Source organism: Taudactylus pleione, unplaced genomic scaffold, assembly GCF_031769625.1.
Source record: "Taudactylus pleione unplaced genomic scaffold, aTauple2 ptg001422l, whole genome shotgun sequence".
NCBI lineage: Eukaryota > Metazoa > Chordata > Amphibia > Anura > Myobatrachidae > Taudactylus > Taudactylus pleione.
Window position 1 is genome coordinate 84,602 of NW_028285821.1, and position 144,179 is coordinate 228,780.

Consider the following 144,179-nt stretch of genomic DNA (forward strand, 5'->3'; position numbering starts at 1 on the left):
TGCCTCAGTGGTATTTATATAATCACAGTAATGTCTCTGTGTCAGTGCCTCAGTGGTATTTATATAATCACAGTAGTGTCTCTCTGTCAGTGCCACAGTAGTATTTATTTAATCACAGTAGTGTCTCTGTGTCAGTGCCTCAGTGGTATTTATGTAATCACAGTAGTGTATCTATGTCAGTGCCTCTGTGGAATTTATATAATTACAGTAGTGTCTCTGTGTCAGTGCCTCAGTGGTATTTATATAATTACAGTAGTGTCTCTGTGTCAGTGCCTCAGTGGTATTTATATAATCACAGTAGTGTCAGTGCCTCAGTGGTATTCATATAATCACAGTAGTGTCAGTGCCTCAGTGGTATTTATATAATCACAGTAGTGTATCATTGTCAGTGCCTCAGTGGTATTTATATAATCACAGTAGTGTCTCTCTGTCAGTGCCACAGTGGTATTTATTTAATAACAGTAGTGTATCTTTGTCAGTGCCTCTGTGGTATTTATATAATAACAGTAGTGTTTCTGTATCAGTGCCTCAGTGGTATTTATATAATCACAGTGGTGTATCTTTGTCAGTGCCTCAGTGGTATTTTTATAATTACAGTAGTGTCTCTGTGTCAGTGCCTCAGTGGTATTTATATAATCACAGTAGTGTCTCTGTGTCAGTGTCTCAGTGGTATTTATATAATCACAGTAGTGTATCTTTGTCAGTGCCTCAGTGGTATTTATATAATTACAGTAGTGTCTCTGTGTCTGTGCCTCAGTGGTATTTATATAATCACAGTAATGTATCTTTGTCAGTGCCTCAGTGGTGTTTATATAATTACAGTAGTGTCTCTGTGTCAGTGCCTCAGTGGTATTTATATAATTTCAGTAGTGTCTCTGTGTCAGTCCCTCAGTGGTATTTACATAATCACAGTAGTGTCAGAGACTCAGTGGTATTTATATAATCACAGAAGTGTCAGTGCCTCAGTGGTATTTATATAATCACAGCAGTGTATCATTGTCAGTGCCTCAGTGGTATTTATATAATCACAGTAGTGTCTCTGTGTCAGTGCCTCAGTGGTATTTATATAATCACAGTAGTGTCAGTGCCTCAGTGGTTTTTATATGATTTCAGTAGTTTCTCTGTGTCAGTGCCTCTGTGATATTTATATAATCACAGTAATGTATCTTTGTCAGTGCCTCAGTGGTATTTATATAATTACAGTAGTGTCTCTGTGTCTGTGCCTCAGTGGTATTTATATAATCACAGTAGTGTCTCTGTGTCAGTGCCTCATTGGTATTTATATAATCACAGTAATGTCTCTGTGTCAGTGTCTCAGTGGAATTTATATAATCACAGTAGTTTATCTTTGTCAGTGCCTCAGTGGTATTTATATAATTACAGTAGTGTCAGTGCCTCAGTGGATTTTATATGATTACAGTAGTGTCTCTGTGTCAGTGCCTCAGTGGTATTTATATAATCACAGTAGTGTATCTTTGTCAGTGCCTCAGTGGTATTTATATAATCACAGTAGTGTCTCTGTGTCAGTGCCTCAGTGGTATTTATATAATCACAGTAGTGTCTCTGTGTCAGTGCCACAGTGGTATTTATTTAATCACAGTAGTGTATCTATGTCAGTGCCTCAGTGGTATTTATATAATAACAGTAGTGTTTCTGTGTCAGTGCCTCAGTGGTATTTATATAATCACAGTAGTGTATCTTTGTCAGTGCCTCAGTGGTATTTATATAATCACAGTAGTGTCTCTGTGTCAGTGTTTAATTGGTATTTATATAATCACAGTAGTGTATCATTGTCAGTGTCTCAGTGGTATTTATATAATCACAGTAGTGTCTCTGTGTCAGTGCCTCAGTGGTAATTATTTAATCACAGTAGTGTCTCTGTGTCAGTGCCTCAGTGGTATTTATATAATCACAGTAGTGTCTCTGTGTCAGTGCCACAGTGGTTTTAATTTAATCACAGTATTGTATCTTTGTCAGTGCCTCAATGGTATTTATATACTAACAGTAGTGTTTCTGTGTCAGTGCCTCAGTGGTATTTATATAATCACAGTAGTGTCTCTGTGTCAGTGTCTCAGTGGTATTTATATAATCACAGTAGTGTATCTTTGTCAGTGCCTCAGTGGTATTTATATAATTACAGTAGTGTCTCTGTGTCAGTGCCTCAGTGGTATTTATATAATTACAGTAGTGTCTCTGTGTCAGTGCCTCAGTGGTATTTATATAATTACAGTAGTGTCTCTGTGTCAGTGCCTCAGTGGTATTTATATAATTACAGTAATGTATCTGTGTCTGTGCCTCAGTGGTATTTATATAATCACAGTAATGTATCTTTGTCAGTGCCTCAGTGGTATTTATATAATTACAGTAGTGTCTCTGTGTCAGTGCCTCAGTGGTATTTATATAATTACAGTAGTGTCTCTGTGTCAGTGCCTCAGTGGTATTTATATAATCACAGTAGTGTCAGTGCCTCAGTGGTGTTTATATAATCACAGTAGTGTCAGTGCCTCAGTGGTATTTATATAATCACAGTAGTGTCTACGTGTCAGTGCCTCAGTGGTATTTATATAATTACGGTACTGTCTCTGTGTCAGTGCCTCAGTGGTATTTATATAATCACAGTAGTGTCTCTGTGTCAGTGCCTCAGTGGTATTTATATAATCACAGTAGTGTATCTTTGTCAGTGCCTCAGTGGTATTTATATAATCACAGTAGTGTATCTTTGTCAGTGTCACAGTGGTATTTATATAATTACAGTAGTGTCTCTGTGTCAGTGCCTCAGTGGTATTTATATAATTACAGTAGTGTCTACGTGTCAGTGCCTCAGTGGTATTTATATAATCACAGTAGTGTATCTTTGTCAGTGCCTCAGTGGTATTTATATAATCACAGTAGTGTATCTTTGTCAGTGCCTCAGTGGTATTTATATAATTACAGTAGTGTCAGTGCCTCAGTGGTTTTTATATAATTACAGTAGTGTCTCTGTGTCAGTGCCTCAGTGGTATTTATATAATCACAGTAGTGTATCTTTGTCAGTGCCTCAGTGGTATTTATATAATTACAGTAGTGTCTCTGTGTCAGTGCCTCAGTGGTATTTATATAATTACAGTAGTGTCTCTGTGTCAGTGCCTCAGTGGTATTTATATAATCACAGTAGTGTATCTTTGTCAGTGCCTCAGTGGTATTTTTATAATTACAGTAGTGTCTCTGTGTCAGTGCCTCAGTGGTAGTTATATAATCACAGTAGTGTCTCTGTGTCAGTGCCTCAGTGGTATTTAAATAATCACAGTAGTGTCTCTTTGTCAGTGCCACAGTGGTATTTATTTAATCACAGTAGTGTATCTTTGTCAGTGCCTCAGTGGTATTTATATAATAACAGTAGTGTTTCTGTGTCAGTGCCTCAGTGGTATTTATATAATCACAGTAGTGTATCTTTGTCAGTGCCTCAGTGGTATTTTTAAAATTACAGTAGTGTCTCTGTGTCAGTGCCTCAGTGGTATTTATATAATCACAGTAGTGTCTCTGTGTCAATGCCTCAGTTGTATTTATCTAATCACAGTAGTGTATCTGTCTCATTGCCTCAGTGGTATTTATATAATTACAGTAGTGTCTCTGTGTCAGTGCCTCAGTGGTATTTATATAATCACAGTAGTGTATCTATGTAAGTGCCTCAGTGGCATTTATATAATTACAGTAGTGTCTCTGTGTCTGTGCCTCAGTGGTATTTATATAATTACGGTAGTGTCTCTGTGTCAGTGCCTCAGTGGTATTTATATAATCACAGTAGTGTCAGTGCCTCAGTGGTATTTATATAATCACAGTAGTGTCAGTGCCTCAGTGGTATTTATATAATCACAGTAGTGTATCATTGTCAGTGCCTCAGTGGTATTTATATAATCACAGTAGTGTCTCTGTGTCAGTGCCTCAGTGGTAATTATTTAATCACAGTAGTGTCTCTGTGTGAGTACCTCAGTGGTATTTATATAATCACAGTAGTGTCTCTGTGTCAGTGCCACAGTGGTATTTATTTAATCACAGTATTGTATCTTTGTCAGTGCCTCAGTGGTATTTATATAATAACAGTAGTGTTTCTGTGTCAGTGCCTCAGTGGTATTTATATAATCACAGTAGTGTCTCTGTGTCAGTGTCTCAGTGGTATTTATATAATCACAGTAGTGTATCTTTGTCAGTGCCACAGTGGTATTTATATATAATTACAGTAGTGTCTCTGTGTCAGTGCCTCAGAGGTATTTATATAATTACAGTAGTGTCTCTGTGTCAGTGCTCAGTGGTATTTATATAATCACAGTAGTGTCAGTGCCTCAGTGGTATTTATATAATCACAGTATTGTCAGTGCCTCAGTGGTATTTATATAATCACAGTAGTGTATCTTTGTCAGTGCCTCAGTGGTATTTTTATAATTACAGTAGTGTCTCTGTGTCAGTGCCTCAGTGGTATTTATATAATCACAGTAGTGTCTCTGTGTCAGTGTCTCAGTGGTATTTATATAATCACAGTAGTGTATCTTTGTCAGTGCCTCAGTGGTATTTATATAATTACAGTAGTGTCTCTGTGTCAGTGCCTCAGTGTTATTTATATAAATACAGTAGTGTCTCTGTGTCAGTGCCTCAGTGGTATTTATATAATCACAGTACTGTCAGTGCCTCAGTGTTATTTATATTATCACAGTAGTGTCAGTGCCTCAGTGGCATTTATATAATCACAGTAGTGTATCTTAGTCAGTGCCTCAGTGGTATTTATATAATCACAGTAGTGTCTCTGTGTCAGTGCTTAATTGGTATTTATATAATCACAGTAGTGTATCATTGTCAGTGTCTCATTGGTATTTATATAATCACAGTAGTGTCTCTGTGTCAGTGCCTCAGTGGTAATTATTTAATCACAGTAGTGTCTCTGTGTCAGTGCCTCAGTGGTATTTATATAATCACAGTAGTGTCTCTGTGTCAGTGCCACAGTGGTTTTAATTTAATCACAGTATTGTATCTTTGTCAGTGCCTCAGTGGTATTTATATACTAACAGTAGTGTTTCTGTGTCAGTGTCTCAGTGGTATTTATATAATCACAGTAGTGTCTCTGTGTCAGTGCCTCAGTGGTATTTATATAATTACAGTAGTGTCTCTGTGTCAGTGCCTCAGTGGTATTTATATAATTACAGTAGTGTCTCTGTGTCAGTGCCTCAGTGGTATTTATATAATTACAGTAGTGTCTCTGTGTCTGTGCCTCAGTGGTATTTATATAATCACAGTAATGTATCTTTGTCAGTGCCTCAGTGGTATTTATATAATTACAGTAGTGTCTCTGTGTCAGTGCCTCAGTGGTATTTATATAATTACAGTAGTGTCTCTGTGTCAGTGCCTCAGTGGTATTTATATAATCACAGTAGTGTCAGTGCCTCAGTGGTATTTATATAATCACAGTAGTGTCAGTGCCTCAGTGGTATTTATATAATCACAGTAGTGTATCATTGTCAGTGCCTCAGTGGTATTTATATAATCACAGTAGTGTCTACGTGTCAGTGCCTCAGTGGTATTTATATAATTACGGTAGTGTCTCTGTCTCAGTGCCTCAGTGGTATTTATATAATCACAGTAGTGTCTCTGTTTCAGTGCCTCAGTGGTATTTATATAATCACAGTAGTGTATCTTTGTCAGTGCCTCAGTGGTATTTATATAATCACAGTAGTGTATCTTTGTCAGTGCCTCAGTGATATTTATATAATTACAGTAGTGTCTCTGTGTCAGTGCCTCAGTGGTATTTATATAATTACAGTAGTGTCTACGTGTCAGTGCCTCAGTGGTATTTATATAATTATGGTAGTGTCTCTGTGTCAGTGCCTCAGTGGTATTTATATAATCACAGTAGTGTCTCTGTGTCAGTGCCTCAGTGGTATTTATATAATCACTGTAGTGTATCTTTGTCAGTGCCTCAGTGGTATTTATATAATCACAGTAGTGTATCTTTGTCAGTGCCTCAGTGGTATTTATATAATTACAGTAGTGTCTCTGTGTCAGTGTCTCAGTGGTATTTATATAATCACAGTAGTGTCTCTGTGTCAGTGTCTCAGTGGTATTTATATAATCACAGTAGTGTATCTTTGTCAGTGCCTCAGTGGTATTTATATAATTACAGTAGTGTCAGTGCCTCTGTGGTTTTATATAATTACAGTAGTGTCTCTGTGTCAGTGCCTCAGTGGTATTTATATAATCACAGTAGTGTATCTTTGTCAGTGCCTCAGTGGTATTTATATAATCACAGTAGTGTCTCTGTGTCAGTGTCTCAGTGGTATTTATATAATCACAGTAGTGTATCTTTGTCAGTGCCTCAGTGGTATTTATATAATTACAGTAGTGTCTCTGTGTCTGTGCCTCAGTGGTATTTATATAATCACAGTAATGTATCTTTGTCAGTGCCTCAGTGGTGTTTATATAATTACAGTAGTGTCTCTGTGTCAGTGCCTCAGTGGTATTTATATAAGTTCAGTAGTGTCTCTGTGTCAGTGCCTCAGTGGTATTTACATAATCACAGTAGTGTCAGAGACTCAGTGGTATTTATATAATCACAGAAGTGTCAGTGCCTCAGTGGTATTTATATAATCACAGCAGTGTATCATTGTCAGTGCCTCAGTGGTATTTATATAATCACAGTAGTGTCTCTGTGTCAGTGCCTCAGTGGTATTTATATAATCACAGTAGTGTCAGTGCCTCAGTGGTTTTTATATGATTTCAGTAGTGTCTCTGTGTCAGTGCCTCTGTGATATTTATATAATCACAGTAATGTATCTTTATCAGTGCCTCAGTGGTATTTATATAATTACAGTAGTGTCTTTGTGTCTGTGCCTCAGTGGTATTTATATAATCACAGTAGTGTCTCTGTGTCAGTGCCTCATTGGTATTTATATAATCACAGTAATGTCTCTGTGTCAGTGTCTCAGTGGAATTTATATAATCACAGTAGTTTATCTTTGTCAGTGCCTCAGTGGTATTTATATAATTACAGTAGTGTCAGTGCCTCAGTGGATTTTAAATGATTATAGTAGTGTCTCTGTGTCAGTGCCTCAGTGGTATTTATATAATCACAGTAGTGTATCTTTGTCAGTGCCTCAGTGGTATTTATATAATTACAGTAGTGTCTCTGTGTCAGTGCCTCAGTGGTATTTATAAAATTACAGTAGTGTCTCTGTGTCAGTGCCTCAGTGGTATTTTTATAATTACAGTTGTGTCTCTGTGTCAGTGCCTCAGTGGTATTTATATAATCACAGTAGTGTATCTGTGTCAGTGTCACAGTGGTATTTATATAATTACAGTAGTGTCTCTGTGTCAGTGCCTCAGTGGTATTTATATAATTACAGTAGTGTCTCTGTGTCAGTGCCTCAGTGGTATTTATATAATCACAGTAGTGTATCTTTGTCAGTGCCTCAGTGGTATTTATATAATCACAGTAGTGTATCTTTGTCAGTGCCTCAATGGTATTTATATAATTACAGTAGTGTCTCTGTGTCAGTGCCTCAGTGGTATTTATATAATCACAGTAGAGTCTCTGTGTCAGTGTCTCAGTGGTATTTATATAATCACAGTAGTGTATCTTTGTCAGTGCCTCAGTGGTATTTATATAATCACAGTAGTGAATCTTTGTCAGTGCCTCAGTGGTATTTATATAATTACAGTAGTGTCTCTGTGTCAGTGCCTCAGTGGTATTTATATAATCACAGTAGTGTCTCTGTGTCAGTGCCTCAGTGGTATTTATATAATCACAGTAGTGTCTCTGTGTCATTGCCTCAGTGGTATTTATATAATTACAGTAGTGTCTCTGGGTCAGTGCCTCAGTGGTATTTATATAATCACAGTAGTGTATCTATGTCAGTGCCTCAGTGGCATTTATATAATTACAGTAGTGTCTCTGTGTCTGTGCCTCAGTGGTATTTATATAAATACGGTAGTGTCTCTGTGTCAGTGCCTCAGTGGTATTTAATATAATCACAGTAGTGTCAGTGCCTCAGTGGTATTTATATAATCACAGTAGTGTCAGAGCCTCAGTGTTATTTATATAATCACAGTAGTGTATCATTGTCAGTGCCTCAGTGGTATTTATATAATCACAGTAGTGTCTCTGTGTCAGTGCCTCAGTGGTATTTATATAATCACAGTAGTGTCTCTGTGTTAGTGCCTCAGTGGTATTTATATAATCACAGTAGTGTATCTTTGTCAGTGCCTCAGTGGTATTTATATAATTACAGTAGTGTCTCTGTGTCAGTGTCTCAGTGGTATTTATATAATCACAGTAGTGTCTCTGTGTCAGTGTCTCAGTGGTATTTATATAATCACAGTAGTGTATCTTTGTCAGTGCCTCAGTGGTATTTATATAATTACAGTAGTGTCAGTGCCTCAGTGGTTTTTATATAATTACAGTAGTGTCTCTGTGTCAGTGCCTCAGTGGTATTTATATAATCACAGTAGTGTATCTTTGTCAGTGCCTCAGTGGTATTTATATAATTACAGTAGTGTCTCTGTGTCAGTGCCTCAGTGGTATTTATATAATTACAGTAGTGTCTCTGTGTCAGTGCCTCAGTGGTATTTATATAATCACAGTAGTGTATCTTTGTCAGTGCCTCAGTGGTATTTTTATAATTACAGTAGTGTCTCTGTGTCAGTGCCTCAGTGGTATTTAAATAATCACAGTAGTGTCTCTTTGTCAGTGCCACAGTGGTATTTATTTAATCACAGTAGTGTATCTTTGTCAGTGCCTCAGTGGTATTTATATAATAACAGTAGTGTTTCTGTGTCAGTGCCTCAGTGGTATTTATATAATCACAGTAGTGTATCTTTGTCAGTGCCTCAGTGGTATTTTTAAAATTACAGTAGTGTCTCTGTGTCAGTGCCTCAGTGGTATTTATATAATCACAGTAGTGTCTCTGTGTCAATGCCTCAGTTGTATTTATCTAATCACAGTAGTGTATCTGTGTCATTGCCTCAGTGGTATTTATATAATTACAGTAGTGTCTCTGTGTCAGTGCCTCAGTGGTATTTATATAATCACAGTAGTGTATCTATGTAAGTGCCTCAGTGGCATTTATATAATTACAGTAGTGTCTCTGTGTCTGTGCCTCAGTGGTATTTATATAATTACGGTAGTGTCTCTGTGTCAGTGCCTCAGTGGTATTTATATAATCACAGTAGTGTCAGTGCCTCAGTGGTATTTATATAATCACAGTAGTGTCAGTGCCTCAGTGGTATTTATATAATCACAGTAGTGTATCATTGTCAGTGCCTCAGTGGTATTTATATAATCACAGTAGTGTCTCTGTGTCAGTGCCTCAGTGGTAATTATTTAATCACAGTAGTGTCTCTGTGTGAGTACCTCAGTGGTATTTATATAATCACAGTAGTGTCTCTGTGTCAGTGCCACAGTGGTATTTATTTAATCACAGTATTGTATCTTTGTCAGTGCCTCAGTGGTATTTATATAATAACAGTAGTGTTTCTGTGTCAGTGCCTCAGTGGTATTTATATAATCACAGTAGTGTCTCTGTGTCAGTGTCTCAGTGGTATTTATATAATCACAGTAGTGTATCTTTGTCAGTGCCACAGTGGTATTTATATATAATTACAGTAGTGTCTCTGTGTCAGTGCCTCAGAGGTATTTATATAATTACAGTAGTGTCTCTGTGTCAGTGCTCAGTGGTATTTATATAATCACAGTAGTGTCAGTGCCTCAGTGGTATTTATATAATCACAGTATTGTCAGTGCCTCAGTGGTATTTATATAATCACAGAAGTGTATCTTTGTCAGTGCCTCAGTGGTATTTTTATAATTACAGTAGTGTCTCTGTGTCAGTGCCTCAGTGGTATTTATATAATCACAGTAGTGTCTCTGTGTCAGTGTCTCAGTGGTATTTATATAATCACAGTAGTGTATCTTTGTCAGTGCCTCAGTGGTATTTATATAATTACAGTAGTGTCTCTGTGTCAGTGCCTCAGTGGTATTTATATAAATACAGTAGTGTCTCTGTGTCAGTGCCTCAGTGGTATTTATATAATCACAGTACTGTCAGTGCCTCAGTGTTATTTATATTATCACAGTAGTGTCAGTGCCTCAGTGGCATTTATATAATCACAGTAGTGTATCTTAGTCAGTGCCTCAGTGGTATTTATATAATCACAGTAGTGTCTCTGTGTCAGTGCTTAATTGGTATTTATATAATCACAGTAGTGTATCATTGTCAGTGTCTCAGTGGTATTTATATAATCACAGTAGTGTCTCTGTGTCAGTGCCTCAGTGGTAATTATTTAATCACAGTAGTGTCTCTGTGTCAGTGCCTCAGTGGTATTTATATAATCACAGTAGTGTCTCTGTGTCAGTGCCACAGTGGTTTTAATTTAATCACAGTATTGTATCTTTGTCAGTGCCTCAGTGGTATTTATATACTAACAGTAGTGTTTCTGTGTCAGTGTCTCAGTGGTATTTATATAATCACAGTAGTGTCTCTGTGTCAGTGCCTCAGTGGTATTTATATAATTACAGTAGTGTCTCTGTGTCAGTGCCTCAGTGGCATTTATATAATTACAGTAGTGTCTCTGTGTCAGTGCCTCAGTGGTATTTATATAATTACAGTAGTGTCTCTGTGTCTGTGCCTCAGTGGTATTTATATAATCACAGTAATGTATCTTTGTCAGTGCCTCAGTGGTATTTATATAATTACAGTAGTGTCTCTGTGTCAGTGCCTCAGTGGTATTTATATAATTACAGTAGTGTCTCTGTGTCAGTGCCTCAGTGGTATTTATATAATCACAGTAGTGTCAGTGCCTCAGTGGTATTTATATAATCACAGTAGTGTCAGTGCCTCAGTGGTATTTATATAATCACAGTAGTGTATCATTGTCAGTGCCTCAGTGGTATTTATATAATCACAGTAGTGTCTACGTGTCAGTGCCTCAGTGGTATTTATATAATTACGGTAGTGTCTCTGTCTCAGTGCCTCAGTGGTATTTATATAATCACAGTAGTGTCTCTGTGTCAGTGCCTCAGTGGTATTTATATAATCACAGTAGTGTATCTTTGTCAGTGCCTCAGTGGTATTTATATAATCACAGTAGTGTATCTTTGTCAGTGCCTCAGTGATATTTATATAATTACAGTAGTGTCTCTGTGTCAGTGCCTCAGTGGTATTTATATAATTACAGTAGTGTCTACGTGTCAGTGCCTCAGTGGTATTTATATAATTATGGTAGTGTCTCTGTGTCAGTGCCTCAGTGGTATTTATATAATCACAGTAGTGTCTCTGTGTCAGTGCCTCAGTGGTATTTATATAATCACTGTAGTGTATCTTTGTCAGTGCCTCAGTGGTATTTATATAATCACAGTAGTGTATCTTTGTCAGTGCCTCAGTGGTATTTATATAATTACAGTAGTGTCTCTGTGTCAGTGTCTCAGTGGTATTTATATAATCACAGTAGTGTCTCTGTGTCAGTGTCTCAGTGGTATTTATATAATCACAGTAGTGTATCTTTGTCAGTGCCTCAGTGGTATTTATATAATTACAGTAGTGTCAGTGCCTCTGTGGTTTTTATATAATTACAGTAGTGTCTCTGTGTCAGTGCCTCAGTGGTATTTATATAATCACAGTAGTGTATCTTTGTCAGTGCCTCAGTGGTATTTATATAATCACAGTAGTGTCTCTGTGTCAGTGTCTCAGTGGTATTTATATAATCACAGTAGTGTATCTTTGTCAGTGCCTCAGTGGTATTTATATAATTACAGTAGTGTCTCTGTGTCTGTGCCTCAGTGGTATTTATATAATCACAGTAATGTATCTTTGTCAGTGCCTCAGTGGTGTTTATATAATTACAGTAGTGTCTCTGTGTCAGTGCCTCAGTGGTATTTATATAATTTCAGTAGTGTCTCTGTGTCAGTGCCTCAGTGGTATTTACATAATCACAGTAGTGTCAGAGACTCAGTGGTATTTATATAATCACAGAAGTGTCAGTGCCTCAGTGGTATTTATATAATCACAGCAGTGTATCATTGTCAGTGCCTCAGTGGTATTTATATAATCACAGTAGTGTCTCTGTGTCAGTGCCTCAGTGGTATTTATATAATCACAGTAGTGTCAGTGCCTCAGTGGTTTTTATATGATTTCAGTAGTGTCTCTGTGTCAGTGCCTCTGTGATATTTATATAATCACAGTAATGTATCTTTATCAGTGCCTCAGTGGTATTTATATAATTACAGTAGTGTCTTTGTGTCTGTGCCTCAGTGGTATTTATATAATCACAGTAGTGTCTCTGTGTCAGTGCCTCATTGGTATTTATATAATCACAGTAATGTCTCTGTGTCAGTGTCTCAGTGGAATTTATATAATCACAGTAGTTTATCTTTGTCAGTGCCTCAGTGGTATTTATATAATTACAGTAGTGTCAGTGCCTCAGTGGATTTTAAATGATTATAGTAGTGTCTCTGTGTCAGTGCCTCAGTGGTATTTATATAATCACAGTAGTGTATTTTTGTCAGTGCCTCAGTGGTATTTATATAATTACAGTAGTGTCTCTGTGTCAGTGCCTCAGTGGTATTTATAAAATTACAGTAGTGTCTCTGTGTCAGTGCCTCAGTGGTATTTTTATAATTACAGTTGTGTCTCTGTGTCAGTGCCTCAGTGGTATTTATATAATCACAGTAGTGTATCTGTGTCAGTGTCACAGTGGTATTTATATAATTACAGTAGTGTCTCTGTGTCAGTGCCTCAGTGGTATTTATATAATTACAGTAGTGTCTCTGTGTCAGTGCCTCAGTGGTATTTATATAATCACAGTAGTGTATCTTTGTCAGTGCCTCAGTGGTATTTATATAATCACAGTAGTGTATCTTTGTCAGTGCCTCAATGGTATTTATATAATTACAGTAGTGTCTCTGTGTCAGTGCCTCAGTGGTATTTATATAATCACAGTAGAGTCTCTGTGTCAGTGTCTCAGTGGTATTTATATAATCACAGTAGTGTATCTTTGTCAGTGCCTCAGTGGTATTTATATAATCACAGTAGTGAATCTTTGTCAGTGCCTCAGTGGTATTTATATAATTACAGTAGTGTCTCTGTGTCAGTGCCTCAGTGGTATTTATATAATCACAGTAGTGTCTCTGTGTCAGTGCCTCAGTGGTATTTATATAATCACAGTAGTGTCTCTGTGTCATTGCCTCAGTGGTATTTATATAATTACAGTAGTGTCTCTGGGTCAGTGCCTCAGTGGTATTTATATAATCACAGTAGTGTATCTATGTCAGTGCCTCAGTGGCATTTATATAATTACAGTAGTGTCTCTGTGTCTGTGCCTCAGTGGTATTTATATAAATACGGTAGTGTTTCTGTGTCAGTGCCTCAGTGGTATTTAATATAATCACAGTAGTGTCAGTGCCTCAGTGGTATTTATATAATCACAGTAGTGTCAGAGCCTCAGTGTTATTTATATAATCACAGTAGTGTATCATTGTCAGTGCCTCAGTGGTATTTATATAATCACAGTAGTGTCTCTGTGTCAGTGCCTCAGTGGTATTTATATAATCACAGTAGTGTCTCTGTGTTAGTGCCACAGTGGTATTTATTTAATCACAGTATTGTATCTTTGTCAGTGCCTCAGTGGTATTTATATAATAACAGTAGTGTTTCTGTGTCAGTGCCTCAGTGGTATTTATATAATCACAGTAGTGTCTCTGTGTCAGTGTCTCAGTGGTATTTATATAATCACAGTAGTGTATCTTTGTCAGTGCCTCAGTGGTATTTATATGATTACAGTAGTGTCTCTGTGTCAGTGCCTCAGTGGTATTTATATAATCACAGTAGTGTCTCTGTGTCAGTGCCTCAGTGGTATTTATATAATCACAGTAGTGTCTCTGTGTCAATGCCTCAGTTGTATTTATATAATCACAGTAGTGTTTCTGTGTCATTGCCTCAGTGGTATTTATATAATTACAGAAGTGTCTCTGGGTCAGTGCCTCAGTGGTATTTATATAATCACAGTAGTGTATCTATGTCAGTGCCTCAGTGGCATTTATATAATTACAGTAGTGTCTCTGTGTCTGTGCCTCAGTGGTATTTATATAATTACGGTAGTGTCTCTGTGTCAGTGCCTCAGTGGTATTTAATATAATCACAGTAGTGTCAGTGCCTCAGTGGTATTTATATAATCACAGTAGTGTCAGAGCCTCAGTGTTATTTATATAATCACAGTAGTGTATCATTGTCAGTGCCTCAGTGGTATTTATATAATCACAGTAGTGTCTCTGTGTCAGTGCCTCAATGGTAATTATTTAATCACAGTAGTGTCTCTGTGTCAGTGCCTCAGTGGTATTTATATAATCACAGTAGTGTCTCTGTGTTAGTGCCACTCTGTGTTAGTGCCACAGTGGTATTTATTTAATCACAGTATTGTATCTTTGTCAGTGCCTCAGTGGTATTTATATAATAACAGTAGTGTTTCTGTGTCAGTGCCTCAGTGGTATTTATATAATCACAGTAGTGTCTCTGTGTCAGTGTCTCAGTGGTATTTATATAATCACAGTAGTGTATCTTTGTCAGTGCCTCAGTGGTATTTATATAATTACAGTAGTGTCTCTGTGTCAGTGCCTCAGTGGTATTTATATAATTACAGTAGTGTCTCTGTGTCAGTGCCTCAGTGGTATTTATATAATCACAGTAGTGTCAGTGCCTCAGTGGTATTTATATAATCACAGTATTGTCAGTGCCTCAGTGGTATTTATATAATCACAGTAGTGTATCTTTGTCAGTGCCTCAGTGGTATTTATATAATCACAGTAGTGTCTCTGTGTCAGTGCCTCAGTGGTATTTATATAATCACAGTAGTGTCTCTGTGTCAGTGCCTCAGTGGTATTTATATAATCACAGTAGTGTCTCTCTGTCAGTGCCACAGTGGTATTTATTTAATAACAGTAGTGTATCTTTGTCAGTGCCTCTGTGGTATTTATATAATAACAGTAGTGTTTCTGTATCAGTGCCTCAGTGGTATTTATATAATCACAGTGGTGTATCTTTGTCAGTGCCTCAGTGGTATTTTTATAATTACAGTAGTGTCTCTGTGTCAGTGCCTCAGTGGTATTTATATAATCACAGTAGTGTCTCTGTGTCAGTGTCTCAGTGGTATTTATATAATCACAGTAGTGTATCTTTGTCAGTGCCTCAGTGGTATTTATATAATTACAGTAGTGTCTCTGTGTCTGTGCCTCAGTGGTATTTATATAATCACAGTAATGTATCTTTGTCAGTGCCTCAGTGGTGTTTATATAATTACAGTAGTGTCTCTGTGTCAGTGCCTCAGTGGTATTTATATAATTTCAGTAGTGTCTCTGTGTCAGTCCCTCAGTGGTATTTACATAATCACAGTAGTGTCAGAGACTCAGTGGTATTTATATAATCACAGAAGTGTCAGTGCCTCAGTGGTATTTATATAATCACAGCAGTGTATCATTGTCAGTGCCTCAGTGGTATTTATATAATCACAGTAGTGTCTCTGTGTCAGTGCCTCAGTGGTATTTATATAATCACAGTAGTGTCAGTGCCTCAGTGGTTTTTATATGATTTCAGTAGTGTCTCTGTGTCAGTGCCTCTGTGATATTTATATAATCACAGTAATGTATCTTTGTCAGTGCCTCAGTGGTATTTATATAATTACAGTAGTGTCTCTGTGTCTGTGCCTCATTGGTATTTATATAATCACAGTAGTGTCTCTGTGTCAGTGCCTCATTGGTATTTATATAATCACAGTAATGTCTCTGTGTCAGTGTCTCAGTGAAATTTATATAATCACAGTAGTTTATCTTTGTCAGTGCCTCAGTGGCATTTATATAATTACAGTAGTGTCAGTGCCTCAGTGGATTTTATATGATTACAGTAGTGTCTCTGTGTCAGTGCCTCAGTGGTATTTATATAATCACAGTAGTGTATCTTTGTCAGTGCCTCAGTGGTATTTATATAATTACAGTAGTGTCTCTGTGTCAGTGCCTCAGTGGTATTTATAAAATTACAGTAGTGTCTCTGTGTCAGTGCCTCAGTGGTATATCTATAATTACAGTTGTGTCTCTGTGTCAGTGCCTCAGTGGTATTTATATAATCACAGTAGTGTATCTGTGTCAGTGTCTCAGTGGTATTTATATAATCACAGTAGTGTATCTTTGTCAGTGCCTCAGTGGTATTTTTATAATTACAGTAGTGTCTCTGTGTCAGTGCCTCAGTGGTAGTTATATAATCACAGTAGTGTCTCTGTGTCAGTGTCTCAGTGGTATTTATATAATCACAGTAGTGTATCTTTGTCAGTGCCTCAGTGGTATTTATATAATCACAGTAGTGTATCTGTGTCAGTGCCTCAGTGGTATTTATATAATTACAGTAGTGTCTCTGTGTCAGTGCCTCAGTGGTATTTATATAATTACAGTAGTGTCTCTGTGTCTGTGCCTCAGTGGTATTTATATAATCACAGTAATGTATCTTTGTCAGTGCCTCAGTGGTATTTATATAATTACAGTAGTGTCTCTGTGTCAGTGCCTCAGTGGTATTTATATAATTACAGTAGTGTCTCTGTGTCAGTGCCTCAGTGGTATTTATATAATCACAGTAGTGTCAGTGCCTCAGTGGTATTTATATAATCACAGTAGTGTCAGTGCCTCAGTGGTATTTATATAATCACAGTAGTGTATCATTGTCAGTGCCTCAGTGGTATTTATATAATCACAGTAGTGTCTCTGTGTCAGTGCCTCAGTGGTATTTATATAATCACAGTAGTGTCAGTGCCTCAGTGGTATTTATATAATCACAGTAGTGTATCATTGTCAGTGCCTCAGTGGTATTTATATAATCACAGTAGTGTCTCTGTGTCAGTGCCTCAGTGGTATTTATATAATCACAGTAGTGTCTCTGTGTCAGTGCCACAGTGGTATTTATTTAATCACAGTATTGTATCTTTGTCAGTGCCTCAGTGGTATTTATATAATTACAGTAGTGTCTCTGTGTCAGTGCCTCAGTGGTATTTATATAATTACAGTAGTGTCTCTGTGTCAGTGCCTCAGTGGTATTTATATAATCACAGTAGTGTATCTTTGTCAGTGCCTCAGTGGTATTTTTATAATTACAGTAGTGTATCTGTGTCAGTGCCTCAGTGGTAGTTATATAATCACAGTAGTGTCTCTGTGTCAGTGTCTCAGTGGTATTTATATAATCACAGTAGTGTATCTTTGTCAGTGCCTCAGTGGTATTTATATAATCACAGTAGTGTATCTGTGTCAGTGCCTCAGTGGTATTTATATAATTACAGTAGTGTCTCTGTGTCAGTGCCTCAGTGGTATTTATATAATTACAGTAGTGTCTCTGTGTCTGTGCCTCAGTGGTATTTATATAATCACAGTAATGTATCTTTGTCAGTGCCTCAGTGGTATTTATATAATTACAGTAGTGTCTCTGTGTCAGTGCCTCAGTGGTATTTATATAATTACAGTAGTGTCTCTGTGTCAGTGCCTCAGTGGTATTTATATAATCACAGTAGTGTCAGTGCCTCAGTGGTATTTATATAATCACAGTAATGTCAGTGCCTCAGTGGTATTTATATAATCACAGTAGTGTATCATTGTCAGTGCCTCAGTGGTATTTATATAATCACAGTAGTGTCTCTGTGTCAGTGCCTCAGTGGTATTTATATAATCACAGTAGTGTCAGTGCCTCAGTGGTATTTATATAATCACAGTAGTGTATCATTGTCAGTGCCTCAGTGGTATTTATATAATCACAGTAGTGTCTCTGTGTCAGTGCCTCAGTGGTATTTATATAATCACAGTAGTGTCTCTGTGTCAGTGCCTCAGTGGTATTTATATAATCACAGTAGTGTATCTTTGTCAGTGCCTCAGTGGTATTTATATAATCACAGTAGTGTATCTTTGTCAGTGTCACAGTGGTATTTATATAATTACAGTAGTGTCTCTGTGTCAGTGCCTCAGTGGTATTTATATAATTACAGTAGTGTCTACGTGTCAGTGCCTCAGTGGTATTTATATAATCACAGTAGTGTATCTTTGTCAGTGCCTCAGTGGTATTTATATAATCACAGTAGTGTATCTTTGTCAGTGCCTCAGTGGTATTTATATAATTACAGTAGTGTCTCTGTGTCAGTGTCTCAGTGGTATTTATATAATCACAGTAGTGTCTCTGTGTCAGTGTCTCAGTGGTATTTATATAATCACAGTAGTGTATCTTTGTCAGTGCCTCAGTGGTATTTATATAATTACAGTAGTGTCAGTGCCTCAGTGGTTTTTATATAATTACAGTAGTGTCTCTGTGTCAGTGCCTCAGTGGTATTTATATAATCACAGTAGTGTATCTTTGTCAGTGCCTCAGTGGTATTTATATAATTACAGTAGTGTCTCTGTGTCAGTGCCTCAGTGGTATTTATATAATTACAGTAGTGTCTCTGTGTCAGTGCCTCAGTGGTATTTATATAATCACAGTAGTGTATCTTTGTCAGTGCCTCAGTGGTATTTTTATAATTACAGTAGTGTCTCTGTGTCAGTGCCTCAGTGGTAGTTATATAATCACAGTAGTGTCTCTGTGTCAGTGCCTCAGTGGTATTTAAATAATCACAGTAGTGTCTCTTTGTCAGTGCCACAGTGGTATTTATTTAATCACAGTAGTGTATCTTTGTCAGTGCCTCAGTGGTATTTATATAATAACAGTAGTGTTTCTGTGTCAGTGCCTCAGTGGTATTTATATAATCACAGTAGTGTATCTTTGTCAGTGCCTCAGTGGTATTTTTAAAATTACAGTAGTGTCTCTGTGTCAGTGCCTCAGTGGTATTTATATAATCACAGTAGTGTCTCTGTGTCAATGCCTCAGTTGTATTTATCTAATCACAGTAGTGTATCTGTGTCATTGCCTCAGTGGTATTTATATAATTACAGTAGTTTCTCTGTGTCAGTGCCTCAGTGGTATTTATATAATCACAGTAGTGTATCTATGTAAGTGCCTCAGTGGCATTTATATAATTACAGTAGTGTCTCTGTGTCTGTGCCTCAGTGGTATTTATATAATTACGGTAGTGTCTCTGTGTCAGTGCCTCAGTGGTATTTATATAATCACAGTAGTGTCAGTGCCTCAGTGGTATTTATATAATCACAGTAGTGTCAGTGCCTCAGTGGTATTTATATAATCACAGTAGTGTATCATTGTCAGTGCCTCAGTGGTATTTATATAATCACAGTAGTGTCTCTGTGTCAGTGCCTCAGTGGTATTTATTTAATCACAGTAGTGTCTCTGTGTGAGTACCTCAGTGGTATTTATATAATCACAGTAGTGTCTCTGTGTCAGTGCCACAGTGGTATTTATTTAATCACAGTATTGTATCTTTGTCAGTGCCTCAGTGGTATTTATATAATAACAGTAGTGTTTCTGTGTCAGTGCCTCAGTGGTATTTATATAATCACAGTAGTGTCTCTGTGTCAGTGTCTCAGTGGTATTTATATAATCACAGTAGTGTATCTTTGTCAGTGCCACAGTGGTATTTATATATAATTACAGTAGTGTCTCTGTGTCAGTGCCTCAGAGGTATTTATATAATTACAGTAGTGTCTCTGTGTCAGTGCTCAGTGGTATTTATATAATCACAGTAGTGTCAGTGCCTCAGTGGTATTTATATAATCACAGTATTGTCAGTGCCTCAGTGGTATTTATATAATCACAGTAGTGTATCTTTGTCAGTGCCTCAGTGGTATTTTTATAATTACAGTAGTGTCTCTGTGTCAGTGCCTCAGTGGTATTTATATAATCACAGTAGTGTCTCTGTGTCAGTGTCTCAGTGGTATTTATATAATCACAGTAGTGTATCTTTGTCAGTGCCTCAGTGGTATTTATATAATTACAGTAGTGTCTCTGTGTCAGTGCCTCAGTGGTATTTATATAAATACAGTAGTGTCTCTGTGTCAGTGCCTCAGTGGTATTTATATAATCACAGTACTGTCAGTGCCTCAGTGTTATTTATATTATCACAGTAGTGTCAGTGCCTCAGTGGCATTTATATAATCACAGTAGTGTATCTTAGTCAGTGCCTCAGTGGTATTTATATAATCACAGTAGTGTCTCTGTGTCAGTGCTTAATTGGTATTTATATAATCACAGTAGTGTATCATTGTCAGTGTCTCAGTGGTATTTATATAATCACAGTAGTGTCTCTGTGTCAGTGCCTCAGTGGTAATTATTTAATCACAGTAGTGTCTCTGTGTCAGTGCCTCAGTGGTATTTATATAATCACAGTAGTGTCTCTGTGTCAGTGCCACAGTGGTTTTAATTTAATCACAGTATTGTATCTTTGTCAGTGCCTCAGTGGTATTTATATACTAACAGTAGTGTTTCTGTGTCAGTGTCTCAGTGGTATTTATATAATCACAGTAGTGTCTCTGTGTCAGTGCCTCAGTGGTATTTATATAATTACAGTAGTGTCTCTGTGTCAGTGCCTCAGTGGTATTTATATAATTACAGTAGTGTCTCTGTGTCAGTGCCTCAGTGGTATTTATATAATTACAGTAGTGTCTCTGTGTCTGTGCCTCAGTGGTATTTATATAATCACAGTAATGTATCTTTGTCAGTGCCTCAGTGGTATTTATATAATTACAGTAGTGTCTCTGTGTCAGTGCCTCAGTGGTATTTATATAATTACAGTAGTGTCTCTGTGTCAGTGCCTCAGTGGTATTTATATAATCACAGTAGTGTCAGTGCCTCAGTGGTATTTATATAATCACAGTAGTGTCAGTGCCTCAGTGGTATTTATATAATTACAGTAGTGTATCATTGTCAGTGCCTCAGTGGTATTTATATAATCACAGTAGTGTCTACGTGTCAGTGCCTCAGTGGTATTTATATAATTACGGTAGTGTCTCTGTCTCAGTGCCTCAGTGGTATTTATATAATCACAGTAGTGTCTCTGTGTCAGTGCCTCAGTGGTATTTATATAATCACAGTAGTGTATCTTTGTCAGTGCCTCAGTGGTATTTATATAATCACAGTAGTGTATCTTTGTCAGTGCCTCAGTGATATTTATATAATTACAGTAGTGTCTCTGTGTCAGTGCCTCAGTGGTATTTATATAATTACAGTAGTGTCTACGTGTCAGTGCCTCAGTGGTATTTATATAATTATGGTAGTGTCTCTGTGTCAGTGCCTCAGTGGTATTTATATAATCACAGTAGTGTCTCTGTGTCAGTGCCTCAGTGGTATTTATATAATCACTGTAGTGTATCTTTGTCAGTGCCTCAGTGGTATTTATATAATCACAGTAGTGTATCTTTGTCAGTGCCTCAGTGGTATTTATATAATTACAGTAGTGTCTCTGTGTCAGTGTCTCAGTGGTATTTATATAATCACAGTAGTGTCTCTGTGTCAGTGTCTCAGTGGTATTTATATAATCACAGTAGTGTATCTTTGTCAGTGCCTCAGTGGTATTTATATAATTACAGTAGTGTCAGTGCCTCTGTGGTTTTTATATAATTACAGTAGTGTCTCTGTGTCAGTGCCTCAGTGGTATTTATATAATCACAGTAGTGTATCTTTGTCAGTGCCTCAGTGGTATTTATATAATCACAGTAGTGTCTCTGTGTCAGTGTCTCAGTGGTATTTATATAATCACAGTAGTGTATCTTTGTCAGTGCCTCAGTGGTATTTATATAATTACAGTAGTGTCTCTGTGTCTGTGCCTCAGTGGTATTTATATAATCACAGTAATGTATCTTTGTCAGTGCCTCAGTGGTGTTTATATAATTACAGTAGTGTCTCTGTGTCAGTGCCTCAGTGGTATTTATATAATTTCAGTAGTGTCTCTGTGTCAGTGCCTCAGTGGTATTTACATAATCACAGTAGTGTCAGAGACTCAGTGGTATTTATATAATCACAGAAGTGTCAGTGCCTCAGTGGTATTTATATAATCACAGCAGTGTATCATTGTCAGTGCCTCAGTGGTATTTATATAATCACAGTAGTGTCTCTGTGTCAGTGCCTCAGTGGTATTTATATAATCACAGTAGTGTCAGTGCCTCAGTGGTTTTTATATGATTTCAGTAGTGTCTCTGTGTCAGTGCCTCTGTGATATTTATATAATCACAGTAATGTATCTTTATCAGTGCCTCAGTGGTATTTATATAATTACAGTAGTGTCTTTGTGTCTGTGCCTCAGTGGTATTTATATAATCACAGTAGTGTCTCTGTGTCAGTGCCTCATTGGTATTTATATAATCACAGTAATGTCTCTGTGTCAGTGTCTCAGTGGAATTTATATAATCACAGTAGTTTATCTTTGTCAGTGCCTCAGTGGTATTTATATAATTACAGTAGTGTCAGTGCCTCAGTGGATTTTAAATGATTATAGTAGTGTCTCTGTGTCAGTGCCTCAGTGGTATTTATATAATCACAGTAGTGTATCTTTGTCAGTGCCTCAGTGGTATTTATATAATTACAGTAGTGTCTCTGTGTCAGTGCCTCAGTGGTATTTATAAAATTACAGTAGTGTCTCTGTGTCAGTGCCTCAGTGGTATTTTTATAATTACAGTTGTGTCTCTGTGTCAGTGCCTCAGTGGTATTTATATAATCACAGTAGTGTATCTGTGTCAGTGTCACAGTGGTATTTATATAATTACAGTAGTGTCTCTGTGTCAGTGCCTCAGTGGTATTTATATAATTACAGTAGTGTCTCTGTGTCAGTGCCTCAGTGGTATTTATATAATCACAGTAGTGTATCTTTGTCAGTGCCTCAGTGGTATTTATATAATCACAGTAGTGTATCTTTGTCAGTGCCTCAATGGTATTTATATAATTACAGTAGTGTCTCTGTGTCAGTGCCTCAGTGGTATTTATATAATCACAGTAGAGTCTCTGTGTCAGTGTCTCAGTGGTATTTATATAATCACAGTAGTGTATCTTTGTCAGTGCCTCAGTGGTATTTATATAATCACAGTAGTGAATCTTTGTCAGTGCCTCAGTGGTATTTATATAATTACAGTAGTGTCTCTGTGTCAGTGCCTCAGTGGTATTTATATAATCACAGTAGTGTCTCTGTGTCAGTGCCTCAGTGGTATTTATATAATCACAGTAGTGTCTCTGTGTCATTGCCTCAGTGGTATTTATATAATTACAGTAGTGTCTCTGGGTCAGTGCCTCAGTGGTATTTATATAATCACAGTAGTGTATCTATGTCAGTGCCTCAGTGGCATTTATATAATTACAGTAGTGTCTCTGTGTCTGTGCCTCAGTGGTATTTATATAAATACGGTAGTGTCTCTGTGTCAGTGCCTCAGTGGTATTTAATATAATCACAGTAGTGTCAGTGCCTCAGTGGTATTTATATAATCACAGTAGTGTCAGAGCCTCAGTGTTATTTATATAATCACAGTAGTGTATCATTGTCAGTGCCTCAGTGGTATTTATATAATCACAGTAGTGTCTCTGTGTCAGTGCCTCAGTGGTATTTATATAATCACAGTAGTGTCTCTGTGTTAGTGCCACAGTGGTATTTATTTAATCACAGTATTGTATCTTTGTCAGTGCCTCAGTGGTATTTATATAATAACAGTAGTGTTTCTGTGTCAGTGCCTCAGTGGTATTTATATAATCACAGTAGTGTCTCTGTGTCAGTGTCTCAGTGGTATTTATATAATCACAGTAGTGTATCTTTGTCAGTGCCTCAGTGGTATTTATATGATTACAGTAGTGTCTCTGTGTCAGTGCCTCAGTGGTATTTATATAATCACAGTAGTGTCTCTGTGTCAGTGCCTCAGTGGTATTTATATAATCACAGTAGTGTCTCTGTGTCAATGCCTCAGTTGTATTTATATAATCACAGTAGTGTTTCTGTGTCATTGCCTCAGTGGTATTTATATAATTACAGAAGTGTCTCTGGGTCAGTGCCTCAGTGGTATTTATATAATCACAGTAGTGTATCTATGTCAGTGCCTCAGTGGCATTTATATAATTACAGTAGTGTCTCTGTGTCTGTGCCTCAGTGGTATTTATATAATTACGGTAGTGTCTCTGTGTCAGTGCCTCAGTGGTATTTAATATAATCACAGTAGTGTCAGTGCCTCAGTGGTATTTATATAATCACAGTAGTGTCAGAGCCTCAGTGTTATTTATATAATCACAGTAGTGTATCATTGTCAGTGCCTCAGTGGTATTTATATAATCACAGTAGTGTCTCTGTGTCAGTGCCTCAATGGTAATTATTTAATCACAGTAGTGTCCCTGTGTCAGTGCCTCAGTGGTATTTATATAATCACAGTAGTGTCTCTGTGTTAGTGCCACTCTGTGTTAGTGCCACAGTGGTATTTATTTAATCACAGTATTGTATCTTTGTCAGTGCCTCAGTGGTATTTATATAATAACAGTAGTGTTTCTGTGTCAGTGCCTCAGTGGTATTTATATAATTACAGTAGTGTCTCTGTGTCAGTGTCTCAGTGGTATTTATATAATCACAGTAGTGTATCTTTGTCAGTGCCTCAGTGGTATTTATATAATTACAGTAGTGTCTCTGTGTCAGTGCCTCAGTGGTATTTATATAATTACAGTAGTGTCTCTGTGTCAGTGCCTCAGTGGTATTTATATAATCACAGTAGTGTCAGTGCCTCAGTGGTATTTATATAATCACAGTATTGTCAGTGCCTCAGTGGTATTTATATAATCACAGTAGTGTATCTTTGTCAGTGCCTCAGTGGTATTTATATAATCACAGTAGTGTCTCTGTGTCAGTGCCTCAGTGGTATTTATATAATCACAGTAGTGTCTCTGTGTCAGTGCCTCAGTGGTATTTATATAATCACAGTAGTGTCTCTCTGTCAGTGCCACAGTGGTATTTATTTAATAACAGTAGTGTATCTTTGTCAGTGCCTCTGTGGTATTTATATAATAACAGTAGTGTTTCTGTATCAGTGCCTCAGTGGTATTTATATAATCACAGTGGTGTATCTTTGTCAGTGCCTCAGTGGTATTTTTATAATTACAGTAGTGTCTCTGTGTCAGTGCCTCAGTGGTATTTATATAATCACAGTAGTGTCTCTGTGTCAGTGTCTCAGTGGTATTTATATAATCACAGTAGTGTATCTTTGTCAGTGCCTCAGTGGTGTTTATATAATTACAGTAGTGTCTCTGTGTCAGTGCCTCAGTGGTATTTATATAATTTCAGTAGTGTCTCTGTGTCAGTCCCTCAGTGGTATTTACATAATCACAGTAGTGTCAGAGACTCAGTGGTATTTATATAATCACAGAAGTGTCAGTGCCTCAGTGGTATTTATATAATCACAGCAGTGTATCATTGTCAGTGCCTCAGTGGTATTTATATAATCACAGTAGTGTCTCTGTGTCAGTGCCTCAGTGGTATTTATATAATCACAGTAGTGTCAGTGCCTCAGTGGTTTTTATATGATTTCAGTAGTGTCTCTGTGTCAGTGCCTCTGTGATATTTATATAATCACAGTAATGTATCTTTGTCAGTGCCTCAGTGGTATTTATATAATTACAGTAGTGTCTCTGTGTCTGTGCCTCATTGGTATTTATATAATCACAGTAGTGTCTCTGTGTCAGTGCCTCATTGGTATTTATATAATCACAGTAATGTCTCTGTGTCAGTGTCTCAGTGGAATTTATATAATCACAGTAGTTTATCTTTGTCAGTGCCTCAGTGGCATTTATATAATTACAGTAGTGTCAGTGCCTCAGTGGATTTTATATGATTACAGTAGTGTCTCTGTGTCAGTGCCTCAGTGGTATTTATATAATCACAGTAGTGTATCTTTGTCAGTGCCTCAGTGGTATTTATATAATTACAGTAGTGTCTCTGTGTCAGTGCCTCAGTGGTATTTATAAAATTACAGTAGTGTCTCTGTGTCAGTGCCTCAGTGGTATTTCTATAATTACAGTTGTGTCTCTGTGTCAGTGCCTCAGTGGTATTTATATAATCACAGTAGTGTATCTGTGTCAGTGTCTCAGTGGTATTTATATAATCACAGTAGTGTATCTTTGTCAGTGCCTCAGTGGTATTTTTATAATTACAGTAGTGTCTCTGTGTCAGTGCCTCAGTGGTAGTTATATAATCACAGTAGTGTCTCTGTGTCAGTGTCTCAGTGGTATTTATATAATCACAGTAGTGTATCTTTGTCAGTGCCTCAGTGGTATTTATATAATCACAGTAGTGTATCTGTGTCAGTGCCTCAGTGGTATTTATATAATTACAGTAGTGTCTCTGTGTCAGTGCCTCAGTGGTATTTATATAATTACAGTAGTGTCTCTGTGTCTGTGCCTCAGTGGTATTTATATAATCACAGTAATGTATCTTTGTCAGTGCCTCAGTGGTATTTATATAATTACAGTAGTGTCTCTGTGTCAGTGCCTCAGTGGTATTTATATAATTACAGTAGTGTCTCTGTGTCAGTGCCTCAGTGGTATTTATATAATCACAGTAGTGTCAGTGCCTCAGTGGTATTTATATAATCACAGTAGTGTCAGTGCCCCAGTGGTATTTATATAATCACAGTAGTGTATCATTGTCAGTGCCTCAGTGGTATTTATATAATCACAGTAGTGTCTCTGTGTCAGTGCCTCAGTGGTATTTATATAATCACAGTAGTGTCAGTGCCTCAGTGGTATTTATATAATCACAGTAGTGTATCATTGTCAGTGCCTCAGTGGTATTTATATAATCACAGTAGTGTCTCTGTGTCAGTGCCTCAGTGGTATTTATATAATCACAGTAGTGTCTCTGTGTCAGTGCCACAGTGGTATTTATTTAATCACAGTATTGTATCTTTGTCAGTGCCTCAGTGGTATTTATATAATTACAGTAGTGTCTCTGTGTCAGTGCCTCAGTGGTATTTATATAATTACAGTAGTGTCTCTGTGTCAGTGCCTCAGTGGTATTTATATAATCACAGTAGTGTATCTTTGTCAGTGCCTCAGTGGTATTTTTATAATTTCAGTAGTGTCTCTGTGTCAGTGCCTCAGTGGTAGTTATATAATCACAGTAGTGTCTCTGTGTCAGTGTCTCAGTGGTATTTATATAATCACAGTAGTGTATCTTTGTCAGTGCCTCAGTGGTATTTATATAATCACAGTAGTGTATCTGTGTCAGTGCCTCAGTGGTATTTATATAATTACAGTAGTGTCTCTGTGTCAGTGCCTCAGTGGTATTTATATAATTACAGTAGTGTCTCTGTGTCTGTGCCTCAGTGGTATTTATATAATCACAGTAATGTATCTTTGTCAGTGCCTCAGTGGTATTTATATAATTACAGTAGTGTCTCTGTGTCAGTGCCTCAGTGGTATTTATATAATTACAGTAGTGTCTCTGTGTCAGTGCCTCAGTGGTATTTATATAATCACAGTAGTGTCAGTGCCTCAGTGGTATTTATATAATCACAGTAGTGTCAGTGCCTCAGTGGTATTTATATAATCACAGTAGTGTATCATTGTCAGTGCCTCAGTGGTATTTATATAATCACAGTAGTGTCTCTGTGTCTGTGCCTCATTGGTATTTATATAATCACAGTAGTGTCTCTGTGTCAGTGCCTCATTGGTATTTATATAATCACAGTAATGTCTCTGTGTCAGTGTCTCAGTGGAATTTATATAATCACAGTAGTTTATCTTTGTCAGTGCCTCAGTGGCATTTATATAATTACAGTAGTGTCAGTGCCTCAGTGGATTTTATATGATTACAGAAGTGTCTCTGTGTCAGTGCCTCAGTGGTATTTATATAATCACAGTAGTGTATCTTTGTCAGTGCCTCAGTGGTATTTATATAATTACAGTAGTGTCTCTGTGTCAGTGCCTCAGTGGTATTTATAAAATTACAGTAGTGTCTCTGTGTCAGTGTCTCAGTGGTATTTATATAATCACAGTAGTGTATCTTTGTCAGTGCCTCAGTGGTATTTATATAATTACAGTAGTGTCTCTGTGTCAGTGCCTCAGTGGTATTTATATAAATACAGTAGTGTCTCTGTGTCAGTGCCTCAGTGGTATTTATATAATCACAGTACTGTCAGTGCCTCAGTGTTATTTATATTATCACAGTAGTGTCAGTGCCTCAGTGGCATTTATATAATCACAGTAGTGTATCTTAGTCAGTGCCTCAGTGGTATTTATATAATCACAGTAGTGTCTCTGTGTCAGTGCTTAATTGGTATTTATATAATCACAGTAGTGTATCATTGTCAGTGTCTCAGTGGTATTTATATAATCACAGTAGTGTCTCTGTGTCAGTGCCTCAGTGGTAATTATTTAATCACAGTAGTGTCTCTGTGTCAGTGCCTCAGTGGTATTTATATAATCACAGTAGTGTCTCTGTGTCAGTGCCACAGTGGTTTTAATTTAATCACAGTATTGTATCTTTGTCAGTGCCTCAGTGGTATTTATATACTAACAGTAGTGTTTCTGTGTCAGTGTCTCAGTGGTATTTATATAATCACAGTAGTGTCTCTGTGTCAGTGCCTCAGTGGTATTTATATAATTACAGTAGTGTCTCTGTGTCAGTGCCTCAGTGGTATTTATATAATTACAGTAGTGTCTCTGTGTCAGTGCCTCAGTGGTATTTATATAATTACAGTAGTGTCTCTGTGTCTGTGCCTCAGTGGTATTTATATAATCACAGTAATGTATCTTTGTCAGTGCCTCAGTGGTATTTATATAATTACAGTAGTGTCTCTGTGTCAGTGCCTCAGTGGTATTTATATAATTACAGTAGTGTCTCTGTGTCAGTGCCTCAGTGGTATTTATATAATCACAGTAGTGTCAGTGCCTCAGTGGTATTTATATAATCACAGTAGTGTCAGTGCCTCAGTGGTATTTATATAATCACAGTAGTGTATCATTGTCAGTGCCTCAGTGGTATTTATATAATCACAGTAGTGTCTACGTGTCAGTGCCTCAGTGGTATTTATATAATTACGGTAGTGTCTCTGTCTCAGTGCCTCAGTGGTATTTATATAATCACAGTAGTGTCTCTGTGTCAGTGCCTCAATGGTATTTATATAATCACAGTAGTGTATCTTTGTCAGTGCCTCAGTGGTATTTATATAATCACAGTAGTGTATCTTTGTCAGTGCCTCAGTGATATTTATATAATTACAGTAGTGTCTCTGTGTCAGTGCCTCAGTGGTATTTATATAATTACAGTAGTGTCTACGTGTCAGTGCCTCAGTGGTATTTATATAATTATGGTAGTGTCTCTGTGTCAGTGCCTCAGTGGTATTTATATAATCACAGTAGTGTCTCTGTGTCAGTGCCTCAGTGGTATTTATATAATCACTGTAGTGTATCTTTGTCAGTGCCTCAGTGGTATTTATATAATCACAGTAGTGTATCTTTGTCAGTGCCTCAGTGGTATTTATATAATTACAGTAGTGTCTCTGTGTCAGTGTCTCAGTGGTATTTATATAATCACAGTAGTGTCTCTGTGTCAGTGTCTCAGTGGTATTTATATAATCACAGTAGTGTATCTTTGTCAGTGCCTCAGTGGTATTTATATAATTACAGTAGTGTCAGTGCCTCTGTGGTTTTTATATAATTACAGTAGTGTCTCTGTGTCAGTGCCTCAGTGGTATTTATATAATCACAGTAGTGTATCTTTGTCAGTGCCTCAGTGGTATTTATATAATCACAGTAGTGTCTCTGTGTCAGTGTCTCAGTGGTATTTATATAATCACAGTAGTGTATCTTTGTCAGTGCCTCAGTGGTATTTATATAATTACAGTAGTGTCTCTGTGTCTGTGCCTCAGTGGTATTTATATAATCACAGTAATGTATCTTTGTCAGTGCCTCAGTGGTGTTTATATAATTACAGTAGTGTCTCTGTGTCAGTGCCTCAGTGGTATTTATATAATTTCAGTAGTGTCTCTGTGTCAGTGCCTCAGTGGTATTTACATAATCACAGTAGTGTCAGAGACTCAGTGGTATTTATATAATCACAGAAGTGTCAGTGCCTCAGTGGTATTTATATAATCACAGCAGTGTATCATTGTCAGTGCCTCAGTGGTATTTATATAATCACAGTAGTGTCTCTGTGTCAGTGCCTCAGTGGTATTTATATAATCACAGTAGTGTCAGTGCCTCAGTGGTTTTTATATGATTTCAGTAGTGTCTCTGTGTCAGTGCCTCTGTGATATTTATATAATCACAGTAATGTATCTTTATCAGTGCCTCAGTGGTATTTATATAATTACAGTAGTGTCTTTGTGTCTGTGCCTCAGTGGTATTTATATAATCACAGTAGTGTCTCTGTGTCAGTGCCTCATTGGTATTTATATAATCACAGTAATGTCTCTGTGTCAGTGTCTCAGTGGAATTTATATAATCACAGTAGTTTATCTTTGTCAGTGCCTCAGTGGTATTTATATAATTACAGTAGTGTCAGTGCCTCAGTGGATTTTAAATGATTATAGTAGTGTCTCTGTGTCAGTGCCTCAGTGGTATTTATATAATCACAGTAGTGTATCTTTGTCAGTGCCTCAGTGGTATTTATATAATTACAGTAGTGTCTCTGTGTCAGTGCCTCAGTGGTATTTATAAAATTACAGTAGTGTCTCTGTGTCAGTGCCTCAGTGGTATTTTTATAATTACAGTTGTGTCTCTGTGTCAGTGCCTCAGTGGTATTTATATAATCACAGTAGTGTATCTGTGTCAGTGTCACAGTGGTATTTATATAATTACAGTAGTGTCTCTGTGTCAGTGCCTCAGTGGTATTTATATAATTACAGTAGTGTCTCTGTGTCAGTGCCTCAGTGGTATTTATATAATCACAGTAGTGTATCTTTGTCAGTGCCTCAGTGGTATTTATATAATCACAGTAGTGTATCTTTGTCAGTGCCTCAATGGTATTTATATAATTACAGTAGTGTCTCTGTGTCAGTGCCTCAGTGGTATTTATATAATCACAGTAGAGTCTCTGTGTCAGTGTCTCAGTGGTATTTATATAATCACAGTAGTGTATCTTTGTCAGTGCCTCAGTGGTATTTATATAATCACAGTAGTGAATCTTTGTCAGTGCCTCAGTGGTATTTATATAATTACAGTAGTGTCTCTGTGTCAGTGCCTCAGTGGTATTTATATAATCACAGTAGTGTCTCTGTGTCAGTGCCTCAGTGGTATTTATATAATCACAGTAGTGTCTCTGTGTCATTGCCTCAGTGGTATTTATATAATTACAGTAGTGTCTCTGGGTCAGTGCCTCAGTGGTATTTATATAATCACAGTAGTGTATCTATGTCAGTGCCTCAGTGGCATTTATATAATTACAGTAGTGTCTCTGTGTCTGTGCCTCAGTGGTATTTATATAAATACGGTAGTGTCTCTGTGTCAGTGCCTCAGTGGTATTTAATATAATCACAGTAGTGTCAGTGCCTCAGTGGTATTTATATAATCACAGTAGTGTCAGAGCCTCAGTGTTATTTATATAATCACAGTAGTGTATCATTGTCAGTGCCTCAGTGGTATTTATATAATCACAGTAGTGTCTCTGTGTCAGTGCCTCAGTGGTATTTATATAATCACAGTAGTGTCTCTGTGTTAGTGCCACAGTGGTATTTATTTAATCACAGTATTGTATCTTTGTCAGTGCCTCAGTGGTATTTATATAATAACAGTAGTGTTTCTGTGTCAGTGCCTCAGTGGTATTTATATAATCACAGTAGTGTCTCTGTGTCAGTGTCTCAGTGGTATTTATATAATCACAGTAGTGTATCTTTGTCAGTGCCTCAGTGGTATTTATATGATTACAGTAGTGTCTCTGTGTCAGTGCCTCAGTGGTATTTATATAATCACAGTAGTGTCTCTGTGTCAGTGCCTCAGTGGTATTTATATAATCACAGTAGTGTCTCTGTGTCAATGCCTCAGTTGTATTTATATAATCACAGTAGTGTTTCTGTGTCATTGCCTCAGTGGTATTTATATAATTACAGAAGTGTCTCTGGGTCAGTGCCTCAGTGGTATTTATATAATCACAGTAGTGTATCTATGTCAGTGCCTCAGTGGCATTTATATAATTACAGTAGTGTCTCTGTGTCTGTGCCTCAGTGGTATTTATATAATTACAGTAGTGTCTCTGTGTCAGTGCCTCAGTGGTATTTAATATAATCACAGTAGTGTCAGTGCCTCAGTGGTATTTATATAATCACAGTAGTGTCAGAGCCTCAGTGTTATTTATATAATCACAGTAGTGTATCATTGTCAGTGCCTCAGTGGTATTTATATAATCACAGTAGTGTCTCTGTGTCAGTGCCTCAATGGTAATTATTTAATCACAGTAGTGTCCCTGTGTCAGTGCCTCAGTGGTATTTATATAATCACAGTAGTGTCTCTGTGTTAGTGCCACTCTGTGTTAGTGCCACAGTGGTATTTATTTAATCACAGTATTGTATCTTTGTCAGTGCCTCAGTGGTATTTATATAATAACAGTAGTGTTTCTGTGTCAGTGCCTCAGTGGTATTTATATAATTACAGTAGTGTCTCTGTGTCAGTGTCTCAGTGGTATTTATATAATCACAGTAGTGTATCTTTGTCAGTGCCTCAGTGGTATTTATATAATTACAGTAGTGTCTCTGTGTCAGTGCCTCAGTGGTATTTATATAATTACAGTAGTGTCTCTGTGTCAGTGCCTCAGTGGTATTTATATAATCACAGTAGTGTCAGTGCCTCAGTGGTATTTATATAATCACAGTATTGTCAGTGCCTCAGTGGTATTTATATAATCACAGTAGTGTATCTTTGTCAGTGCCTCAGTGGTATTTATATAATCACAGTAGTGTCTCTGTGTCAGTGCCTCAGTGGTATTTATATAATCACAGTAGTGTCTCTGTGTCAGTGCCTCAGTGGTATTTATATAATCACAGTAGTGTCTCTCTGTCAGTGCCACAGTGGTATTTATTTAATAACAGTAGTGTATCTTTGTCAGTGCCTCTGTGGTATTTATATAATAACAGTAGTGTTTCTGTATCAGTGCCTCAGTGGTATTTATATAATCACAGTGGTGTATCTTTGTCAGTGCCTCAGTGGTATTTTTATAATTACAGTAGTGTCTCTGTGTCAGTGCCTCAGTGGTATTTATATAATCACAGTAGTGTCTCTGTGTCAGTGTCTCAGTGGTATTTATATAATCACAGTAGTGTATCTTTGTCAGTGCCTCAGTGGTGTTTATATAATTACAGTAGTGTCTCTGTGTCAGTGCCTCAGTGGTATTTATATAATTTCAGTAGTGTCTCTGTGTCAGTCCCTCAGTGGTATTTACATAATCACAGTAGTGTCAGAGACTCAGTGGTATTTATATAATCACAGAAGTGTCAGTGCCTCAGTGGTATTTATATAATCACAGCAGTGTATCATTGTCAGTGCCTCAGTGGTATTTATATAATCACAGTAGTGTCTCTGTGTCAGTGCCTCAGTGGTATTTATATAATCACAGTAGTGTCAGTGCCTCAGTGGTTTTTATATGATTTCAGTAGTGTCTCTGTGTCAGTGCCTCTGTGATATTTATATAATCACAGTAATGTATCTTTGTCAGTGCCTCAGTGGTATTTATATAATTACAGTAGTGTCTCTGTGTCTGTGCCTCATTGGTATTTATATAATCACAGTAGTGTCTCTGTGTCAGTGCCTCATTGGTATTTATATAATCACAGTAATGTCTCTGTGTCAGTGTCTCAGTGGAATTTATATAATCACAGTAGTTTATCTTTGTCAGTGCCTCAGTGGCATTTATATAATTACAGTAGTGTCAGTGCCTCAGTGGATTTTATATGATTACAGTAGTGTCTCTGTGTCAGTGCCTCAGTGGTATTTATATAATCACAGTAGTGTATCTTTGTCAGTGCCTCAGTGGTATTTATATAATTACAGTAGTGTCTCTGTGTCAGTGCCTCAGTGGTATTTATAAAATTACAGTAGTGTCTCTGTGTCAGTGCCTCAGTGGTATTTCTATAATTACAGTTGTGTCTCTGTGTCAGTGCCTCAGTGGTATTTATATAATCACAGTAGTGTATCTGTGTCAGTGTCTCAGTGGTATTTATATAATCACAGTAGTGTATCTTTGTCAGTGCCTCAGTGGTATTTTTATAATTACAGTAGTGTCTCTGTGTCAGTGCCTCAGTGGTAGTTATATAATCACAGTAGTGTCTCTGTGTCAGTGTCTCAGTGGTATTTATATAATCACAGTAGTGTATCTTTGTCAGTGCCTCAGTGGTATTTATATAATCACAGTAGTGTATCTGTGTCAGTGCCTCAGTGGTATTTATATAATTACAGTAGTGTCTCTGTGTCAGTGCCTCAGTGGTATTTATATAATTACAGTAGTGTCTCTGTGTCTGTGCCTCAGTGGTATTTATATAATCACAGTAATGTATCTTTGTCAGTGCCTCAGTGGTATTTATATAATTACAGTAGTGTCTCTGTGTCAGTGCCTCAGTGGTATTTATATAATTACAGTAGTGTCTCTGTGTCAGTGCCTCAGTGGTATTTATATAATCACAGTAGTGTCAGTGCCTCAGTGGTATTTATATAATCACAGTAGTGTCAGTGCCCCAGTGGTATTTATATAATCACAGTAGTGTATCATTGTCAGTGCCTCAGTGGTATTTATATAATCACAGTAGTGTCTCTGTGTCAGTGCCTCAGTGGTATTTATATAATCACAGTAGTGTCAGTGCCTCAGTGGTATTTATATAATCACAGTAGTGTATCATTGTCAGTGCCTCAGTGGTATTTATATAATCACAGTAGTGTCTCTGTGTCAGTGCCTCAGTGGTATTTATATAATCACAGTAGTGTCTCTGTGTCAGTGCCACAGTGGTATTTATTTAATCACAGTATTGTATCTTTGTCAGTGCCTCAGTGGTATTTATATAATTACAGTAGTGTCTCTGTGTCAGTGCCTCAGTGGTATTTATATAATTACAGTAGTGTCTCTGTGTCAGTGCCTCAGTGGTATTTATATAATCACAGTAGTGTATCTTTGTCAGTGCCTCAGTGGTATTTTTATAATTTCAGTAGTGTCTCTGTGTCAGTGCCTCAGTGGTAGTTATATAATCACAGTAGTGTCTCTGTGTCAGTGTCTCAGTGGTATTTATATAATCACAGTATTGTATCTTTGTCAGTGCCTCAGTGGTATTTATATAATCACAGTAGTGTATCTGTGTCAGTGCCTCAGTGGTATTTATATAATTACAGTAGTGTCTCTGTGTCAGTGCCTCAGTGGTATTTATATAATTACAGTAGTGTCTCTGTGTCTGTGCCTCAGTGGTATTTATATAATCACAGTAATGTATCTTTGTCAGTGCCTCAGTGGTATTTATATAATTACAGTAGTGTCTCTGTGTCAGTGCCTCAGTGGTATTTATATAATTACAGTAGTGTCTCTGTGTCAGTGCCTCAGTGGTATTTATATAATCACAGTAGTGTCAGTGCCTCAGTGGTATTTATATAATCACAGTAGTGTCAGTGCCTCAGTGGTATTTATATAATCACAGTAGTGTATCATTGTCAGTGCCTCAGTGGTATTTATATAATCACAGTAGTGTCTCTGTGTCTGTGCCTCATTGGTATTTATATAATCACAGTAGTGTCTCTGTGTCAGTGCCTCATTGGTATTTATATAATCACAGTAATGTCTCTGTGTCAGTGTCTCAGTGGAATTTATATAATCACAGTAGTTTATCTTTGTCAGTGCCTCAGTGGCATTTATATAATTACAGTAGTGTCAGTGCCTCAGTGGATTTTATATGATTACAGAAGTGTCTCTGTGTCAGTGCCTCAGTGGTATTTATATAATCACAGTAGTGTATCTTTGTCAGTGCCTCAGTGGTATTTATATAATTACAGTAGTGTCTCTGTGTCAGTGCCTCAGTGGTATTTATAAAATTACAGTAGTGTCTCTGTGTCAGTGCCTCAGTGGTATTTCTATAATTACAGTTGTGTCTCTGTGTCAGTGCCTCAGTGGTATTTATATAATCACAGTAGTGTATCTGTGTCAGTGTCTCAGTGGTATTTATATAATCACAGTAGTGTATCTTTGTCAGTGCCTCAGTGGTATTTTTATAATTACAGTAGTGTCTCTGTGTCAGTGCCTCAGTGGTAGTTATATAATCACAGTAGTGTCTCTGTGTCAGTGTCTCAGTGGTATTTATATAATCACAGTAGTGTATCTTTGTCAGTGCCTCAGTGGTATTTATATAATCACAGTAGTGTATCTGTGTCAGTGCCTCAGTGGTATTTATATAATTACAGTAGTGTCTCTGTGTCAGTGCCTCAGTGGTATTTATATAATTACAGTAGTGTCTCTGTGTCTGTGCCTCAGTGGTATTTATATAATCACAGTAATGTATCTTTGTCAGTGCCTCAGTGGTATTTATATAATTACAGTAGTGTCTCTGTGTCAGTGCCTCAGTGGTATTTATATAATTACAGTAGTGTCTCTGTGTCAGTGCCTCAGTGGTATTTATATAATCACAGTTGTGTCAGTGCCTCAGTGGTATTTATATAATCACAGTAGTGTCAGTGCCTCAGTGGTATTTATATAATCACAGTAGTGTATCATTGTCAGTGCCTCAGTGGTATTTATATAATCACAGTAGTGTCTCTGTGTCAGTGCCTCAGTGGTATTTATATAATCACAGTAGTGTCAGTGCCTCAGTGGTATTTATATAATCACAGTAGTGTATCATTGTCAGTGCCTCAGTGGTATTTATATAATCACAGTAGTGTCTCTGTGTCAGTGCCTCAGTGGTATTTATATAATCACAGTAGTGTCTCTGTGTCAGTGCCACAGTGGTATTTATTTAATCACAGTATTGTATCTTTGTCAGTGCCTCAGTGGTATTTATATAATTACAGTAGTGTCTCTGTGTCAGTGCCTCAGTGGTATTTATATAATTACAGTAGTGTCTCTGTGTCAGTGCCTCAGTGGTATTTATATAATCACAGTAGTGTATCTTTGTCAGTGCCTCAGTGGTATTTTTATAATTACAGTAGTGTCTCTGTGTCAGTGCCTCAGTGGTAGTTATATAATCACAGTAGTGTCTCTGTGTCAGTGTCTCAGTGGTATTTATATAATCACAGTAGTGTATCTTTGTCAGTGCCTCAGTGGTATTTATATAATCACAGTAGTGTATCTGTGTCAGTGCCTCAGTGGTATTTATATAATTACAGTAGTGTCTCTGTGTCAGTGCCTCAGTGGTATTTATATAATTACAGTAGTGTCTCTGTGTCTGTGCCTCAGTGGTATTTATATAATCACAGTAATGTATCTTTGTCAGTGCCTCAGTGGTATTTATATAATTACAGTAGTGTCTCTGTGTCAGTGCCTCAGTGGTATTTATATAATTACAGTAGTGTCTCTGTGTCAGTGCCTCAGTGGTATTTATATAATCACAGTAGTGTCAGTGCCTCAGTGGTATTTATATAATCACAGTAGTGTCAGTGCCTCAGTGGTATTTATATAATCACAGTAGTGTATCATTGTCAGTGCCTCAGTGGTATTTATATAATCACAGTAGTGTCTCTGTGTCAGTGCCTCAGTGGTATTTATATAATCACAGTAGTGTCAGTGCCTCAGTGGTATTTATATAATCACAGTAGTGTATCATTGTCAGTGCCTCAGTGGTATTTATATAATCACAGTAGTGTCTCTGTGTCAGTGCCTCAGTGGTATTTATATAATCACAGTAGTGTCTCTGTGTCAGTGCCTCAGTGGTATTTATATAATCACAGTAGTGTCTCTTTGTCAGTGCCACAGTGGTATTTATTTAATCACAGTAGTGTATCTTTGTCAGTGCCTCAGTGGTATTTATACAATAACAGTAGTCTTTCTGTGTCAGTGCCTCAGCGGTATTTATATAATCACAGTAGTGTATCTTTGTCAGTGCCTCAGTGGTATTTTTATAATTACAGTAGTGTCTCTGTGTCAATGCCTCAGTGGTATTTATATAATCACAGTAGTGTCTCTGTGTCAGTGCCTCAGTGGTATTTATATAATCACAGTAGTGTCTCTGTGTCAGTGCCACAGTGGTATTTATTTAATCACAGTATTGTATCTTTGTCAGTGCCTCAGTGGTATTTATATAATTACAGTAGTGTCTCTGTGTCAGTGCCTCAGTGGTATTTATATAATTACAGTAGTGTCTCTGTGTCAGTGCCTCAGTGGTATTTATATAATCACAGTAGTGTATCTTTGTCAGTGCCTCAGTGGTATTTTTATAATTACAGTAGTGTCTCTGTGTCAGTGCCTCAGTGGTAGTTATATAATCACAGTAGTGTCTCTGTGTCAGTGTCTCAGTGGTATTTATATAATCACAGTAGTGTATCTTTGTCAGTGCCTCAGTGGTATTTATATAATCACAGTAGTGTATCTGTGTCAGTGCCTCAGTGGTATTTATATAATTACAGTAGTGTCTCTGTGTCAGTGCCTCAGTGGTATTTATATAATTACAGTAGTGTCTCTGTGTCTGTGCCTCAGTGGTATTTATATAATCACAGTAATGTATCTTTGTCAGTGCCTCAGTGGTATTTATATAATTACAGTAGTGTCTCTGTGTCAGTGCCTCAGTGGTATTTATATAATTACAGTAGTGTCTCTGTGTCAGTGCCTCAGTGGTATTTATATAATCACAGTAGTGTCAGTGCCTCAGTGGTATTTATATAATCACAGTAGTGTCAGTGCCTCAGTGGTATTTATATAATCACAGTAGTGTATCATTGTCAGTGCCTCAGTGGTATTTATATAATCACAGTAGTGTCTCTGTGTCAGTGCCTCAGTGGTATTTATATAATCACAGTAGTGTCAGTGCCTCAGTGGTATTTATATAATCACAGTAGTGTATCATTGTCAGTGCCTCAGTGGTATTTATATAATCACAGTAGTGTCTCTGTGTCAGTGCCTCAGTGGTATTTATATAATCACAGTAGTGTCTCTGTGTCAGTGCCTCAGTGGTATTTATATAATCACAGTAGTGTCTCTTTGTCAGTGCCACAGTGGTATTTATTTAATCACAGTAGTGTATCTTTGTCAGTGCCTCAGTGGTATTTATACAATAACAGTAGTCTTTCTGTGTCAGTGCCTCAGCGGTATTTATATAATCACAGTAGTGTATCTTTGTCAGTGCCTCAGTGGTATTTTTATAATTACAGTAGTGTCTCTGTGTCAATGCCTCAGTGGTATTTATATAATCACAGTAGTGTCTCTGTGTCAGTGCCTCAGTGGTATTTATATAATCACAGTAGTGTCTCTGTGTCAGTGCCACAGTGGTATTTATTTAATCACAGTATTGTATCTTTGTCAGTGCCTCAGTGGTATTTATATAATAACAGTAGTGTTTCTGTGTCAGTGCCTCAGTGGTATTTATATAATCACAGTAATGTATCTTTGTCAGTGCCTCAGTGGTATTTATATAATTACAGTAGTGTCTCTGTGTCAGTGCCTCAGTGGTATTTATATAATTTCAGTAGTGTCTCTGTGTCAGTGCCTCAGTGGTATTTATATAATCACAGTAGTGTCAGTGACTCAGTGGTATTTATATAATCACAGAAGTGTCAGTGCCTCAGTGGTATTTATATAATCACAGCAGTGTATCATTGTCAGTGCCTCAGTGGTATTTATATAATCACAGTAGTGTCTCTGTGTCAGTGCCTCAGTGGTATTTATATAATCACAGTAGTGTCAGTGCCTCAGTGGTTTTTATATGATTTCAGTAGTGTCTCTGTGTCAGTGCCTCTGTGATATTTATATAATCACAGTAGTGTCTCTGTGTCAGTGCCTCAGTGGTATTTATATAATCACAGTAGTGTCAGTGCCTCAGTTGTATTTATATAATCACAGTAGTGTCAGTGCCTCAGTGGTATTTATATAATCACAGTAGTGTATCATTGTCAGTGCCTCAGTGGTATTTATATAATCACAGTAGTGTCTCTGTGTCAGTGCCTCAGTGGTATTTATATAATCACAGTAGTGTCTCTGTGTCAGTGCCTCAGTGGTATTTATATAATCACAGTAGTGTATCTTTGTCAGTGCCTCAGTGGTATTTATATAATCACAGTAGTGTATCTTTGTCAGTGCCTCAGTGGTATTTATATAATTACAGTAGTGTCTACGTGTCAGTGCCTCAGTGGTATTTATATAATTACGGTAGTGTCTCTGTGTCAGTGCCTCAGTGGTATTTATATAATCACAGTAGTTTATCTGTGTCAGTGCCTCAGTGGTATTTATATAATCACAGTAGTGTATCTTTGTCAGTGCCTCAGTGGTATTTATATAATCACAGTAGTGTATCTTTGTCAGTGCCTCAGTGGTATTTATATAATTACAGTAGTGTCTCTGTGTCAGTGCCTCAGTGGTATTTATATAATCACAGTAGAGTCTCTGTGTCAGTGTCTCAGTGGTATTTATATAATCACAGTAGTGTATCTTTGTCAGTGCCTCAGTGGTATTTATATAATCACAGTAGTGAATCTTTGTCAGTGCCTCAGTGGTATTTATATAATTACAGTAGTGTCTCTGTGTCAGTGCCTCAGTGGTATTTATATAATCACAGTAGTGTCTCTGTGTCAGTGCCTCAGTGGTATTTATATAATCACAGTAGTGTCTCTGTGTCAATGCCTCAGTTGTATTTATATAATCACAGTAGTGTATCTGTGTCATTGCCTCAGTTGTATTTATATAATTACAGTAGTGTCTCTGGGTCAGTGCCTCAGTGGTATTTATATAATCACAGTAGTGTATCTATGTCAGTGCCTCAGTGGCATTTATATAATTACAGTAGTGTCTCTGTGTCTGTGCCTCAGTTTTATTTATATAAATACGGTAGTGTCTCTGTGTCAGTGCCTCAGTGGTATTTAATATAATCACAGTAGTGTCAGTGCCTCAGTGGTATTTATATAATCACAGTAGTGTCAGAGCCTCAGTGTTATTTATATAATCACAGTAGTGTATCATTGTCAGTGCCTCAGTGGTATTTATATAATCACAGTAGTGTCTCTGTGTCAGTGCCTCAGTGGTATTTATATAATCACAGTAGTGTCTCTGTGTTAGTGCCACAGTGGTATTTATTTAATCACAGTATTGTATCTTTGTCAGTGCCTCAGTGGTATTTATATAATAACAGTAGTGTTTCTGTGTCAGTGCCTCAGTGGTATTTATATAATCACAGTAGTGTCTCTGTGTCAGTGTCTCAGTGGTATTTATATAATCACAGTAGTGTATCTTTGTCAGTGCCTCAGTGGTATTTATATAATTACAGTAGTGTCTCTGTGTCAGTGCCTCAGTGGTATTTATATAATCACAGTAGTGTCTCTGTGTCAGTGCCTCAGTGGTATTTATATAATCACAGTAGTGTCTCTGTGTCAATGCCTCAGTTGTATTTATATAATCACAGTAGTGTATCTGTGTCATTGCCTCAGTGGTATTTATATAATTACAGTAGTGTCTCTGGGTCAGTGCCTCAGTGGTATTTATATAATCACAGTAGTGTATCTATGTCAGTGCCTCAGTGGTATTTAATATAATCACAGTAGTGTCAGTGCCTCAGTGGTATTTATATAATCACAGTAGTGTCAGAGCCTCAGTGTTATTTATATAATCACAGTAGTGTATCATTGTCAGTGCCTCAGTGGTATTTGTATAATCACAGTAGTGTCTCTGTGTCAGTGCCTCAATGGTAATTATTTAATCACAGTAGTGTCTCTGTGTCAGTGCCTCAGTGGTATTTATATAATCACAGTAGTGTCTCTGTGTTAGTGCCACAGTGGTATTTATTTAATCACAGTATTGTATCTTTGTCAGTGCCTCAGTGGTATTTATATAATAACAGTAGTGTTTCTGTGTCAGTGCCTCAGTGGTATTTATATAATCACAGTAGTGTCTCTGTGTCAGTGTCTCAGTGGTATTTATATAATCACAATAGTGTATCTTTGTCAGTGCCTCAGTGGTATTTATATAATTACAGTAGTGTCTCTGTGTCAGTGCCTCAGTGGTATTTATATAATTACAGTAGTGTCTCTGTGTCCGTGCCTCAGTGGTATTTATATAATCACAGTAGTGTCAGTGCCTCAGTGGTATTTATATAATCACAGTATTGTCAGTGCCTCAGTGGTATTTATATAATCACAGTAGTGTATCTTTGTCAGTGCCTCAGTGGTATTTATATAATCACAGTAGTGTCTCTGTGTCAGTGCCTCAGTGGTATTTATATAATCACAGTAGTGTCTCTGTGTCAGTGCCTCAGTGGTATTTATATAATCACAGTAGTGTCTCTCTGTCAGTGCCACAGTGGTATTTATTTAATAACAGTAGTGTATCTTTGTCAGTGCCTCTGTGGTATTTATATAATAACAGTAGTGTTTCTGTATCAGTGCCTCAGTGGTATTTATATAATCACAGTGGTGTATCTTTGTCAGTGCCTCAGTGGTATTTTTATAATTACAGTAGTGTCTCTGTGTCAGTGCCTCAGTGGTATTTATATAATCACAGTAGTGTCTCTGTGTCAGTGTCTCAGTGGTATTTATATAATCACAGTAGTGTATCTTTGTCAGTGCCTCAGTGGTATTTATATAATTACAGTAGTGTCTCTGTGTCTGTGCCTCAGTGGTATTTATATAATCACAGTAATGTATCTTTGTCAGTGCCTCAGTGGTATTTATATAATCACAGTAGTTTATCTGTGTCAGTGCCTCAGTGGTATTTATATAATCACAGTAGTGTATCTTTGTCAGTGCCTCAGTGGTATTTATATAATCACAGTAGTGTCTCTGTGTCAGTGCCTCAGTGGTATTTATATAATCACAGTAGTGTCTCTGTGTCAATGCCTCAGTGGTATTTATATAATCATAGTAGTGTCTCTCTGTCAGTGCCACAGTGGTATTTATTTAATAACAGTAGTGTATCTTTGTCAGTGCCTCTGTGGTATTTATATAATAACAGTAGTGTTTCTGTATCAGTGCCTCAGTGGTATTTATATAATCACAGTGGTGTATCTTTGTCAGTGCCTCAGTGGTATTTTTATAATTACAGTAGTGTCTCTGTGTCAGTGCCTCAGTGGTATTTATATAATCACAGTAGTGTCTCTGTGTCAGTGTCTCAGTGGTATTTATATAATCACAGTAGTGTATCTTTGTCAGTGCCTCAGTGGTATTTATATAATTACAGTAGTGTCTCTGTGTCTGTGCCTCAGTGGTATTTATATAATCACAGTAATGTATCTTTGTCAGTGCCTCAGTGGTATTTATATAATCACAGTAGTTTATCTGTGTCAGTGCCTCAGTGGTATTTATATAATCACAGTAGTGTATCTTTGTCAGTGCCTCAGTGGTATTTATATAATCACAGTAGTGTATCTTTGTCAGTGCCTCAGTGGTATTTTTATAATTACAGTAGTGTCTCTGTGTCAATGCCTCAGTGGTATTTATATAATCACAGTAGTGTCTCTGTGTCAGTGCCTCAGTGGTATTTATATAATCACAGTAGTGTCTCTGTGTCAGTGCCACAGTGGTATTTATTTAATCACAGTATTGTATCTTTGTCAGTGCCTCAGTGGTATTTATATAATAACAGTAGTGTTTCTGTGTCAGTGCCTCAGTGGTATTTATATAATCACAGTAATGTATCTTTGTCAGTGCCTCAGTGGTATTTATATAATTACAGTAGTGTCTCTGTGTCAGTGCCTCAGTGGTATTTATATAATTTCAGTAGTGTCTCTGTGTCAGTGCCTCAGTGGTATTTATATAATCACAGTAGTGTCAGTGACTCAGTGGTATTTATATAATCACAGAAGTGTCAGTGCCTCAGTGGTATTTATATAATCACAGCAGTGTATCATTGTCAGTGCCTCAGTGGTATTTATATAATCACAGTAGTGTCTCTGTGTCAGTGCCTCAGTGGTATTTATATAATCACAGTAGTGTCAGTGCCTCAGTGGTTTTTATATGATTTCAGTAGTGTCTCTGTGTCAGTGCCTCTGTGATATTTATATAATCACAGTAGTGTCTCTGTGTCAGTGCCTCAGTGGTATTTATATAATCACAGTAGTGTCAGTGCCTCAGTTGTATTTATATAATCACAGTAGTGTCAGTGCCTCAGTGGTATTTATATAATCACAGTAGTGTATCATTGTCAGTGCCTCAGTGGTATTTATATAATCACAGTAGTGTCTCTGTGTCAGTGCCTCAGTGGTATTTATATAATCACAGTAGTGTCTCTGTGTCAGTGCCTCAGTGGTATTTATATAATCACAGTAGTGTATCTTTGTCAGTGCCTCAGTGGTATTTATATAATCACAGTAGTGTATCTTTGTCAGTGCCTCAGTGGTATTTATATAATTACAGTAGTGTCTACGTGTCAGTGCCTCAGTGGTATTTATATAATTACGGTAGTGTCTCTGTGTCAGTGCCTCAGTGGTATTTATATAATCACAGTAGTTTATCTGTGTCAGTGCCTCAGTGGTATTTATATAATCACAGTAGTGTATCTTTGTCAGTGCCTCAGTGGTATTTATATAATCACAGTAGTGTATCTTTGTCAGTGCCTCAGTGGTATTTATATAATTACAGTAGTGTCTCTGTGTCAGTGCCTCAGTGGTATTTATATAATCACAGTAGAGTCTCTGTGTCAGTGTCTCAGTGGTATTTATATAATCACAGTAGTGTATCTTTGTCAGTGCCTCAGTGGTATTTATATAATCACAGTAGTGAATCTTTGTCAGTGCCTCAGTGGTATTTATATAATTACAGTAGTGTCTCTGTGTCAGTGCCTCAGTGGTATTTATATAATCACAGTAGTGTCTCTGTGTCAGTGCCTCAGTGGTATTTATATAATCACAGTAGTGTCTCTGTGTCAATGCCTCAGTTGTATTTATATAATCACAGTAGTGTATCTGTGTCATTGCCTCAGTTGTATTTATATAATTACAGTAGTGTCTCTGGGTCAGTGCCTCAGTGGTATTTATATAATCACAGTAGTGTATCTATGTCAGTGCCTCAGTGGCATTTATATAATTACAGTAGTGTCTCTGTGTCTGTGCCTCAGTTTTATTTATATAAATACGGTAGTGTCTCTGTGTCAGTGCCTCAGTGGTATTTAATATAATCACAGTAGTGTCAGTGCCTCAGTGGTATTTATATAATCACAGTAGTGTCAGAGCCTCAGTGTTATTTATATAATCACAGTAGTGTATCATTGTCAGTGCCTCAGTGGTATTTATATAATCACAGTAGTGTCTCTGTGTCAGTGCCTCAGTGGTATTTATATAATCACAGTAGTGTCTCTGTGTTAGTGCCACAGTGGTATTTATTTAATCACAGTATTGTATCTTTGTCAGTGCCTCAGTGGTATTTATATAATAACAGTAGTGTTTCTGTGTCAGTGCCTCAGTGGTATTTATATAATCACAGTAGTGTCTCTGTGTCAGTGTCTCAGTGGTATTTATATAATCACAGTAGTGTATCTTTGTCAGTGCCTCAGTGGTATTTATATAATTACAGTAGTGTCTCTGTGTCAGTGCCTCAGTGGTATTTATATAATCACAGTAGTGTCTCTGTGTCAGTGCCTCAGTGGTATTTATATAATCACAGTAGTGTCTCTGTGTCAATGCCTCAGTTGTATTTATATAATCACAGTAGTGTATCTGTGTCATTGCCTCAGTGGTATTTATATAATTACAGTAGTGTCTCTGGGTCAGTGCCTCAGTGGTATTTATATAATCACAGTAGTGTATCTATGTCAGTGCCTCAGTGGTATTTAATATAATCACAGTAGTGTCAGTGCCTCAGTGGTATTTATATAATCACAGTAGTGTCAGAGCCTCAGTGTTATTTATATAATCACAGTAGTGTATCATTGTCAGTGCCTCAGTGGTATTTGTATAATCACAGTAGTGTCTCTGTGTCAGTGCCTCAATGGTAATTATTTAATCACAGTAGTGTCTCTGTGTCAGTGCCTCAGTGGTATTTATATAATCACAGTAGTGTCTCTGTGTTAGTGCCACAGTGGTATTTATTTAATCACAGTATTGTATCTTTGTCAGTGCCTCAGTGGTATTTATATAATAACAGTAGTGTTTCTGTGTCAGTGCCTCAGTGGTATTTATATAATCACAGTAGTGTCTCTGTGTCAGTGTCTCAGTGGTATTTATATAATCACAATAGTGTATCTTTGTCAGTGCCTCAGTGGTATTTATATAATTACAGTAGTGTCTCTGTGTCAGTGCCTCAGTGGTATTTATATAATTACAGTAGTGTCTCTGTGTCCGTGCCTCAGTGGTATTTATATAATCACAGTAGTGTCAGTGCCTCAGTGGTATTTATATAATCACAGTATTGTCAGTGCCTCAGTGGTATTTATATAATCACAGTAGTGTATCTTTGTCAGTGCCTCAGTGGTATTTATATAATCACAGTAGTGTCTCTGTGTCAGTGCCTCAGTGGTATTTATATAATCACAGTAGTGTCTCTGTGTCAGTGCCTCAGTGGTATTTATATAATCACAGTAGTGTCTCTCTGTCAGTGCCACAGTGGTATTTATTTAATAACAGTAGTGTATCTTTGTCAGTGCCTCTGTGGTATTTATATAATAACAGTAGTGTTTCTGTATCAGTGCCTCAGTGGTATTTATATAATCACAGTGGTGTATCTTTGTCAGTGCCTCAGTGGTATTTTTATAATTACAGTAGTGTCTCTGTGTCAGTGCCTCAGTGGTATTTATATAATCACAGTAGTGTCTCTGTGTCAGTGTCTCAGTGGTATTTATATAATCACAGTAGTGTATCTTTGTCAGTGCCTCAGTGGTATTTATATAATTACAGTAGTGTCTCTGTGTCTGTGCCTCAGTGGTATTTATATAATCACAGTAATGTATCTTTGTCAGTGCCTCAGTGGTATTTATATAATCACAGTAGTTTATCTGTGTCAGTGCCTCAGTGGTATTTATATAATCACAGTAGTGTATCTTTGTCAGTGCCTCAGTGGTATTTATATAATCACAGTAGTGTATCTTTGTCAGTGCCTCAGTGGTATTTATATAATTACAGTAGTGTCTCTGTGTCAGTGCCTCAGTGGTATTTATATAATCACAGTAGAGTCTCTGTGTCAGTGTCTCAGTGGTATTTATATAATCACAGTAGTGTATCTTTGTCAGTGCCTCAGTGGTATTTATATAATCACAGTAGTGAATCTTTGTCAGTGCCTCAGTGGTATTTATATAATTACAGTAGTGTCTCTGTGTCAGTGCCTCAGTGGTATTTATATAATCACAGTAGTGTCTCCGTGTCAGTGCCTCAGTGGTATTTATATAATCACAGTAGTGTCTCTGTGTCAATGCCTCAGTTGTATTTATATAATCACAGTAGTGTATCTGTGTCATTGCCTCAGTTGTATTTATATAATTACAGTAGTGTCTCTGGGTCAGTGCCTCAGTGGTATTTATATAATCACAGTAGTGTATCTATGTCAGTGCCTCAGTGGCATTTATATAATTACAGTAGTGTCTCTGTGTCTGTGCCTCAGTTTTATTTATATAAATACGGTAGTGTCTCTGTGTCAGTGCCTCAGTGGTATTTAATATAATCACAGTAGTGTCAGTAACTCAGTGGTATTTATATAATCACAGTAGTGTCAGAGCCTCAGTGTTATTTATATAATCACAGTAGTGTATCATTGTCAGTGCCTCAGTGGTATTTATATAATCACAGTAGTGTCTCTGTGTCAGTGCCTCAGTGGTATTTATATAATCACAGTAGTGTATCTGTGTTAGTGCCACAGTGGTATTTATTTAATCACAGTATTGTATCTTTGTCAGTGCCTCAGTGGTATTTATATAATAACAGTAGTGTTTCTGTGTCAGTGCCTCAGTGGTATTTATATAATCACAGTAGTGTCTCTGTGTCAGTGTCTCAGTGGTATTTATATAATCACAGTAGTGTATCTTTGTCAGTGCCTCAGTGGTATTTATATAATTACAGTAGTGTCTCTGTGTCAGTGCCTCAGTGGTATTTATATAATCACAGTAGTGTCTCTGTGTCAGTGCCTCAGTGGTATTTATATAATCACAGTAGTGTCTCTGTGTCAATGCCTCAGTTGTATTTATATAATCACAGTAGTGTATCTGTGTCATTGCCTCAGTGGTATTTATATAATTACAGTAGTGTCTCTGGGTCAGTGCCTCAGTGGTATTTATATAATCACAGTAGTGTATCTATGTCAGTGCCTCAGTGGTATTTAATATAATCACAGTAGTGTCAGTGCCTCAGTGGTATTTATATAATCACAGTAGTGTCAGAGCCTCAGTGTTATTTAAATAATCACAGTAGTGTATCATTGTCAGTGCCTCAGTGGTATTTGTATAATCACAGTAGTGTCTCTGTGTCAGTGCCTCAATGGTAATTATTTAATCACAGTAGTGTCTCTGTGTCAGTGCCTCAGTGGTATTTATATAATCACAGTAGTGTCTCTGTGTTAGTGCCACAGTGGTATTTATTTAATCACAGTATTGTATCTTTGTCAGTGCCTCAGTGGTATTTATATAATAACAGTAGTGTTTCTGTGTCAGTGCCTCAGTGGTATTTATATAATCACAGTAGTGTCTCTGTGTCAGTGTCTCAGTGGTATTTATATAATCACAATAGTGTCTCTGTGTCCGTGCCTCAGTGGTATTTATATAATCACAGTAGTGTCAGTGCCTCAGTGGTATTTATATAATCACAGTATTGTCAGTGCCTCAGTGGTATTTATATAATCACAGTAGTGTATCTTTGTCAGTGCCTCAGTGGTATTTATATAATCACAGTAGTGTCTCTGTGTCAGTGCCTCAGTGGTATTTATATAATCACAGTAGTGTCTCTGTGTCAGTGCCTCAGTGGTATTTATATAATCACAGTAGTGTCTCTCTGTCAGTGCCACAGTGGTATTTATTTAATAACAGTAGTGTATCTTTGTCAGTGCCTCTGTGGTATTTATATAATAACAGTAGTGTTTCTGTATCAGTGCCTCAGTGGTATTTATATAATCACAGTGGTGTATCTTTGTCAGTGCCTCAGTGGTATTTTTATAATTACAGTAGTGTCTCTGTGTTAGTGCCTCAGTGGTATTTATATAATCACAGTAGTGTCTCTGTGTCAGTGTCTCAGTGGTATTTATATAATCACAGTAGTGTATCTTTGTCAGTGCCTCAGTGGTATTTATATAATTACAGTAGTGTCTCTGTGTCTGTGCCTCAGTGGTATTTATATAATCACAGTAATGTATCTTTGTCAGTGCCTCAGTGGTGTTTATATAATTACAGTAGTGTCTCTGTGTCAGTGCCTCAGTGGTATTTATATAATTTCAGTAGTGTCTCTGTGTCAGTCCCTCAGTGGTATTTACATAATCACAGTAGTGTCAGAGACTCAGTGGTATTTATATAATCACAGAAGTGTCAGTGCCTCAGTGGTATTTATATAATCACAGCAGTGTATCATTGTCAGTGCCTCAGTGGTATTTATATAATCACAGTAGTGTCTCTGTGTCAGTGCCTCAGTGGTATTTATATAATCACAGTAGTGTCAGTGCCTCAGTGGTTTTTATATGATTTCAGTAGTGTCTCTGTGTCAGTGCCTCTGTGATATTTATATAATCACAGTAATGTATCTTTGTCAGTGCCTCAGTGGTATTTATATAATTACAGTAGTGTCTCTGTGTCTGTGCCTCAGTGGTATTTATATAATCACAGTAGTGTCTCTGTGTCAGTGCCTCATTGGTATTTATATAATCACAGTAATGTCTCTGTGTCAGTGTCTCAGTGGAATTTATATAATCACAGTAGTTTATCTTTGTCAGTGCCTCAGTGGTATTTATATAATTACAGTAGTGTCCGTGCCTCAGTGGATTTTATGTGATTACAGTAGTGTCTCTGTGTCAGTGCCTCAGTGGTATTTATATAATCACAGTAGTGTATCTTTGTCAGTGCCTCAGTGGTATTTATATAATTACAGTAGTGTCTCTGGGTCAGTGCCTCAGTGGTATTTATATAATCACAGTAGTGTATCTATGTCAGTGCCTCAGTGGCATTTATATAATTACAGTAGTGTATCTGTGTCTGTGCCTCAGTGGTATTTATATAATTACAGTAGTGTCTCTGTGTCAGTGCCTCAGTGGTATTTATATAATCACAGTAGTGTCTCTGTGTCAGTGCCTCAGTGGTATTTATATAATCACAGTAGTGTCTCTGTGTCAATGCCTCAGTTGTATTTATATAATCACAGTAGTGTATCTGTGTCATTGCCTCAGTTGTATTTATATAATTACAGTAGTGTCTCTGGGTCAGTGCCTCAGTGGTATTTATATAATCACAGTAGTGTATCTATGTCAGTGCCTCAGTGGCATTTATATAATTACAGTAGTGTCTCTGTGTCTGTGCCTCAGTGGTATTTATATAAATACGGTAGTGTCTCTGTGTCAGTGCCTCAGTGGTATTTAATATAATCACAGTAGTGTCAGTGCCTCAGTGGTATTTATATAATCACAGTAGTGTCAGAGCCTCAGTGTTATTTATGTAATCACAGTAGTGTATCATTGTCAGTGCCTCAGTGGTATTTATATAATCACAGTAGTGTCTCTGTGTCAGTGCCTCAATGGTAATTATTTAATCACAGTAGTGTCTCTGTGTCAGTGCCTCAGTGGTATTTATATAATCACAGTAGTGTCTCTGTGTTAGTGCCACAGTGGTATTTATTTAATCACAGTATTGTATCTTTGTCAGTGCCTCAGTGGTATTTATATAATAACAGTAGTGTTTCTGTGTCAGTGCCTCAGTGGTATTTATATAATCACAGTAGTGTCTCTGTGTCAGTGTCTCAGTGGTATTTATATAATCACAGTAGTGTATCTTTGTCAGTGCCTCAGTGGTATTTATATAATTACAGTAGTGTCTCTGTGTCAGTGCCTCAGTGGTATTTATAAAATTACAGTAGTGTCTCTGTGTCAGTGCCTCAGTGGTATTTTTATAATTACAGTTGTGTCTCTGTGTCAGTGCCTCAGTGGTATTTATATAATCACAGTAGTGTATCTGTGTCAGTGTCACAGTGGTATTTATATAATTACAGTAGTGTCTCTGTGTCAGTGCCTCAGTGGTATTTATATAATTACAGTAGTGTCTCTGTGTCAGTGCCTCAGTGGTATTTATATAATCACAGTAGTGTATCTTTGTCAGTGCCTCAGTGGTATTTATATAATCACAGTAGTGTATCTTTGTCAGTGCCTCAATGGTATTTATATAATTACAGTAGTGTCTCTGTGTCAGTGCCTCAGTGGTATTTATATAAATACAGTAGAGTCTCTGTGTCAGTGTCTCAGTGGTATTTATATAATCACAGTAGTGTATCTTTGTCAGTGCCTCAGTGGTATTTATATAATCACAGTAGTGAATCTTTGTCAGTGCCTCAGTGGTATTTATATAATTACAGTAGTGTCTCTGTGTCAGTGCCTCAGTGGTATTTATATAATCACAGTAGTGTCTCTGTGTCAGTGCCTCAGTGGTATTTATATAATCACAGTAGTGTCTCTGTGTCATTGCCTCAGTGGTATTTATATAATTACAGTAGTGTCTCTGGGTCAGTGCCTCAGTGGTATTTATATAATCACAGTAGTGTATCTATGTCAGTGCCTCAGTGGCATTTATATAATTACAGTAGTGTCTCTGTGTCTGTGCCTCAGTGGTATTTATATAAATACGGTAGTGTCTCTGTGTCAGTGCCTCAGTGGTATTTAATATAATCACAGTAGTGTCAGTGCCTCAGTGGTATTTATATAATCACAGTAGTGTCAGAGCCTCAGTGTTATTTATATAATCACAGTAGTGTATCATTGTCAGTGCCTCAGTGGTATTTATATAATCACAGTAGTGTCTCTGTGTCAGTGCCTCAGTGGTATTTATATAATCACAGTAGTGTCTCTGTGTTAGTGCCACAGTGGTATTTATTTAATCACAGTATTGTATCTTTGTCAGTGCCTCAGTGGTATTTATATAATAACAGTAGTGTTTCTGTGTCAGTGCCTCAGTGGTATTTATATAATCACAGTAGTGTCTCTGTGTCAGTGTCTCAGTGGTATTTATATAATCACAGTAGTGTATCTTTGTCAGTGCCTCAGTGGTATTTATATGATTACAGTAGTGTCTCTGTGTCAGTGCCTCAGTGGTATTTATATAATCACAGTAGTGTCTCTGTGTCAGTGCCTCAGTGGTATTTATATAATCACAGTAGTGTCTCTGTGTCAATGCCTCAGTTGTATTTATATAATCACAGTAGTGTTTCTGTGTCATTGCCTCAGTGGTATTTATATAATTACAGAAGTGTCTCTGGGTCAGTGCCTCAGTGGTATTTATATAATCACAGTAGTGTATCTATGTCAGTGCCTCAGTGGCATTTATATAATTACAGTAGTGTCTCTGTGTCTGTGCCTCAGTGGTATTTATATAATTACGGTAGTGTCTCTGTGTCAGTGCCTCAGTGGTATTTAATATAATCACAGTAGTGTCAGTGCCTCAGTGGTATTTATATAATCACAGTAGTGTCAGAGCCTCAGTGTTATTTATATAATCACAGTAGTGTATCATTGTCAGTGCCTCAGTGGTATTTATATAATCACAGTAGTGTCTCTGTGTCAGTGCCTCAATGGTAATTATTTAATCACAGTAGTGTCCCTGTGTCAGTGCCTCAGTGGTATTTATATAATCACAGTAGTGTCTCTGTGTTAGTGCCACTCTGTGTTAGTGCCACAGTGGTATTTATTTAATCACAGTATTGTATCTTTGTCAGTGCCTCAGTGGTATTTATATAATAACAGTAGTGTTTCTGTGTCAGTGCCTCAGTGGTATTTATATAATTACAGTAGTGTCTCTGTGTCAGTGTCTCAGTGGTATTTATATAATCACAGTAGTGTATCTTTGTCAGTGCCTCAGTGGTATTTATATAATTACAGTAGTGTCTCTGTGTCAGTGCCTCAGTGGTATTTATATAATTACAGTAGTGTCTCTGTGTCAGTGCCTCAGTGGTATTTATATAATCACAGTAGTGTCAGTGCCTCAGTGGTATTTATATAATCACAGTATTGTCAGTGCCTCAGTGGTATTTATATAATCACAGTAGTGTATCTTTGTCAGTGCCTCAGTGGTATTTATATAATCACAGTAGTGTCTCTGTGTCAGTGCCTCAGTGGTATTTATATAATCACAGTAGTGTCTCTGTGTCAGTGCCTCAGTGGTATTTATATAATCACAGTAGTGTCTCTCTGTCAGTGCCACAGTGGTATTTATTTAATAACAGTAGTGTATCTTTGTCAGTGCCTCTGTGGTATTTATATAATAACAGTAGTGTTTCTGTATCAGTGCCTCAGTGGTATTTATATAATCACAGTGGTGTATCTTTGTCAGTGCCTCAGTGGTATTTTTATAATTACAGTAGTGTCTCTGTGTCAGTGCCTCAGTGGTATTTATATAATCACAGTAGTGTCTCTGTGTCAGTGTCTCAGTGGTATTTATATAATCACAGTAGTGTATCTTTGTCAGTGCCTCAGTGGTGTTTATATAATTACAGTAGTGTCTCTGTGTCAGTGCCTCAGTGGTATTTATATAATTTCAGTAGTGTCTCTGTGTCAGTCCCTCAGTGGTATTTACATAATCACAGTAGTGTCAGAGACTCAGTGGTATTTATATAATCACAGAAGTGTCAGTGCCTCAGTGGTATTTATATAATCACAGCAGTGTATCATTGTCAGTGCCTCAGTGGTATTTATATAATCACAGTAGTGTCTCTGTGTCAGTGCCTCAGTGGTATTTATATAATCACAGTAGTGTCAGTGCCTCAGTGGTTTTTATATGATTTCAGTAGTGTCTCTGTGTCAGTGCCTCTGTGATATTTATATAATCACAGTAATGTATCTTTGTCAGTGCCTCAGTGGTATTTATATAATTACAGTAGTGTCTCTGTGTCTGTGCCTCATTGGTATTTATATAATCACAGTAGTGTCTCTGTGTCAGTGCCTCATTGGTATTTATATAATCACAGTAATGTCTCTGTGTCAGTGTCTCAGTGGAATTTATATAATCACAGTAGTTTATCTTTGTCAGTGCCTCAGTGGCATTTATATAATTACAGTAGTGTCAGTGCCTCAGTGGATTTTATATGATTACAGTAGTGTCTCTGTGTCAGTGCCTCAGTGGTATTTATATAATCACAGTAGTGTATCTTTGTCAGTGCCTCAGTGGTATTTATATAATTACAGTAGTGTCTCTGTGTCAGTGCCTCAGTGGTATTTATAAAATTACAGTAGTGTCTCTGTGTCAGTGCCTCAGTGGTATTTCTATAATTACAGTTGTGTCTCTGTGTCAGTGCCTCAGTGGTATTTATATAATCACAGTAGTGTATCTGTGTCAGTGTCTCAGTGGTATTTATATAATCACAGTAGTGTATCTTTGTCAGTGCCTCAGTGGTATTTTTATAATTACAGTAGTGTCTCTGTGTCAGTGCCTCAGTGGTAGTTATATAATCACAGTAGTGTCTCTGTGTCAGTGTCTCAGTGGTATTTATATAATCACAGTAGTGTATCTTTGTCAGTGCCTCAGTGGTATTTATATAATCACAGTAGTGTATCTGTGTCAGTGCCTCAGTGGTATTTATATAATTACAGTAGTGTCTCTGTGTCAGTGCCTCAGTGGTATTTATATAATTACAGTAGTGTCTCTGTGTCTGTGCCTCAGTGGTATTTATATAATCACAGTAATGTATCTTTGTCAGTGCCTCAGTGGTATTTATATAATTACAGTAGTGTCTCTGTGTCAGTGCCTCAGTGGTATTTATATAATTACAGTAGTGTCTCTGTGTCAGTGCCTCAGTGGTATTTATATAATCACAGTAGTGTCAGTGCCTCAGTGGTATTTATATAATCACAGTAGTGTCAGTGCCTCAGTGGTATTTATATAATCACAGTAGTGTATCATTGTCAGTGCCTCAGTGGTATTTATATAATCACAGTAGTGTCTCTGTGTCAGTGCCTCAGTGGTATTTATATAATCACAGTAGTGTCAGTGCCTCAGTGGTATTTATATAATCACAGTAGTGTATCATTGTCAGTGCCTCAGTGGTATTTATATAATCACAGTAGTGTCTCTGTGTCAGTGCCTCAGTGGTATTTATATAATCACAGTAGTGTCTCTGTGTCAGTGCCACAGTGGTATTTATTTAATCACAGTATTGTATCTTTGTCAGTGCCTCAGTGGTATTTATATAATTACAGTAGTGTCTCTGTGTCAGTGCCTCAGTGGTATTTATATAATTACAGTAGTGTCTCTGTGTCAGTGCCTCAGTGGTATTTATATAATCACAGTAGTGTATCTTTGTCAGTGCCTCAGTGGTATTTTTATAATTACAGTAGTGTCTCTGTGTCAGTGCCTCAGTGGTAGTTATATAATCACAGTAGTGTCTCTGTGTCAGTGTCTCAGTGGTATTTATATAATCACAGTAGTGTATCTTTGTCAGTGCCTCAGTGGTATTTATATAATCACAGTAGTGTATCTGTGTCAGTGCCTCAGTGGTATTTATATAATTACAGTAGTGTCTCTGTGTCAGTGCCTCAGTGGTATTTATATAATTACAGTAGTGTCTCTGTGTCTGTGCCTCAGTGGTATTTATATAATCACAGTAATGTATCTTTGTCAGTGCCTCAGTGGTATTTATATAATTACAGTAGTGTCTCTGTGTCAGTGCCTCAGTGGTATTTATATAATTACAGTAGTGTCTCTGTGTCAGTGCCTCAGTGGTATTTATATAATCACAGTAGTGTCAGTGCCTCAGTGGTATTTATATAATCACAGTAGTGTCAGTGCCTCAGTGGTATTTATATAATCACAGTAGTGTATCATTGTCAGTGCCTCAGTGGTATTTATATAATCACAGTAGTGTCTCTGTGTCTGTGCCTCATTGGTATTTATATAATCACAGTAGTGTCTCTGTGTCAGTGCCTCATTGGTATTTATATAATCACAGTAATGTCTCTGTGTCAGTGTCTCAGTGGAATTTATATAATCACAGTAGTTTATCTTTGTCAGTGCCTCAGTGGCATTTATATAATTACAGTAGTGTCAGTGCCTCAGTGGATTTTATATGATTACAGTAGTGTCTCTGTGTCAGTGCCTCAGTGGTATTTATATAATCACAGTAGTGTATCTTTGTCAGTGCCTCAGTGGTATTTATATAATTACAGTAGTGTCTCTGTGTCAGTGCCTCAGTGGTATTTATAAAATTACAGTAGTGTCTCTGTGTCAGTGCCTCAGTGGTATTTCTATAATTACAGTTGTGTCTCTGTGTCAGTGCCTCAGTGGTATTTATATAATCACAGTAGTGTATCTGTGTCAGTGTCTCAGTGGTATTTATATAATCACAGTAGTGTATCTTTGTCAGTGCCTCAGTGGTATTTTTATAATTACAGTAGTGTCTCTGTGTCAGTGCCTCAGTGGTAGTTATATAATCACAGTAGTGTCTCTGTGTCAGTGTCTCAGTGGTATTTATATAATCACAGTAGTGTATCTTTGTCAGTGCCTCAGTGGTATTTATATAATCACAGTAGTGTATCTGTGTCAGTGCCTCAGTGGTATTTATATAATTACAGTAGTGTCTCTGTGTCAGTGCCTCAGTGGTATTTATATAATTACAGTAGTGTCTCTGTGTCTGTGCCTCAGTGGTATTTATATAATCACAGTAATGTATCTTTGTCAGTGCCTCAGTGGTATTTATATAATTACAGTAGTGTCTCTGTGTCAGTGCCTCAGTGGTATTTATATAATTACAGTAGTGTCTCTGTGTCAGTGCCTCAGTGGTATTTATATAATCACAGTAGTGTCAGTGCCTCAGTGGTATTTATATAATCACAGTAGTGTCAGTGCCTCAGTGGTATTTATATAATCACAGTAGTGTATCATTGTCAGTGCCTCAGTGGTATTTATATAATCACAGTAGTGTCTCTGTGTCAGTGCCTCAGTGGTATTTATATAATCACAGTAGTGTCAGTGCCTCAGTGGTATTTATATAATCACAGTAGTGTATCATTGTCAGTGCCTCAGTGGTATTTATATAATCACAGTAGTGTCTCTGTGTCAGTGCCTCAGTGGTATTTATATAATCACAGTAGTGTCTCTGTGTCAGTGCCACAGTGGTATTTATTTAATCACAGTATTGTATCTTTGTCAGTGCCTCAGTGGTATTTATATAATTACAGTAGTGTCTCTGTGTCAGTGCCTCAGTGGTATTTATATAATTACAGTAGTGTCTCTGTGTCAGTGCCTCAGTGGTATTTATATAATCACAGTAGTGTATCTTTGTCAGTGCCTCAGTGGTATTTTTATAATTACAGTAGTGTCTCTGTGTCAGTGCCTCAGTGGTAGTTATATAATCACAGTAGTGTCTCTGTGTCAGTGTCTCAGTGGTATTTATATAATCACAGTAGTGTATCTTTGTCAGTGCCTCAGTGGTATTTATATAATCACAGTAGTGTATCTGTGTCAGTGCCTCAGTGGTATTTATATAATTACAGTAGTGTCTCTGTGTCAGTGCCTCAGTGGTATTTATATAATTACAGTAGTGTCTCTGTGTCTGTGCCTCAGTGGTATTTATATAATCACAGTAATGTATCTTTGTCAGTGCCTCAGTGGTATTTATATAATTACAGTAGTGTCTCTGTGTCAGTGCCTCAGTGGTATTTATATAATTACAGTAGTGTCTCTGTGTCAGTGCCTCAGTGGTATTTATATAATCACAGTAGTGTCAGTGCCTCAGTGGTATTTATATAATCACAGTAGTGTCAGTGCCTCAGTGGTATTTATATAATCACAGTAGTGTATCATTGTCAGTGCCTCAGTGGTATTTATATAATCACAGTAGTGTCTCTGTGTCAGTGCCTCAGTGGTATTTATATAATCACAGTAGTGTCAGTGCCTCAGTGGTATTTATATAATCACAGTAGTGTATCATTGTCAGTGCCTCAGTGGTATTTATATAATCACAGTAGTGTCTCTGTGTCAGTGCCTCAGTGGTATTTATATAATCACAGTAGTGTCTCTGTGTCAGTGCCTCAGTGGTATTTATATAATCACAGTAGTGTCTCTTTGTCAGTGCCACAGTGGTATTTATTTAATCACAGTAGTGTATCTTTGTCAGTGCCTCAGTGGTATTTATACAATAACAGTAGTCTTTCTGTGTCAGTGCCTCAGCGGTATTTATATAATCACAGTAGTGTATCTTTGTCAGTGCCTCAGTGGTATTTTTATAATTACAGTAGTGTCTCTGTGTCAATGCCTCAGTGGTATTTATATAATCACAGTAGTGTCTCTGTGTCAGTGCCTCAGTGGTATTTATATAATCACAGTAGTGTCTCTGTGTCAGTGCCACAGTGGTATTTATTTAATCACAGTATTGTATCTTTGTCAGTGCCTCAGTGGTATTTATATAATTACAGTAGTGTCTCTGTGTCAGTGCCTCAGTGGTATTTATATAATTACAGTAGTGTCTCTGTGTCAGTGCCTCAGTGGTATTTATATAATCACAGTAGTGTATCTTTGTCAGTGCCTCAGTGGTATTTTTATAATTACAGTAGTGTCTCTGTGTCAGTGCCTCAGTGGTAGTTATATAATCACAGTAGTGTCTCTGTGTCAGTGTCTCCGTGGTATTTATATAATCACAGTAGTGTCTCTGTGTCTGTGCCTCATTGGTATTTATATAATCACAGTAGTGTCTCTGTGTCAGTGCCTCATTGGTATTTATATAATCACAGTAATGTCTCTGTGTCAGTGTCTCAGTGGAATTTATATAATCACAGTAGTTTATCTTTGTCAGTGCCTCAGTGGCATTTATATAATTACAGTAGTGTCAGTGCCTCAGTGGATTTTATATGATTACAGTAGTGTCTCTGTGTCAGTGCCTCAGTGGTATTTATATAATCACAGTAGTGTATCTTTGTCAGTGCCTCAGTGGTATTTATATAATTACAGTAGTGTCTCTGTGTCAGTGCCTCAGTGGTATTTATAAAATTACAGTAGTGTCTCTGTGTCAGTGCCTCAGTGGTATTTCTATAATTACAGTTGTGTCTCTGTGTCAGTGCCTCAGTGGTATTTATATAATCACAGTAGTGTATCTGTGTCAGTGTCTCAGTGGTATTTATATAATCACAGTAGTGTATCTTTGTCAGTGCCTCAGTGGTATTTTTATAATTACAGTAGTGTCTCTGTGTCAGTGCCTCAGTGGTAGTTATATAATCACAGTAGTGTCTCTGTGTCAGTGTCTCAGTGGTATTTATATAATCACAGTAGTGTATCTTTGTCAGTGCCTCAGTGGTATTTATATAATCACAGTAGTGTATCTGTGTCAGTGCCTCAGTGGTATTTATATAATTACAGTAGTGTCTCTGTGTCAGTGCCTCAGTGGTATTTATATAATTACAGTAGTGTCTCTGTGTCTGTGCCTCAGTGGTATTTATATAATCACAGTAATGTATCTTTGTCAGTGCCTCAGTGGTATTTATATAATTACAGTAGTGTCTCTGTGTCAGTGCCTCAGTGGTATTTATATAATTACAGTAGTGTCTCTGTGTCAGTGCCTCAGTGGTATTTATATAATCACAGTAGTGTCAGTGCCTCAGTGGTATTTATATAATCACAGTAGTGTCAGTGCCTCAGTGGTATTTATATAATCACAGTAGTGTATCATTGTCAGTGCCTCAGTGGTATTTATATAATCACAGTAGTGTCTCTGTGTCAGTGCCTCAGTGGTATTTATATAATCACAGTAGTGTCAGTGCCTCAGTGGTATTTATATAATCACAGTAGTGTATCATTGTCAGTGCCTCAGTGGTATTTATATAATCACAGTAGTGTCTCTGTGTCAGTGCCTCAGTGGTATTTATATAATCACAGTAGTGTCTCTGTGTCAGTGCCACAGTGGTATTTATTTAATCACAGTATTGTATCTTTGTCAGTGCCTCAGTGGTATTTATATAATTACAGTAGTGTCTCTGTGTCAGTGCCTCAGTGGTATTTATATAATTACAGTAGTGTCTCTGTGTCAGTGCCTCAGTGGTATTTATATAATCACAGTAGTGTATCTTTGTCAGTGCCTCAGTGGTATTTTTATAATTACAGTAGTGTCTCTGTGTCAGTGCCTCAGTGGTAGTTATATAATCACAGTAGTGTCTCTGTGTCAGTGTCTCAGTGGTATTTATATAATCACAGTAGTGTATCTTTGTCAGTGCCTCAGTGGTATTTATATAATCACAGTAGTGTATCTGTGTCAGTGCCTCAGTGGTATTTATATAATTACAGTAGTGTCTCTGTGTCAGTGCCTCAGTGGTATTTATATAATTACAGTAGTGTCTCTGTGTCTGTGCCTCAGTGGTATTTATATAATCACAGTAATGTATCTTTGTCAGTGCCTCAGTGGTATTTATATAATTACAGTAGTGTCTCTGTGTCAGTGCCTCAGTGGTATTTATATAATTACAGTAGTGTCTCTGTGTCAGTGCCTCAGTGGTATTTATATAATCACAGTAGTGTCAGTGCCTCAGTGGTATTTATATAATCACAGTAGTGTCAGTGCCTCAGTGGTATTTATATAATCACAGTAGTGTATCATTGTCAGTGCCTCAGTGGTATTTATATAATCACAGTAGTGTCTCTGTGTCTGTGCCTCATTGGTATTTATATAATCACAGTAGTGTCTCTGTGTCAGTGCCTCATTGGTATTTATATAATCACAGTAATGTCTCTGTGTCAGTGTCTCAGTGGAATTTATATAATCACAGTAGTTTATCTTTGTCAGTGCCTCAGTGGCATTTATATAATTACAGTAGTGTCAGTGCCTCAGTGGATTTTATATGATTACAGTAGTGTCTCTGTGTCAGTGCCTCAGTGGTATTTATATAATCACAGTAGTGTATCTTTGTCAGTGCCTCAGTGGTATTTATATAATTACAGTAGTGTCTCTGTGTCAGTGCCTCAGTGGTATTTATAAAATTACAGTAGTGTCTCTGTGTCAGTGCCTCAGTGGTATTTCTATAATTACAGTTGTGTCTCTGTGTCAGTGCCTCAGTGGTATTTATATAATCACAGTAGTGTATCTGTGTCAGTGTCTCAGTGGTATTTATATAATCACAGTAGTGTATCTTTGTCAGTGCCTCAGTGGTATTTTTATAATTACAGTAGTGTCTCTGTGTCAGTGCCTCAGTGGTAGTTATATAATCACAGTAGTGTCTCTGTGTCAGTGTCTCAGTGGTATTTATATAATCACAGTAGTGTATCTTTGTCAGTGCCTCAGTGGTATTTATATAATCACAGTAGTGTATCTGTGTCAGTGCCTCAGTGGTATTTATATAATTACAGTAGTGTCTCTGTGTCAGTGCCTCAGTGGTATTTATATAATTACAGTAGTGTCTCTGTGTCTGTGCCTCAGTGGTATTTATATAATCACAGTAATGTATCTTTGTCAGTGCCTCAGTGGTATTTATATAATTACAGTAGTGTCTCTGTGTCAGTGCCTCAGTGGTATTTATATAATTACAGTAGTGTCTCTGTGTCAGTGCCTCAGTGGTATTTATATAATCACAGTAGTGTCAGTGCCTCAGTGGTATTTATATAATCACAGTAGTGTCAGTGCCTCAGTGGTATTTATATAATCACAGTAGTGTATCATTGTCAGTGCCTCAGTGGTATTTATATAATCACAGTAGTGTCTCTGTGTCAGTGCCTCAGTGGTATTTATATAATCACAGTAGTGTCAGTGCCTCAGTGGTATTTATATAATCACAGTAGTGTATCATTGTCAGTGCCTCAGTGGTATTTATATAATCACAGTAGTGTCTCTGTGTCAGTGCCTCAGTGGTATTTATATAATCACAGTAGTGTCTCTGTGTCAGTGCCACAGTGGTATTTATTTAATCACAGTATTGTATCTTTGTCAGTGCCTCAGTGGTATTTATATAATTACAGTAGTGTCTCTGTGTCAGTGCCTCAGTGGTATTTATATAATTACAGTAGTGTCTCTGTGTCAGTGCCTCAGTGGTATTTATATAATCACAGTAGTGTATCTTTGTCAGTGCCTCAGTGGTATTTTTATAATTACAGTAGTGTCTCTGTGTCAGTGCCTCAGTGGTAGTTATATAATCACAGTAGTGTCTCTGTGTCAGTGTCTCAGTGGTATTTATATAATCACAGTAGTGTATCTTTGTCAGTGCCTCAGTGGTATTTATATAATCACAGTAGTGTATCTGTGTCAGTGCCTCAGTGGTATTTATATAATTACAGTAGTGTCTCTGTGTCAGTGCCTCAGTGGTATTTATATAATTACAGTAGTGTCTCTGTGTCTGTGCCTCAGTGGTATTTATATAATCACAGTAATGTATCTTTGTCAGTGCCTCAGTGGTATTTATATAATTACAGTAGTGTCTCTGTGTCAGTGCCTCAGTGGTATTTATATAATTACAGTAGTGTCTCTGTGTCAGTGCCTCAGTGGTATTTATATAATCACAGTAGTGTCAGTGCCTCAGTGGTATTTATATAATCACAGTAGTGTCAGTGCCTCAGTGGTATTTATATAATCACAGTAGTGTATCATTGTCAGTGCCTCAGTGGTATTTATATAATCACAGTAGTGTCTCTGTGTCAGTGCCTCAGTGGTATTTATATAATCACAGTAGTGTCAGTGCCTCAGTGGTATTTATATAATCACAGTAGTGTATCATTGTCAGTGCCTCAGTGGTATTTATATAATCACAGTAGTGTCTCTGTGTCAGTGCCTCAGTGGTATTTATATAATCACAGTAGTGTCTCTGTGTCAGTGCCTCAGTGGTATTTATATAATCACAGTAGTGTCTCTTTGTCAGTGCCACAGTGGTATTTATTTAATCACAGTAGTGTATCTTTGTCAGTGCCTCAGTGGTATTTATACAATAACAGTAGTCTTTCTGTGTCAGTGCCTCAGCGGTATTTATATAATCACAGTAGTGTATCTTTGTCAGTGCCTCAGTGGTATTTTTATAATTACAGTAGTGTCTCTGTGTCAATGCCTCAGTGGTATTTATATAATCACAGTAGTGTCTCTGTGTCAGTGCCTCAGTGGTATTTATATAATCACAGTAGTGTCTCTGTGTCAGTGCCACAGTGGTATTTATTTAATCACAGTATTGTATCTTTGTCAGTGCCTCAGTGGTATTTATATAATTACAGTAGTGTCTCTGTGTCAGTGCCTCAGTGGTATTTATATAATTACAGTAGTGTCTCTGTGTCAGTGCCTCAGTGGTATTTATATAATCACAGTAGTGTATCTTTGTCAGTGCCTCAGTGGTATTTTTATAATTACAGTAGTGTCTCTGTGTCAGTGCCTCAGTGGTAGTTATATAATCACAGTAGTGTCTCTGTGTCAGTGTCTCCGTGGTATTTATATAATCACAGTAGTGTATCTTTGTCAGTGCCTCAGTGGTATTTATATAATCACAGTAGTGTATCTGTGTCAGTGCCTCAGTGGTATTTATATAATTACAGTAGTGTCTCTGTGTCAGTGCCTCAGTGGTATTTATATAATTACAGTAGTGTCTCTGTGTCTGTGCCTCAGTGGTATTTATATAATCACAGTAATGTATCTTTGTCAGTGCCTCAGTGGTATTTATATAATTACAGTAGTGTCTCTGTGTCAGTGCCTCAGTGGTATTTATATAATTACAGTAGTGTCTCTGTGTCAGTGCCTCAGTGGTATTTATATAATCACAGTAGTGTCAGTGCCTCAGTGGTATTTATATAATCACAGTAGTGTCAGTGCCTCAGTGGTATTTATATAATCACAGTAGTGTATCATTGTCAGTGCCTCAGTGGTATTTATATAATCACAGTAGTGTCTCTGTGTCAGTGCCTCAGTGGTATTTATATAATCACAGTAGTGTCAGTGCCTCAGTGGTATTTATATAATCACAGTAGTGTATCATTGTCAGTGCTTCAGTGGTATTTATATAATCACAGTAGTGTCTCTGTGTCAGTGCCTCAGTGGTATTTATATAATCACAGTAGTGTCTCTGTGTCAGTGCCTCAGTGGTATTTATATAATCACAGTAGTGTCTCTTTGTCAGTGCCACAGTGGTATTTATTTAATCACAGTAGTGTATCTTTGTCAGTGCCTCAGTGGTATTTATACAATAACAGTAGTCTTTCTGTGTCAGTGCCTCAGCGGTATTTATATAATCACAGTAGTGTATCTTTGTCAGTGCCTCAGTGGTATTTTTATAATTACAGTAGTGTCTCTGTGTCAATGCCTCAGTGGTATTTATATAATCACAGTAGTGTCTCTGTGTCAGTGCCTCAGTGGTATTTATATAATCACAGTAGTGTCTCTGTGTCAGTGCCACAGTGGTATTTATTTAATCACAGTATTGTATCTTTGTCAGTGCCTCAGTGGTATTTATATAATAACAGTAGTGTTTCTGTGTCAGTGCCTCAGTGGTATTTATATAATCACAGTAATGTATCTTTGTCAGTGCCTCAGTGGTATTTATATAATTACAGTAGTGTCTCTGTGTCAGTGCCTCAGTGGTATTTATATAATTTCAGTAGTGTCTCTGTGTCAGTGCCTCAGTGGTATTTATATAATCACAGTAGTGTCAGTGACTCAGTGGTATTTATATAATCACAGAAGTGTCAGTGCCTCAGTGGTATTTATATAATCACAGCAGTGTATCATTGTCAGTGCCTCAGTGGTATTTATATAATCACAGTAGTGTCTCTGTGTCAGTGCCTCAGTGGTATTTATATAATCACAGTAGTGTCAGTGCCTCAGTGGTTTTTATATGATTTCAGTAGTGTCTCTGTGTCAGTGCCTCTGTGATATTTATATAATCACAGTAGTGTCTCTGTGTCAGTGCCTCAGTGGTATTTATATAATCACAGTAGTGTCAGTGCCTCAGTTGTATTTATATAATCACAGTAGTGTCAGTGCCTCAGTGGTATTTATATAATCACAGTAGTGTATCATTGTCAGTGCCTCAGTGGTATTTATATAATCACAGTAGTGTCTCTGTGTCAGTGCCTCAGTGGTATTTATATAATCACAGTAGTGTCTCTGTGTCAGTGCCTCAGTGGTATTTATATAATCACAGTAGTGTATCTTTGTCAGTGCCTCAGTGGTATTTATATAATCACAGTAGTGTATCTTTGTCAGTGCCTCAGTGGTATTTATATAATTACAGTAGTGTCTACGTGTCAGTGCCTCAGTGGTATTTATATAATTACGGTAGTGTCTCTGTGTCAGTGCCTCAGTGGTATTTATATAATCACAGTAGTTTATCTGTGTCAGTGCCTCAGTGGTATTTATATAATCACAGTAGTGTATCTTTGTCAGTGCCTCAGTGGTATTTATATAATCACAGTAGTGTATCTTTGTCAGTGCCTCAGTGGTATTTATATAATTACAGTAGTGTCTCTGTGTCAGTGCCTCAGTGGTATTTATATAATCACAGTAGAGTCTCTGTGTCAGTGTCTCAGTGGTATTTATATAATCACAGTAGTGTATCTTTGTCAGTGCCTCAGTGGTATTTATATAATCACAGTAGTGAATCTTTGTCAGTGCCTCAGTGGTATTTATATAATTACAGTAGTGTCTCTGTGTCAGTGCCTCAGTGGTATTTATATAATCACAGTAGTGTCTCTGTGTCAGTGCCTCAGTGGTATTTATATAATCACAGTAGTGTCTCTGTGTCAATGCCTCAGTTGTATTTATATAATCACAGTAGTGTATCTGTGTCATTGCCTCAGTTGTATTTATATAATTACAGTAGTGTCTCTGGGTCAGTGCCTCAGTGGTATTTATATAATCACAGTAGTGTATCTATGTCAGTGCCTCAGTGGCATTTATATAATTACAGTAGTGTCTCTGTGTCTGTGCCTCAGTTTTATTTATATAAATACGGTAGTGTCTCTGTGTCAGTGCCTCAGTGGTATTTAATATAATCACAGTAGTGTCAGTGCCTCAGTGGTATTTATATAATCACAGTAGTGTCAGAGCCTCAGTGTTATTTATATAATCACAGTAGTGTATCATTGTCAGTGCCTCAGTGGTATTTATATAATCACAGTAGTGTCTCTGTGTCAGTGCCTCAGTGGTATTTATATAATCACAGTAGTGTCTCTGTGTTAGTGCCACAGTGGTATTTATTTAATCACAGTATTGTATCTTTGTCAGTGCCTCAGTGGTATTTATATAATAACAGTAGTGTTTCTGTGTCAGTGCCTCAGTGGTATTTATATAATCACAGTAGTGTCTCTGTGTCAGTGTCTCAGTGGTATTTATATAATCACAGTAGTGTATCTTTGTCAGTGCCTCAGTGGTATTTATATAATTACAGTAGTGTCTCTGTGTCAGTGCCTCAGTGGTATTTATATAATCACAGTAGTGTCTCTGTGTCAGTGCCTCAGTGGTATTTATATAATCACAGTAGTGTCTCTGTGTCAATGCCTCAGTTTTATTTATATAATCACAGTAGTGTATCTGTGTCATTGCCTCAGTGGTATTTATATAATTACAGTAGTGTCTCTGGGTCAGTGCCTCAGTGGTATTTATATAATCACAGTAGTGTATCTATGTCAGTGCCTCAGTGGTATTTAATATAATCACAGTAGTGTCAGTGCCTCAGTGGTATTTATATAATCACAGTAGTGTCAGAGCCTCAGTGTTATTTATATAATCACAGTAGTGTATCATTGTCAGTGCCTCAGTGGTATTTGTATAATCACAGTAGTGTCTCTGTGTCAGTGCCTCAATGGTAATTATTTAATCACAGTAGTGTCTCTGTGTCAGTGCCTCAGTGGTATTTATATAATCACAGTAGTGTCTCTGTGTTAGTGCCACAGTGGTATTTATTTAATCACAGTATTGTATCTTTGTCAGTGCCTCAGTGGTATTTATATAATAACAGTAGTGTTTCTGTGTCAGTGCCTCAGTGGTATTTATATAATCACAGTAGTGTCTCTGTGTCAGTGTCTCAGTGGTATTTATATAATCACAATAGTGTATCTTTGTCAGTGCCTCAGTGGTATTTATATAATTACAGTAGTGTCTCTGTGTCAGTGCCTCAGTGGTATTTATATAATTACAGTAGTGTCTCTGTGTCCGTGCCTCAGTGGTATTTATATAATCACAGTAGTGTCAGTGCCTCAGTGGTATTTATATAATCACAGTATTGTCAGTGCCTCAGTGGTATTTATATAATCACAGTAGTGTATCTTTGTCAGTGCCTCAGTGGTATTTATATAATCACAGTAGTGTCTCTGTGTCAGTGCCTCAGTGGTATTTATATAATCACAGTAGTGTCTCTGTGTCAGTGCCTCAGTGGTATTTATATAATCACAGTAGTGTCTCTCTGTCAGTGCCACAGTGGTATTTATTTAATAACAGTAGTGTATCTTTGTCAGTGCCTCTGTGGTATTTATATAATAACAGTAGTGTTTCTGTATCAGTGCCTCAGTGGTATTTATATAATCACAGTGGTGTATCTTTGTCAGTGCCTCAGTGGTATTTTTATAATTACAGTAGTGTCTCTGTGTCAGTGCCTCAGTGGTATTTATATAATCACAGTAGTGTCTCTGTGTCAGTGTCTCAGTGGTATTTATATAATCACAGTAGTGTATCTTTGTCAGTGCCTCAGTGGTATTTATATAATTACAGTAGTGTCTCTGTGTCTGTGCCTCAGTGGTATTTATATAATCACAGTAATGTATCTTTGTCAGTGCCTCAGTGGTATTTATATAATCACAGTAGTTTATCTGTGTCAGTGCCTCAGTGGTATTTATATAATCACAGTAGTGTATCTTTGTCAGTGCCTCAGTGGTATTTATATAATCACAGTAGTGTATCTTTGTCAGTGCCTCAGTGGTATTTATATAATTACAGTAGTGTCTCTGTGTCAGTGCCTCAGTGGTATTTATATAATCACAGTAGAGTCTCTGTGTCAGTGTCTCAGTGGTATTTATATAATCACAGTAGTGTATCTTTGTCAGTGCCTCAGTGGTATTTATATAATCACAGTAGTGAATCTTTGTCAGTGCCTCAGTGGTATTTATATAATTACAGTAGTGTCTCTGTGTCAGTGCCTCAGTGGTATTTATATAATCACAGTAGTGTCTCTGTGTCAGTGCCTCAGTGGTATTTATATAATCACAGTAGTGTCTCTGTGTCAATGCCTCAGTTGTATTTATATAATCACAGTAGTGTATCTGTGTCATTGCCTCAGTTGTATTTATATAATTACAGTAGTGTCTCTGGGTCAGTGCCTCAGTGGTATTTATATAATCACAGTAGTGTATCTATGTCAGTGCCTCAGTGGCATTTATATAATTACAGTAGTGTCTCTGTGTCTGTGCCTCAGTTTTATTTATATAAATACGGTAGTGTCTCTGTGTCAGTGCCTCAGTGGTATTTAATATAATCACAGTAGTGTCAGTGCCTCAGTGGTATTTATATAATCACAGTAGTGTCAGTGCCTCAGTGGTATTTATATAATCACAGTAGTGTATCATTGTCAGTGCCTCAGTGGTATTTATATAATCACAGTAGTGTCTCTGTGTCAGTGCCTCAGTGGTATTTATATAATCACAGTAGTGTATCTGTGTTAGTGCCACAGTGGTATTTATTTAATCACAGTATTGTATCTTTGTCAGTGCCTCAGTGGTATTTATATAATAACAGTAGTGTTTCTGTGTCAGTGCCTCAGTGGTATTTATATAATCACAGTAGTGTCTCTGTGTCAGTGTCTCAGTGGTATTTATATAATCACAGTAGTGTATCTTTGTCAGTGCCTCAGTGGTATTTATATAATTACAGTAGTGTCTCTGTGTCAGTGCCTCAGTGGTATTTATATAATCACAGTAGTGTCTCTGTGTCAGTGCCTCAGTGGTATTTATATAATCACAGTAGTGTCTCTGTGTCAATGCCTCAGTTGTATTTATATAATCACAGTAGTGTATCTGTGTCATTGCCTCAGTGGTATTTATATAATTACAGTAGTGTCTCTGGGTCAGTGCCTCAGTGGTATTTATATAATCACAGTAGTGTATCTATGTCAGTGCCTCAGTGGTATTTAATATAATCACAGTAGTGTCAGTGCCTCAGTGGTATTTATATAATCACAGTAGTGTCAGAGCCTCAGTGTTATTTATATAATCACAGTAGTGTATCATTGTCAGTGCCTCAGTGGTATTTGTATAATCACAGTAGTGTCTCTGTGTCAGTGCCTCAATGGTAATTATTTAATCACAGTAGTGTCTCTGTGTCAGTGCCTCAGTGGTATTTATATAATCACAGTAGTGTCTCTGTGTTAGTGCCACAGTGGTATTTATTTAATCACAGTATTGTATCTTTGTCAGTGCCTCAGTGGTATTTATATAATAACAGTAGTGTTTCTGTGTCAGTGCCTCAGTGGTATTTATATAATCACAGTAGTGTCTCTGTGTCAGTGTCTCAGTGGTATTTATATAATCACAATAGTGTATCTTTGTCAGTGCCTCAGTGGTATTTATATAATTACAGTAGTGTCTCTGTGTCAGTGCCTCAGTGGTATTTATATAATTACAGTAGTGTCTCTGTGTCCGTGCCTCAGTGGTATTTATATAATCACAGTAGTGTCAGTGCCTCAGTGGTATTTATATAATCACAGTATTGTCAGTGCCTCAGTGGTATTTATATAATCACAGTAGTGTATCTTTGTCAGTGCCTCAGTGGTATTTATATAATCACAGTAGTGTCTCTGTGTCAGTGCCTCAGTGGTATTTATATAATCACAGTAGTGTCTCTGTGTCAGTGCCTCAGTGGTATTTATATAATCACAGTAGTGTCTCTCTGTCAGTGCCACAGTGGTATTTATTTAATAACAGTAGTGTATCTTTGTCAGTGCCTCTGTGGTATTTATATAATAACAGTAGTGTTTCTGTATCAGTGCCTCAGTGGTATTTATATAATCACAGTGGTGTATCTTTGTCAGTGCCTCAGTGGTATTTTTATAATTACAGTAGTGTCTCTGTGTTAGTGCCTCAGTGGTATTTATATAATCACAGTAGTGTCTCTGTGTCAGTGTCTCAGTGGTATTTATATAATCACAGTAGTGTATCTTTGTCAGTGCCTCAGTGGTATTTATATAATTACAGTAGTGTCTCTGTGTCTGTGCCTCAGTGGTATTTATATAATCACAGTAATGTATCTTTGTCAGTGCCTCAGTGGTGTTTATATAATTACAGTAGTGTCTCTGTGTCAGTGCCTCAGTGGTATTTATATAATTTCAGTAGTGTCTCTGTGTCAGTCCCTCAGTGGTATTTACATAATCACAGTAGTGTCAGAGACTCAGTGGTATTTATATAATCACAGAAGTGTCAGTGCCTCAGTGGTATTTATATAATCACAGCAGTGTATCATTGTCAGTGCCTCAGTGGTATTTATATAATCACAGTAGTGTCTCTGTGTCAGTGCCTCAGTGGTATTTATATAATCACAGTAGTGTCAGTGCCTCAGTGGTTTTTATATGATTTCAGTAGTGTCTCTGTGTCAGTGCCTCTGTGATATTTATATAATCACAGTAATGTATCTTTGTCAGTGCCTCAGTGGTATTTATATAATTACAGTAGTGTCTCTGTGTCTGTGCCTCAGTGGTATTTATATAATCACAGTAGTGTCTCTGTGTCAGTGCCTCATTGGTATTTATATAATCACAGTAATGTCTCTGTGTCAGTGTCTCAGTGGAATTTATATAATCACAGTAGTTTATCTTTGTCAGTGCCTCAGTGGTATTTATATAATTACAGTAGTGTCCGTGCCTCAGTGGATTTTATGTGATTACAGTAGTGTCTCTGTGTCAGTGCCTCAGTGGTATTTATATAATCACAGTAGTGTCTCTGTGTCAGTGCCTCAGTGGTATTTATATAATCACAGTAGTGTCTCTCTGTCAGTGCCACAGTGGTATTTATTTAATAACAGTAGTGTATCTTTGTCAGTGCCTCTGTGGTATTTATATAATAACAGTAGTGTTTCTGTATCAGTGCCTCAGTGGTATTTATATAATCACAGTGGTGTATCTTTGTCAGTGCCTCAGTGGTATTTTTATAATTACAGTAGTGTCTCTGTGTTAGTGCCTCAGTGGTATTTATATAATCACAGTAGTGTCTCTGTGTCAGTGTCTCAGTGGTATTTATATAATCACAGTAGTGTATCTTTGTCAGTGCCTCAGTGGTATTTATATAATTACAGTAGTGTCTCTGTGTCTGTGCCTCAGTGGTATTTATATAATCACAGTAATGTATCTTTGTCAGTGCCTCAGTGGTGTTTATATAATTACAGTAGTGTCTCTGTGTCAGTGCCTCAGTGGTATTTATATAATTTCAGTAGTGTCTCTGTGTCAGTCCCTCAGTGGTATTTACATAATCACAGTAGTGTCAGAGACTCAGTGGTATTTATATAATCACAGAAGTGTCAGTGCCTCAGTGGTATTTATATAATCACAGCAGTGTATCATTGTCAGTGCCTCAGTGGTATTTATATAATCACAGTAGTGTCTCTGTGTCAGTGCCTCAGTGGTATTTATATAATCACAGTAGTGTCAGTGCCTCAGTGGTTTTTATATGATTTCAGTAGTGTCTCTGTGTCAGTGCCTCTGTGATATTTATATAATCACAGTAATGTATCTTTGTCAGTGCCTCAGTGGTATTTATATAATTACAGTAGTGTCTCTGTGTCTGTGCCTCAGTGGTATTTATATAATCACAGTAGTGTCTCTGTGTCAGTGCCTCATTGGTATTTATATAATCACAGTAATGTCTCTGTGTCAGTGTCTCAGTGGAATTTATATAATCACAGTAGTTTATCTTTGTCAGTGCCTCAGTGGTATTTATATAATTACAGTAGTGTCCGTGCCTCAGTGGATTTTATGTGATTACAGTAGTGTCTCTGTGTCAGTGCCTCAGTGGTATTTATATAATCACAGTAGTGTATCTTTGTCAGTGCCTCAGTGGTATTTATATAATTACAGTAGTGTCTCTGGGTCAGTGCCTCAGTGGTATTTATATAATCACAGTAGTGTATCTATGTCAGTGCCTCAGTGGCATTTATATAATTACAGTAGTGTATCTGTGTCTGTGCCTCAGTGGTATTTATATAATTACAGTAGTGTCTCTGTGTCAGTGCCTCAGTGGTATTTATATAATCACAGTAGTGTCTCTGTGTCAGTGCCTCAGTGGTATTTATATAATCACAGTAGTGTCTCTGTGTCAATGCCTCAGTTGTATTTATATAATCACAGTAGTGTATCTGTGTCATTGCCTCAGTTGTATTTATATAATTACAGTAGTGTCTCTGGGTCAGTGCCTCAGTGGTATTTATATAATCACAGTAGTGTATCTATGTCAGTGCCTCAGTGGCATTTATATAATTACAGTAGTGTCTCTGTGTCTGTGCCTCAGTGGTATTTATATAAATACGGTAGTGTCTCTGTGTCAGTGCCTCAGTGGTATTTAATATAATCACAGTAGTGTCAGTGCCTCAGTGGTATTTATATAATCACAGTAGTGTCAGAGCCTCAGTGTTATTTATGTAATCACAGTAGTGTATCATTGTCAGTGCCTCAGTGGTATTTATATAATCACAGTAGTGTCTCTGTGTCAGTGCCTCAATGGTAATTATTTAATCACAGTAGTGTCTCTGTGTCAGTGCCTCAGTGGTATTTATATAATCACAGTAGTGTCTCTGTGTTAGTGCCACAGTGGTATTTATTTAATCACAGTATTGTATCTTTGTCAGTGCCTCAGTGGTATTTATATAATAACAGTAGTGTTTCTGTGTCAGTGCCTCAGTGGTATTTATATAATCACAGTAGTGTCTCTGTGTCAGTGTCTCAGTGGTATTTATATAATCACAGTAGTGTATCTTTGTCAGTGCCTCAGTGGTATTTATATAATTACAGTAGTGTCTCTGTGTCAGTGCCTCAGTGGTATTTATATAATTTCAGTAGTGTCTCTGTGTCAGTCCCTCAGTGGTATTTACATAATCACAGTAGTGTCAGAGACTCAGTGGTATTTATATAATCACAGAAGTGTCAGTGCCTCAGTGGTATTTATATAATCACAGCAGTGTATCATTGTCAGTGCCTCAGTGGTATTTATATAATCACAGTAGTGTCTCTGTGTCAGTGCCTCAGTGGTATTTATATAATCACAGTAGTGTCAGTTCCTCAGTGGTTTTTATATGATTTCAGTAGTGTCTCTGTGTCAGTGCCTCTGTGATATTTATATAATCACAGTAATGTATCTTTGTCAGTGCCTCAGTGGTATTTATATAATTACAGTAGTGTCTCTGTGTCTGTGCCTCAGTGGTATTTATATAATCACAGTAGTGTCTCTGTGTCAGTGCCTCATTGGTATTTATATAATCACAGTAATGTCTCTGTGTCAGTGTCTCAGTGGAATTTATATAATCACAGTAGTTTATCTTTGTCAGTGCCTCAGTGGTATTTATATAATTACAGTAGTGTCCGTGCCTCAGTGGATTTTATGTGATTACAGTAGTGTCTCTGTGTCAGTGCCTCAGTGGTATTTATATAATCACAGTAGTGTATCTTTGTCAGTGCCTCAGTGGTATTTATATAATTACAGTAGTGTCTCTGGGTCAGTGCCTCAGTGGTATTTATATAATCACAGTAGTGTATCTATGTCAGTGCCTCAGTGGCATTTATATAATTACAGTAGTGTCTCTGTGTCTGTGCCTCAGTGGTATTTATATAAATACGGTAGTGTCTCTGTGTCAGTGCCTCAGTGGTATTTAATATAATCACAGTAGTGTCAGTGCCTCAGTGGTATTTATATAATCACAGTAGTGTCAGAGCCTCAGTGTTATTTATATAATCACAGTAGTGTATCATTGTCAGTGCCTCAGTGGTATTTATATAATCACAGTAGTGTCTCTGTGTCAGTGCCTCAGTGGTATTTATATAATCACAGTAGTGTCTCTGTGTTAGTGCCACAGTGGTATTTATTTAATCACAGTATTGTATCTTTGTCAGTGCCTCAGTGGTATTTATATAATAACAGTAGTGTTTCTGTGTCAGTGCCTCAGTGGTATTTATATAATCACAGTAGTGTCTCTGTGTCAGTGTCTCAGTGGTATTTATATAATCACAGTAATGTATCTTTGTCAGTGCCTCAGTGGTATTTATATAATTACAGTAGTGTCTCTGTGTCAGTGCCTCAGTGGTATTTATATAATCACAGTAGTGTCTCTGTGTCAGTGCCTCAGTGGTATTTATATAATCACAGTAGTGTCTCTGTGTCAATGCCTCAGTTGTATTTATATAATCACAGTAGTGTATCTGTGTCATTGCCTCAGTGGTATTTATATAATTACAGTAGTGTCTCTGGGTCAGTGCCTCAGTGGTATTTATATAATCACAGTAGTGTATCTATGTCAGTGCCTCAGTGGTATTTAATATAATCACAGTAGTGTCAGTGCCTCAGTGGTATTTATATAATCACAGTAGTGTCAGAGCCTCAGTGTTATTTATATAATCACAGTAGTGTATCATTGTCAGTGCCTCAGTGGTATTTATATAATCACAGTAGTGTCTCTGTGTCAGTGCCTCAGTGGTATTTATATAATCACAGTAGTGTCTCTCTGTCAGTGCCACAGTGGTATTTATTTAATAACAGTAGTGTATCTTTGTCAGTGCCTCTGTGGTATTTATATAATAACAGTAGTGTTTCTGTATCAGTGCCTCAGTGGTATTTATATAATCACAGTGGTGTATCTTTGTCAGTGCCTCAGTGGTATTTTTATAATTACAGTAGTGTCTCTGTGTCAGTGCCTCAGTGGTATTTATATAATCACAGTAGTGTCAGTGCCTCAGTGGTTTTTTTATGATTTCAGTAGTGTCTCTGTGTCAGTGCCTCTGTGATATTTATATAATCACAGTAATGTATCTTTGTCAGTGCCTCAGTGGTATTTATATAATTACAGTAGTGTCTCTGTGTCTGTGCCTCAGTGGTATTTATATAATCACAGTAATGTATCTTTGTCAGTGCCTCAGTGGTATTTATATAATTACAGTAGTGTCTCTGTGTCAGTGCCTCAGTGGTATTTATATAATTACAGTAGTGTCTCTGTGTCAGTGCCTCAGTGGTATTTATATAATCACAGTAGTGTCAGTGCCTCAGTGGTATTTATATAATCACAGTAGTGTCAGTGCCTCAGTGGTATTTATATAATCACAGTAGTGTATCATTGTCAGTGCCTCAGTGGTATTTATATAATCACAGTAGTGTCTACGTGTCAGTGCCTCAGTGGTATTTATATAATTACGGTAGTGTCTCTGTCTCAGTGCCTCAGTGGTATTTATATAATCACAGTAGTGTCTCTGTGTCAGTGCCTCAGTGGTATTTATATAATCACAGTAGTGTATCTTTGTCAGTGCCTCAGTGGTATTTATATAATCACAGTAGTGTATCTTTGTCAGTGCCTCAGTGATATTTATATAATTACAGTAGTGTCTCTGTGTCAGTGCCTCAGTGGTATTTATATAATTACAGTAGTGTCTACGTGTCAGTGCCTCAGTGGTATTTATATAATTATGGTAGTGTCTCTGTGTCAGTGCCTCAGTGGTATTTATATAATCACAGTAGTGTCTCTGTGTCAGTGCCTCAGTGGTATTTATATAATCACTGTAGTGTATCTTTGTCAGTGCCTCAGTGGTATTTATATAATCACAGTAGTGTATCTTTGTCAGTGCCTCAGTGGTATTTATATAATTACAGTAGTGTCTCTGTGTCAGTGTCTCAGTGGTATTTATATAATCACAGTAGTGTCTCTGTGTCAGTGTCTCAGTGGTATTTATATAATCACAGTAGTGTATCTTTGTCAGTGCCTCAGTGGTATTTATATAATTACAGTAGTGTCAGTGCCTCTGTGGTTTTTATATAATTACAGTAGTGTCTCTGTGTCAGTGCCTCAGTGGTATTTATATAATCACAGTAGTGTATCTTTGTCAGTGCCTCAGTGGTATTTATATAATCACAGTAGTGTCTCTGTGTCAGTGTCTCAGTGGTATTTATATAATCACAGTAGTGTATCTTTGTCAGTGCCTCAGTGGTATTTATATAATTACAGTAGTGTCTCTGTGTCTGTGCCTCAGTGGTATTTATATAATCACAGTAATGTATTTTTGTCAGTGCCTCAGTGGTGTTTATATAATTACAGTAGTGTCTCTGTGTCAGTGCCTCAGTGGTATTTATATAATTTCAGTAGTGTCTCTGTGTCAGTGCCTCAGTGGTATTTACATAATCACAGTAGTGTCAGAGACTCAGTGGTATTTATATAATCACAGAAGTGTCAGTGCCTCAGTGGTATTTATATAATCACAGCAGTGTATCATTGTCAGTGCCTCAGTGGTATTTATATAATCACAGTAGTGTCTCTGTGTCAGTGCCTCAGTGGTATTTATATAATCACAGTAGTGTCAGTGCCTCAGTGGTTTTTATATGATTTCAGTAGTGTCTCTGTGTCAGTGCCTCTGTGATATTTATATAATCACAGTAATGTATCTTTATCAGTGCCTCAGTGGTATTTATATAATTACAGTAGTGTCTTTGTGTCTGTGCCTCAGTGGTATTTATATAATCACAGTAGTGTCTCTGTGTCAGTGCCTCATTGGTATTTATATAATCACAGTAATGTCTCTGTGTCAGTGTCTCAGTGGAATTTATATAATCACAGTAGTTTATCTTTGTCAGTGCCTCAGTGGTATTTATATAATTACAGTAGTGTCAGTGCCTCAGTGGATTTTAAATGATTATAGTAGTGTCTCTGTGTCAGTGCCTCAGTGGTATTTATATAATCACAGTAGTGTATCTTTGTCAGTGCCTCAGTGGTATTTATATAATTACAGTAGTGTCTCTGTGTCAGTGCCTCAGTGGTATTTATAAAATTACAGTAGTGTCTCTGTGTCAGTTCCTCAGTGGTATTTTTATAATTACAGTTGTGTCTCTGTGTCAGTGCCTCAGTGGTATTTATATAATCACAGTAGTGTATCTGTGTCAGTGTCACAGTGGTATTTATATAATTACAGTAGTGTCTCTGTGTCAGTGCCTCAGTGGTATTTATATAATTACAGTAGTGTCTCTGTGTCAGTGCCTCAGTGGTATTTATATAATCACAGTAGTGTATCTTTGTCAGTGCCTCAGTGGTATTTATATAATCACAGTAGTGTATCTTTGTCAGTGCCTCAATGGTATTTATATAATTACAGTAGTGTCTCTGTGTCAGTGCCTCAGTGGTATTTATATAATCACAGTAGAGTCTCTGTGTCAGTGTCTCAGTGGTATTTATATAATCACAGTAGTGTATCTTTGTCAGTGCCTCAGTGGTATTTATATAATCACAGTAGTGAATCTTTGTCAGTGCCTCAGTGGTATTTATATAATTACAGTAGTGTCTCTGTGTCAGTGCCTCAGTGGTATTTATATAATCACAGTAGTGTCTCTGTGTCAGTGCCTCAGTGGTATTTATATAATCACAGTAGTGTCTCTGTGTCATTGCCTCAGTGGTATTTATATAATTACAGTAGTGTCTCTGGGTCAGTGCCTCAGTGGTATTTATATAATCACAGTAGTGTATCTATGTCAGTGCCTCAGTGGCATTTATATAATTACAGTAGTGTCTCTGTGTCTGTGCCTCAGTGGTATTTATATAAATACGGTAGTGTCTCTGTGTCAGTGCCTCAGTGGTATTTAATATAATCACAGTAGTGTCAGTGCCTCAGTGGTATTTATATAATCACAGTAGTGTCTCTGTGTCAGTGCCTCAGTGGTATTTATATAATCACAGTAGTGTCAGTTCCTCAGTGGTTTTTATATGATTTCAGTAGTGTCTCTGTGTCAGTGCCTCTGTGATATTTATATAATCACAGTAATGTATCTTTGTCAGTGCCTCAGTGGTATTTATATAATTACAGTAGTGTCTCTGTGTCTGTGCCTCAGTGGTATTTATATAATCACAGTAGTGTCTCTGTGTCAGTGCCTCATTGGTATTTATATAATCACAGTAATGTCTCTGTGTCAGTGTCTCAGTGGAATTTATATAATCACAGTAGTTTATCTTTGTCAGTGCCTCAGTGGTATTTATATAATTACAGTAGTGTCCGTGCCTCAGTGGATTTTATGTGATTACAGTAGTGTCTCTGTGTCAGTGCCTCAGTGGTATTTATATAATCACAGTAGTGTATCTTTGTCAGTGCCTCAGTGGTATTTATATAATTACAGTAGTGTCTCTGGGTCAGTGCCTCAGTGGTATTTATATAATCACAGTAGTGTATCTATGTCAGTGCCTCAGTGGCATTTATATAATTACAGTAGTGTCTCTGTGTCTGTGCCTCAGTGGTATTTATATAAATACGGTAGTGTCTCTGTGTCAGTGCCTCAGTGGTATTTAATATAATCACAGTAGTGTCAGTGCCTCAGTGGTATTTATATAATCACAGTAGTGTCAGAGCCTCAGTGTTATTTATATAATCACAGTAGTGTATCATTGTCAGTGCCTCAGTGGTATTTATATAATCACAGTAGTGTCTCTGTGTCAGTGCCTCAGTGGTATTTATATAATCACAGTAGTGTCTCTGTGTTAGTGCCACAGTGGTATTTATTTAATCACAGTATTGTATCTTTGTCAGTGCCTCAGTGGTATTTATATAATAACAGTAGTGTTTCTGTGTCAGTGCCTCAGTGGTATTTATATAATCACAGTAGTGTCTCTGTGTCAGTGTCTCAGTGGTATTTATATAATCACAGTAATGTATCTTTGTCAGTGCCTCAGTGGTATTTATATAATTACAGTAGTGTCTCTGTGTCAGTGCCTCAGTGGTATTTATATAATCACAGTAGTGTCTCTGTGTCAGTGCCTCAGTGGTATTTATATAATCACAGTAGTGTCTCTGTGTCAATGCCTCAGTTGTATTTATATAATCACAGTAGTGTATCTGTGTCATTGCCTCAGTGGTATTTATATAATTACAGTAGTGTCTCTGGGTCAGTGCCTCAGTGGTATTTATATAATCACAGTAGTGTATCTATGTCAGTGCCTCAGTGGTATTTAATATAATCACAGTAGTGTCAGTGCCTCAGTGGTATTTATATAATCACAGTAGTGTCAGAGCCTCAGTGTTATTTATATAATCACAGTAGTGTATCATTGTCAGTGCCTCAGTGGTATTTATATAATCACAGTAGTGTCTCTGTGTCAGTGCCTCAATGGTAATTATTTAATCACAGTAGTGTCTCTGTGTCAGTGCCTCAGTGGTATTTATATAATCACAGTAGTGTCTCTGTGTTAGTGCCACAGTGGTATTTATTTAATCACAGTATTGTATCTTTGTCAGTGCCTCAGTGGTATTTATATAATAACAGTAGTGTTTCTGTGTCAGTGCCTCAGTGGTATTTATATAATCACAGTAGTGTCTCTGTGTCAGTGTCTCAGTGGTATTTATATAATCACAGTAGTGTATCTTTGTCAGTGCCTCAGTGGTATTTATATAATCACAGTAGTGTCTCTGTGTCAGTGCCTCAGTGGTATTTATATAATCACAGTAGTGTCTCTGTGTCAGTGCCTCAGTGGTATTTATATAATCACAGTAGTGTCTCTCTGTCAGTGCCACAGTGGTATTTATTTAATAACAGTAGTGTATCTTTGTCAGTGCCTCTGTGGTATTTATATAATAACAGTAGTGTTTCTGTATCAGTGCCTCAGTGGTATTTATATAATCACAGTGGTGTATCTTTGTCAGTGCCTCAGTGGTATTTTTATAATTACAGTAGTGTCTCTGTGTCAGTGCCTCAGTGGTATTTATATAATCACAGTAGTGTCAGTGCCTCAGTGGTTTTTTTATGATTTCAGTAGTGTCTCTGTGTCAGTGCCTCTGTGATATTTATATAATCACAGTAATGTATCTTTGTCAGTGCCTCAGTGGTATTTATATAATTACAGTAGTGTCTCTGTGTCTGTGCCTCAGTGGTATTTATATAATCACAGTAATGTATCTTTGTCAGTGCCTCAGTGGTATTTATATAATTACAGTAGTGTCTCTGTGTCAGTGCCTCAGTGGTATTTATATAATTACAGTAGTGTCTCTGTGTCAGTGCCTCAGTGGTATTTATATAATCACAGTAGTGTCAGTGCCTCAGTGGTATTTATATAATCACAGTAGTGTCAGTGCCTCAGTGGTATTTATATAATCACAGTAGTGTATCATTGTCAGTGCCTCAGTGGTATTTATATAATCACAGTAGTGTCTACGTGTCAGTGCCTCAGTGGTATTTATATAATTACGGTAGTGTCTCTGTCTCAGTGCCTCAGTGGTATTTATATAATCACAGTAGTGTCTCTGTGTCAGTGCCTCAGTGGTATTTATATAATCACAGTAGTGTATCTTTGTCAGTGCCTCAGTGGTATTTATATAATCACAGTAGTGTATCTTTGTCAGTGCCTCAGTGATATTTATATAATTACAGTAGTGTCTCTGTGTCAGTGCCTCAGTGGTATTTATATAATTACAGTAGTGTCTACGTGTCAGTGCCTCAGTGGTATTTATATAATTATGGTAGTGTCTCTGTGTCAGTGCCTCAGTGGTATTTATATAATCACAGTAGTGTCTCTGTGTCAGTGCCTCAGTGGTATTTATATAATCACTGTAGTGTATCTTTGTCAGTGCCTCAGTGGTATTTATATAATCACAGTAGTGTATCTTTGTCAGTGCCTCAGTGGTATTTATATAATTACAGTAGTGTCTCTGTGTCAGTGTCTCAGTGGTATTTATATAATCACAGTAGTGTCTCTGTGTCAGTGTCTCAGTGGTATTTATATAATCACAGTAGTGTATCTTTGTCAGTGCCTCAGTGGTATTTATATAATTACAGTAGTGTCAGTGCCTCTGTGGTTTTTATATAATTACAGTAGTGTCTCTGTGTCAGTGCCTCAGTGGTATTTATATAATCACAGTAGTGTATCTTTGTCAGTGCCTCAGTGGTATTTATATAATCACAGTAGTGTCTCTGTGTCAGTGTCTCAGTGGTATTTATATAATCACAGTAGTGTATCTTTGTCAGTGCCTCAGTGGTATTTATATAATTACAGTAGTGTCTCTGTGTCTGTGCCTCAGTGGTATTTATATAATCACAGTAATGTATCTTTGTCAGTGCCTCAGTGGTGTTTATATAATTACAGTAGTGTCTCTGTGTCAGTGCCTCAGTGGTATTTATATAATTTCAGTAGTGTCTCTGTGTCAGTGCCTCAGTGGTATTTACATAATCACAGTAGTGTCAGAGACTCAGTGGTATTTATATAATCACAGAAGTGTCAGTGCCTCAGTGGTATTTATATAATCACAGCAGTGTATCATTGTCAGTGCCTCAGTGGTATTTATATAATCACAGTAGTGTCTCTGTGTCAGTGCCTCAGTGGTATTTATATAATCACAGTAGTGTCAGTGCCTCAGTGGTTTTTATATGATTTCAGTAGTGTCTCTGTGTCAGTGCCTCTGTGATATTTATATAATCACAGTAATGTATCTTTATCAGTGCCTCAGTGGTATTTATATAATTACAGTAGTGTCTTTGTGTCTGTGCCTCAGTGGTATTTATATAATCAAAGTAGTGTCTCTGTGTCAGTGCCTCATTGGTATTTATATAATCACAGTAATGTCTCTGTGTCAGTGTCTCAGTGGAATTTATATAATCACAGTAGTTTATCTTTGTCAGTGCCTCAGTGGTATTTATATAATTACAGTAGTGTCAGTGCCTCAGTGGATTTTAAATGATTATAGTAGTGTCTCTGTGTCAGTGCCTCAGTGGTATTTATATAATCACAGTAGTGTATCTTTGTCAGTGCCTCAGTGGTATTTATATAATTACAGTAGTGTCTCTGTGTCAGTGCCTCAGTGGTATTTATAAAATTACAGTAGTGTCTCTGTGTCAGTGCCTCAGTGGTATTTTTATAATTACAGTTGTGTCTCTGTGTCAGTGCCTCAGTGGTATTTATATAATCACAGTAGTGTATCTGTGTCAGTGTCACAGTGGTATTTATATAATTACAGTAGTGTCTCTGTGTCAGTGCCTCAGTGGTATTTATATAATTACAGTAGTGTCTCTGTGTCAGTGCCTCAGTGGTATTTATATAATCACAGTAGTGTATCTTTGTCAGTGCCTCAGTGGTATTTATATAATCACAGTAGTGTATCTTTGTCAGTGCCTCAATGGTATTTATATAATTACAGTAGTGTCTCTGTGTCAGTGCCTCAGTGGTATTTATATAATCACAGTAGAGTCTCTGTGTCAGTGTCTCAGTGGTATTTATATAATCACAGTAGTGTATCTTTGTCAGTGCCTCAGTGGTATTTATATAATCACAGTAGTGAATCTTTGTCAGTGCCTCAGTGGTATTTATATAATTACAGTAGTGTCTCTGTGTCAGTGCCTCAGTGGTATTTATATAATCACAGTAGTGTCTCTGTGTCAGTGCCTCAGTGGTATTTATATAATCACAGTAGTGTCTCTGTGTCTGTGCCTCAGTGGTATTTATATAAATACGGTAGTGTCTCTGTGTCAGTGCCTCAGTGGTATTTAATATAATCACAGTAGTGTCAGTGCCTCAGTGGTATTTATATAATCACAGTAGTGTCAGAGCCTCAGTGTTATTTATATAATCACAGTAGTGTATCATTGTCAGTGCCTCAGTGGTATTTATATAATCACAGTAGTGTCTCTGTGTCAGTGCCTCAGTGGTATTTATATAATCACAGTAGTGTCTCTGTGTTAGTGCCTCAGTGGTATTTATATAATCACAGTAGTGTATCTTTGTCAGTGCCTCAGTGGTATTTATATAATTACAGTAGTGTCTCTGTGTCAGTGTCTCAGTGGTATTTATATAATCACAGTAGTGTCTCTGTGTCAGTGTCTCAGTGGTATTTATATAATCACAGTAGTGTATCTTTGTCAGTGCCTCAGTGGTATTTATATAATTACAGTAGTGTCAGTGCCTCAGTGGTTTTTATATAATTACAGTAGTGTCTCTGTGTCAGTGCCTCAGTGGTATTTATATAATCACAGTAGTGTATCTTTGTCAGTGCCTCAGTGGTATTTATATAATTACAGTAGTGTCTCTGTGTCAGTGCCTCAGTGGTATTTATATAATTACAGTAGTGTCTCTGTGTCAGTGCCTCAGTGGTATTTATATAATCACAGTAGTGTATCTTTGTCAGTGCCTCAGTGGTATTTTTATAATTACAGTAGTGTCTCTGTGTCAGTGCCTCAGTGGTAGTTATATAATCACAGTAGTGTCTCTGTGTCAGTGCCTCAGTGGTATTTAATTAATCACAGTAGTGTCTCTTTGTCAGTGCCACAGTGGTATTTATTTAATCACAGTAGTGTATCTTTGTCAGTGCCTCAGTGGTATTTATATAATAACAGTAGTGTTTCTGTGTCAGTGCCTCAGTGGTATTTATATAATCACAGTAGTGTCAGTGCCTCAGTGGTATTTATATAATCACAGTAGTGTCAGTGCCTCAGTGGTATTTATATAATCACAGTAGTGTCAGTGCCTCAGTGGTATTTATATAATCACAGTAGTGTATCATTGTCAGTGCCTCAGTGGTATTTATATAATCACAGTAGTGTCTCTGTGTCAGTGCCTCAGTGGTAATTATTTAATCACAGTAGTGTCTCTGTGTGAGTACCTCAGTGGTATTTATATAATCACAGTAGTGTCTCTGTGTCAGTGCCACAGTGGTATTTATTTAATCACAGTATTGTATCTTTGTCAGTGCCTCAGTGGTATTTATATAATAACAGTAGTGTTTCTGTGTCAGTGCCTCAGTGGTATTTATATAATCACAGTAGTGTCTCTGTGTCAGTGTCTCAGTGGTATTTATATAATCACAGTAGTGTATCTTTGTCAGTGCCACAGTGGTATTTATATATAATTACAGTAGTGTCTCTGTGTCAGTGCCTCAGAGGTATTTATATAATTACAGTAGTGTCTCTGTGTCAGTGCTCAGTGGTATTTATATAATCACAGTAGTGTCAGTGCCTCAGTGGTATTTATATAATCACAGTATTGTCAGTGCCTCAGTGGTATTTATATAATCACAGTAGTGTATCTTTGTCAGTGCCTCAGTGGTATTTTTATAATTACAGTAGTGTCTCTGTGTCAGTGCCTCAGTGGTATTTATATAATCACAGTAGTGTCTCTGTGTCAGTGTCTCAGTGGTATTTATATAATCACAGTAGTGTATCTTTGTCAGTGCCTCAGTGGTATTTATATAATTACAGTAGTGTCTCTGTGTCAGTGCCTCAGTGGTATTTATATAAATACAGTAGTGTCTCTGTGTCAGTGCCTCAGTGGTATTTATATAATCACAGTACTGTCAGTGCCTCAGTGTTATTTATATTATCACAGTAGTGTCAGTGCCTCAGTGGCATTTATATAATCACAGTAGTGTATCTTAGTCAGTGCCTCAGTGGTATTTATATAATCACAGTAGTGTCTCTGTGTCAGTGCTTAATTGGTATTTATATAATCACAGTAGTGTATCATTGTCAGTGTCTCAGTGGTATTTATATAATCACAGTAGTGTCTCTGTGTCAGTGCCTCAGTGGTAATTATTTAATCACAGTAGTGTCTCTGTGTCAGTGCCTCAGTGGTATTTATATAATCACAGTAGTGTCTCTGTGTCAGTGCCACAGTGGTTTTAATTTAATCACAGTATTGTATCTTTGTCAGTGCCTCAGTGGTATTTATATACTAACAGTAGTGTTTCTGTGTCAGTGTCTCAGTGGTATTTATATAATCACAGTAGTGTCTCTGTGTCAGTGCCTCAGTGGTATTTATATAATTACAGTAGTGTCTCTGTGTCAGTGCCTCAGTGGTATTTATATAATTACAGTAGTGTCTCTGTGTCAGTGCCTCAGTGGTATTTATATAATTACAGTAGTGTCTCTGTGTCTGTGCCTCAGTGGTATTTATATAATCACAGTAATGTATCTTTGTCAGTGCCTCAGTGGTATTTATATAATTACAGTAGTGTCTCTGTGTCAGTGCCTCAGTGGTATTTATATAATTACAGTAGTGTCTCTGTGTCAGTGCCTCAGTGGTATTTATATAATCACAGTAGTGTCAGTGCCTCAGTGGTATTTATATAATCACAGTAGTGTCAGTGCCTCAGTGGTATTTATATAATCACAGTATTGTATCATTGTCAGTGCCTCAGTGGTATTTATATAATCACAGTAGTGTCTACGTGTCAGTGCCTCAGTGGTATTTATATAATTACGGTAGTGTCTCTGTCTCAGTGCCTCAGTGGTATTTATATAATCACAGTAGTGTCTCTGTGTCAGTGCCTCAGTGGTATTTATATAATCACAGTAGTGTATCTTTGTCAGTGCCTCAGTGGTATTTATATAATCACAGTAGTGTATCTTTGTCAGTGCCTCAGTGATATTTATATAATTACAGTAGTGTCTCTGTGTCAGTGCCTCAGTGGTATTTATATAATTAGAGTAGTGTCTACGTGTCAGTGCCTCAGTGGTATTTATATAATTATGGTAGTGTCTCTGTGTCAGTGCCTCAGTGGTATTTATATAATCACAGTAGTGTCTCTGTGTCAGTGCCTCAGTGGTATTTATATAATCACTGTAGTGTATCTTTGTCAGTGCCTCAGTGGTATTTATATAATCACAGTAGTGTATCTTTGTCAGTGCCTCAGTGGTATTTATATAATTACAGTAGTGTCTCTGTGTCAGTGTCTCAGTGGTATTTATATAATCACAGTAGTGTCTCTGTGTCAGTGTCTCAGTGGTATTTATATAATCACAGTAGTGTATCTTTGTCAGTGCCTCAGTGGTATTTATATAATTACAGTAGTGTCAGTGCCTCTGTGGTTTTTATATAATTACAGTAGTGTCTCTGTGTCAGTGCCTCAGTGGTATTAATATAATCACAGTAGTGTATCTTTGTCAGTGCCTCAGTGGTATTTATATAATCACAGTAGTGTCTCTGTGTCAGTGTCTCAGTGGTATTTATATAATCACAGTAGTGTTTCTTTGTCAGTGCCTCAGTGGTATTTATATAATTACAGTAGTGTCTCTGTGTCTGTGCCTCAGTGGTATTTATATAATCACAGTAATGTATCTTTGTCAGTGCCTCAGTGGTGTTTATATAATTACAGTAGTGTCTCTGTGTCAGTGCCTCAGTGGTATTTATATAATTTCAGTAGTGTCTCTGTGTCAGTGCCTCAGTGGTATTTACATAATCACAGTAGTGTCAGAGACTCAGTGGTATTTATATAATCACAGAAGTGTCAGTGCCTCAGTGGTATTTATATAATCACAGCAGTGTATCATTGTCAGTGCCTCAGTGGTATTTATATAATCACAGTAGTGTCTCTGTGTCAGTGCCTCAGTGGTATTTATATAATCACAGTAGTGTCAGTGCCTCAGTGGTTTTTATATGATTTCAGTAGTGTCTCTGTGTCAGTGCCTCTGTGATATTTATATAATCACAGTAATGTATCTTTATCAGTGCCTCAGTGGTATTTATATAATTACAGTAGTGTCTTTGTGTCTGTGCCTCAGTGGTATTTATATAATCACAGTAGTGTCTCTGTGTCAGTGCCTCATTGGTATTTATATAATCACAGTAATGTCTCTGTGTCAGTGTCTCAGTGGAATTTATATAATCACAGTAGTTTATCTTTGTCAGTGCCTCAGTGGTATTTATATAATTACAGTAGTGTCAGTGCCTCAGTGGTTTTTAAATGATTATAGTAGTGTCTCTGTGTCAGTGCCTCAGTGGTATTTATATAATCACAGTAGTGTATCTTTGTCAGTGCCTCAGTGGTATTTATATAATTACAGTAGTGTCTCTGTGTCAGTGCCTCAGTGGTATTTATAAAATTACAGTAGTGTCTCTGTGTCAGTGCCTCAGTGGTATTTTTATAATTACAGTTGTGTCTCTGTGTCAGTGCCTCAGTGGTATTTATATAATCACAGTAGTGTATCTGTGTCAGTGTCACAGTGGTATTTATATAATTACAGTAGTGTCTCTGTGTCAGTGCCTCAGTGGTATTTATATAATTACAGTAGTGTCTCTGTGTCAGTGCCTCAGTGGTATTTATATAATCACAGTAGTGTATCTTTGTCAGTGCCTCAGTGGTATTTATATAATCACAGTAGTGTATCTTTGTCAGTGCCTCAATGGTATTTATATAATTACAGTAGTGTCTCTGTGTCAGTGCCTCAGTGGTATTTATATAATCACAGTAGAGTCTCTGTGTCAGTGTCTCAGTGGTATTTATATAATCACAGTAGTGTATCTTTGTCAGTGCCTCAGTGGTATTTATATAATCACAGTAGTGAATCTTTGTCAGTGCCTCAGTGGTATTTATATAATTACAGTAGTGTCTCTGTGTCAGTGCCTCAGTGGTATTTATATAATCACAGTAGTGTCTCTGTGTCAGTGCCTCAGTGGTATTTATATAATCACAGTAGTGTCTCTGTGTCATTGCCTCAGTGGTATTTATATAATTACAGTAGTGTCTCTGGGTCAGTGCCTCAGTGGTATTTATATAATCACAGTAGTGTATCTATGTCAGTGCCTCAGTGGCATTTATATAATTACAGTAGTGTCTCTGTGTCTGTGCCTCAGTGGTATTTATATAAATACGGTAGTGTCTCTGTGTCAGTGCCTCAGTGGTATTTAATATAATCACAGTAGTGTCAGTGCCTCAGTGGTATTTATATAATCACAGTAGTGTCAGAGCCTCAGTGTTATTTATATAATCACAGTAGTGTATCATTGTCAGTGCCTCAGTGGTATTTATATAATCACAGTAGTGTCTCTGTGTCAGTGCCTCAGTGGTATTTATATAATCACAGTAGTGTCTCTGTGTTAGTGCCACAGTGGTATTTATTTAATCACAGTATTGTATCTTTGTCAGTGCCTCAGTGGTATTTATATAATAACAGTAGTGTTTCTGTGTCAGTGCCTCAGTGGTATTTATATAATCACAGTAGTGTCTCTGTGTCAGTGTCTCAGTGGTATTTATATAATCACAGTAGTGTATCTTTGTCAGTGCCTCAGTGGTATTTATATGATTACAGTAGTGTCTCTGTGTCAGTGCCTCAGTGGTATTTATATAATCACAGTAGTGTCTCTGTGTCAGTGCCTCAGTGGTATTTATATAATCACAGTAGTGTCTCTGTGTCAATGCCTCAGTTGTATTTATATAATCACAGTAGTGTTTCTGTGTCATTGCCTCAGTGGTATTTATATAATTACAGAAGTGTCTCTGGGTCAGTGCCTCAGTGGTATTTATATAATCACAGTAGTGTATCTATGTCAGTGCCTCAGTGGCATTTATATAATTACAGTAGTGTCTCTGTGTCTGTGCCTCAGTGGTATTTATATAATTACGGTAGTGTCTCTGTGTCAGTGCCTCAGTGGTATTTAATATAATCACAGTAGTGTCAGTGCCTCAGTGGTATTTATATAATCACAGTAGTGTCAGAGCCTCAGTGTTATTTATATAATCACAGTAGTGTATCATTGTCAGTGCCTCAGTGGTATTTATATAATCACAGTAGTGTCTCTGTGTCAGTGCCTCAATGGTAATTATTTAATCACAGTAGTGTCCCTGTGTCAGTGCCTCAGTGGTATTTATATAATCACAGTAGTGTCTCTGTGTTAGTGCCACTCTGTGTTAGTGCCACAGTGGTATTTATTTAATCACAGTATTGTATCTTTGTCAGTGCCTCAGTGGTATTTATATAATAACAGTAGTGTTTCTGTGTCAGTGCCTCAGTGGTATTTATATAATCACAGTAGTGTCTCTGTGTCAGTGTCTCAGTGGTATTTATATAATCACAGTAGTGTATCTTTGTCAGTGCCTCAGTGGTATTTATATAATTACAGTAGTGTCTCTGTGTCAGTGCCTCAGTGGTATTTATATAATTACAGTAGTGTCTCTGTGTCAGTGCCTCAGTGGTATTTATATAATCACAGTAGTGTCAGTGCCTCAGTGGTATTTATATAATCACAGTATTGTCAGTGCCTCAGTGGTATTTATATAATCACAGTAGTGTATCTTTGTCAGTGCCTCAGTGGTATTTATATAATCACAGTAGTGTCTCTGTGTCAGTGCCTCAGTGGTATTTATATAATCACAGTAGTGTCTCTGTGTCAGTGCCTCAGTGGTATTTATATAATCACAGTAGTGTCTCTCTGTCAGTGCCACAGTGGTATTTATTTAATAACAGTAGTGTATCTTTGTCAGTGCCTCTGTGGTATTTATATAATAACAGTAGTGTTTCTGTATCAGTGCCTCAGTGGTATTTATATAATCACAGTGGTGTATCTTTGTCAGTGCCTCAGTGGTATTTTTATAATTACAGTAGTGTCTCTGTGTCAGTGCCTCAGTGGTATTTATATAATCACAGTAGTGTCTCTGTGTCAGTGTCTCAGTGGTATTTATATAATCACAGTAGTGTATCTTTGTCAGTGCCTCAGTGGTGTTTATATAATTACAGTAGTGTCTCTGTGTCAGTGCCTCAGTGGTATTTATATAATTTCAGTAGTGTCTCTGTGTCAGTCCCTCAGTGGTATTTACATAATCACAGTAGTGTCAGAGACTCAGTGGTATTTATATAATCACAGAAGTGTCAGTGCCTCAGTGGTATTTATATAATCACAGCAGTGTATCATTGTCAGTGCCTCAGTGGTATTTATATAATCACAGTAGTGTCTCTGTGTCAGTGCCTCAGTGGTATTTATATAATCACAGTAGTGTCAGTGCCTCAGTGGTTTTTATATGATTTCAGTAGTGTCTCTGTGTCAGTGCCTCTGTGATATTTATATAATCACAGTAATGTATCTTTGTCAGTGCCTCAGTGGTATTTATATAATTACAGTAGTGTCTCTGTGTCTGTGCCTCATTGGTATTTATATAATCACAGTAGTGTCTCTGTGTCAGTGCCTCATTGGTATTTATATAATCACAGTAATGTCTCTGTGTCAGTGTCTCAGTGGAATTTATATAATCACAGTAGTTTATCTTTGTCAGTGCCTCAGTGGCATTTATATAATTACAGTAGTGTCAGTGCCTCAGTGGATTTTATATGATTACAGTAGTGTCTCTGTGTCAGTGCCTCAGTGGTATTTATATAATCACAGTAGTGTATCTTTGTCAGTGCCTCAGTGGTATTTATATAATTACAGTAGTGTCTCTGTGTCAGTGCCTCAGTGGTATTTATAAAATTACAGTAGTGTCTCTGTGTCAGTGCCTCAGTGGTATTTCTATAATTACAGTTGTGTCTCTGTGTCAGTGCCTCAGTGGTATTTATATAATCACAGTAGTGTATCTGTGTCAGTGTCTCAGTGGTATTTATATAATCACAGTAGTGTATCTTTGTCAGTGCCTCAGTGGTATTTTTATAATTACAGTAGTGTCTCTGTGTCAGTGCCTCAGTGGTAGTTATATAATCACAGTAGTGTCTCTGTGTCAGTGTCTCAGTGGTATTTATATAATCACAGTAGTGTATCTTTGTCAGTGCCTCAGTGGTATTTATATAATCACAGTAGTGTATCTGTGTCAGTGCCTCAGTGGTATTTATATAATTACAGTAGTGTCTCTGTGTCAGTGCCTCAGTGGTATTTATATAATTACAGTAGTGTCTCTGTGTCTGTGCCTCAGTGGTATTTATATAATCACAGTAATGTATCTTTGTCAGAGCCTCAGTGGTATTTATATAATTACAGTAGTGTCTCTGTGTCAGTGCCTCAGTGGTATTTATATAATTACAGTACTGTCTCTGTGTCAGTGCCTCAGTGGTATTTATATAATCACAGTAGTGTCAGTGCCTCAGTGGTATTTATATAATCACAGTAGTGTCAGTGCCTCAGTGGTATTTATATAATCACAGTAGTGTATCATTGTCAGTGCCTCAGTGGTATTTATATAATCACAGTAGTGTCTCTGTGTCAGTGCCTCAGTGGTATTTATATAATCACAGTAGTGTCAGTGCCTCAGTGGTATTTATATAATCACAGTAGTGTATCATTGTCAGTGCCTCAGTGGTATTTATATAATCACAGTAGTGTCTCTGTGTCAGTGCCTCAGTGGTATTTATATAATCACAGTAGTGTCTCTGTGTCAGTGCCACAGTGGTATTTATTTAATCACAGTATTGTATCTTTGTCAGTGCCTCAGTGGTATTTATATAATTACAGTAGTGTCTCTGTGTCAGTGCCTCAGTGGTATTTATATAATTACAGTAGTGTCTCTGTGTCAGTGCCTCAGTGGTATTTATATAATCACAGTAGTGTATCTTTGTCAGTGCCTCAGTGGTATTTTTATAATTACAGTAGTGTCTCTGTGTCAGTGCCTCAGTGGTAGTTATATAATCACAGTAGTGTCTCTGTGTCAGTGTCTCAGTGGTATTTATATAATCACAGTAGTGTATCTTTGTCAGTGCCTCAGTGGTATTTATATAATCACAGTAGTGTATCTGTGTCAGTGCCTCAGTGGTATTTATATAATTACAGTAGTGTCTCTGTGTCAGTGCCTCAGTGGTATTTATATAATTACAGTAGTGTCTCTGTGTCTGTGCCTCAGTGGTATTTATATAATCACAGTAATGTATCTTTGTCAGTGCCTCAGTGGTATTTATATAATTACAGTAGTGTCTCTGTGTCAGTGCCTCAGTGGTATTTATATAATTACAGTAGTGTCTCTGTGTCAGTGCCTCAGTGGTATTTATATAATCACAGTAGTGTCAGTGCCTCAGTGGTATTTATATAATCACAGTAGTGTCAGTGCCTCAGTGGTATTTATATAATCACAGTAGTGTATCATTGTCAGTGCCTCAGTGGTATTTATATAATCACAGTAGTGTCTCTGTGTCAGTGCCTCAGTGGTATTTATATAATCACAGTAGTGTCAGTGCCTCAGTGGTATTTATATAATCACAGTAGTGTATCATTGTCAGTGCCTCAGTGGTATTTATATAATCACAGTAGTGTCTCTGTGTCAGTGCCTCAGTGGTATTTATATAATCACAGTAGTGTCTCTGTGTCAGTGCCTCAGTGGTATTTATATAATCACAGTAGTGTCTCTTTGTCAGTGCCACAGTGGTATTTATTTAATCACAGTAGTGTATCTTTGTCAGTGCCTCAGTGGTATTTATACAATAACAGTAGTCTTTCTGTGTCAGTGCCTCAGCGGTATTTATATAATCACAGTAGTGTATCTTTGTCAGTGCCTCAGTGGTATTTTTATAATTACAGTAGTGTCTCTGTGTCAATGCCTCAGTGGTATTTATATAATCACAGTAGTGTCTCTGTGTCAGTGCCTCAGTGGTATTTATATAATCACAGTAGTGTCTCTGTGTCAGTGCCACAGTGGTATTTATTTAATCACAGTATTGTATCTTTGTCAGTGCCTCAGTGGTATTTATATAATTACAGTAGTGTCTCTGTGTCAGTGCCTCAGTGGTATTTATATAATTACAGTAGTGTCTCTGTGTCAGTGCCTCAGTGGTATTTATATAATCACAGTAGTGTATCTTTGTCAGTGCCTCAGTGGTATTTTTATAATTACAGTAGTGTCTCTGTGTCAGTGCCTCAGTGGTAGTTATATAATCACAGTAGTGTCTCTGTGTCAGTGTCTCAGTGGTATTTATATAATCACAGTAGTGTATCTTTGTCAGTGCCTCAGTGGTATTTATATAATCACAGTATTGTATCTGTGTCAGTGCCTCAGTGGTATTTATATAATTACAGTAGTGTCTCTGTGTCAGTGCCTCAGTGGTATTTATATAATTACAGTAGTGTCTCTGTGTCTGTGCCTCAGTGGTATTTATATAATCACAGTAATGTATCTTTGTCAGTGCCTCAGTGGTATTTATATAATTACAGTAGTGTCTCTGTGTCAGTGCCTCAGTGGTATTTATATAATTACAGTAGTGTCTCTGTGTCAGTGCCTCAGTGGTATTTATATAATCACAGTAGTGTCAGTGCCTCAGTGGTATTTATATAATCACAGTAGTGTCAGTGCCTCAGTGGTATTTATATAATCACAGTAGTGTATCATTGTCAGTGCCTCAGTGGTATTTATATAATCACAGTAGTGTCTCTGTGTCAGTGCCTCAGTGGTATTTATATAATCACAGTAGTGTCAGTGCCTCAGTGGTATTTATATAATCACAGTAGTGTATCATTGTCAGTGCCTCAGTGGTATTTATATAATCACAGTAGTGTCAGAGCCTCAGTGTTATTTATATAATCACAGTAGTGTATCATTGTCAGTGCCTCAGTGGTATTTATATAATCACAGTAGTGTCTCTGTGTCAGTGCCTCAATGGTAATTATTTAATCACAGTAGTGTCCCTGTGTCAGTGCCTCAGTGGTATTTATATAATCACAGTAGTGTCTCTGTGTTAGTGCCACTCTGTGTTAGTGCCACAGTGGTATTTATTTAATCACAGTATTGTATCTTTGTCAGTGCCTCAGTGGTATTTATATAATAACAGTAGTGTTTCTGTGTCAGTGCCTCAGTGGTATTTATATAATCACAGTAGTGTCTCTGTGTCAGTGTCTCAGTGGTATTTATATAATCACAGTAGTGTATCTTTGTCAGTGCCTCAGTGGTATTTATATAATTACAGTAGTGTCTCTGTGTCAGTGCCTCAGTGGTATTTATATAATCACAGTAGTGTCAGTGCCTCAGTGGTATTTATATAATCACAGTATTGTCAGTGCCTCAGTGGTATTTATATAATCACAGTAGTGTATCTTTGTCAGTGCCTCAGTGGTATTTATATAATCACAGTAGTGTCTCTGTGTCAGTGCCTCAGTGGTATTTATATAATCACAGTAGTGTCTCTGTGTCAGTGCCTCAGTGGTATTTATATAATCACAGTAGTGTCTCTCTGTCAGTGCCACAGTGGTATTTATTTAATAACAGTAGTGTATCTTTGTCAGTGCCTCTGTGGTATTTATATAATAACAGTAGTGTTTCTGTATCAGTGCCTCAGTGGTATTTATATAATCACAGTGGTGTATCTTTGTCAGTGCCTCAGTGGTATTTTTATAATTACAGTAGTGTCTCTGTGTCAGTGCCTCAGTGGTATTTATATAATCACAGTAGTGTCTCTGTGTCAGTGTCTCAGTGGTATTTATATAATCACAGTAGTGTATCTTTGTCAGTGCCTCAGTGGTGTTTATATAATTACAGTAGTGTCTCTGTGTCAGTGCCTCAGTGGTATTTATATAATTTCAGTAGTGTCTCTGTGTCAGTCCCTCAGTGGTATTTACATAATCACAGTAGTGTCAGAGACTCAGTGGTATTTATATAATCACAGAAGTGTCAGTGCCTCAGTGGTATTTATATAATCACAGCAGTGTATCATTGTCAGTGCCTCAGTGGTATTTATATAATCACAGTAGTGTCTCTGTGTCAGTGCCTCAGTGGTATTTATATAATCACAGTAGTGTCAGTGCCTCAGTGGTTTTTATATGATTTCAGTAGTGTCTCTGTGTCAGTGCCTCTGTGATATTTATATAATCACAGTAATGTATCTTTGTCAGTGCCTCAGTGGTATTTATATAATTACAGTAGTGTCTCTGTGTCTGTGCCTCATTGGTATTTATATAATCACAGTAGTGTCTCTGTGTCAGTGCCTCATTGGTATTTATATAATCACAGTAATGTCTCTGTGTCAGTGTCTCAGTGGAATTTATATAATCACAGTAGTTTATCTTTGTCAGTGCCTCAGTGGCATTTATATAATTACAGTAGTGTCAGTGCCTCAGTGGATTTTATATGATTACAGTAGTGTCTCTGTGTCAGTGCCTCAGTGGTATTTATATAATCACAGTAGTGTATCTTTGTCAGTGCCTCAGTGGTATTTATATAATTACAGTAGTGTCTCTGTGTCAGTGCCTCAGTGGTATTTATAAAATTACAGTAGTGTCTCTGTGTCAGTGCCTCAGTGGTATTTCTATAATTACAGTTGTGTCTCTGTGTCAGTGCCTCAGTGGTATTTATATAATCACAGTAGTGTATCTGTGTCAGTGTCTCAGTGGTATTTATATAATCACAGTAGTGTATCTTTGTCAGTGCCTCAGTGGTATTTTTATAATTACAGTAGTGTCTCTGTGTCAGTGCCTCAGTGGTAGTTATATAATCACAGTAGTGTCTCTGTGTCAGTGTCTCAGTGGTATTTATATAATCACAGTAGTGTATCTTTGTCAGTGCCTCAGTGGTATTTATATAATCACAGTAGTGTATCTGTGTCAGTGCCTCAGTGGTATTTATATAATTACAGTAGTGTCTCTGTGTCAGTGCCTCAGTGGTATTTATATAATTACAGTAGTGTCTCTGTGTCTGTGCCTCAGTGGTATTTATATAATCACAGTAATGTATCTTTGTCAGTGCCTCAGTGGTATTTATATAATTACAGTAGTGTCTCTGTGTCAGTGCCTCAGTGGTATTTATATAATTACAGTAGTGTCTCTGTGTCAGTGCCTCAGTGGTATTTATATAATCACAGTAGTGTCAGTGCCTCAGTGGTATTTATATAATCACAGTAGTGTATCATTGTCAGTGCCTCAGTGGTATTTATATAATCACAGTAGTGTCTCTGTGTCAGTGCCTCAGTGGTATTTATATAATCACAGTAGTGTCAGTGCCTCAGTGGTATTTATATAATCACAGTAGTGTATCATTGTCAGTGCCTCAGTGGTATTTATATAATCACAGTAGTGTCTCTGTGTCAGTGCCTCATTGGTATTTATATAATCACAGTAGTGTCTCTGTGTCAGTGCCACAGTGGTATTTATTTAATCACAGTATTGTATCTTTGTCAGTGCCTCAGTGGTATTTATATAATTACAGTAGTGTCTCTGTGTCAGTGCCTCAGTGGTATTTATATAATTACAGTAGTGTCTCTGTGTCAGTGCCTCAGTGGTATTTATATAATCACAGTAGTGTATCTTTGTCAGTGCCTCAGTGGTATTTTTATAATTACAGTAGTGTCTCTGTGTCAGTGCCTCAGTGGTAGTTATATAATCACAGTAGTGTCTCTGTGTCAGTGTCTCAGTGGTATTTATATAATCACAGTAGTGTATCTTTGTCAGTGCCTCAGTGGTATTTATATAATCACAGTAGTGTATCTGTGTCAGTGCCTCAGTGGTATTTATATAATTACAGTAGTGTCTCTGTGTCAGTGCCTCAGTGGTATTTATATAATTACAGTAGTGTCTCTGTGTCTGTGCCTCAGTGGTATTTATATAATCACAGTAATGTATCTTTGTCAGTGCCTCAGTGGTATTTATATAATTACAGTAGTGTCTCTGTGTCAGTGCCTCAGTGGTATTTATATAATTACAGTAGTGTCTCTGTGTCAGTGCCTCAGTGGTATTTATATAATCACAGTAGTGTCAGTGCCTCAGTGGTATTTATATAATCACAGTAGTGTCAGTGCCTCAGTGGTATTTATATAATCACAGTAGTGTATCATTGTCAGTGCCTCAGTGGTATTTATATAATCACAGTAGTGTCTCTGTGTCAGTGCCTCAGTGGTATTTATATAATCACAGTAGTGTCAGTGCCTCAGTGGTATTTATATAATCACAGTAGTGTATCATTGTCAGTGCCTCAGTGGTATTTATATAATCACAGTAGTGTCTCTGTGTCAGTGCCTCAGTGGTATTTATATAATCACAGTAGTGTCTCTGTGTCAGTGCCTCAGTGGTATTTATATAATCACAGTAGTGTCTCTTTGTCAGTGCCACAGTGGTATTTATTTAATCACAGTAGTGTATCTTTGTCAGTGCCTCAGTGGTATTTATACAATAACAGTAGTCTTTCTGTGTCAGTGCCTCAGCGGTATTTATATAATCACAGTAGTGTATCTTTGTCAGTGCCTCAGTGGTATTTTTATAATTACAGTAGTGTCTCTGTGTCAATGCCTCAGTGGTATTTATATAATCACAGTAGTGTCTCTGTGTCAGTGCCTCAGTGGTATTTATATAATCACAGTAGTGTCTCTGTGTCAGTGCCACAGTGGTATTTATTTAATCACAGTATTGTATCTTTGTCAGTGCCTCAGTGGTATTTATATAATTACAGTAGTGTCTCTGTGTCAGTGCCTCAGTGGTATTTATATAATTACAGTAGTGTCTCTGTGTCAGTGCCTCAGTGGTATTTATATAATCACAGTAGTGTATCTTTGTCAGTGCCTCAGTGGTATTTTTATAATTACAGTAGTGTCTCTGTGTCAGTGCCTCAGTGGTAGTTATATAATCACAGTAGTGTCTCTGTGTCAGTGTCTCAGTGGTATTTATATAATCACAGTAGTGTATCTTTGTCAGTGCCTCAGTGGTATTTATATAATCACAGTATTGTATCTGTGTCAGTGCCTCAGTGGTATTTATATAATTACAGTAGTGTCTCTGTGTCAGTGCCTCAGTGGTATTTATATAATTACAGTAGTGTCTCTGTGTCTGTGCCTCAGTGGTATTTATATAATCACAGTAATGTATCTTTGTCAGTGCCTCAGTGGTATTTATATAATTACAGTAGTGTCTCTGTGTCAGTGCCTCAGTGGTATTTATATAATTACAGTAGTGTCTCTGTGTCAGTGCCTCAGTGGTATTTATATAATCACAGTAGTGTCAGTGCCTCAGTGGTATTTATATAATCACAGTAGTGTCAGTGCCTCAGTGGTATTTATATAATCACAGTAGTGTATCATTGTCAGTGCCTCAGTGGTATTTATATAATCACAGTAGTGTATCTTTGTCAGTGCCACAGTGGTATTTATTTAATCACAGTATTGTATCTTTGTCAGTGCCTCAGTGGTATTTATATAATAACAGTAGTGTTTCTGTGTCAGTGCCTCAGTGGTATTTATATAATCACAGTAATGTATCTTTGTCAGTGCCTCAGTGGTATTTATATAATTACAGTAGTGTCTCTGTGTCAGTGCCTCAGTGGTATTTATATAATTTCAGTAGTGTCTCTGTGTCAGTGCCTCAGTGGTATTTATATAATCACAGTAGTGTCAGTGACTCAGTGGTATTTATATAATCACAGAAGTGTCAGTGCCTCAGTGGTATTTATATAATCACAGCAGTGTATCATTGTCAGTGCCTCAGTGGTATTTATATAATCACAGTAGTGTCTCTGTGTCAGTGCCTCAGTGGTATTTATATAATCACAGTAGTGTCAGTGCCTCAGTGGTTTTTATATGATTTCTGTAGTGTCTCTGTGTCAGTGCCTCTGTGATACTTATATAATCACAGTAGTGTCTCTGTGTCAGTGCCTCAGTGGTATTTATATAATCACAGTAGTGTCAGTGCCTCAGTTGTATTTATATAATCACAGTAGTGTCAGTGCCTCAGTGGTATTTATATAATCACAGTAGTGTATCATTGTCAGTGCCTCAGTGGTATTTATATAATCACAGTAGTGTCTCTGTGTCAGTGCCTCAGTGGTATTTATATAATCACAGTAGTGTCTCTGTGTCAGTGCCTCAGTGGTATTTATATAATCACAGTAGTGTATCTTTGTCAGTGCCTCAGTGGTATTTATATAATCACAGTAGTGTATCTTTGTCAGTGCCTCAGTGGTATTTATATAATTACAGTAGTGTCTACGTGTCAGTGCCTCAGTGGTATTTATATAATTACGGTAGTGTCTCTGTGTCAGTGCCTCAGTGGTATTTATATAATCACAGTAGTTTATCTGTGTCAGTGCCTCAGTGGTATTTATATAATCACAGTAGTGTCTCTGTGTCAGTGCCTCAGTGGTATTTATATAATCACAGTAGTGTATCTTTGTCAGTGCCTCAGTGGTATTTTTATAATTACAGTAGTGTCTCTGTGTCAGTGCCTCAGTGGTAGTTATATAATCACAGTAGTGTCTCTGTGTCAGTGTCTCAGTGGTATTTATATAATCACAGAAGTGTATCTTTGTCAGTGCCTCAGTGGTATTTATATAATCACAGTAGTGTATCTGTGTCAGTGCCTCAGTGGTATTTATATAATTACAGTAGTGTCTCTGTGTCAGTGCCTCAGTGGTATTTATATAATTACAGTAGTGTCTCTGTGTCTGTGCCTCAGTGGTATTTATATAATCACAGTAATGTATCTTTGTCAGTGCCTCAGTGGTATTTATATAATTACAGTAGTGTCTCTGTGTCAGTGCCTCAGTGGTATTTATATAATTACAGTAGTGTCTCTGTGTCAGTGCCTCAGTGGTATTTATATAATCACAGTAGTGTCAGTGCCTCAGTGGTATTTATATAATCACAGTAGTGTCAGTGCCTCAGTGGTATTTATATAATCACAGTAGTGTATCATTGTCAGTGCCTCAGTGGTATTTATATAATCACAGTAGTGTCTCTGTGTCAGTGCCTCAGTGGTATTTATATAATCACAGTAGTGTCAGTGCCTCAGTGGTATTTATATAATCACAGTAGTGTATCATTGTCAGTGCCTCAGTGGTATTTATATAATCACAGTAGTGTCTCTGTGTCAGTGCCTCAGTGGTATTTATATAATCACAGTAGTGTCTCTGTGTCAGTGCCTCAGTGGTATTTATATAATCACAGTAGTGTCTCTTTGTCAGTGCCACAGTGGTATTTATTTAATCACAGTAGTGTATCTTTGTCAGTGCCTCAGTGGTATTTATACAATAACAGTAGTCTTTCTGTGTCAGTGCCTCAGCGGTATTTATATAATCACAGTAGTGTATCTTTGTCAGTGCCTCAGTGGTATTTTTATAATTACAGTAGTGTCTCTGTGTCAATGCCTCAGTGGTATTTATATAATCACAGTAGTGTCTCTGTGTCAGTGCCTCAGTGGTATTTATATAATCACAGTAGTGTCTCTGTGTCAGTGCCACAGTGGTATTTATTTAATCACAGTATTGTATCTTTGTCAGTGCCTCAGTGGTATTTATATAATAACAGTAGTGTTTCTGTGTCAGTGCCTCAGTGGTATTTATATAATCACAGTAATGTATCTTTGTCAGTGCCTCAGTGGTATTTATATAATTACAGTAGTGTCTCTGTGTCAGTGCCTCAGTGGTATTTATATAATTTCAGTAGTGTCTCTGTGTCAGTGCCTCAGTGGTATTTATATAATCACAGTAGTGTCAGTGACTCAGTGGTATTTATATAATCACAGAAGTGTCAGTGCCTCAGTGGTATTTATATAATCACAGCAGTGTATCATTGTCAGTGCCTCAGTGGTATTTATATAATCACAGTAGTGTCTCTGTGTCAGTGCCTCAGTGGTATTTATATAATCACAGTAGTGTCAGTGCCTCAGTGGTTTTTATATGATTTCAGTAGTGTCTCTGTGTCAGTGCCTCTGTGATATTTATATAATCACAGTAGTGTCTCTGTGTCAGTGCCTCAGTGGTATTTATATAATCACAGTAGTGTCAGTGCCTCAGTTGTATTTATATAATCACAGTAGTGTCAGTGCCTCAGTGGTATTTATATAATCACAGTAGTGTATCATTGTCAGTGCCTCAGTGGTATTTATATAATCACAGTAGTGTCTCTGTGTCAGTGCCTCAGTGGTATTTATATAATCACAGTAGTGTCTCTGTGTCAGTGCCTCAGTGGTATTTATATAATCACAGTAGTGTATCTTTGTCAGTGCCTCAGTGGTATTTATATAATCACAGTAGTGTATCTTTGTCAGTGCCTCAGTGGTATTTATATAATTACAGTAGTGTCTACGTGTCAGTGCCTCAGTGGTATTTATATAATTACGGTAGTGTCTCTGTGTCAGTGCCTCAGTGGTATTTATATAATCACAGTAGTTTATCTGTGTCAGTGCCTCAGTGGTATTTATATAATCACAGTAGTGTATCTTTGTCAGTGCCTCAGTGGTATTTATATAATCACAGTAGTGTATCTTTGTCAGTGCCTCAGTGGTATTTATATAATTACAGTAGTGTCTCTGTGTCAGTGCCTCAGTGGTATTTATATAATCACAGTAGAGTCTCTGTGTCAGTGTCTCAGTGGTATTTATATAATCACAGTAGTGTATCTTTGTCAGTGCCTCAGTGGTATTTATATAATCACAGTAGTGAATCTTTGTCAGTGCCTCAGTGGTATTTATATAATTACAGTAGTGTCTCTGTGTCAGTGCCTCAGTGGTATTTATATAATCACAGTAGTGTCTCTGTGTCAGTGCCTCAGTGGTATTTATATAATCACAGTAGTGTCTCTGTGTCAATGCCTCAGTTGTATTTATATAATCACAGTAGTGTATCTGTGTCATTGCCTCAGTTGTATTTATATAATTACAGTAGTGTCTCTGGGTCAGTGCCTCAGTGGTATTTATATAATCACAGTAGTGTATCTATGTCAGTGCCTCAGTGGCATTTATATAATTACAGTAGTGTCTCTGTGTCTGTGCCTCAGTTTTATTTATATAAATACGGTAGTGTCTCTGTGTCAGTGCCTCAGTGGTATTTAATATAATCACAGTAGTGTCAGTGCCTCAGTGGTATTTATATAATCACAGTAGTGTCAGAGCCTCAGTGTTATTTATATAATCACAGTAGTGTATCATTGTCAGTGCCTCAGTGGTATTTATATAATCACAGTAGTGTCTCTGTGTCAGTGCCTCAGTGGTATTTATATAATCACAGTAGTGTCTCTGTGTTAGTGCCACAGTGGTATTTATTTAATCACAGTATTGTATCTTTGTCAGTGCCTCAGTGGTATTTATATAATAACAGTAGTGTTTCTGTGTCAGTGCCTCAGTGGTATTTATATAATCACAGTAGTGTCTCTGTGTCAGTGTCTCAGTGGTATTTATATAATCACAGTAGTGTATCTTTGTCAGTGCCTCAGTGGTATTTATATAATTACAGTAGTGTCTCTGTGTCAGTGCCTCAGTGGTATTTATATAATCACAGTAGTGTCTCTGTGTCAGTGCCTCAGTGGTATTTATATAATCACAGTAGTGTCTCTGTGTCAATGCCTCAGTTGTATTTATATAATCACAGTAGTGTATCTGTGTCATTGCCTCAGTGGTATTTATATAATTACAGTAGTGTCTCTGGGTCAGTGCCTCAGTGGTATTTATATAATCACAGTAGTGTATCTATGTCAGTGCCTCAGTGGTATTTAATATAATCACAGTAGTGTCAGTGACTCAGTGGTATTTATATAATCACAGTAGTGTCAGAGCCTCAGTATTATTTATATAATCACAGTAGTGTATCATTGTCAGTGCCTCAGTGGTATTTGTATAATCACAGTAGTGTCTCTGTGTCAGTGCCTCAATGGTAATTATTTAATCACAGTAGTGTCTCTGTGTCAGTGCCTCAGTGGTATTTATATAATCACAGTAGTGTCTCTGTGTTAGTGCCACAGTGGTATTTATTTAATCACAGTATTGTATCTTTGTCAGTGCCTCAGTGGTATTTATATAATAACAGTAGTGTTTCTGTGTCAGTGCCTCAGTGGTATTTATATAATCACAGTAGTGTCTCTGTGTCAGTGTCTCAGTGGTATTTATATAATCACAATAGTGTATCTTTGTCAGTGCCTCAGTGGTATTTATATAATTACAGTAGTGTCTCTGTGTCAGTGCCTCAGTGGTATTTATATAATTACAGTAGTGTCTCTGTGTCCGTGCCTCAGTGGTATTTATATAATCACAGTAGTGTCAGTGCCTCAGTGGTATTTATATAATCACAGTATTGTCAGTGCCTCAGTGGTATTTATATAATCACAGTAGTGTATCTTTGTCAGTGCCTCAGTGGTATTTATATAATCACAGTAGTGTCTCTGTGTCAGTGCCTCAGTGGTATTTATATAATCACAGTAGTGTCTCTGTGTCAGTGCCTCAGTGGTATTTATATAATCACAGTAGTGTCTCTCTGTCAGTGCCACAGTGGTATTTATTTAATAACAGTAGTGTATCTTTGTCAGTGCCTCTGTGGTATTTATATAATAACAGTAGTGTTTCTGTATCAGTGCCTCAGTGGTATTTATATAATCACAGTGGTGTATCTTTGTCAGTGCCTCAGTGGTATTTTTATAATTACAGTAGTGTCTCTGTGTCAGTGCCTCAGTGGTATTTATATAATCACAGTAGAGTCTCTGTGTCAGTGTCTCAGTGGTATTTATATAATCACAGTAGTGTATCTTTGTCAGTGCCTCAGTGGTATTTATATAATCACAGTAGTGAATCTTTGTCAGTGCCTCAGTGGTATTTATATAATTACAGTAGTGTCTCTGTGTCAGTGCCTCAGTGGTATTTATATAATCACAGTAGTGTCTCTGTGTCAGTGCCTCAGTGGTATTTATATAATCACAGTAGTGTCTCTGTGTCAATGCCTCAGTTGTATTTATATAATCACAGTAGTGTATCTGTGTCATTGCCTCAGTTGTATTTATATAATTACAGTAGTGTCTCTGGGTCAGTGCCTCAGTGGTATTTATATAATCACAGTAGTGTATCTATGTCAGTGCCTCAGTGGCATTTATATAATTACAGTAGTGTCTCTGTGTCTGTGCCTCAGTTTTATTTATATAAATACGGTAGTGTCTCTGTGTCAGTGCCTCAGTGGTATTTAATATAATCACAGTAGTGTCAGTGCCTCAGTGGTATTTATATAATCACAGTAGTGTCAGAGCCTCAGTGTTATTTATATAATCACAGTAGTGTATCATTGTCAGTGCCTCAGTGGTATTTATATAATCACAGTAGTGTCTCTGTGTCAGTGCCTCAGTGGTATTTATATAATCAAAGTAGTGTATCTGTGTTAGTGCCACAGTGGTATTTATTTAATCACAGTATTGTATCTTTGTCAGTGCCTCAGTGGTATTTATATAATAACAGTAGTGTTTCTGTGTCAGTGCCTCAGTGGTATTTATATAATCACAGTAGTGTCTCTGTGTCAGTGTCTCAGTGGTATTTATATAATCACAGTAGTGTATCTTTGTCAGTGCCTCAGTGGTATTTATATAATTACAGTAGTGTCTCTGTGTCAGTGCCTCAGTGGTATTTATATAATCACAGTAGTGTCTCTGTGTCAGTGCCTCAGTGGTATTTATATAATCACAGTAGTGTCTCTGTGTCAATGCCTCAGTTGTATTTATATAATCACAGTAGTGTATCTGTGTCATTGCCTCAGTGGTATTTATATAATTACAGTAGTGTCTCTGGGTCAGTGCCTCAGTGGTATTTATATAATCACAGTAGTGTATCTATGTCAGTGCCTCAGTGGTATTTAATATAATCACAGTAGTGTCAGTGCCTCAGTGGTATTTATATAATCACAGTAGTGTCAGAGCCTCAGTGTTATTTATATAATCACAGTAGTGTATCATTGTCAGTGCCTCAGTGGTATTTGTATAATCACAGTAGTGTCTCTGTGTCAGTGCCTCAATGGTAATTATTTAATCACAGTAGTGTCTCTGTGTCAGTGCCTCAGTGGTATTTATATAATCACAGTAGTGTCTCTGTGTTAGTGCCACAGTGGTATTTATTTAATCACAGTATTGTATCTTTGTCAGTGCCTCAGTGGTATTTATATAATAACAGTAGTGTTTCTGTGTCAGTGCCTCAGTGGTATTTATATAATCACAGTAGTGTCTCTGTGTCAGTGTCTCAGTGGTATTTATATAATCACAATAGTGTATCTTTGTCAGTGCCTCAGTGGTATTTATATAATTACAGTAGTGTCTCTGTGTCAGTGCCTCAGTGGTATTTATATAATTACAGTAGTGTCTCTGTGTCCGTGCCTCAGTGGTATTTATATAATCACAGTAGTGTCAGTGCCTCAGTGGTATTTATATAATCACAGTATTGTCAGTGCCTCAGTGGTATTTATATAATCACAGTAGTGTATCTTTGTCAGTGCCTCAGTGGTATTTATATAATCACAGTAGTGTCTCTGTGTCAGTGCCTCAGTGGTATTTATATAATCACAGTAGTGTCTCTGTGTCAGTGCCTCAGTGGTATTTATATAATCACAGTAGTGTCTCTCTGTCAGTGCCACAGTGGTATTTATTTAATAACAGTAGTGTATCTTTGTCAGTGCCTCTGTGGTATTTATATAATAACAGTAGTGTTTCTGTATCAGTGCATCAGTGGTATTTTTATAATCACAGTGGTGTATCTTTGTCAGTGCCTCAGTGGTATTTTTATAATTACAGTAGTGTCTCTGTGTCAGTGCCTCAGTGGTATTTATATAATCACAGTAGTGTCTCTGTGTCAGTGTCTCAGTGGTATTTATATAATCACAGTAGTGTATCTTTGTCAGTGCCTCAGTGGTATTTATATAATTACAGTAGTGTCTCTGTGTCTGTGCCTCAGTGGTATTTATATAATCACAGTAATGTATCTTTGTCAGTGCCTCAGTGGTGTTTATATAATTACAGTAGTGTCTCTGTGTCAGTGCCTCAGTGGTATTTATATAATTTCAGTAGTGTCTCTGTGTCAGTCCCTCAGTGGTATTTACATAATCACAGTAGTGTCAGAGACTCAGTGGTATTTATATAATCACAGAAGTGTCAGTGCCTCAGTGGTATTTATATAATCACAGCAGTGTATCATTGTCAGTGCCTCAGTGGTATTTATATAATCACAGTAGTGTCTCTGTGTCAGTGCCTCAGTGGTATTTATATAATCACAGTAGTGTCAGTGCCTCAGTGGTTTTTATATGATTTCAGTAGTGTCTCTGTGTCAGTGCCTCTGTGATATTTATATAATCACAGTAATGTATCTTTGTCAGTGCCTCAGTGGTATTTATATAATTACAGTAGTGTCTCTGTGTCTGTGCCTCAGTGGTATTTATATAATCACAGTAGTGTCTCTGTGTCAGTGCCTCATTGGTATTTATATAATCACAGTAATGTCTCTGTGTCAGTGTCTCAGTGGAATTTATATAATCACAGTAGTTTATCTTTGTCAGTGCCTCAGTGGTATTTATATAAGTACAGTAGTGTCCGTGCCTCAGTGGATTTTATGGGATTACAGTAGTGTCTCTGTGTCAGTGCCTCAGTGGTATTTATATAATCACAGTAGTGTATCTTTGTCAGTGCCTCAGTGGTATTTATATAATTACAGTAGTGTCTCTGGGTCAGTGCCTCAGTGGTATTTATATAATCACAGTAGTGTATCTATGTCAGTGCCTCAGTGGCATTTATATAATTACAGTAGTGTATCTGTGTCTGTGCCTCAGTGGTATTTATATAATTACAGTAGTGTCTCTGTGTCAGTGCCTCAGTGGTATTTATATAATCACAGTAGTGTCTCTGTGTCAGTGCCTCAGTGGTATTTATATAATCACAGTAGTGTCTCTGTGTCAATGCCTCAGTTGTATTTATATAATCACAGTAGTGTATCTGTGTCATTGCCTCAGTTGTATTTATATAATTACAGTAGTGTCTCTGGGTCAGTGCCTCAGTGGTATTTATATAATCACAGTAGTGTATCTATGTCAGTGCCTCAGTGGCATTTATATAATTACAGTAGTGTCTCTGTGTCTGTGCCTCAGTGGTATTTATATAAATACGGTAGTGTCTCTGTGTCAGTGCCTCAGTGGTATTTAATATAATCACAGTAGTGTCAGTGCCTCAGTGGTATTTATATAATCACAGTAGTGTCAGAGCCTCAGTGTTATTTATATAATCACAGTAGTGTATCATTGTCAGTGCCTCAGTGGTATTTATATAATCACAGTAGTGTCTCTGTGTCAGTGCCTCAATGGTAATTATTTAATCACAGTAGTGTCTCTGTGTCAGTGCCTCAGTGGTATTTATATAATCACAGTAGTGTCTCTGTGTTAGTGCCACAGTGGTATTTATTTAATCACAGTATTGTATCTTTGTCAGTGCCTCAGTGGTATTTATATAATAACAGTAGTGTTTCTGTGTCAGTGCCTCAGTGGTATTTATATAATCACAGTAGTGTCTCTGTGTCAGTGTCTCAGTGGTATTTATATAATCACAGTAGTGTATCTTTGTCAGTGCCTCAGTGGTATTTATATAATTACAGTAGTGTCTCTGTGTCAGTGCCTCAGTGGTATTTATATAATTTCAGTAGTGTCTCTGTGTCAGTCCCTCAGTGGTATTTACATAATCACAGTAGTGTCAGAGACTCAGTGGTATTTATATAATCACAGAAGTGTCAGTGCCTCAGTGGTATTTATATAATCACAGCAGTGTATCATTGTCAGTGCCTCAGTGGTATTTATATAATCACAGTAGTGTCTCTGTGTCAGTGCCTCAGTGGTATTTATATAATCACAGTAGTGTCAGTGCCTCAGTGGTTTTTATATGATTTCAGTAGTGTCTCTGTGTCAGTGCCTCTGTGATATTTATATAATCACAGTAATGTATCTTTGTCAGTGCCTCAGTGGTATTTATATAATTACAGTAGTGTCTCTGTGTCTGTGCCTCAGTGGTATTTATATAATCACAGTAGTGTCTCTGTGTCAGTGCCTCATTGGTATTTATATAATCACAGTAATGTCTCTGTGTCAGTGTCTCAGTGGAATTTATATAATCACAGTAGTTTATCTTTGTCAGTGCCTCAGTGGTATTTATATAATTACAGTAGTGTCCGTGCCTCAGTGGATTTTATGTGATTACAGTAGTGTCTCTGTGTCAGTGCCTCAGTGGTATTTATATAATCACAGTAGTGTATCTTTGTCAGTGCCTCAGTGGTATTTATATAATTACAGTAGTGTCTCTGGGTCAGTGCCTCAGTGGTATTTATATAATCACAGTAGTGTATCTATGTCAGTGCCTCAGTGGCATTTATATAATTACAGTAGTGTCTCTGTGTCTGTGCCTCAGTGGTATTTATATAAATACGGTAGTGTCTCTGTGTCAGTGCCTCAGTGGTATTTAATATAATCACAGTAGTGTCAGTGCCTCAGTGGTATTTATATAATCACAGTAGTGTCAGAGCCTCAGTGTTATTTATATAATCACAGTAGTGTATCATTGTCAGTGCCTCAGTGGTATTTATATAATCACAGTAGTGTCTCTGTGTCAGTGCCTCAGTGGTATTTATATAATCACAGTAGTGTCTCTGTGTTAGTGCCACAGTGGTATTTATTTAATCACAGTATTGTATCTTTGTCAGTGCCTCAGTGGTATTTATATAATAACAGTAGTGTTTCTGTGTCAGTGCCTCAGTGGTATTTATATAATCACAGTAGTGTCTCTGTGTCAGTGTCTCAGTGGTATTTATATAATCACAGTAATGTATCTTTGTCAGTGCCTCAGTGGTATTTATATAATTACAGTAGTGTCTCTGTGTCAGTGCCTCAGTGGTATTTATATAATCACAGTAGTGTCTCTGTGTCAGTGCCTCAGTGGTATTTATATAATCACAGTAGTGTCTCTGTGTCAATGCCTCAGTTGTATTTATATAATCACAGTAGTGTATCTGTGTCATTGCCTCAGTGGTATTTATATAATTACAGTAGTGTCTCTGGGTCAGTGCCTCAGTGGTATTTATATAATCACAGTAGTGTATCTATGTCAGTGCCTCAGTGGTATTTAATATAATCACAGTAGTGTCAGTGCCTCAGTGGTATTTATATAATCACAGTAGTGTCAGAGCCTCAGTGTTATTTATATAATCACAGTAGTGTATCATTGTCAGTGCCTCAGTGGTATTTATATAATCACAGTAGTGTCTCTGTGTCAGTGCCTCAATGGTAATTATTTAATCACAGTAGTGTCTCTGTGTCAGTGCCTCAGTGGTATTTATATAATCACAGTAGTGTCTCTGTGTTAGTGCCACAGTGGTATTTATTTAATCACAGTATTGTATCTTTGTCAGTGCCTCAGTGGTATTTATATAATAACAGTAGTGTTTCTGTGTCAGTGCCTCAGTGGTATTTATATAATCACAGTAGTGTCTCTGTGTCAGTGTCTCAGTGGTATTTATATAATCACAGTAGTGTATCTTTGTCAGTGCCTCAGTGGTATTTATATAATCACAGTAGTGTCTCTGTGTCAGTGCCTCAGTGGTATTTATATAATCACAGTAGTGTCTCTGTGTCAGTGCCTCAGTGGTATTTATATAATCACAGTAGTGTCTCTCTGTCAGTGCCACAGTGGTATTTATTTAATAACAGTAGTGTATCTTTGTCAGTGCCTCTGTGGTATTTATATAATAACAGTAGTGTTTCTGTATCAGTGCCTCAGTGGTATTTATATAATCACAGTGGTGTATCTTTGTCAGTGCCTCAGTGGTATTTTTATAATTACAGTAGTGTCTCTGTGTCAGTGCCTCAGTGGTATTTATATAATCACAGTAGTGTCAGTGCCTCAGTGGTTTTTTTATGATTTCAGTAGTGTCTCTGTGTCAGTGCCTCTGTGATATTTATATAATCACAGTAATGTATCTTTGTCAGTGCCTCAGTGGTATTTATATAATTACAGTAGTGTCTCTGTGTCTGTGCCTCAGTGGTATTTATATAATCACAGTATTGTCTCTGTGTCAGTGCCTCATTGGTATTTATATAATCACAGTAATGTCTCTGTGTCAGTGTCTCAGTGGAATTTATATAATCACAGTAGTTTATCTTTGTCAGTGCCTCAGTGGTATTTATATAATTACAGTAGTGTCCGTGCCTCAGTGGATTTTATGTGATTACAGTAGTGTCTCTGTGTCAGTGCCTCAGTGGTATTTATATAATCACAGTAGTGTATCTTTGTCAGTGCCTCATTGGTATTTATATAATTACAGTAGTGTCTCTGGGTCAGTGCCTCAGTGGTATTTATATAATCACAGTAGTGTATCTATGTCAGTGCCTCAGTGGCATTTATATAATTACAGTAGTGTCTCTGTGTCTGTGCCTCAGTGGTATTTATATAAATACGGTAGTGTCTCTGTGTCAGTGCCTCAGTGGTATTTAATATAATCACAGTAGTGTCAGTGCCTCAGTGGTATTTATATAATCACAGTAGTGTCAGAGCCTCAGTGTTATTTATATAATCACAGTAGTGTATCATTGTCAGTGCCTCAGTGGTATTTATATAATCACAGTAGTGTCTCTGTGTCAGTGCCTCAGTGGTATTTATATAATCACAGTAGTGTCTCTGTGTTAGTGCCACAGTGGTATTTATTTAATCACAGTATTGTATCTTTGTCAGTGCCTCAGTGGTATTTATATAATAACAGTAGTGTTTCTGTGTCAGTGCCTCAGTGGTATTTATATAATCACAGTAGTGTCTCTGTGTCAGTGTCTCAGTGGTATTTATATAATCACAGTAGTGTATCTTTGTCAGTGCCTCAGTGGTATTTATATAATTACAGTAGTGTCTCTGTGTCAGTGCCTCAGTGGTATTTATATAATCACAGTAGTGTCTCTGTGTCAGTGCCTCAGTGGTATTTATATAATCACAGTAGTGTCTCTGTGTCAATGCCTCAGTTGTATTTATATAATCACAGTAGTGTATCTGTGTCATTGCCTCAGTGGTATTTATATAATTACAGTAGTGTCTCTGGGTCAGTGCCTCAGTGGTATTTATATAATCACAGTAGTGTATCTATGTCAGTGCCTCAGTGGTATTTAATATAATCACAGTAGTGTCAGTGCCTCAGTGGTATTTATATAATCACAGTAGTGTCAGAGCCTCAGTGTTATTTATATAATCACAGTAGTGTATCATTGTCAGTGCCTCAGTGGTATTTATATAATCACAGTAGTGTCTCTGTGTCAGTGCCTCAATGGTAATTATTTAATCACAGTAGTGTCTCTGTGTCAGTGCCTCAGTGGTATTTATATAATCACAGTAGTGTCTCTGTGTTAGTGCAACAGTGGTATTTATTTAATCACAGTATTGTATCTTTGTCAGTGCCTCAGTGGTATTTATATAATAACAGTAGTGTTTCTGTGTCAGTGCCTCAGTGGTATTTATATAATCACAGTAGTGTCTCTGTGTCAGTGTCTCAGTGGTATTTATATAATCACAGTAGTGTATCTTTGTCAGTGCCTCAGTGGTATTTATATAATTACAGTAGTGTCTCTGTGTCAGTGCCTCAGTGGTATTTATATAATTACAGTAGTGTCTCTGTGTCAGTGCCTCAGTGGTATTTATATAATCACAGTAGTGTCAGTGCCTCAGTGGTATTTATATAATCACAGTATTGTCAGTGCCTCAGTGGTATTTATATAATCACAGTAGTGTTTCTGTGTCAGTGCCTCAGTGGTATTTATATAATCACAGTAGTGTCTCTGTGTCAGTGTCTCAGTGGTATTTATATAATCACAGTAGTGTATCTTTGTCAGTGCCTCAGTGGTATTTATATAATCACAGTAGTGTCTCTGTGTCAGTGCCTCAGTGGTATTTATATAATCACAGTAGTGTCTCTGTGTCAGTGCCTCAGTGGTATTTATATAATCACAGTAGTGTCTCTCTGTCAGTGCCACAGTGGTATTTATTTAATAACAGTAGTGTATCTTTGTCAGTGCCTCTGTGGTATTTATATAATAACAGTAGTGTTTCTGTATCAGTGCCTCAGTGGTATTTATATAATCACAGTGGTGTATCTTTGTCAGTGCCTCAGTGGTATTTTTATAATTACAGTAGTGTCTCTGTGTCAGTGCCTCAGTGGTATTTATATAATCACAGTAGTGTCAGTGCCTCAGTGGTTTTTTTATGATTTCAGTAGTGTCTCTGTGTCAGTGCCTCTGTGATATTTATATAATCACAGTAATGTATCTTTGTCAGTGCCTCAGTGGTATTTATATAATTACAGTAGTGTCTCTGTGTCTGTGCCTCAGTGGTATTTATATAATCACAGTATTGTCTCTGTGTCAGTGCCTCATTGGTATTTATATAATCACAGTAATGTCTCTGTGTCAGTGTCTCAGTGGAATTTATATAATCACAGTAGTTTATCTTTGTCAGTGCCTCAGTGGTATTTATATAATTACAGTAGTGTCCGTGCCTCAGTGGATTTTATGTGATTACAGTAGTGTCTCTGTGTCAGTGCCTCAGTGGTATTTATATAATCACAGTAGTGTATCTTTGTCAGTGCCTCATTGGTATTTATATAATTACAGTAGTGTCTCTGGGTCAGTGCCTCAGTGGTATTTATATAATCACAGTAGTGTATCTATGTCAGTGCCTCAGTGGCATTTATATAATTACAGTAGTGTCTCTGTGTCTGTGCCTCAGTGGTATTTATATAAATACGGTAGTGTCTCTGTGTCAGTGCCTCAGTGGTATTTAATATAATCACAGTAGTGTCAGTGCCTCAGTGGTATTTATATAATCACAGTAGTGTCAGAGCCTCAGTGTTATTTATATAATCACAGTAGTGTATCATTGTCAGTGCCTCAGTGGTATTTATATAATCACAGTAGTGTCTCTGTGTCAGTGCCTCAGTGGTATTTATATAATCACAGTAGTGTCTCTGTGTTAGTGCCACAGTGGTATTTATTTAATCACAGTATTGTATCTTTGTCAGTGCCTCAGTGGTATTTATATAATAACAGTAGTGTTTCTGTGTCAGTGCCTCAGTGGTATTTATATAATCACAGTAGTGTCTCTGTGTCAGTGTCTCAGTGGTATTTATATAATCACAGTAGTGTATCTTTGTCAGTGCCTCAGTGGTATTTATATAATTACAGTAGTGTCTCTGTGTCAGTGCCTCAGTGGTATTTATATAATCACAGTAGTGTCTCTGTGTCAGTGCCTCAGTGGTATTTATATAATCACAGTAGTGTCTCTGTGTCAATGCCTCAGTTGTATTTATATAATCACAGTAGTGTATCTGTGTCATTGCCTCAGTGGTATTTATATAATTACAGTAGTGTCTCTGGGTCAGTGCCTCAGTGGTATTTATATAATCACAGTAGTGTATCTATGTCAGTGCCTCAGTGGTATTTAATATAATCACAGTAGTGTCAGTGCCTCAGTGGTATTTATATAATCACAGTAGTGTCAGAGCCTCAGTGTTATTTATATAATCACAGTAGTGTATCATTGTCAGTGCCTCAGTGGTATTTATATAATCACAGTAGTGTCTCTGTGTCAGTGCCTCAATGGTAATTATTTAATCACAGTAGTGTCTCTGTGTCAGTGCCTCAGTGGTATTTATATAATCACAGTAGTGTCTCTGTGTTAGTGCAACAGTGGTATTTATTTAATCACAGTATTGTATCTTTGTCAGTGCCTCAGTGGTATTTATATAATAACAGTAGTGTTTCTGTGTCAGTGCCTCAGTGGTATTTATATAATCACAGTAGTGTCTCTGTGTCAGTGTCTCAGTGGTATTTATATAATCACAGTAGTGTATCTTTGTCAGTGCCTCAGTGGTATTTATATAATTACAGTAGTGTCTCTGTGTCAGTGCCTCAGTGGTATTTATATAATTACAGTAGTGTCTCTGTGTCAGTGCCTCAGTGGTATTTATATAATCACAGTAGTGTCAGTGCCTCAGTGGTATTTATATAATCACAGTATTGTCAGTGCCTCAGTGGTATTTATATAATCACAGTAGTGTATCTTTGTCAGTGCCTCAGTGGTATTTATATAATTACAGTAGTGTCTCTGTGTCAGTGCCTCAGTGGTATTTATATAATTTCAGTAGTGTCTCTGTGTCAGTGCCTCAGTGGTATTTATATAATCACAGTAGTGTCAGTGACTCAGTGGTATTTATATAATCACAGAAGTGTCAGTGCCTCAGTGGTATTTATATAATCACAGCAGTGTATCATTGTCAGTGCCTCAGTGGTATTTATATAATCACAGTAGTGTCTCTGTGTCAGTGCCTCAGTGGTATTTATATAATCACAGTAGTGTCAGTGCCTCAGTGGTTTTTATATGATTTCAGTAGTGTCTCTGTGTCAGTGCCTCTGTGATATTTATATAATCACAGTAGTGTCTCTGTGTCAGTGCCTCAGTGGTATTTATATAATCACAGTAGTGTCAGTGCCTCAGTTGTATTTATATAATCACAGTAGTGTCAGTGCCTCAGTGGTATTTATATAATCACAGTAGTGTATCATTGTCAGTGCCTCAGTGGTATTTATATAATCACAGTAGTGTCTCTGTGTCAGTGCCTCAGTGGTATTTATATAATCACAGTAGTGTCTCTGTGTCAGTGCCTCAGTGGTATTTATATAATCACAGTAGTGTATCTTTGTCAGTGCCTCAGTGGTATTTATATAATCACAGTAGTGTATCTTTGTCAGTGCCTCAGTGGTATTTATATAATTACAGTAGTGTCTACGTGTCAGTGCCTCAGTGGTATTTATATAATTACGGTAGTGTCTCTGTGTCAGTGCCTCAGTGGTATTTATATAATCACAGTAGTTTATCTGTGTCAGTGCCTCAGTGGTATTTATATAATCACAGTAGTGTATCTTTGTCAGTGCCTCAGTGGTATTTATATAATCACAGTAGTGTATCTTTGTCAGTGCCTCAGTGGTATTTATATAATTACAGTAGTGTCTCTGTGTCAGTGCCTCAGTGGTATTTATATAATCACAGTAGAGTCTCTGTGTCAGTGTCTCAGTGGTATTTATATAATCACAGTAGTGTATCTTTGTCAGTGCCTCAGTGGTATTTATATAATCACAGTAGTGAATCTTTGTCAGTGCCTCAGTGGTATTTATATAATTACAGTAGTTTCTCTGTGTCAGTGCCTCAGTGGTATTTATATAATCACAGTAGTGTCTCTGTGTCAGTGCCTCAGTGGTATTTATATAATCACAGTAGTGTCTCTGTGTCAATGCCTCAGTTGTATTTATATAATCACAGTAGTGTATCTGTGTCATTGCCTCAGTTGTATTTATATAATTACAGTAGTGTCTCTGGGTCAGTGCCTCAGTGGTATTTATATAATCACAGTAGTGTATCTATGTCAGTGCCTCAGTGGCATTTATATAATTACAGTAGTGTCTCTGTGTCTGTGCCTCAGTTTTATTTATATAAATACAGTAGTGTCTCTGTGTCAGTGCCTCAGTGGTATTTAATATAATCACAGTAGTGTCAGTGCCTCAGTGGTATTTATATAATCACAGTAGTGTCAGAGCCTCAGTGTTATTTATATAATCACAGTAGTGTATCATTGTCAGTGCCTCAGTGGTATTTATATAATCACAGTAGTGTCTCTGTGTCAGTGCCTCAGTGGTATTTATATAATCACAGTAGTGTCTCTGTGTTAGTGCCACAGTGGTATTTATTTAATCACAGTATTGTATCTTTGTCAGTGCCTCAGTGGTATTTATATAATAACAGTAGTGTTTCTGTGTCAGTGCCTCAGTGGTATTTATATAATCACAGTAGTGTCTCTGTGTCAGTGTCTCAGTGGTATTTATATAATCACAGTAGTGTATCTTTGTCAGTGCCTCAGTGGTATTTATATAATTACAGTAGTGTCTCTGTGTCAGTGCCTCAGTGGTATTTATATAATCACAGTAGTGTCTCTGTGTCAGTGCCTCAGTGGTATTTATATAATCACAGTAGTGTCTCTGTGTCAATGCCTCAGTTGTATTTATATAATCACAGTAGTGTATCTGTGTCATTGCCTCAGTGGTATTTATATAATTACAGTAGTGTCTCTGGGTCAGTGCCTCAGTGGTATTTATATAATCACAGTAGTGTATCTATGTCAGTGCCTCAGTGGTATTTAATATAATCACAGTAGTGTCAGTGCCTCAGTGGTATTTATATAATCACAGTAGTGTCAGAGCCTCAGTGTTATTTATATAATCACAGTAGTGTATCATTGTCAGTGCCTCAGTGGTATTTGTATAATCACAGTAGTGTCTCTGTGTCAGTGCCTCAATGGTAATTATTTAATCACAGTAGTGTCTCTGTGTCAGTGCCTCAGTGGTATTTATATAATCACAGTAGTGTCTCTGTGTTAGTGCCACAGTGGTATTTATTTAATCACAGTATTGTATCTTTGTCAGTGCCTCAGTGGTATTTATATAATAACAGTAGTGTTTCTGTGTCAGTGCCTCAGTGGTATTTATATAATCACAGTAGTGTCTCTGTGTCAGTGTCTCAGTGGTATTTATATAATCACAATAGTGTATCTTTGTCAGTGCCTCAGTGGTATTTATATAATTACAGTAGTGTCTCTGTGTCAGTGCCTCAGTGGTATTTATATAATTACAGTAGTGTCTCTGTGTCCGTGCCTCAGTGGTATTTATATAATCACAGTAGTGTCAGTGCCTCAGTGGTATTTATATAATCACAGTATTGTCAGTGCCTCAGTGGTATTTATATAATCACAGTAGTGTATCTTTGTCAGTGCCTCAGTGGTATTTATATAATCACAGTAGTGTCTCTGTGTCAGTGCCTCAGTGGTATTTATATAATCACAGTAGTGTCTCTGTGTCAGTGCCTCAGTGGTATTTATATAATCACAGTAGTGTCTCTCTGTCAGTGCCACAGTGGTATTTATTTAATAACAGTAGTGTATCTTTGTCAGTGCCTCTGTGGTATTTATATAATAACAGTAGTGTTTCTGTATCAGTGCCTCAGTGGTATTTATATAATCACAGTGGTGTATCTTTGTCAGTGCCTCAGTGGTATTTTTATAATTACAGTAGTGTCTCTGTGTCAGTGCCTCAGTGGTATTTATATAATCACAGTAGAGTCTCTGTGTCAGTGTCTCAGTGGTATTTATATAATCACAGTAGTGTATCTTTGTCAGTGCCTCAGTGGTATTTATATAATCACAGTAGTGAATTTTTGTCAGTGCCTCAGTGGTATTTATATAATTACAGTAGTGTCTCTGTGTCAGTGCCTCAGTGGTATTTATATAATCACAGTAGTGTCTCTGTGTCAGTGCCTCAGTGGTATTTATATAATCACAGTAGTGTCTCTGTGTCAATGCCTCAGTTGTATTTATATAATCACAGTAGTGTATCTGTGTCATTGCCTCAGTTGTATTTATATAATTACAGTAGTGTCTCTGGGTCAGTGCCTCAGTGGTATTTATATAATCACAGTAGTGTATCTATGTCAGTGCCTCAGTGGCATTTATATAATTACAGTAGTGTCTCTGTGTCTGTGCCTCAGTTTTATTTATATAAATACGGTAGTGTCTCTGTGTCAGTGCCTCAGTGGTATTTAATATAATCACAGTAGTGTCAGTGCCTCAGTGGTATTTATATAATCACAGTAGTGTCTCTGTGTCAGTGCCTCAGTGGTATTTATATAATCACAGTAGTGTATCTGTGTTAGTGCCACAGTGGTATTTATTTAATCACAGTATTGTATCTTTGTCAGTGCCTCAGTGGTATTTATATAATAACAGTAGTGTTTCTGTGTCAGTGCCTCAGTGGTATTTATATAATCACAGTAGTGTCTCTGTGTCAGTGTCTCAGTGGTATTTATATAATCACAGTAGTGTATCTTTGTCAGTGCCTCAGTGGTATTTATATAATTACAGTAGTGTCTCTGTGTCAGTGCCTCAGTGGTATTTATATAATCACAGTAGTGTCTCTGTGTCAGTGCCTCAGTGGTATTTATATAATCACAGTAGTGTCTCTGTGTCAATGCCTCAGTTGTATTTATATAATCACAGTAGTGTATCTGTGTCATTGCCTCAGTGGTATTTATATAATTACAGTAGTGTCTCTGGGTCAGTGCCTCAGTGGTATTTATATAATCACAGTAGTGTATCTATGTCAGTCCCTCAGTGGTATTTAATATAATCACAGTAGTGTCAGTGCCTCAGTGGTATTTATATAATCACAGTAGTGTCAGAGCCTCAGTGTTATTTATATAATCACAGTAGTGTATCATTGTCAGTGCCTCAGTGGTATTTGTATAATCACAGTAGTGTCTCTGTGTCAGTGCCTCAATGGTAATTATTTAATCACAGTAGTGTCTCTGTGTCAGTGTCTCAGTGGTATTTATATAATCACAGTAGTGTATCTTTGTCAGTGCCTCAGTGGTATTTATATAATTACAGTAGTGTCTCTGTGTCAGTGCCTCAGTGGTATTTATATAATTTCAGTAGTGTCTCTGTGTCAGTCCCTCAGTGGTATTTACATAATCACAGTAGTGTCAGAGACTCAGTGGTATTTATATAATCACAGAAGTGTCAGTGCCTCAGTGGTATTTATATAATCACAGCAGTGTATCATTGTCAGTGCCTCAGTGGTATTTATATAATCACAGTAGTGTCTCTGTGTCAGTGCCTCAGTGGTATTTATATAATCACAGTAGTGTCAGTGCCTCAGTGGTTTTTATATGATTTCAGTAGTGTCTCTGTGTCAGTGCCTCTGTGATATTTATATAATCACAGTAGTGTCTCTGTGTCAGTGCCTCAGTGGTATTTATATAATCACAGTAGTGTCAGTGCCTCAGTTGTATTTATATAATCACAGTAGTGTCAGTGCCTCAGTGGTATTTATATAATCACAGTAGTGTATCATTGTCAGTGCCTCAGTGGTATTTATATAATCACAGTAGTGTCTCTGTGTCAGTGCCTCAGTGGTATTTATATAATCACAGTAGTGTCTCTGTGTCAGTGCCTCAGTGGTATTTATATAATCACAGTAGTGTATCTTTGTCAGTGCCTCAGTGGTATTTATATAATCACAGTAGTGTATCTTTGTCAGTGCCTCAGTGGTATTTATATAATTACAGTAGTGTCTACGTGTCAGTGCCTCAGTGGTATTTATATAATTACGGTAGTGTCTCTGTGTCAGTGCCTCAGTGGTATTTATATAATCACAGTAGTTTATCTGTGTCAGTGCCTCAGTGGTATTTATATAATCACAGTAGTGTATCTTTGTCAGTGCCTCAGTGGTATTTATATAATCACAGTAGTGTATCTTTGTCAGTGCCTCAGTGGTATTTATATAATTACAGTAGTGTCTCTGTGTCAGTGCCTCAGTGGTATTTATATAATCACAGTAGAGTCTCTGTGTCAGTGTCTCAGTGGTATTTATATAATCACAGTAGTGTATCTTTGTCAGTGCCTCAGTGGTATTTATATAATCACAGTAGTGAATCTTTGTCAGTGCCTCAGTGGTATTTATATAATTACAGTAGTGTCTCTGTGTCAGTGCCTCAGTGGTATTTATATAATCACAGTAGTGTCTCTGTGTCAGTGCCTCAGTGGTATTTATATAATCACAGTAGTGTCTCTGTGTCAATGCCTCAGTTGTATTTATATAATCACAGTAGTGTATCTGTGTCATTGCCTCAGTTGTATTTATATAATTACAGTAGTGTCTCTGGGTCAGTGCCTCAGTGGTATTTATATAATCACAGTAGTGTATCTATGTCAGTGCCTCAGTGGCATTTATATAATTACAGTAGTGTCTCTGTGTCTGTGCCTCAGTTTTATTTATATAAATACGGTAGTGTCTCTGTGTCAGTGCCTCAGTGGTATTTAATATAATCACAGTAGTGTCAGTGCCTCAGTGGTATTTATATAATCACAGTAGTGTCAGAGCCTCAGTGTTATTTATATAATCACAGTAGTGTATCATTGTCAGTGCCTCAGTGGTATTTATATAATCACAGTAGTGTCTCTGTGTCAGTGCCTCAGTGGTATTTATATAATCACAGTAGTGTCTCTGTGTTAGTGCCACAGTGGTATTTATTTAATCACAGTATTGTATCTTTGTCAGTGCCTCAGTGGTATTTATATAATAACAGTAGTGTTTCTGTGTCAGTGCCTCAGTGGTATTTATATAATCACAGTAGTGTCTCTGTGTCAGTGTCTCAGTGGTATTTATATAATCACAGTAGTGTATCTTTGTCAGTGCCTCAGTGGTATTTATATAATTACAGTAGTGTCTCTGTGTCAGTGCCTCAGTGGTATTTATATAATCACAGTAGTGTCTCTGTGTCAGTGCCTCAGTGGTATTTATATAATCACAGTAGTGTCTCTGTGTCAATGCCTCAGTTGTATTTATATAATCACAGTAGTGTATCTGTGTCATTGCCTCAGTGGTATTTATATAATTACAGTAGTGTCTCTGGGTCAGTGCCTCAGTGGTATTTATATAATCACAGTAGTGTATCTATGTCAGTGCCTCAGTGGTATTTAATATAATCACAGTAGTGTCAGTGCCTCAGTGGTATTTATATAATCACAGTAGTGTCAGAGCCTCAGTGTTATTTATATAATCACAGTAGTGTATCATTGTCAGTGCCTCAGTGGTATTTGTATAATCACAGTAGTGTCTCTGTGTCAGTGCCTCAATGGTAATTATTTAATCACAGTAGTGTCTCTGTGTCAGTGCCTCAGTGGTATTTATATAATCACAGTAGTGTCTCTGTGTTAGTGCCACAGTGGTATTTATTTAATCACAGTATTGTATCTTTGTCAGTGCCTCAGTGGTATTTATATAATAACAGTAGTGTTTCTGTGTCAGTGCCTCAGTGGTATTTATATAATCACAGTAGTGTCTCTGTGTCAGTGTCTCAGTGGTATTTATATAATCACAATAGTGTATCTTTGTCAGTGCCTCAGTGGTATTTATATAATTACAGTAGTGTCTCTGTGTCAGTGCCTCAGTGGTATTTATATAATTACAGTAGTGTCTCTGTGTCCGTGCCTCAGTGGTATTTATATAATCACAGTAGTGTCAGTGCCTCAGTGGTATTTATATAATCACAGTATTGTCAGTGCCTCAGTGGTATTTATATAATCACAGTAGTGTATCTTTGTCAGTGCCTCAGTGGTATTTATATAATCACAGTAGTGTCTCTGTGTCAGTGCCTCAGTGGTATTTATATAATCACAGTAGTGTCTCTGTGTCAGTGCCTCAGTGGTATTTATATAATCACAGTAGTGTCTCTCTGTCAGTGCCACAGTGGTATTTATTTAATAACAGTAGTGTATCTTTGTCAGTGCCTCTGTGGTATTTATATAATAACAGTAGTGTTTCTGTATCAGTGCCTCAGTGGTATTTATATAATCACAGTGGTGTATCTTTGTCAGTGCCTCAGTGGTATTTTTATAATTACAGTAGTGTCTCTGTGTCAGTGCCTCAGTGGTATTTATATAATCACAGTAGAGTCTCTGTGTCAGTGTCTCAGTGGTATTTATATAATCACAGTAGTGTATCTTTGTCAGTGCCTCAGTGGTATTTATATAATCACAGTAGTGAATCTTTGTCAGTGCCTCAGTGGTATTTATATAATTACAGTAGTGTCTCTGTGTCAGTGCCTCAGTGGTATTTATATAATCACAGTAGTGTCTCTGTGTCAGTGCCTCAGTGGTATTTATATAATCACAGTAGTGTCTCTGTGTCAATGGCTCAGTTGTATTTATATAATCACAGTAGTGTATCTGTGTCATTGCCTCAGTTGTATTTATATAATTACAGTAGTGTCTCTGGGTCAGTGCCTCAGTGGTATTTATATAATCACAGTAGTGTATCTATGTCAGTGCCTCAGTGGCATTTATATAATTACAGTAGTGTCTCTGTGTCTGTGCCTCAGTTTAATTTATATAAATACGGTAGTGTCTCTGTGTCAGTGCCTCAGTGGTATTTAATATAATCACAGTAGTGTCAGTGCCTCAGTGGTATTTATATAATCACAGTAGTGTCAGAGCCTCAGTGTTATTTATATAATCACAGTAGTGTATCATTGTCAGTGCCTCAGTGGTATTTATATAATCACAGTAGTGTCTCTGTGTCAGTGCCTCAGTGGTATTTATATAATCACAGTAGTGTATCTGTGTTAGTGCCACAGTGGTATTTATTTAATCACAGTATTGTATCTTTGTCAGTGCCTCAGTGGTATTTATATAATAACAGTAGTGTTTCTGTGTCAGTGCCTCAGTGGTATTTATATAATCACAGTAGTGTCTCTGTGTCAGTGTCTCAGTGGTATTTATATAATCACAGTAGTGTATCTTTGTCAGTGCCTCAGTGGTATTTATATAATTACAGTAGTGTCTCTGTGTCAGTGCCTCAGTGGTATTTATATAATCACAGTAGTGTCTCTGTGTCAGTGCCTCAGTGGTATTTATATAATCACAGTAGTGTCTCTGTGTCAATGCCTCAGTTGTATTTATATAATCACAGTAGTGTATCTGTGTCATTGCCTCAGTGGTATTTATATAATTACAGTAGTGTCTCTGGGTCAGTGCCTCAGTGGTATTTATATAATCACAGTAGTGTATCTATGTCAGTGCCTCAGTGGTATTTAATATAATCACAGTAGTGTCAGTGCCTCAGTGGTATTTATATAATCACAGTAGTGTCAGAGCCTCAGTGTTATTTATATAATCACAGTAGTGTATCATTGTCAGTGCCTCAGTGGTATTTGTATAATCACAGTAGTGTCTCTGTGTCAGTGCCTCAATGGTAATTATTTAATCACAGTAGTGTCTCTGTGTCAGTGCCTCAGTGGTATTTATATAATCACAGTAGTGTCTCTGTGTTAGTGCCACAGTGGTATTTATTTAATCACAGTATTGTATCTTTGTCAGTGCCTCAGTGGTATTTATATAATAACAGTAGTGTTTCTGTGTCAGTGCCTCAGTGGTATTTATATAATCACAGTAGTGTCTCTGTGTCAGTGTCTCAGTGGTATTTATATAATCACAATAGTGTATCTTTGTCAGTGCCTCAGTGGTATTTATATAATTACAGTAGTGTCTCTGTGTCAGTGCCTCAGTGGTATTTATATAATTACAGTAGTGTCTCTGTGTCCGTGCCTCAGTGGTATTTATATAATCACAGTAGTGTCAGTGCCTCAGTGGTATTTATATAATCACAGTATTGTCAGTGCCTCAGTGGTATTTATATAATCACAGTAGTGTATCTTTGTCAGTGCCTCAGTGGTATTTATATAATCACAGTAGTGTCTCTGTGTCAGTGCCTCAGTGGTATTTATATAATCACAGTAGTGTCTCTGTGTCAGTGCCTCAGTGGTATTTATATAATCACAGTAGTGTCTCTCTGTCAGTGCCACAGTGGTATTTATTTAATAACAGTAGTGTATCTTTGTCAGTGCCTCTGTGGTATTTATATAATAACAGTAGTGTTTCTGTATCAGTGCCTCAGTGGTATTTATATAATCACAGTGGTGTATCTTTGTCAGTGCCTCAGTGGTATTTTTATAATTACAGTAGTGTCTCTGTGTCAGTGCCTCAGTGGTATTTATATAATCACAGTAGTGTCTCTGTGTCAGTGTCTCAGTGTTATTTATATAATCACAGTAGTGTATCTTTGTCAGTGCCTCAGTGGTATTTATATAATTACAGTAGTGTCTCTGTGTCTGTGCCTCAGTGGTATTTATATAATCACAGTAATGTATCTTTGTCAGTGCCTCAGTGGTGTTTATATAATTACAGTAGTGTCTCTGTGTCAGTGCCTCAGTGGTATTTATATAATTTCAGTAGTGTCTCTGTGTCAGTCCCTCAGTGGTATTTACATAATCACAGTAGTGTCAGAGACTCAGTGGTATTTATATAATCACAGAAGTGTCAGTGCCTCAGTGGTATTTATATAATCACAGCAGTGTATCATTGTCAGTGCCTCAGTGGTATTTATATAATCACAGTAGTGTCTCTGTGTCAGTGCCTCAGTGGTATTTATATAATCACAGTAGTGTCAGTGCCTCAGTGGTTTTTATATGATTTCAGTAGTGTCTCTGTGTCAGTGCCTCTGTGATATTTATATAATCACAGTAATGTATCTTTGTCAGTGCCTCAGTGGTATTTATATAATTACAGTAGTGTCTCTGTGTCTGTGCCTCAGTGGTATTTATATAATCACAGTAGTGTCTCTGTGTCAGTGCCTCATTGGTATTTATATAATCACAGTAATGTCTCTGTGTCAGTGTCTCAGTGGAATTTATATAATCACAGTAGTTTATCTTTGTCAGTGCCTCAGTGGTATTTATATAAGTACAGTAGTGTCCGTGCCTCAGTGGATTTTATGTGATTACAGTAGTGTCTCTGTGTCAGTGCCTCAGTGGTATTTATATAATCACAGTAGTGTATCTTTGTCAGTGCCTCAGTGGTATTTATATAATTACAGTAGTGTCTCTGGGTCAGTGCCTCAGTGGTATTTATATAATCACAGTAGTGTATCTATGTCAGTGCCTCAGTGGCATTTATATAATTACAGTAGTGTATCTGTGTCTGTGCCTCAGTGGTATTTATATAATTACAGTAGTGTCTCTGTGTCAGTGCCTCAGTGGTATTTATATAATCACAGTAGTGTCTCTGTGTCAGTGCCTCAGTGGTATTTATATAATCACAGTAGTGTCTCTGTGTCAATGCCTCAGTTGTATTTATATAATCACAGTAGTGTATCTGTGTCATTGCCTCAGTTGTATTTATATAATTACAGTAGTGTCTCTGGGTCAGTGCCTCAGTGGTATTTATATAATCACAGTAGTGTATCTATGTCAGTGCCTCAGTGGCATTTATATAATTACAGTAGTGTCTCTGTGTCTGTGCCTCAGTGGTATTTATATAAATATGGTAGTGTCTCTGTGTCAGTGCCTCAGTGGTATTTAATATAATCACAGTAGTGTCAGTGCCTCAGTGGTATTTATATAATCACAGTAGTGTCAGAGCCTCAGTGTTATTTATATAATCACAGTAGTGTATCATTGTCAGTGCCTCAGTGGTATTTATATAATCACAGTAGTGTCTCTGTGTCAGTGCCTCAATGGTAATTATTTAATCACAGTAGTGTCTCTGTGTCAGTGCCTCAGTGGTATTTATATAATCACAGTAGTGTCTCTGTGTTAGTGCCACAGTGGTATTTATTTAATCACAGTATTGTATCTTTGTCAGTGCCTCAGTGGTATTTATATAATAACAGTAGTGTTTCTGTGTCAGTGCCTCAGTGGTATTTATATAATCACAGTAGTGTCTCTGTGTCAGTGTCTCAGTGGTATTTATATAATCACAGTAGTGTATCTTTGTCAGTGCCTCAGTGGTATTTATATAATTACAGTAGTGTCTCTGTGTCAGTGCCTCAGTGGTATTTATATAATTTCAGTAGTGTCTCTGTGTCAGTCCCTCAGTGGTATTTACATAATCACAGTAGTGTCAGAGACTCAGTGGTATTTATATAATCACAGAAGTGTCAGTGCCTCAGTGGTATTTATATAATCACAGCAGTGTATCATTGTCAGTGCCTCAGTGGTATTTATATAATCACAGTAGTGTCTCTGTGTCAGTGCCTCAGTGGTATTTATATAATCACAGTAGTGTCAGTGCCTCAGTGGTTTTTATATGATTTCAGTAGTGTCTCTGTGTCAGTGCCTCTGTGATATTTATATAATCACAGTAATGTATCTTTGTCAGTGCCTCAGTGGTATTTATATAATTACAGTAGTGTCTCTGTGTCTGTGCCTCAGTGGTATTTATATAATCACAGTAGTGTCTCTGTGTCAGTGCCTCATTGGTATTTATATAATCACAGTAATGTCTCTGTGTCAGTGTCTCAGTGGAATTTATATAATCACAGTAGTTTATCTTTGTCAGTGCCTCAGTGGTATTTATATAATTACAGTAGTGTCCGTGCCTCAGTGGATTTTATGTGATTACAGTAGTGTCTCTGTGTCAGTGCCTCAGTGGTATTTATATAATCACAGTAGTGTATCTTTGTCAGTGCCTCAGTGGTATTTATATAATTACAGTAGTGTCTCTGGGTCAGTGCCTCAGTGGTATTTATATAATCACAGTAGTGTATCTATGTCAGTGCCTCAGTGGCATTTATATAATTACAGTAGTGTCTCTGTGTCTGTGCCTCAGTGGTATTTATATAAATACGGTAGTGTCTCTGTGTCAGTGCCTCAGTGGTATTTAATATAATCACAGTAGTGTCAGTGCCTCAGTGGTATTTATATAATCACAGTAGTGTCAGAGCCTCAGTGTTATTTATATAATCACAGTAGTGTATCATTGTCAGTGCCTCAGTGGTATTTATATAATCACAGTAGTGTCTCTGTGTCAGTGCCTCAGTGGTATTTATATAATCACAGTAGTGTCTCTGTGTTAGTGCCACAGTGGTATTTATTTAATCACAGTATTGTATCTTTGTCAGTGCCTCAGTGGTATTTATATAATAACAGTAGTGTTTCTGTGTCAGTGCCTCAGTGGTATTTATATAATCACAGTAGTGTCTCTGTGTCAGTGTCTCAGTGGTATTTATATAATCACAGTAATGTATCTTTGTCAGTGCCTCAGTGGTATTTATATAATTACAGTAGTGTCTCTGTGTCAGTGCCTCAGTGGTATTTATATAATCACAGTAGTGTCTCTGTGTCAGTGCCTCAGTGGTATTTATATAATCACAGTAGTGTCTCTGTGTCAATGCCTCAGTTGTATTTATATAATCACAGTAGTGTATCTGTGTCATTGCCTCAGTGGTATTTATATAATTACAGTAGTGTCTCTGGGTCAGTGCCTCAGTGGTATTTATATAATCACAGTAGTGTATCTATGTCAGTGCCTCAGTGGTATTTAATATAATCACAGTAGTGTCAGTGCCTCAGTGGTATTTATATAATCACAGTAGTGTCAGAGCCTCAGTGTTATTTATATAATCACAGTAGTGTATCATTGTCAGTGCCTCAGTGGTATTTATATAATCACAGTAGTGTCTCTGTGTCAGTGCCTCAATGGTAATTATTTAATCACAGTAGTGTCTCTGTGTCAGTGCCTCAGTGGTATTTATATAATCACAGTAGTGTCTCTGTGTTAGTGCCACAGTGGTATTTATTTAATCACAGTATTGTATCTTTGTCAGTGCCTCAGTGGTATTTATATAATAACAGTAGTGTTTCTGTGTCAGTGCCTCAGTGGTATTTATATAATCACAGTAGTGTCTCTGTGTCAGTGTCTCAGTGGTATTTATATAATCACAGTAGTGTATCTTTGTCAGTGCCTCAGTGGTATTTATATAATCACAGTAGTGTCTCTGTGTCAGTGCCTCAGTGGTATTTATATAATCACAGTAGTGTCTCTGTGTCAGTGCCTCAGTGGTATTTATATAATCACAGTAGTGTCTCTCTGTCAGTGCCACAGTGGTATTTATTTAATAACAGTAGTGTATCTTTGTCAGTGCCTCTGTGGTATTTATATAATAACAGTAGTGTTTCTGTATCAGTGCCTCAGTGGTATTTATATAATCACAGTGGTGTATCTTTGTCAGTGCCTCAGTGGTATTTTTATAATTACAGTAGTGTCTCTGTGTCAGTGCCTCAGTGGTATTTATATAATCACAGTAGTGTCAGTGCCTCAGTGGTTTTTTTATGATTTCAGTAGTGTCTCTGTGTCAGTGCCTCTGTGATATTTATATAATCACAGTAATGTATCTTTGTCAGTGCCTCAGTGGTATTTATATAATTACAGTAGTGTCTCTGTGTCTGTGCCTCAGTGGTATTTATATAATCACAGTATTGTCTCTGTGTCAGTGCCTCATTGGTATTTATATAATCACAGTAATGTCTCTGTGTCAGTGTCTCAGTGGAATTTATATAATCACAGTAGTTTATCTTTGTCAGTGCCTCAGTGGTATTTATATAATTACAGTAGTGTCCGTGCCTCAGTGGATTTTATGTGATTACAGTAGTGTCTCTGTGTCAGTGCCTCAGTGGTATTTATATAATCACAGTAGTGTATCTTTGTCAGTGCCTCATTGGTATTTATATAATTACAGTAGTGTCTCTGGGTCAGTGCCTCAGTGGTATTTATATAATCACAGTAGTGTATCTATGTCAGTGCCTCAGTGGCATTTATATAATTACAGTAGTGTCTCTGTGTCTGTGCCTCAGTGGTATTTATATAAATACGGTAGTGTCTCTGTGTCAGTGCCTCAGTGGTATTTAATATAATCACAGTAGTGTCAGTGCCTCAGTGGTATTTATATAATCACAGTAGTGTCAGAGCCTCAGTGTTATTTATATAATCACAGTAGTGTATCATTGTCAGTGCCTCAGTGGTATTTATATAATCACAGTAGTGTCTCTGTGTCAGTGCCTCAGTGGTATTTATATAATCACAGTAGTGTCTCTGTGTTAGTGCCACAGTGGTATTTATTTAATCACAGTATTGTATCTTTGTCAGTGCCTCAGTGGTATTTATATAATAACAGTAGTGTTTCTGTGTCAGTGCCTCAGTGGTATTTATATAATCACAGTAGTGTCTCTGTGTCAGTGTCTCAGTGGTATTTATATAATCACAGTAGTGTATCTTTGTCAGTGCCTCAGTGGTATTTATATAATTACAGTAGTGTCTCTGTGTCAGTGCCTCAGTGGTATTTATATAATCACAGTAGTGTCTCTGTGTCAGTGCCTCAGTGGTATTTATATAATCACAGTAGTGTCTCTGTGTCAATGCCTCAGTTGTATTTATATAATCACAGTAGTGTATCTGTGTCATTGCCTCAGTGGTATTTATATAATTACAGTAGTGTCTCTGGGTCAGTGCCTCAGTGGTATTTATATAATCACAGTAGTGTATCTATGTCAGTGCCTCAGTGGTATTTAATATAATCACAGTAGTGTCAGTGCCTCAGTGGTATTTATATAATCACAGTAGTGTCAGAGCCTCAGTGTTATTTATATAATCACAGTAGTGTATCATTGTCAGTGCCTCAGTGGTATTTATATAATCACAGTAGTGTCTCTGTGTCAGTGCCTCAATGGTAATTATTTAATCACAGTAGTGTCTCTGTGTCAGTGCCTCAGTGGTATTTATATAATCACAGTAGTGTCTCTGTGTTAGTGCAACAGTGGTATTTATTTAATCACAGTATTGTATCTTTGTCAGTGCCTCAGTGGTATTTATATAATAACAGTAGTGTTTCTGTGTCAGTGCCTCAGTGGTATTTATATAATCACAGTAGTGTCTCTGTGTCAGTGTCTCAGTGGTATTTATATAATCACAGTAGTGTATCTTTGTCAGTGCCTCAGTGGTATTTATATAATTACAGTAGTGTCTCTGTGTCAGTGCCTCAGTGGTATTTATATAATTACAGTAGTGTCTCTGTGTCAGTGCCTCAGTGGTATTTATATAATCACAGTAGTGTCAGTGCCTCAGTGGTATTTATATAATCACAGTATTGTCAGTGCCTCAGTGGTATTTATATAATCACAGTAGTGTATCTTTGTCAGTGCCTCAGTGGTATTTATATAATCACAGTAGTGTCTCTGTGTCAGTGCCTCAGTGGTATTTATATAATCACAGTAGTGTCTCTGTGTCAGTGCCTCAGTGGTATTTATATAATCACAGTAGTGTCTCTCTGTCAGTGCCACAGTGGTATTTATTTAATAACAGTAGTGTATCTTTGTCAGTGCCTCTGTGGTATTTATATAATAACAGTAGTGTTTCTGTATCAGTGCCTCAGTGGCATTTATATAATCACAGTGGTGTATCTTTGTCAGTGCCTCAGTGGTATTTTTATAATTACAGTAGTGTCTCTGTGTCAGTGCCTCAGTGGTATTTATATAATCACAGTAGTGTCTCTGTGTCAGTGTCTCAGTGATATTTATATAATCACAGTAGTGTATCTTTGTCAGTGCCTCAGTGGTATTTATATAATTACAGTAGTGTCTCTGTGTCTGTGCCTCAGTGGTATTTATATAATCACAGTAATGTATCTTTGTCAGTGCCTCAGTGGTGTTTATATAATTACAGTAGTGTCTCTGTGTCAGTGCCTCAGTGGTATTTATATAATTTCAGTAGTGTCTCTGTGTCAGTCCCTCAGTGGTATTTACATAATCACAGTAGTGTCAGAGACTCAGTGGTATTTATATAATCACAGAAGTGTCAGTGCCTCAGTGGTATTTATATAATCACAGCAGTGTATCATTGTCAGTGCCTCAGTGGTATTTATATAATCACAGTAGTGTCTCTGTGTCAGTGCCTCAGTGGTATTTATATAATCACAGTAGTGTCAGTGCCTCAGTGGTTTTTATATGATTTCAGTAGTGTCTCTGTGTCAGTGCCTCTGTGATATTTATATAATCACAGTAATGTATCTTTGTCAGTGCCTCAGTGGTATTTATATAATTACAGTTGTGTCTCTGTGTCTGTGCCTCAGTGGTATTTATATAATCACAGTAGTGTCTCTGTGTCAGTGCCTCATTGGTATTTATATAATCACAGTAATGTCTCTGTGTCAGTGTCTCAGTGGAATTTATATAATCACAGTAGTTTATCTTTGTCAGTGCCTCAGTGGTATTTATATAATTACAGTAGTGTCCGTGCCTCAGTGGATTTTATGTGATTACAGTAGTGTCTCTTTGTCAGTGCCTCAGTGGTATTTATATAATCACAGTAGTGTATCTTTGTCAGTGCCTCAGTGGTATTTATATAATTACAGTAGTGTCTCTGTGTCAGTGCCTCAGTGGTATTTATAAAATTACAGTAGTGTCTCTGTGTCAGTGCCTCAGTGGTATTTCTATAATTACAGTTGTGCCTCTGTGTCAGTGCCTCAGTGGTATTTATATAATCACAGTAGTGTATCTGTGTCAGTGTCTCAGTGGTATTTATATAATTACAGTAGTGTCTCTGTGTCAGTGCCTCAGTGGTATTTATATAATTACAGTAGTGTCTCTGTGTCAGTGCCTCAGTGGTATTTATATAATCACAGTAGTGTATCTTTGTCAGTGCCTCAGTGGTATTTTTATAATTACAGTAGTGTCTCTGTGTCAGTGCCTCGGTGGTAGTTATATAATCACAGTAGTGTCTCTGTGTCAGTGTCTCAGTGGTATTTATATAATCACAGTAGTGTATCTTTGTCAGTGCCTCAGTGGTATTTATATAATCACAGTAGTGTATCTGTGTCAGTGTCTCAGTAGTATTTATATAATTACAGTAGTGTCTCTGTGTCAGTGCCTCAGTGGTATTTATATAATTACAGTAGTGTCTCTGTGTCAGTGCCTCAGTGGTATTTATATAATCACAGTAGTGTATCTTTGTCAGTGCCTCAGTGGTATTTTTATAATTACAGTAGTGTCTCTGTGTCAGTGCCTCAGTGGTAGTTATATAATCACAGTAGTGTCTCTGTGTCAGTGTCTCAGTGGTATTTATATAATCACAGTAGTGTATCTGTGTCAGTGCCTCAGTGGTATTTATATAATCACAGTAGTGTATCTGTGTCAGTGCCTCAGTGGTATTTATATAATTACAGTAGTGTCTCTGTGTCAGTGCCTCAGTAGTATTTATATAATTACAGTAGTGTCTCTGTGTCTGTGCCTCAGTGGTATTTATATAATCACAGTAATGTATCTTTGTCAGTGCCTCAGTGGTATTTATATAATTACAGTAGTGTCTCTGTGTCAGTGCCTCAGTGGTATTTATATAATTACAGTAGTGTCTCTGTGTCAGTGCCTCAGTGGTATTTATATAATCACAGTAGTGTCAGTGCCTCAGTGGTATTTATATAACCACAGTAGTGTCAGTGCCTCAGTGGTATTTATATAATCACAGTAGTGTATCATTGTCAGTGCCTCAGTGGTATTTATATAATCACAGTAGTGTCTCTGTGTCAGTGCCTCAGTGGTATTTATATAATCACAGTAGTGTCAGTGCCTCAGTGGTATTTATATAATCACAGTAGTGTATCATTGTCAGTGCCTCAGTGGTATTTATATAATCACAGTAGTGTCTCTGTGTCAGTGCCTCAGTGGTATTTATATAATCACAGTAGTGTCTCTGTGTCAGTGCCTCAGTGGTATTTATATAATCACAATAGTGTCTCTTTGTCAGTGCCACAGTGGTATTTATTTTATCACAGTAGTGTATCTTTGTCAGTGCCTCAGTGGTATTTATACAATAACAGTAGTCTTTCTCTGTCAGTGCCTCAGCGGTATTTATATAATCACAGTAGTGTCTCTGTGTCAGTGCCTCAGTGGTATTTATTTAATCACAGTAGTGTATCTTTGTCAGTGCCTCAGTGGTATTTATATAATAACAGTAGTGTTTCTGTGTCAGTGCCTCAGTGGTATTTATATAATCACAGTAGTGTATCATTGTCAGTGCCTCAGTGGTATTTATATAATCACAGTAGTGTCTCTGTGTCAGTGCCTCAGTGGTATTTATATAATCACAGTAGTGTCTCTGTGTCAGTGCCTCAGTGGTATTTATATAATCACAGTAGTGTCTCTGTGTCAGTGCCACAGTGGTATTTATTTAATCACAGTATTGTATCTTTGTCAGTGCCTCAGTGGTATTTATATAATAACAGTAGTGTTTCTGTGTCAGTGCCTCAGTGGTATTTATATAATCACAGTAATGTATCTTTGTCAGTGCCTCAGTGGTATTTATATAATTACAGTAGTGTCTCTGTGTCAGTGCCTCCGTGGTATTTATATAATTTCAGTAGTGTCTCTGTGTCAGTGCCTCAGTGTTATTTATATAATCACAGTAGTGTCAGTGACTCAGTGGTATTTATATAATCACAGAAGTGTCAGTGCCTCAGTGGTATTTATATAATCACAGCAGTGTATCATTGTCAGTGCCTCAGTGGTATTTATATAATCACAGTAGTGTCTCTGTGTCAGTGCCTCAGTGGTATTTATATAATCACAGTAGTGTCAGTGCCTCAGTGGTTTTTATATGATTTCAGTAGTGTCTCTGTGTCAGTGCCTCTGTGATATTTATATAATCACAGTAATGTATCTTTGTCAGTGCCTCAGTGGTATTTATATAATTACAGTTGTGTCTCTGTGTCTGTGCCTCAGTGGTATTTATATAATCACAGTAGTGTCTCTGTGTCAGTGCCTCATTGGTATTTATATAATCACAGTAATGTCTCTGTGTCAGTGTCTCAGTGGAATTTATATAATCACAGTAGTTTATCTTTGTCAGTGCCTCAGTGGTATTTATATAATTACAGTAGTGTCCGTGCCTCAGTGGATTTTATGTGATTACAGTAGTGTCTCTTTGTCAGTGCCTCAGTGGTATTTATATAATCACAGTAGTGTATCTTTGTCAGTGCCTCAGTGGTATTTATATAATTACAGTAGTGTCTCTGTGTCAGTGCCTCAGTGGTATTTATAAAATTACAGTAGTGTCTCTGTGTCAGTGCCTCAGTGGTATTTCTATAATTACAGTTGTGCCTCTGTGTCAGTGCCTCAGTGGTATTTATATAATCACAGTAGTGTATCTGTGTCAGTGTCTCAGTGGTATTTATATAATTACAGTAGTGTCTCTGTGTCAGTGCCTCAGTGGTATTTATATAATTACAGTAGTGTCTCTGTGTCAGTGCCTCAGTGGTATTTATATAATCACAGTAGTGTATCTTTGTCAGTGCCTCAGTGGTATTTTTATAATTACAGTAGTGTCTCTGTGTCAGTGCCTCGGTGGTAGTTATATAATCACAGTAGTGTCTCTGTGTCAGTGTCTCAGTGGTATTTATATAATCACAGTAGTGTATCTTTGTCAGTGCCTCAGTGGTATTTATATAATCACAGTAGTGTATCTGTGTCAGTGTCTCAGTAGTATTTATATAATTACAGTAGTGTCTCTGTGTCAGTGCCTCAGTGGTATTTATATAATTACAGTAGTGTCTCTGTGTCAGTGCCTCAGTGGTATTTATATAATCACAGTAGTGTATCTTTGTCAGTGCCTCAGTGGTATTTTTATAATTACAGTAGTGTCTCTGTGTCAGTGCCTCAGTGGTAGTTATATAATCACAGTAGTGTCTCTGTGTCAGTGTCTCAGTGGTATTTATATAATCACAGTAGTGTATCTGTGTCAGTGCCTCAGTGGTATTTATATAATCACAGTAGTGTATCTGTGTCAGTGCCTCAGTGGTATTTATATAATTACAGTAGTGTCTCTGTGTCAGTGCCTCAGTAGTATTTATATAATTACAGTAGTGTCTCTGTGTCTGTGCCTCAGTGGTATTTATATAATCACAGTAATGTATCTTTGTCAGTGCCTCAGTGGTATTTATATAATTACAGTAGTGTCTCTGTGTCAGTGCCTCAGTGGTATTTATATAATTACAGTAGTGTCTCTTTGTCAGTGCCTCAGTGGTATTTATATAATCACAGTAGTGTCAGTGCCTCAGTGGTATTTATATAACCACAGTAGTGTCAGTGCCTCAGTGGTATTTATATAATCACAGTAGTGTATCATTGTCAGTGCCTCAGTGGTATTTATATAATCACAGTAGTGTCTCTGTGTCAGTGCCTCAGTGGTATTTATATAATCACAGTAGTGTCAGTGCCTCAGTGGTATTTATATAATCACAGTAGTGTATCATTGTCAGTGCCTCAGTGGTATTTATATAATCACAGTAGTGTCTCTGTGTCAGTGCCTCAGTGGTATTTATATAATCACAGTAGTGTCTCTGTGTCAGTGCCTCAGTGGTATTTATATAATCACAATAGTGTCTCTTTGTCAGTGCCACAGTGGTATTTATTTTATCACAGTAGTGTATCTTTGTCAGTGCCTCAGTGGTATTTATACAATAACAGTAGTCTTTCTCTGTCAGTGCCTCAGCGGTATTTATATAATCACAGTAGTGTCTCTGTGTCAGTGCCTCAGTGGTATTTATTTAATCACAGTAGTGTATCTTTGTCAGTGCCTCAGTGGTATTTATATAATAACAGTAGTGTTTCTGTGTCAGTGCCTCAGTGGTATTTATATAATCACAGTAGTGTATCATTGTCAGTGCCTCAGTGGTATTTATATAATCACAGTAGTGTCTCTGTGTCAGTGCCTCAGTGGTATTTATATAATCACAGTAGTGTCTCTGTGTCAGTGCCTCAGTGGTATTTATATAATCACAGTAGTGTCTCTGTGTCAGTGCCACAGTGGTATTTATTTAATCACAGTATTGTATCTTTGTCAGTGCCTCAGTGGTATTTATATAATAACAGTAGTGTTTCTGTGTCAGTGCCTCAGTGGTATTTATATAATCACAGTAATGTATCTTTGTCAGTGCCTCAGTGGTATTTATATAATTACAGTAGTGTCTCTGTGTCAGTGCCTCCGTGGTATTTATATAATTTCAGTAGTGTCTCTGTGTCAGTGCCTCAGTGTTATTTATATAATCACAGTAGTGTCAGTGACTCAGTGGTATTTATATAATCACAGAAGTGTCAGTGCCTCAGTGGTATTTATATAATCACAGCAGTGTATCATTGTCAGTGCCTCAGTGGTATTTATATAATAACAGTAGTGTTTCTGTGTCAGTGCCTCAGTGGTATTTATATAATCACAGTAGTGTCTCTGTGTCAGTGTCTCAGTGGTATTTATATAATCACAGTAGTGTATCTTTGTCAGTGCCTCAGTGGTATTTATATAATTACAGTAGTGTCTCTGTGTCAGTGCCTCAGTGGTATTTATATAATTACAGTAGTGTCTCTGTGTCAGTGCCTCAGTGGTATTTATATCATCACAGTAGTGTCAGTGCCTCAGTGGTATTTATATAATCACAGTATTGTCAGTGTCTCAGTGGTATTTATATAATCACAGTAGTGTATCTTTGTCAGTGCCTCAGTGGTATTTATATAATCACAGTAGTGTCTCTGTGTCAGTGCCTCAGTGGTATTTATATAATCACAGTAGTGTCTCTGTGTCAGTGCCTCAGTGGTATTTATATAATCACAGTAGTGTCTCTCTGTCAGTGCCACAGTGGTATTTATTTAATAACAGTAGTGTATCTTTGTCAGTGCCTCTGTGGTATTTATATAATAACAGTAGTGTTTCTGTATCAGTGCCTCAGTGGTATTTATATAATCACAGTGGTGTATCTTTGTCAGTGCCTCAGTGGTATATTTATAATTACAGTAGTGTCTCTGTGTCAGTGCCTCAGTGGTATTTATATAATCACAGTAGTGTCTCTGTGTCAGTGTCTCAGTGGTATTTATATAATCACAGTAGTGTATCTTTGTCAGTGCCTCAGTGGTATTTATATAATTACAGTAGTGTCTCTGTGTCTGTGCCTCAGTGGTATTTATATAATCACAGTAATGTATCTTTGTCAGTGCCTCAGTGGTGTTTATATAATTACAGTAGTGTCTCTGTGTCAGTGCCTCAGTGGTATTTATATAATTTCAGTAGTGTCTCTGTGTCAGTCCCTCAGTGGTATTTACATAATCACAGTAGTGTCAGAGACTCAGTGGTATTTATATAATCACAGAAGTGTCAGTGCCTCAGTGGTATTTATATAATCACAGCAGTGTATCATTGTCAGTGCCTCAGTGGTATTTATATAATCACAGTAGTGTCTCTGTGTCAGTGCCTCAGTGGTATTTATATAATCACAGTAGTGTCAGTGCCTCAGTGGTTTTTATATGTTTTCAGTAGTGTCTCTGTGTCAGTGCCTCTGTGATATTTATATAATCACAGTAATGTATCTTTGTCAGTGCCTCAGTGGTATTTATATAATTACAGTAGTGTCTCTGTGTCTGTGCCTCAGTGGTATTTATATAATCACAGTAGTGTCTCTGTGTCAGTGCCTCATTGGTATTTATATAATCACAGTAATGTCTCTGTGTCAGTGTCTCAGTGGATTTTATATAATCACAGTAGTTTATCTTTGTCAGTGCCTCAGTGGTATTTATATAATTACAGTAGTGTCCGTGCCTCAGTGGATTTTATGTGATTACAGTAGTGTCTCTGTGTCAGTGCCTCAGTGGTATTTATATAATCACAGTAGTGTATCTTTGTCAGTGCCTCAGTGGTATTTATATAATTACAGTAGTGTCTCTGGGTCAGTGCCTCAGTGGTATTTATATAATCACAGTAGTGTATCTATGTCAGTGCCTCAGTGGCATTTATATAATTACAGTAGTGTCTCTGTGTCTGTGCCTCAGTGGTATTTATATAAATACGGTAGTGTCTCTGTGTCAGTGCCTCAGTGGTATTTAATATAATCACAGTAGTGTCAGTGCCTCAGTGGTATTTATATAATCACAGTAGTGTCAGAGCCTCAGTGTTATTTATATAATCACAGTAGTGTATCATTGTCAGTGCCTCAGTGGTATTTATATAATCACAGTAGTGTCTCTGTGTCAGTGCCTCAGTGGTATTTATATAATCACAGTAGTGTCTCTGTGTTAGTGCCACAGTGGTATTTATTTAATCACAGTATTGTATCTTTGTCAGTGCCTCAGTGGTATTTATATAATAACAGTAGTGTTTCTGTGTCAGTGCCTCAGTGGTATTTATATAATCACAGTAGTGTCTCTGTGTCAGTGTCTCAGTGGTATTTATATAATCACAGTAGTGTATCTTTGTCAGTGCCTCAGTGGTATTTATATAATTACAGTAGTGTCTCTGTGTCAGTGCCTCAGTGGTATTTATATAATCACAGTAGTGTCTCTGTGTCAGTGCCTCAGTGGTATTTATATAATCACAGTAGTGTCTCTGTGTCAATGCCTCAGTTGTATTTATATAATCACAGTAGTGTATCTGTGTCATTGCCTCAGTGGTATTTATATAATTACAGTAGTGTCTCTGGGTCAGTGCCTCAGTGGTATTTATATAATCACAGTAGTGTATCTATGTCAGTGCCTCAGTGGTATTTAATATAATCACAGTAGTGTCAGTGCCTCAGTGGTATTTATATAATCACAGTAGTGTCAGAGCCTCAGTGTTATTTATATAATCACAGTAGTGTATCATTGTCAGTGCCTCAGTGGTATTTATATAATCACAGTAGTGTCTCTGTGTCAGTGCCTCAATGGTAATTATTTAATCACAGTAGTGTCTCTGTGTCAGTGCCTCAGTGGTATTTATATAATCACAGTAGTGTCTCTGTGTTAGTGCCACAGTGGTATTTATTTAATCACAGTATTGTATCTTTGTCAGTGCCTCAGTGGTATTTATATAATAACAGTAGTGTTTCTGTGTCAGTGCCTCAGTGGTATTTATATAATCACAGTAGTGTCTCTGTGTCAGTGTCTCAGTGGTATTTATATAATCACAGTAGTGTATCTTTGTCAGTGCCTCAGTGGTATTTATATAATTACAGTAGTGTCTCTGTGTCAGTGCCTCAGTGGTATTTATATAATTACAGTAGTGTCTCTGTGTCAGTGCCTCAGTGGTATTTATATAATCACAGTAGTGTCAGTGCCTCAGTGGTATTTATATAATCACAGTATTGTCAGTGCCTCAGTGGTATTTATATAATCACAGTAGTGTATCTTTGTCAGTGCCTCAGTGGTATTTATATAATCACAGTAGTGTCTCTGTGTCAGTGCCTACGTGGTATTTATATAATCACAGTAGTGTCTCTGTGTCAGTGCCTCAGTGGTATTTATATAATCACAGTAGTGTCTCTCTGTCAGTGCCACAGTGGTATTTATTTAATAACAGTAGTGTATCTTTGTCAGTGCCTCTGTGGTATTTATATAATAACAGTAGTGTTTCTGTATCAGTGCCTCAGTGGTATTTATATAATCACAGTGGTGTATCTTTGTCAGTGCCTCAGTGGTATTTTTATAATTACAGTAGTGTCTCTGTGTCAGTGCCTCAGTGGTATTTATATAATCACAGTAGTGTCAGTGCCTCAGTGGTTTTTATATGATTTCAGTAGTGTCTCTGTGTCAGTGCCTCTGTGATATTTATATAATCACAGTAATGTATCTTTGTCAGTGCCTCAGTGGTATTTATATAATTACAGTAGTGTCTCTGTGTCTGTGCCTCAGTGGTATTTATATAATCACAGTAGTGTCTCTGTGTCAGTGCCTCATTGGTATTTATATAATCACAGTAATGTCTCTGTGTCAGTGTCTCAGTGGAATTTATATAATCACAGTAGTTTATCTATGTCAGTGCCTCAGTGATATTTATATAATTACAGTAGTGTCCGTGCCTCAGTGGATTTTATGTGATTACAGTAGTGTCTCTGTGTCAGTGCCTCAGTGGTATTTATATAATCACAGTAGTGTATCTTTGTCAGTGCCTCAGTGGTATTTATATAATTACAGTAGTGTCTCTGGGTCAGTGCCTCAGTGGTATTTATATAATCACAGTAGTGTATCTATGTCAGTGCCTCAGTGGCATTTATATAATTACAGTAGTGTCTCTGTGTCTGTGACTCAGTGGTATTTATATAAATACGGTAGTGTCTCTGTGTCAGTGCCTCAGTGGTATTTAATATAATCACAGTAGTATCAGTGCCTCAGTGGTATTTATATAATCACAGTAGTGTCAGAGCCTCAGTGTTATTTATATAATCACAGTAGTGTATCATTGTCAGTGCCTCAGTGGTATTTATATAATCACAGTAGTGTCTCTGTGTCAGTGCCTCAGTGGTATTTATATAATCACAGTAGTGTCTCTGTGTTAGTGCCACAGTGGTATTTATTTAATCACAGTATTGTATCTTTGTCAGTGCCTCAGTGGTATTTATATAATAACAGTAGTGTTTCTGTGTCAGTGCCTCAGTGGTATTTATATAATCACAGTAGTGTCTCTGTGTCAGTGTCTCAGTGGTATTTATATAATCACAGTAGTGTATCTTTGTCAGTGCCTCAGTGGTATTTATATAATTACAGTAGTGTCTCTGTGTCAGTGCCTCAGTGGTATTTATATAATCACAGTAGTGTCTCTGTGTCAGTGCCTCAGTGGTATTTATATAATCACAGTAGTGTCTCTGTGTCAATGCCTCAGTTGTATTTATATAATCACAGTAGTGTATCTGTGTCATTGCCTCAGTGGTATTTATATAATTACAGTAGTGTCTCTGGGTCAGTGCCTCAGTGGTATTTATATAATCACAGTAGTGTATCTATGTCAGTGCCTCAGTGGTATTTAATATAATCACAGTAGTGTCAGTGCCTCAGTGGTATTTATATAATCACAGTAGTGTCAGAGCCTCAGTGTTATTTATATAATCACAGTAGTGTATCATTGTCAGTGCCTCAGTGGTATTTATATAATCACAGTAGTGTCTCTGTGTCAGTGCCTCAATGGTAATTATTTAATCACAGTAGTGTCTCTGTGTCAGTGCCTCAGTGGTATTTATATAATCACAGTAGTGTATCTGTGTTAGTGCAACAGTGGTATTTATTTAATCACAGTATTGTATCTTTGTCAGTGCCTCAGTGGTATTTATATAATAACAGTAGTGTTTCTGTGTCAGTGCCTCAGTGGTATTTATATAATCACAGTAGTGTCTCTGTGTCAGTGTCTCAGTGGTTTTTATATAATCACAGTAGTGTATCTTTGTCAGTGCCTCAGTGTTATTTATATAATTACAGTAGTGTCTCTGTGTCAGTGCCTCAGTGGTATTTATATAATTACAGTAGTGTCTCTGTGTCAGTGCCTCAGTGGTATTTATATAATCACAGTAGTGTCAGTGCCTCAGTGGTATTTATATAATCACAGTATTGTCAGTGCCTCAGTGGTATTTATATAATCACAGTAGTGTATCTTTGTCAGTGCCTCAGTGGTATTTATATAATCACAGTAGTGTCTCTGTGTCAGTGCCTCAGTGGTATTTATATAATCACAGTAGTGTCTCTGTGTCAGTTCCTCAGTGGTATTTATATAATCACAGTAGTGTCTCTCTGTCAGTGCCACAGTGGTATTTATTTAATAACAGTAGTGTATCTTTGTCAGTGCCTCTGTGGTATTTATATAATAACAGTAGTGTTTCTGTATCAGTGCCTCAGTGGCATTTATATAATCACAGTGGTGTATCTTTGTCAGTGCCTCAGTGGTATTTTTATATTTACAGTAGTGTCTCTGTGTCAGTGCCTCAGTGGTATTTATATAATCACAGTAGTGTCTCTGTGTCAGTGTCTCAGTGGTATTTATATAATCACAGTAGTGTATCTTTGTCAGTGCCTCAGTGGTATTTATATAATTACAGTAGTGTCTCTGTGTCTGTGCCTCAGTGGTATTTATATAATCACAGTAATGTATCTTTGTCAGTGCCTCAGTGGTGTTTATATAATTACAGTAGTGTCTCTGTGTCAGTGCCTCAGTGGTATTTATATAATTTCAGTAGTGTCTCTGTGTCAGTCCCTCAGTGGTATTTACATAATCACAGTAGTGTCAGAGACTCAGTGGTATTTATATAATCACAGAAGTGTCAGTGCCTCAGTGGTATTTATATAATCACAGCAGTGTATCATTGTCAGTGCCTCAGTGGTATTTATATAATCACAGTAGTGTCTCTGTGTCAGTGCCTCAGTGGTATTTATATAATCACAGTAGTGTCAGTGCCTCAGTGGTTTTTATATGATTTCAGTAGTGTCTCTGTGTCAGTGCCTCTGTGATATTTATATAATCACAGTAATGTATCTTTGTCAGTGCCTCAGTGGTATTTATATAATTACAGTTGTGTCTCTGTGTCTGTGCCTCAATGGTATTTATATAATCACAGTAGTGTCTCTGTGTCAGTGCCTCATTGGTATTTATATAATCACAGTAATGTCTCTGTGTCAGTGTCTCAGTGGAATTTATATAATCACAGTAGTTTATCTTTGTCAGTGCCTCAGTGGTATTTATATAATTACAGTAGTGTCCGTGCCTCAGTGGATTTTATGTGATTACAGTAGTGTCTCTGTGTCAGTGCCTCAGTGGTATTTATATAATCACAGTAGTGTATCTTTGTCAGTGCCTCAGTGGTATTTATATAATTACAGTAGTGTCTCTGTGTCAGTGCCTCAGTGGTATTTATAAAATTACAGTAGTGTCTCTGTGTCAGTGCCTCAGTGGTATTTCTATAATTACAGTTGTGCCTCTGTGTCAGTGCCTCAGTGGTATTTATATAATCACAGTAGTGTATCTGTGTCAGTGTCTCAGTGGTATTTATATAATTACAGTAGTGTCTCTGTGTCAGTGCCTCAGTGGTATTTATATAATTACAGTAGTGTCTCTGTGTCAGTGCCTCAGTGGTATTTATATAATCACAGTAGTGTATCTTTGTCAGTGCCTCAGTGGTATTTTTATAATTACAGTAGTGTCTCTGTGTCAGTGCCTCGGTGGTAGTTATATAATCACAGTAGTGTCTCTGTGTCAGTGTCTCAGTGGTATTTATATAATCACAGTAGTGTATCTTTGTCAGTGCCTCAGTGGTATTTATATAATCACAGTAGTGTATCTGTGTCAGTGTCTCAGTGGTATTTATATAATTACAGTAGTGTCTCTGTGTCAGTGCCTCAGTGGTATTTATATAATTACAGTAGTGTCTCTGTGTCAGTGCCTCAGTGGTATTTATATAATCACAGTAGTGTATCTTTGTCAGTGCCTCAGTGGTATTTTTATAATTACAGTAGTGTCTCTGTGTCAGTGCCTCAGTGGTAGTTATATAATCACAGTAGTGTCTCTGTGTCAGTGTCTCAGTGGTATTTATATAATCACAGTAGTGTATCTGTGTCAGTGCCTCAGTGGTATTTATATAATCACAGTAGTGTATCTGTGTCAGTGCCTCAGTGGTATTTATATAATTACAGTAGTGTCTCTGTGTCAGTGCCTCAGTGGTATTTATATAATTACAGTAGTGTCTCTGTGTCTGTGCCTCAGTGGTATTTATATAATCACAGTAATGTATCTTTGTCAGTGCCTCAGTGGTATTTATATAATTACAGTAGTGTCTCTGTGTCAGTGCCTCAGTGGTATTTATATAATTACAGTAGTGTCTCTGTGTCAGTGCCTCAGTGGTATTTATATAATCACAGTAGTGTCAGTGCCTCAGTGGTATTTATATAACCACAGTAGTGTCAGTGCCTCAGTGGTATTTATATAATCACAGTAGTGTATCATTGTCAGTGCCTCAGTGGTATTTATATAATCACAGTAGTGTCTCTGTGTCAGTGCCTCAGTGGTATTTATATAATCACAGTAGTGTCAGTGTCTCAGTGGTATTTATATAATCACAGTAGTGTATCATTGTCAGTGCCTCAGTGGTATTTATATAATCACAGTAGTGTCTCTGTGTCAGTGCCTCAGTGGTATTTATATAATCACAGTAGTGTCTCTGTGTCAGTGCCTCAGTGGTATTTATATAATCACAGTAGTGTCTCTTTGTCAGTGCCACAGTGGTATTTATTTTATCACAGTAGTGTATCTTTGTCAGTGCCTCAGTGGTATTTATACAATAACAGTAGTCTTTCTGTGTCAGTGCCTCAGCGGTATTTATATAATCACAGTAGTGTCTCTGTGTCAGTGCCTCAGTGGTATTTATTTAATCACAGTAGTGTATCTTTGTCAGTGCCTCAGTGGTATTTATATAATAACAGTAGTGTTTCTGTGTCAGTGCCTCAGTGGTATTTATATAATCACAGTAGTGTATCATTGTCAGTGCCTCAGTGGTATTTATATAATCACAGTAGTGTCTCTGTGTCAGTGCCTCAGTGGTATTTATATAATCACAGTAGTGTCTCTGTGTCAGTGCCTCAGTGGTATTTATATAATCACAGTAGTGTCTCTGTGTCAGTGCCACAGTGGTATTTATTTAATCACAGTATTGTATCTTTGTCAGTGCCTCAGTGGTATTTATATAATAACAGTAGTGTTTCTGTGTCAGTGCCTCAGTGGTATTTATATAATCACAGTAATGTATCTTTGTCAGTGCCTCAGAGGTATTTATATAATTACAGTAGTGTCTCTGTGTCAGTGCCTCAGTGGTATTTATATAATTTCAGTAGTGTCTCTGTGTCAGTGCCTCAGTGTTATTTATATAATCACAGTAGTGTCAGTGACTCAGTGGTATTTATATAATCACAGAAGTGTCAGTGCCTCAGTGGTATTTATATAATCACAGCAGTGTATCATTTTCAGTGCCTCAGTGGTATTTATATAATCACAGTAGTGTCTCTGTGTCAGTGCCTCAGTGGTATTTATATAATCACAGTAGTGTCAGTGCCTCAGTGGTTTTTATATGATTTCAGTAGTGTCTCTGTGTCAGTGCCTCAGTGGTATTTATATAATCACAGTAGTGTCAGTGCCTCAGTGGTATTTATATAATCACAGTAGTGTCAGTGCCTCAGTTGTATTTATATAATCACAGTAGTGTCAGTGCCTCAGTGGTATTTATATAATCACAGTAGTGTATCATTGTCAGTGCCTCAGTGGTATTTATATAATCACAGTAGTGTCTCTGTGTCAGTGCCTCAGTGGTATTTAT